The sequence below is a fragment of the Mangifera indica genome, chromosome 18 (assembly GCF_011075055.1).
Source record: "Mangifera indica cultivar Alphonso chromosome 18, CATAS_Mindica_2.1, whole genome shotgun sequence".
NCBI lineage: Eukaryota > Viridiplantae > Streptophyta > Magnoliopsida > Sapindales > Anacardiaceae > Mangifera > Mangifera indica.
In genome coordinates this window covers 11,593,620-11,737,131 of record NC_058154.1, presented here as the reverse complement: position 1 = coordinate 11,737,131, position 143,512 = coordinate 11,593,620, and the positions used below count along the sequence as shown (strand labels likewise).

At 34.4% G+C, this 143,512-nt stretch overlaps 17 protein-coding genes, 1 long non-coding RNA gene and 4 pseudogenes across 18 annotated transcripts; 10 read left to right on the top strand and 12 right to left on the bottom strand.

Moving 5' to 3' along the window:
- The first annotated feature begins 3,463 nt into the window (after positions 1–3,463).
- LOC123201746 (receptor-like protein EIX2) lies at positions 3,464–5,479 on the top strand. The gene is made up of 3 exons (XM_044617305.1): positions 3,464–4,123; positions 4,226–5,059; positions 5,453–5,479. The coding sequence occupies exons 1-3, from the start codon at positions 3,464–3,466 to the stop codon at positions 5,477–5,479; spliced, it is 1,521 nt and encodes a 506-aa protein (XP_044473240.1).
- Positions 5,480–8,580: 3,101 nt separating this feature from the next.
- On the top strand, positions 8,581–9,652 carry LOC123201875 (annotated as a pseudogene).
- Positions 9,653–11,497: 1,845 nt separating this feature from the next.
- On the bottom strand, positions 11,498–17,078 carry LOC123201745 (receptor-like protein EIX1). Its single transcript, XM_044617304.1, has 3 exons — positions 16,749–17,078; positions 15,764–16,661; positions 11,498–12,114 (listed from the first exon to the last, which is right to left on the bottom strand). Exons 1-3 carry the CDS (start codon positions 17,076–17,078, stop codon positions 11,498–11,500), a joined length of 1,845 nt encoding a protein of 614 aa, XP_044473239.1.
- Positions 17,079–30,012: 12,934 nt separating this feature from the next.
- On the top strand, positions 30,013–32,734 carry LOC123201874 (vacuolar protein sorting-associated protein 22 homolog 1-like). Its single transcript, XM_044617442.1, has 7 exons — positions 30,013–30,265; positions 30,363–30,473; positions 30,986–31,120; positions 31,820–31,978; positions 32,069–32,176; positions 32,332–32,421; positions 32,544–32,734. The coding sequence occupies exons 1-6, from the start codon at positions 30,215–30,217 to the stop codon at positions 32,368–32,370; spliced, it is 603 nt and encodes a 200-aa protein (XP_044473377.1). The 5' UTR covers positions 30,013–30,214; the 3' UTR covers positions 32,371–32,421; positions 32,544–32,734.
- Positions 32,735–33,445: 711 nt separating this feature from the next.
- LOC123201873 (receptor-like protein EIX2) lies at positions 33,446–36,635 on the bottom strand. The gene is made up of 2 exons (XM_044617441.1): positions 36,194–36,635; positions 33,446–34,094 (listed from the first exon to the last, which is right to left on the bottom strand). Exons 1-2 carry the CDS (start codon positions 36,628–36,630, stop codon positions 33,641–33,643), a joined length of 891 nt encoding a protein of 296 aa, XP_044473376.1. The 5' UTR covers positions 36,631–36,635; the 3' UTR covers positions 33,446–33,640.
- Positions 36,636–41,223: 4,588 nt separating this feature from the next.
- On the bottom strand, positions 41,224–44,125 carry LOC123201744 (receptor-like protein EIX2). Its single transcript, XM_044617303.1, has 3 exons — positions 43,612–44,125; positions 41,469–43,365; positions 41,224–41,368 (listed from the first exon to the last, which is right to left on the bottom strand). The coding sequence occupies exons 1-3, from the start codon at positions 44,123–44,125 to the stop codon at positions 41,224–41,226; spliced, it is 2,556 nt and encodes an 851-aa protein (XP_044473238.1).
- Positions 44,126–49,342: 5,217 nt separating this feature from the next.
- Positions 49,343–52,075, bottom strand: LOC123201743 (receptor-like protein EIX1). The gene has a single exon (XM_044617302.1). The coding sequence runs from the start codon at positions 52,073–52,075 to the stop codon at positions 49,514–49,516; it is 2,562 nt and encodes an 853-aa protein (XP_044473237.1). The 3' UTR covers positions 49,343–49,513.
- Positions 52,076–60,460: 8,385 nt separating this feature from the next.
- On the top strand, positions 60,461–61,118 carry LOC123201878. Its single transcript, XR_006498881.1, has 2 exons — positions 60,461–60,539; positions 60,695–61,118. It is a non-coding gene; the product is annotated as an uncharacterized LOC123201878 (long non-coding RNA).
- Positions 61,119–63,035: 1,917 nt separating this feature from the next.
- LOC123201742 (receptor-like protein EIX2) lies at positions 63,036–64,883 on the bottom strand. The gene is made up of 2 exons (XM_044617300.1): positions 64,684–64,883; positions 63,036–63,981 (listed from the first exon to the last, which is right to left on the bottom strand). The coding sequence occupies exons 1-2, from the start codon at positions 64,881–64,883 to the stop codon at positions 63,036–63,038; spliced, it is 1,146 nt and encodes a 381-aa protein (XP_044473235.1).
- Positions 64,884–64,959: 76 nt separating this feature from the next.
- LOC123201741 (receptor-like protein EIX2) lies at positions 64,960–65,934 on the bottom strand. The gene has a single exon (XM_044617299.1). It carries the CDS (start codon positions 65,932–65,934, stop codon positions 64,960–64,962), a length of 975 nt encoding a protein of 324 aa, XP_044473234.1.
- A 4,172-nt stretch (positions 65,935–70,106) lies between these two features.
- Positions 70,107–71,109, top strand: LOC123201739 (vacuolar protein sorting-associated protein 22 homolog 1-like). Its single transcript, XM_044617298.1, has 6 exons — positions 70,107–70,194; positions 70,236–70,276; positions 70,330–70,407; positions 70,498–70,605; positions 70,761–70,848; positions 70,970–71,109. The coding sequence occupies exons 1-6, from the start codon at positions 70,107–70,109 to the stop codon at positions 71,107–71,109; spliced, it is 543 nt and encodes a 180-aa protein (XP_044473233.1).
- Positions 71,110–73,531: 2,422 nt separating this feature from the next.
- LOC123201738 (receptor-like protein EIX1) lies at positions 73,532–74,906 on the bottom strand. Its single transcript, XM_044617297.1, has one exon. It carries the CDS (start codon positions 74,900–74,902, stop codon positions 73,532–73,534), a length of 1,371 nt encoding a protein of 456 aa, XP_044473232.1. The 5' UTR covers positions 74,903–74,906.
- A 2,639-nt stretch (positions 74,907–77,545) lies between these two features.
- Positions 77,546–79,706, top strand: LOC123201737 (annotated as a pseudogene).
- A 13,080-nt stretch (positions 79,707–92,786) lies between these two features.
- LOC123201736 lies at positions 92,787–95,684 on the top strand (annotated as a pseudogene).
- A 745-nt stretch (positions 95,685–96,429) lies between these two features.
- LOC123201872 (receptor-like protein EIX2) lies at positions 96,430–99,524 on the bottom strand. Its single transcript, XM_044617440.1, has one exon. The coding sequence runs from the start codon at positions 99,453–99,455 to the stop codon at positions 96,555–96,557; it is 2,901 nt and encodes a 966-aa protein (XP_044473375.1). The 5' UTR covers positions 99,456–99,524; the 3' UTR covers positions 96,430–96,554.
- Positions 99,525–103,599: 4,075 nt separating this feature from the next.
- LOC123201735 (receptor-like protein EIX1) lies at positions 103,600–104,574 on the top strand. Its single transcript, XM_044617296.1, has one exon. It carries the CDS (start codon positions 103,600–103,602, stop codon positions 104,572–104,574), a length of 975 nt encoding a protein of 324 aa, XP_044473231.1.
- Positions 104,575–109,442: 4,868 nt separating this feature from the next.
- LOC123201734 (receptor-like protein EIX2) lies at positions 109,443–114,418 on the top strand. Its single transcript, XM_044617294.1, has 2 exons — positions 109,443–111,143; positions 113,534–114,418. The coding sequence occupies exons 1-2, from the start codon at positions 109,443–109,445 to the stop codon at positions 114,416–114,418; spliced, it is 2,586 nt and encodes an 861-aa protein (XP_044473229.1).
- Positions 114,419–122,063: 7,645 nt separating this feature from the next.
- LOC123201733 lies at positions 122,064–123,163 on the top strand (annotated as a pseudogene).
- Positions 123,164–123,930: 767 nt separating this feature from the next.
- Positions 123,931–124,621, bottom strand: LOC123202483 (receptor-like protein EIX2). The gene has a single exon (XM_044618448.1). It carries the CDS (start codon positions 124,591–124,593, stop codon positions 124,048–124,050), a length of 546 nt encoding a protein of 181 aa, XP_044474383.1. The 5' UTR covers positions 124,594–124,621; the 3' UTR covers positions 123,931–124,047.
- A 570-nt stretch (positions 124,622–125,191) lies between these two features.
- LOC123201732 (receptor-like protein EIX2) lies at positions 125,192–126,900 on the bottom strand. Its single transcript, XM_044617293.1, has 2 exons — positions 125,522–126,900; positions 125,192–125,216 (listed from the first exon to the last, which is right to left on the bottom strand). Exons 1-2 carry the CDS (start codon positions 126,898–126,900, stop codon positions 125,192–125,194), a joined length of 1,404 nt encoding a protein of 467 aa, XP_044473228.1.
- Positions 126,901–128,999: 2,099 nt separating this feature from the next.
- LOC123201731 (receptor-like protein EIX2) lies at positions 129,000–130,120 on the bottom strand. Its single transcript, XM_044617292.1, has 2 exons — positions 129,919–130,120; positions 129,000–129,778 (listed from the first exon to the last, which is right to left on the bottom strand). Exons 1-2 carry the CDS (start codon positions 130,118–130,120, stop codon positions 129,000–129,002), a joined length of 981 nt encoding a protein of 326 aa, XP_044473227.1.
- A 4,690-nt stretch (positions 130,121–134,810) lies between these two features.
- On the bottom strand, positions 134,811–137,914 carry LOC123201730 (receptor-like protein EIX2). The gene has a single exon (XM_044617291.1). It carries the CDS (start codon positions 137,712–137,714, stop codon positions 134,811–134,813), a length of 2,904 nt encoding a protein of 967 aa, XP_044473226.1. The 5' UTR covers positions 137,715–137,914.
- Between the last annotated feature and the right edge of the window lie 5,598 nt (positions 137,915–143,512).

Sequence of the window (143,512 nt, the reverse complement as noted above, 5' to 3'; positions counted from 1 at the left end):
TATAGTTGAACTAGTTTGATGAAAATACTCTTCTTGCATGTGATTGGTCACAAGTACCGTTGGACTTGATAAATTTATGTTTTATTTGTTCAATAAATGTACTTAATACATAATTATATATGATTTTATTTATGCCATTGATTTCATAGTGATATCACCAGTCCGGTCAATCAATGAAGACCTATGGCTAGATTTTTATATTGACAACCTAAATTTACAAGATTTTTCCAATACTTGTAAATTTAGTAGGTCCCCTCAGCAGAGTGGACTTCAAGTCAGCTAGAAGAGGACAAACATGAAAAGGGTTTGATTTTTCTAACTTCTGCCTTTTCAAGATTCCATAGATAATTCTAGGGATTTATGGTTTATAACATTAGAGCCGAAAAAGTAAGGATTCTAACTTCCAAGTTGAATAAAAAAGGATCCATATTGACAAATTAACCATGGGTTTATATTTTAATATTTATTAATTAAACTTCAGGAAAGAACAAGAATTAGGTCATATTAAAAGGAGAAGCAGCAAAAGTCCTTCAAGCATGAAAATCTTCATCATATATTTCTCTCGACTCACTATATAGTCAAGGTTATCTTTATAGTTTAAGATACGTGATGATTCATGAAGAAAGAATCTATCTTTGAAGAATTCATGATTCTACTTGTGAATCTGTGACTTTTACGCTTAGGTACTCTTCAACAAGTCATGACAATGAAATATGGGGAGATATGATATTAATATTATTATATCAACACAAACTATAGCTTGTTTGATTTCATCTAAGAAGTTTCCTAGCATGTGGACCGACTTGAATAATCAAAGTATATTGCTATATGTTAACTATGACTATATAGTACTCCGTTTCAAACGTTCGCATGCAAATCCTTGGTTTATGTCATTGCAGTCCTGTCAACTTTGAGTATGGTAGAACCACCAGTGTTGCTGGGGCCATTTAGATACGGGTCGGTAGAGCAGGGTAAAAGGATATACCACTGGCTCGGTTGTTTCAGAATTTCATTTGTTGGCATATTTTCTTTGTTGGGGCATTATTCATTCAATGTATATGAGCCTCTTTGATTAATCAAAAGTACTTGCTATCTTCAGTGGACCTTAGGATTCATAAACGAGTACAAATATATGTAAGTGCTTGCCATGATCATGTGCAGAAAAAAGTGAGTAAGCAGAAGAAAAATTGAAAGTTGCAAGTGGCAAGTGTTGGGCTGGTAGTGAGTGAAGTGAGAGCTGTGAGTAATTAAGTGAGTGAGTAATTTTGTAAGTCTGTGGGTGTAGTCTTGTTTTGTACAAATTTGTAGTAATTAATTAAATTACTGTTACCACTTTTGCTCAACTCAGAACGCTATCAATGGTTTGATATTTATACAGCTTTTTGGTAGCTTAACATGGGAACCATTCAAATCCATACAATCAGGAGGAAAGCTCCCTGAAGTTTCTAGCTCTTTATTAGTGTAACAAGATTTCAATGATATTTAATCCCGTGCTCTCGTTGTCAATTAATTACAAGGAAGAATAAGTGAAGGTTTTGAATTCCAAGTTAATATGCATTGCCATCAGTTACTAACACAATTACACAATTTGGAAAAAAATGCAAATACTTCTAGTATCAGTAGACCCCATTAACAGAGTAGACTGCAAGTCAATTAAAAGAGGACCACAAAATTGAACTTTGATTTTTCTTTCTTTCAAGATTTTATAAATTATTTTCTCTGTTTGAAAAATTGCAAATAATTTCCAGGAATCTTCAAGTTCTTGAAATTATAGCAGGACCCATTAACAGAGTAGACTCCAAGTCAATTATAGTAGTTTCCTTCCATGAGAGCTTATTGCTCTTCAACATCATTGTTATGGTTTTAAAACACAGATGGGACCAGTCAGTTGAGCCAGTTTGATTGGAAACCGATGTTTAGTCCATCTAAGCTAAGGGCAAAACATATTTTAATCATTGGATTGGACTGATTGGAGTTGAATAGGTCAAATTGTATCTGGTCAATTCAGTTAGATCAAGGATGAAGGTACTCTTATTGCATGTGATTGGTTACAAATACCGCTAGACCGGATAAATTTACTTTTAATGTTATTCAATACATGTATTTAATATATAACTATATATAATTTTATCTATGCCATTGATTTTATGGTGACATACATGCCCGACCGACTGATCAAGACTTGGACCTAGATTTTCGCATTGGCAACCTAAATTTACAAGAAATTTCAAATACTTGTAAATTTCTAACTTCTATAAAGGGTTTGATTTTTCTAACTTCTGCCTTTTCAAGATTCCATAAATAATTTCAGTTTATTCCAATTATCTATTTCATTCTCTTTCATCATGGCACTGATGTTACTGATACACCTTGGTATGTTTCCAGATAAATTCTTATCAGCCAATTCTAAGATTTGTAGTGAACTGAGGTGGTAAAATTCCCTTGGTAAAAGGCCATGAAACGTATTTGATCGAAAGCTGAGAATCATTACCCTTGAGCTATGTAGCATGAAAACGGAAACGCAGAAACGTAGAAAGGCAAAATCGAAAACATGGAAACACATTTTTTAAAAAATATAGGAAACGAAAACAGGGGGAAACTTATAAATATGAAAAATATAAAGTTTTTTTTTGTATAAATACCAAATTTTTATAACAAAAATACATAAACTTGTATAATATAAAAATAAATAATAAAAAAAATAAAGAGAAAGAATACCATAAAATATAATCATAAAACTTATTATAAATTGTTCATAAGTAAGTACATATAGATATTTAAGAAAAAAAATAATACATACCAATTTATATAACTTGCTGGGGAGAAGATAATTAACACATTGAAGAGTGGAGAGGAAGTGAATTCAGTATAAGAATTAAAAATATTTCAAGTTTGAAAATACAAAAGATGTGTGTCTAATCAATTTCATAATTTTTCTTTTAAAGAAACATGTTTCAAAATTTTTCAAAAATTTCAAAATAACTTGAAATGTTTTGTACAAGTTTTGGGGAGTTTTGGAAACAAAAAAATTTCTGAAACATGGAAACACATCTCATTATGAGTTTCCATGCTACTTTGTCCTTGAGAATCTTTGTCCTATCCATGCAGGGACATTTCTAACAAACTCATTTTCACTGAGATCCAGTTAACTAACTCTCTACAGTTCTAAAGTGATAAAGGTATTTTCCTAAAAATGTTGTTTTTTCAAAGGCTTAATGACTGAAAAGAAATTAAAGTAGGAAGAGTTCCACTAAATCTGTTGTTATCTAAATTTAAAACTTCTAATTGTTGTCAATTCATCCAGCAATCAAGTAATTCCCCCGACAAAAAGTTATGTGTTTCTGAGAGACTAGAGTCATTAGATTTAAGTTACAATCAACTTTGGGGTCAGATTACCGATCAACTTGGGCAATTTCAAAGTTTGCAGTTTCTTGTTTTGCATGACAACTCAATTTCTGGTCCTATGCCATCTTCTTTAGGAGAACTTTCATCATTAGAATTCCTAGATATTTCCAATAATCAACTGAATGGAACTCTTTCTCAGATTCACTTTACTAATCTCACAAGGCTGCTTGTGTTTACTGCAAATGAAAACTCATTGGTGCTGAAAGTTAGTCCTGATTGGGTTCCTTCTTTTCAGCTTGAATCTTTACAGTTGGGATCTTGTCGTTTAGGGCTTCAATTTCCTTCATGGGTTCACTCACAAAAATATTTATATTCTCTGGATTTATCAAACGCAGGAATTTCAGATACAATTCCTGAGTCGTTTTGGAAATCTATCCACCAATTTGAATTTTTAAATCTCTCCAACAACCAAATCCGTGGGGAGATTCCAAATTTGAGTGAGGTCACCAAATTGAAGTATCTTGACTTGAGTTCTAATAAATTTTCAGGTCCATTGCCTCTGGTATCCTCCAATCTGGTTCAATTAGATCTTTCCAATAATAGTTTGTCAGGATCTATGTCCCACTTTCTGTGTTATGGGAAAAATGGGTCAAGGGCAACTCGAATTCTCAACCTTAGATATAATCTTTTATATGGAGAGTTGCCTGATTGCTGGATGAATTTGCAATCCTTGTCTGTTCTGGATTTGGATAACAATAATTTCAGTGGTGTCCTTCCTGTCTCCATGGGAACTTTGACTTTTCTCGAGTCCCTTCATCTTCGCTAGAACAGCCTCCCTGGAGCAGTCCCTTTATCTCTTGCAAATTGCACAAATTTACAGGTACTTGATTTTGGTGAAAATCAGTTGGTTGGAAATCTTTCAACATGGATTGGGAATTCTTTCTCAGATATGGTGATTCTCAACCTGCGTTCGAATAATTTCCATGGACTTTTCCCCGCTGAACTTTGCCATCTTGTGAATTTACAAATCCTGGACCTTGCTTCCAACAACCTTTCTGGAACAATACCGAGCTGCATCAGCAACATCAGTGCCCTGGTGATTATAAACTTCACTGGAATCAGCAACAGCATTGTAAAAGAAGATTTTGTTGAAGATACATCTGTTGTGGTAAAAGGGCGTATGTTAGAATATCACACCACTCTTAATCTGGTAAGACTTGTTGACCTCTCTCATAATAGTTTCTCAGGCGAGATACCTGAACAAGTGACAAGTCTGGGAGCATTACAGACACTTAATTTGTCACACAATTCTTTTACAGGAACAATCCCTGAGAATATTGGTCACATGAGATCAATAGAGACACTTGATTTATCCGCAAACTATCTTTTTGGTGAAATCCCAGAGAGTATGTCAAATTTGACAACTTTGAGTAGCTTGAACTTATCCAACAACAAGTTGATTGGGAAAATTCCTTCAAGCACTCAACGACAAAGCTTTGAGGCCTCTTCTTTTACCGGCAATGAACTTTGTGGACCTCCGCTTCAGAATTGTATTGTGATTGTTCCAAATCCTGAGTACAAAAATAGAAATGGTAATGAACATGAAGTTGACTGGTTCTATGTGAGCATGGCACCCGGGTTTGTGGTTGGCTTTTGGAGTTTCATTGGTCCTCTTCTCGTTAAAAAAAGATGGAGATATTGTTGGAGAAGAGAGGTAACTTTATATAAGGGGAAAACTTATATTTTTTTTCCACTACAAATACAAAACAATTAGAGTATTTATAAGTACAAGGATGACTTTTAAAATCCTAAATACATGAACCTAACATTGAACTTATACATTAGTCATTAACACCCTAACATTAAACTTGTGCTACTAACATTGAACTTGTGTATGCATATGAACTTAAACTTGTACATGAATCATGTAAGAACATGAACTTATGCTATGAACATTGAACTTTGAATAAAAAAGAACCAAACGTTTTCATAAAAAATTAAGTTTAATTCAACAGATATATGTATTGTCGTTTTCTCGATTGCCTTGGGGAAAAAATTTGTAGTATTTTTAAAAAGTTGTTCTATTTTTTTTTTGTTTTTGTTTGAGGATGTGCTGTTGTGCGTGACCATGTAAAGTATTATAATGAATGAATGAATGGACTTTGCTTTCATTGCTCCTCTTCCTTCTCTAAATCACGTAAATATTCCTGTTACAAAGTCTCAAACTTCGCTCAACTTAAAAATGTATTTTTAATAGTCAAATGAAGTAAATTATCTGAAAAATTTCCAGTCGATCAATTTTCTCAAGACGTGACATCTTTCATCAGCCTCTAAGCGGTCTTGAACTTTTCGCCACTGGCTGCTTGCCTGGAAAGATAAATCATTTTATTAAGGGTTCAAAAGTAGATGATAAGCTAAAGCTACAAAGACAAAATGCAACCTTGCTGGCTGGATTTGAGCCGAGCCGAGCTCGGCTCGCAGCCAGCTCGGGTTCGGTTCGGTTTTTTAATGGCCGGCTCGAGTTCGGCTCGAGCTCGACTCGAGCCAAACTCGGCTCGGCTCGAGTTCTGCTCGTTTTTGGTTCGGCTCGATAACGGCTCGATTCGGCTCGTTTTTCATATCAAAACGACACCGTTTTGTATATATATATGGATCAAAACGACGTCGTTTTGTATAAAAAATAAAAAAAAATATACCGAGCAAACCCGAGCCAGCTCGAGTCCAGCCCTGCTTGCTAAAGGGTACCTTAATGAAGTCACGTGATTCCAAAAATTTCCTATGCTCCATTACATTCCGCTTGCGCTCCTCCTGTGCATTTACTCGTTTCTAACAAAAATGCAAAAAATACATATGCTCCAAATCTTTGCCACAGTATCTGCATAACACTTAGGAGACTATTACTAAGAAGAAAAAGTGTATTGTCTGATGAAGCAATTTCAAATTCCACACATGTTCACAATATACAATTACCATAAACAAATGATCAAGGGAAGAGAACCTTCTGTTTGAGCTCCTCCAAATGATTATCAAACAGATCCTTGCGATCTCTTTCTCGTTCAAGAGCTTTGAGACGCTCATCATTTTCAAACATCGTCACTGCTTTGCTGAAAGGTCGTTCATATAATTTAACATGAGATTGGCCATAGTATATGCAAGCAATAGCAAAAAAATTGACATTATCAGTGAAAAATAAACCTCCGTCTTGTGGATGATCTTATAGCTCTAGAGACTCCTGCAAGCACATCCAAAATGAATGTGACTGTGGGAGGGATTCTATTTATTGTTACTGTTGGAAGAGATCTATGCATGAAGCAAAAAAACTTACTTCTAACTTCTTTTTATAATCGTCCTGTGCTTTTTTCAGTTTACTTCGTCTTTCCTCAGCTTCGTGTTCTTAGTGCAGCATATCTTCTGTCATTAATTATTACTCTCATTGCCTGTTTCATTTGGCATCAACTCAGAAACATAGATTTAAAGATATAAAAATTGATTTCAGCAAGCTGAAAACTACCTGATCCCAAGTCCAGTCAGACCCAACATTTGCAGACACCAAAAGTGCTTTAAATGCATTCTTAGCCTCCTTACATATTGAAAGGCAGAAAACATCAATAATGTCAACACCTAGGAAAGCAACAAAAATAGACTGGAAAATAGAAAGTGCTACAACATACCAGCTTATTGGCATAAGTTAAGTGCTCCTGCTCAATTGTCTTCTCTTCCAATGAATCATGAACTTTTTTAACTGCCACCACATCTTTCCTGGTTTCCTGGAGACGAAATCATCAACTTCATGATTCGGCATATCAAGTAGTAATAACTTGTAGGTAAGCATATTAACAAGCATTTAATATTATTGTTAAATGCTTGTTATAATGTCCTGAAGGGCCACCAGGGTAGTTTCAAGCATGTGAAGCCCGGCCTGGTTTGCGAAGGTAAAAACAGGAGATGCCTGCAGTAGATTTTTACCAGTATTATTTAGTTTGATAGGATAGCATGACCACATGATGAACGAGCAATAATTTCTGAAATTTTATGCACAAGTCAATCAACAGTATATGACACTGAGAATCAAAAGGTATAACATCAACAAAATGCCTATTCTCATATCCCACGAAGCTCCGATAGCGTGAGAAATTCAAACAGATTATCATAACAATCAAACAAATAGTACAAAATGGCAGAATTTACTAACATTCATGCTATAAAGTAGGTAGACCAAGCAGCAAAGAACCACAGCAAATCCTACCTCTCAATAGAGTAGCAGAGCATGTACCTGTAACCACCTTTATGCAATGGAAGCCCCACAAGCATATATGGAAATAACAAGAACGTAAACATCAAAGCAAATTAATAATTTACTCTTTTTATAGAAATCAATAATTAATCCACAGAATAAAACTTGATGCAAATATATACTAATAGAAGACAAATTTCACAATAGCTTGGAAAATAATTACCCATAAGCCATAGCTAGAAGGTACATAATGGTAAATGAATACAAATCAAAGGAGGAAAACATATTGTGGCACTAAACATGATAATAAATTACATACAAGTAAAAAATGATCTGATTTGTTGGATTAGATTGGATTAAGTCATTTTAACAATTGGAACCCAAAATAAGTTAAAGCTCATCTTTAATAAAGATGTTATCCACACTCCAAGTCTAAAGATCCCAAATTTCTAATATGGCATCAGAGTCTCTTGATTCAAGACTTGTCTGAGCATGACGGGTTGAGCTAAAAGAAGTTAGACCCTTGAGTTAAAACCTACGTGAACCTATGGGCTAGCCAAAAAGTGCTAGATCTTGTTTTGGGTGAGCCATCCGGATCCAAGTTTAGATGGATGTCTGTTCCTATAATGGGAAAATCTTTATCATATATTTCTTCCTGTCTAACCATGTATTCAAGGATATCTTTATAGTCTCAAATATGAGGAAAGAATCTTATGTTAGAAGAATTTGTGATCCTACTGGTGACATCCACATGATTCAATGATTAAGCTTTTGGCATTGCCCAGAAACAGCCAGTGTCCTGAAAAGGTTACAAGCATCCCAGTAACAGAGTATTCTTTCTCTATAATGAATTAAAACGAAAGTAACTGAATTCAGGGTAGAACAGATCCTGAAAAATATGATTTTTGATTGATGGATATATTAACATCATCTATTGCTGAATATCACATAATGAAAAATATGATTTGAGCTAATAGTTGAAATGGGTTGATGCAGAATGATCTACGCAAGAACCCCACATTCAGGTCACAGTTTCATGACGTGTGCAAAAGTTGGAGTGGATCCCTTGGCGTCAAATAAGAGTTTCTGGGCAGAGCTATTAGGGATTGGTGATTTCTATTATGAACTTGGTTAGTGTCATATTTAATATCGGTCCATATCTCATTAGTCATGACAATAGTTTTTTAAGGTGTGATGTTATGTATATGATGAAAAAATTCTGGATGCATGTAAATTGCCTCTCTAAGACTCCCTTTAGTAAATTGCCTATTACTTGATCTTGTTATTAGTTTATTTTTGAAGGAACGACTGAAATTTGCAATCTGCAATCTCCTCCGGCAGAGGCGAAAAAGTGATCGTGAAGCTGCATCTGAGGATGACTGTGTGCGTGCCATAAGTAAGCTGAAGGTAATGAAATTAAGCGTATTTTGGGTACATTTCATGTTGATGAAATTATGGTGATTGATAAATAAACACCCAATGCTTAAATTTATCCAGGTAATGGGTAGTGGTTTTGAGGTGATTTCCGCTGGAAAGAAAAAGCTTGTCCGCTCTGTTCCTACTGAGTTGAACAAAGACCATAATCAAATTTTGAAGTTGGCCCAGGTTATAACCATTTTTTTTATACGATTCCATATTCAGAATTCTTTTTGGAATGTCTGCAAAAACATGAAAAATTTGTATTTCTTTACTCTTCTGGTGGAATAATGTATTACGAGTTGAAAAATATCCGAGTTCATTGCCCTTTTGGCTCTTTTAGGCTCAAGGTTTTGTAACCCTTGATGAGGTAGAGAGATGGCTTTCGTGGACAACTGGTTGTGCCATTGATGCACTTGATGGTTGTTAGACGTAAGTTCTTGCTATCATTGGCCATCATATTTTGTACTACTAAATATATATACATTTTTTTGCTTATGTTGGTCACTTGTATGGTTGGATGCATTGGACTCATAAATCCTTACTGTTAGATTTATATATAAAGGTCTTGCTATGATTGGCCACAGAGATGGCAGACGACGGTATTGGTTCTCCTGTGTGTCTTCAATCACCTCATCAGTTGGAGTTGATACTTAGCATGATGTTTCCTCTTCCAATAAAATTGTATTGAATCAAAATGTCATTCGTGGATACCCAAAAGATAAAGTGCAAAAAGGTATCATATATCTCCTTTTCCACTTTTGCCATCCTACACCGTTATGATGTTCATGGATATATGTTAAGCTTTTAAGCCATTTTTCCCATGAGAATATTATGTGCCATCTTTCAAGGTAAATGAGAATAAGGACAGTTGATGTGGGCAAAAAAATGTGTTTGTGCATGTTCATCCACAGTTGAAAGCAAATCCTTGGTTTATGTCATTGCAGTCCTGTTAACTTTGAGTATGTGTTGACTGCGGCCATTTAGTTACGGGTCGGTAGAGCAGGGTAAAAGGATATGGCACTGGTTCAGTTGTTTCAGAATTCCATTTGTTGGCAAATTTTCTTTGTTGGGGCATTATTCATTCAATGTATATGAGCCTGTTTGATTTATCAAAAGTACTTGCTATCTTCGGTTGACCTTAGGATTCCCTTGTGTTGCTGTAGTCAACAGATTTTACCGAGTACACATTTTGTGTCTTTCTGGCAAGGTATAAAAGAGAGAAAGTTGAAATGGTTCGCAATAATAAGTAAATTTCTAAAACTCTCATAAAAAGAAGTCTCGATCTTCTATTCTAGGGCTTTTGGTTAAAGCTATATTATGAACAAATGTTGCAGGGTTAACTTACTAATGATAAGCTTTATAGATGAGATGCATTTACAATAAAGAAGGCTCCAATGAAATTTATAGATGAGATGCAACTTTACATGCTAAACTCAAATGGAAATTAGTGCTAATATGATTTATTGATCTCAAATATCATAACCACTAATAACATCTTTCCGTAGAAAATACCAAATACATTAGCTCCAAACATTCAAAGATCAAAAGAGAAACACAAAAAGTCTAATAACATTTTCTTACAACATTGTCCAGTTTGTCCTGGAGGTGACTCAGGAATTCGAAATACGTGCGCCTCCATCTCCTGTTGAAGAATAGAGGTCCTATAAAACTCCAGAATCCCACCACAAATCCAAGAGCCATACTAACATAAAACCAGTCTACTTCATCTTCATTACCTTCTTTTTCTCCTCTTTTCTGATCGCCGGATGTTGGAACACTCACTGTACAATTATTAGAAAGAGGAGGACCACAAAGTTCATTGCCAGTAAAAGAAGATGCACTAAAGCTTTGTAGTTGAGTGCTTGAAGGAATTCTTCCAGAAAGTTTGTTGTTGGATAAGTTCAAGACACTTAAAAATGTCAGCTTTGAAATGCTCTGTGGGATTTCACCGGAAAGTTGATTTCTAGAAAAATCAATGGACTCTAGAGAACTCATAGCACCAATGTTCTCCGGAATTCTACCAATCAAAGAATTATGAGACAAATTTAGTGATTTCAACGTTGAAAGATCTATCACTCCCATAGGGATGCCTCCTGAGAAGTTATTTTTTGAAAGATCTATCATTCTTACAAATTTCAAAATTGTATTATATTTAGCCATTTCACCTTTATTCACAAGTAATGCATCCTCCATAAAACTTGAATTAATATATGCATTAGACGGGTACTCTATATCATCATCCACTTCACTCTCTCTCATCATGGTGCTGAAGTTACTGATACACCTTGGTATGTTTCCAAATAAATTGTTATAAGCCAAATCTAAGATTTGTAGAGAAGTGAGGTGGCAAAGTTCCCCTGATAAAAGACCTTGAAACTTATTTGATCGGACGATGAGAATTTTTATTCTTGAAAATCTTTCTCCCATGCAAGCAGAGACATTTCCAACAAACTCATTTTCACCAAGATCAAGTTTAACTAACTTTGTACAGTTCTGAAGTTATAAAGGTACCTCCCCAACAAAGTTGTTTTTGCGAAGGTTTAATGATTGAAGAGAAGTTAACGACCCAATAGAAGGAGGAAGGGTTCCAGTGAATCTATTGTTCTCTAAATTTAGAACTTTTAAGTGTTGCCAATTCATCCAACAATCAGGTAATTCCCCTGATAAGAAGTTTTTATTAAGGATGAGCATTTCCATCGAACTTTTTGACTCATTCATCTCATGACACAACAGAGCGTACATAGATCCTAAAATAGCATTATTGGAAAGATCAAGTACATACATATTTATAGGTATCTGAGGTAAAGAACCTGATAGATTATTTGAATTCAAGTCAAGAACATGAAGTTGATTTGACTGGATTAAATTTGGAATCTCCCCAGAGAATTTGTTGTGTGAGAGATTTAAAAATGTTGATGGAAATTTGAACAAATATTGTGGAATAGTGTCAAAAATGCATGAGTTGGATATATCAAGGTAAAACAAACTCCTTTGTGAACGAAGCCAAGATGGAAAATGAGGGCCTAAATGACAAGAACCTAACCTTAAAAGTAGAAGTTTAAATGGAGGAGCCCACTGAGGAGGGAATTTAAACATTAGTGAATTTCCAGATACTCCTAATGTAACACCCCAGGTTCAATAACCCGGCCCACTGTTAAGATATTGTCCACTTTGGACACACAGTCCATCATGGGTTTGCTTCTGGGCTTTGCAACCCAAAACGCGTCTTAACAGTTAAGGAGCTCACAGGCTATTTAACCAATTCAATTCTCCCACCACTAACCAATGTGGGATCCAAAGACAGAGCACACACAGACCCAGCATCTCTCCCGTGCTTTGTCGATGTGGGATTCGCCTAGGGGTATCACATACACCCCCCCTTACGGGACTCAGCGTCCTCGCTGAGGTTTGCCCCACCATCGTTCAAGAGGACACGCGGAGTTGCTCTGATACCATTTGTAACACCCCAAGTCCAATAACCCGGCCCACTGTCAAGATATTGTCCACTTTGGACACACAGTCCATCATGGGTTTGCTTCTGGGCTTTGCAACCCAAAACGCGTCTTAACAATTAAAGAGCTCACAGGCTATTTAACCAATTCAATTCTCCCACCACTAACCAATGTGGGATCCATAGACAGAGCACACACAGACCCAGCATCTCTCCCGTGCTTTGTCGATGTGAGATTCGCCTAGGGGTATCACATACACCCCCCCTTACGGGACTCAGCGTCCTCGCTGAGGTTTGCCCCACCATCGTTCAAGAGGACACGCGGAGTTGCTTTGATACCATTTGTAACACCCCAGGTCCAATAACCTCACTTGAAAATACAAAACTAATTTAATCCATGACTTCATTCAAAAAAATAATTCTATAGCATAACATATTCTTATTTTTGTCAAAATAATCCCCAAAAAGAAAATAATTAAACATAATCACACCTTATAAATAATCCACAATTACAATATTCATAAACAATAAAATCTAGACATCAAAACTCTTCAATCTCCCAACTCAGCTTGAGTTCATTTTATTCCACCCCTCCTAGCTAATCTAGAAAACTTATTCTGCAAAATAAAGGAGACGAGGAGTGAGCCGTCAACTCGGTAAATAAAAACAAACATAATACATAACTTTTTAATAAATAAACATCATAAAACGTCTTTATTTTCAAAATAATTAGTCAAAATAAATAAATAAAACCCTTGATATTCCTTAACTATAACGGAACTAAAAAATTTCCACAAATTTTAAGAAAAAAAAAACAATATAAACAAGTTCATATTCATTATCCTAAGGAGAAACAAACATAAATATTTTATATCAATCATAAGGGATAATCTTAAAACAGTTCATAAACATTACTCATAAAAAAAAAACATAAAATTTGTACTTAGCCTTTGTCACATAGTGTCACCTACATTCGTGGTGACTTGGTTCGATTCTTATTCATATTCATCATAAGTCCGCAGACTTTTCGTAATTCATATTGGTCCGCAGACCCTTCATCGTATTCATAGTCGTAATAGGTCCGCAGACCTTTCATCGTTTTCATAATTGGTCCGCAGACCCTTCATTGTGTTCATATTCATAATTGGTCCGCAGACCTTTCATCATTCAACATATGTCCCTGGATGTTTTATGATCCGGTCATATTTATCGATCCAAAAATCCTATGGACATTTGGCAAAATAATCTTATAAAACTTGTTTTTCTAACAAATCTTTATCTTTGAAAAATAGCATAAAATCTTTATTCAAGGAATTCATTCAAATATTTTTATCTTAACAACAGTATAATATAACATAAGTTTTCTTCTATAGAAAAATATCAAAACACTTTTTAAAAATATTTTAGATAACAAGATCATATACTTCTAAAATAAAACCATAATGTAACTTATCAATCTTAGTAAAAAGAATTTTATAACATAAATAATCATATAAACATTTTTCATATAAAACAAAAATCATTACATATTATGTAAGTTTTTACTTACCTCAACAATTCTAACTATGTCTTTAATCAACCAACGAGATACCAATATCTTCACGTTGTCCTAGCAATCATAATTCAAACTTAATACTATCAGATCTTAATCTTAGAAGTATCCATTAATAATCTATAAACCTTACAAATCATCACCCTAGTGTTAAATCGTACTAAACTCCATTAAAACCAACTGTGCATGTACAAACTTTTTACTGGACAGTTATGATTGCAAGATTTTTAATAAATTACTCACTCATGGTAAATTCACAAAATTCGGACAAATTAAAGTAGACATGTAGTAAAATATTGACAAAAAGTTTCAAATGAAACAAAGTTAAATTTCGTTTTCAAAACGTTCAATAAAGAGAGCACATCAACCCTGTCAAAGAAACCAGATCTTTACTGGACAGCCCTTATTTCTTGATTTTTAAAAATTTCTATAGGCATTGAAACTTTATGAAATTTGGGCATGTATGAATAGGCATATAATACAATTTGCAGAAAAATTTTCAGATAAAATTGAGTTCAAATACTTTGTCAAAATGTTCAAGAAATTCAGATCATCAAATTGCCAGAATACAGATTTTTTTTTTTCTATTGAACAGTCATTGCTATAAGATTTTTAATAAATTCTGTACTAATAAAAAATTCACGAAAATTTGATATAATTGAAAACACATGTTATAAAATTTCCAGAAACTTTTTCGATTGCAAATAAAATAAATTTCTTCATCAAAATATTTAATTAAGATAAAATAACAAACCGTCCAGAATTTTTAGTTTCTAATATGCACAAACACAATTATTGACCTAACTATGATGCTAACATAATTTAAATCTAAATTTAACTAAACTAAATAAAATAAAATTGAAAGATTAAACTTACTCAAATCTCCAACCCTTTTTGTGTGCTCTGTCTTTGGATCCCACATTGGTTAGTGGTGGGAGAATTGAATTGGTTAAATAGCCTGTGAGCTCCTTAACTGTTAAGACGCGTTTTGGGTTGCAAAGCCCAGAAGCAAACCCATGATGGACTGTGTGTCCAAAGTGGACAATATCTTAACAGTGGGCCGGGTTATTGAACCTGGGGTGTTACAAATGGTATCAGAGCAACTCCGCGTGTCCTCTTGAACGATGGTGGGGCAAACCTCAGCGAGGACGCTGAGTCCCGTAAGGGGGGGTGTATGTGATACCCCTAGGCGAATCCCACATCGACAAAGCACGGGAGAGATGCTGGGTCTGTGTGTGCTCTGTCTTTGGATCCCACATTGGTTAGTGGTGGGAGAATTGAATTGGTTAAATAGCCTGTGAGCTCCTTAACTGTTAAGACGCGTTTTGGGTTGCAAAGCCCAGAAGCAAACCCATGATGGACTGTGTGTCCAAAGTGGACAATATCTTAACAGTGGGCCGGGTTATTGAACCTGGGGTGTTACAAATGGTATCAGAGCAACTCCGCGTGTCCTCTTGAACGATGGTGGGGCAAACCTCAGCGAGGACGCTGAGTCCCGTAAGGGGGGGTGTATGTGATACCCTTAGGCGAATCCCACATCGACAAAGCACGGGAGAGATGCTGGGTCTGTGTGTGCTCTGTCTTTGGATCCCACATTGGTTAGTGGTGGGAGAATTGAATTGGTTAAATAGCCTGTGAGCTCCTTAACTGTTAAGACGCGTTTTGGGTTGCAAAGCCCAGAAGCAAACCCATGATGGACTGTGTGTCCAAAGTGGACAATATCTTAACAGTGGGCCGGGTTATTGAACCTGGGGTGTTACACCTAATGCCATCAGTCTTGTGAGATTATTAAAGTGGATTTCAGAAAGAGTTCCATTGAATTGGTTATCAGCAAGAAACAAAATTTCTAAGGATGAAAGTTCTCCTAAAGACCTTGGAATAGAACCTGAAATTGAGTTGTAATATAGACAAAGAGATTTAAAATTTTTGAAACATCCAAGTTGGTTGGTCAATGGACCAAAAAGTTGAGTGTCCGCCAAGTTCAAATGCTCTAAAACTTTTGCAACACATTCGGAGAAAATATTCAAGATTTGAGATATTTCCTGATTCAGTATGACCGCTTCTAGAGACATTGATCTCAAGTTGCAAAGCCTTCCAAATGACACTGGCATTCCTCCATCAAAATCATTTAGTGAGAGATCAAGTGCTTTGATAGAAGACAGGTTTCCTAGTCCATCCATCGAGCCTTGCAAGCGATTGTCTGAGAGGAAAAGTTCCTCAAGATTTCTAAGTTTGTACAACCAACTGGGCATCGAAGAATTGAAGTGATTTCCAGATAAATCAAGATGTCTAATGGAAGTCCAGTTTTGAAGTCCATTAGGGATTGGACCTTCAAAATGATTTCCACTTAGATCAAGGGAGGCAAGAGATGAAAAATTTGCAATAGTTTGGGGAGGAAAGTGATGAAGCATACAGTTTGATAATTCTAGCACTACTAAGGAAGGAAGAGTGTGTATCACTTGCGACCAATTAGAGGAATTACTAAGATCCACACCATCCAACTCAAGGTGTTTCAACAAAGAAAGACGAGATAACCACCACAAACTCTTCACATCTAATATGCCATCGAGGCCAAGATACTGTAAATTAGAGAGGTTTCCAAGTTGGGGAGGAATCATACCCTGGAATGAATTCAGAGATAGACTGAGGTACCTTAAATTCTACATAGATCCAAGAAATCTGGGAATCTCTACTCCTTCAAAATTGTTGTCGCTTAAGTCCAATGAACTCAAATGCTTCAAATCAACCAGGGAATGATTTATCTTACCAGACAACTTTGACCTCTCGCGAGCTTCATCTTCAGCTGGAGTGGAATACTCTTTCTTTGGGGGAGTTCTAAGGTTGAGCTTAAGCACATGGCCCGTCAAGTTGTCACAGACAACACCAGACCATATACAGCAATCTTCATGATCAGAAGTCCAAGAGGCAAGCCGATTCACAGGATCAGTGAGATCTTGCTTGAACCTTAAAAGTGCTAGTCTCTCGCTTTGGAGGCAACCAACAGAAGAGCTTCCTTTGCAGAAGCTAATGTTGATGGTCGCTACAGCAATGAAAACAAAGGCAACAACTATTTTCATGGTTTGCTTCATTTGTTTTAAGGAAATGTGCATACCAGAACAGTACCAATGGTTTGATATTTATACAGCTTTCTGCTAAGTTAACTTGGGAACCATTCAAACCCAAACAACTACTAGAAAAGCTCCATGAATTTTCTTGCTCTTTATTAGTGTAACAAGATTTTAATGATATTTAATCCCGTGCTCTCGTTGTCAATTAATTACAAGGAAGAATAAGTGAAGGTTTTGACTTCCAAGTTAATATGCATTGCTATCAGTTACTAACACAATTTGGAAAAAAATGCAAATACTTCTAGTATCAGTGGACCCCATTAACAGAGTAGACTCCACGTCAATTAAAAGAGGATCACAAAATTGAACTTTGATTTTTCTAACTTTCTTTCAAGATTTTATAAAATGTTTTCTCAGTTTGATAAATGGCAAATAATTTCCGGGAATCTTCAAGTTCTTGTAATTACAGCAGGACCCATTAACAGAGTTGAGAAAATATTTCAAAGAGAATACAATGTTTTTGGAAGAGAAAGTCTTGTGTTTATTCACCAAGAAATCACACGCATGTATAGTAGGGCTGGATTCGAAGCGAGCTAGTTCAGGCTCAAAACAAGCTTTGCTCGAACAAGCCCGAGCCCGAGCCTGAGCCTGAACGTGAGCCTGAATTTTAAACAAAAAATGAATACGAGCTTGAATCCGAGCATCGGTTAAGCGAGCCGAGCTCGGCTTGCGAGCTGCTTTCTCAAGTAAAAAAACATAATTTTAAGCAAAAAACAACGCCGTTTGTTCCTTCAAAATACGAGCTCAAAGCGAACCTGAGCCCGAACACACGAACCCAAACTACAAGCGAGCTGAGTTCGAACACTAAAATTATGAAACAAGTCAAACATGAACATATGTTTAGTGAGCTCGGCGAGCCCGAGCCCGAGCTTGTGCTCACTGAAAACGAGCCGAAAAGGAGTTGGGCTCTGTTTGTATCCAACCCTAATGTATAGTATTACAGTCCTAGAAATTAGGAACTAATTTAGCACGTAGAAAATGCTTATACAGGAAAGAAAATCTCTACCACCTAAATAAGGACGTAATTAGGAACTAATATTTTTCTTGTTATACAAGACTATACAATTAATATACAGAGAATATTTCCCATATTTCCTACTACCCCCCCTTCAAGTTGGAGCATGCAAATTATGAGTGCCTAACTTGCGAAGAAAATGCTCAAATTGGCGACCGCCCAATGCTTTAGTAAAAATGTTAGCTAGCTGAGAACCAATAGGAACATATGTTGGTTGGATCATACCACTGTGAATCGCATCACGAACAAAATGACAATTGATCTCAATATGTTTGATGCGCTCATGAAACACGGGGTTGGTGGCAATATGCAAAGCTGCCTGACTATCACAGTATAGTCATACAAGGGCTGAATGATCTACACCAAGAGCTAATAATAGTCCTTGCAACCATTTTAATTCACAAGTAGTCACAGCCATAAATCGATATTCTGCTTCAGCCGATGACCGAGAAACAATTTATTGCTTCTTGGCCTTCCAGGATATTGGAGAACTACCTTGTTGAATATACCAACCAGTTAAAGAGTGACGGGTCAGAGGATAACTCGCCCAATCGGAGTCACACCAAGCAGAAAGATGGAAATCACTCTATGATCTGAGCAAAATTCCTCGGCTAGGATTTCCTTTCAACTAACGAACCACCCTTAAGGCAGCCTCCCAATGTTATTTTTGAGGTTGTTGCATAAACTAAGCTAATGCATGCACACAATATGATAATTTAGGTCGAGTGACCGAAAGATAAATAAATCGACCAACCAAACGTCTGTAGCTCTTTGGATAATGCAGAAAAGCACTTGTGGCCAATGCCAAATTATGATTTTGTTCGATTGGGAAAGAGACTAGTTTAGCTCCAAGCAAACCAACTTTTGAAACAATATCCAATGCATATTTTCATTGACACAAATAAATTCCATCAGAACTGCGTGCAACTTCAATATCCAAAAAATACTTCAACACTTCCAAATCCTTTATATGAAAGCAACTACTTAAATATTTGAATAATCGTATGATTATTACCTGACACAATAATGTCATCAACATAGACAAGGACATTGATTTGCACCTTGCCTTGTCACAAAGTGAAAAGGGAATAATCAAAATAAGATTGCCTAAAACCATATTCCTTTAAAGTAGAAGCCAATTTTGCAAACCAACATCAAAGAGCCTGTCGTAGCCTATACAAAGACTTCTTCAAATGACATACCATTCTTGGTTTATGAGCGTAAAAGCCACGGGGCATGTGCATGTACACCTTTTTTTGTAGATCTTCATACAAAAACACATTATGCACATCTATCTGATGAAATTCACAATTTTTAGTTGTAGTTACTATAAGAAAAGTGCGAACTGTAACCATTTTTGCCATATGTGCAAATGTCTCATTGTAGTCGATTCCTTCAACTTTCCTATTTCCAAGAATAACCAATAAGGCTTTGTAACGTTCAATTGTTCCATCTACATTATATTTGGTTTGAAACACCCATTTACATCCTATTGCTTACTTACCAGGTGGTAATTGCTTGACAATCCATGTTCCATTATCTTCTAAAGCTTGTATTTCCTTTTTCATAGCACTTCTCTATCGTTCATCTTTTATAGCTTCAGCAAAGGAATTAGGTTCAACACTTGTAGTAATAGCTACTGAGAAAGCACGGTAATGCTTAGAGAATTTATCATAGTTTACATATTATGTAATAGGATAAGGACTACCTGAGGAATGTCGATGATCAAATGAGTTTGCAGAAAGACTCATTACTTTCATGATGTTTAGGACAAAGTCTCATAACAAAATAGATCCATGTTTCTCCTTGTGGCCATTACCAAGTAATACTTTGGATTGCTGATCTTGTTCAGTTTCGACAATACCACCCCCTTGCTACAACCATATCTTGATTCTGGGCATTGCTGTTGGGCTCAATCACATCTTGATACTATTCATCACTCTCATCACTTTTCTCTTGTTCAGGCATCTTATAGTGTTTCAACTCTTCTTCACCCAAACAATTTTCAACAATGTTGTTACTAGTCTTCTCTTGTTCATCATTGGTTTTATGTATATAAGGGAACTGATTTTCCATAAAAACTATAACTCTTGAAACAAATTATTCACCTGTTTCCATATCATACATGTTTCATCCTTTCTTTGCAAAAGGGTATCCAACAAACACACATTTATGGCTTCGACTAGCAAATTTATCTCATTTCCATCGTTGGTTATGAGCATAAGCCAAACATCCAAACACTCGAACAGTTTCATATAAAAGAGCTTGACCATACAAAAATTCATAAGGCATTTTGCCTTTCAACAACATAGATGGATTTCTATTAATTAAATATGCAGCTGTTAACACACATTCTCTCCAAAATTCAATAGGCAAGTTTGCCTGAAAACGAAGTGCACGTGCCATATTAAGTATGTGTTGGTGTTTCCATTCCACTTTTCCATTTTGTTGAGGGGTCCTAACACAGGAAGTTTGATGTATTATCCCATTCTTCACAAAGTAATCATTCAAACAAGTAAACTCAGTCCTATTGTCACTCCCACTATTTTTACATTACCTTGAAATTGTCTTTGTATTAATGCAAAAAAATTACGAAGAGTTTGTCTTACTTCAGATTTATTTTACAACAAATTAACCCACACATTTCTTGAATAATCATCAACTATTGTCAAAACATAATATGCACTACAAAAGGTTTGAGTTTCATAAGAACCTCACAAATCACAATGAATCATTTCAAAAACACTGGATGTTTTGTTATTATTAGACATAAACTCTCCTCTATTCTATTTTACTCAAAAACAAACTTCACAACTGGCATATTTATCATTATTATGGTCAACAAACGACAATAAACTAACAATCTTATTAGAAGGATGTCCCAACCTTTGATGCCAAATTTCAAAGATATCTTTTTGCATCATTTTCAAAGCCTTAGTAGACTTCAGGCCTTCAATTCCCTGAAAGTAATAGACCCTCTCGTGCTGCTCACCTGCACCAATCAACATCCTTGAATTGTGGTCCTATATTACACAAAATTTGTTAGTAAACAGAACTGTACAATTTGTCTCTTCAATAAGTTATGACACAGAAATCAAGTTATAGTTCAAATTAAGAACATATAGAACATCATTCAATTTTAGATATTTATTTAACATCACACTTCCTATCTGCCATGGTTTCTTTCCTATCTGGCAATCCAATCGGGATAAGATGAGCATTTTTTACATTGCTCATTAATTCAAGTCTTCTTGCCATATGATGAGAAGCTCTGGTGTCAATTATCCATTCTGTACCATTCAATCTTCCTTGATTTCCTTCCTTTTGAGCATTTAAAAGATTAAGTAGCATGTTCCATTGCTTGCTACTTAGTTCGCTCAAACTTTCTTTGTCTACCTTAGTTGTCTTGCTTTCTTATGATGTCACAATTATTGTGTTGGCTCTAATTGGTCCACCACGTCCTCTACTACTTGAGGCAGTAGATTGTTTCAATCCTCTTTATTCACATCCTAATCCATATTCACTGCCTTTTGGCCTATCACCCCACCAATCTGGATAACCAATCAGCTAAAAACATGACTCAGCGTTGTGCCCTAGCTTGTCATAGTTTGTACATACCATGGACTTATCTTTATTTCCAGTTCGTCTCTTTGAAGTCAATCTTGTTTGGACAACAAAAGCCATGTGCTCACTCCATTATTTCTTTCCACAAGTTATATTACGAACCCGCTCTTCCTGAATCATTATAGCGTATGCTTGATTCAAACTCGAAAGTGGCTCGGTAATCAAAATATTGGAATCTACTTTTCCATAAACCGAATCTTCTAATCCCATTAAGAATTGATGCAACCTTTCTTCTTCACGTTTCTTATCCAATTTTACACCAATATTACATTTGCAGTCTCTACATCTACACACCGTGTTCTGCTCATAGTTCTTCAATTCTTCCTAGATCATCTTCAATTTTCCATAATAATTCACTATGGTCATCCCTTGTTGTTTGCACTCCACCAATTCTATTTTGAGCTGATGAATGCGTGGTCCATTCCCTACAAAAAATCTCTCATTAATATCATCACAAAGATCCTTTGCGATTTCCATGTATATGATGGTTGATCGCAATGTTGGTTATATTGTGTTCAATATCCACAATACCAGCATGGAGTTAACAATCCACCAATCTTCTTGCTCCGAAGAATCTTTTGAAGGCTACTTTACTAAACCATCAATGAATCCATACTTTTTCTTGGCTTGAAGCATTGTCCTTATTACTCTTGCCTATTCATCATAATTTTCTCCGTTCAATTGAACCTGCGTAATAATATTTCCTAGATTATCATTTGTTGAAAGAAAGTATGGTGACATCATTAATTTAGTTGAGGCGTCACTGCCATCCTTTTTTTCACTACTTATGTTCCCACTCATGGCTGTCTCAAAGTCAATTATAAGAGGACAACATTTTGGAGAAGGAAAAGATACAAAATATTTCATTGAATGTTGTTAAATCAATTAATTGCATAAGAGAGGTCTTCAAAATTATCTTCTAAAGGTTTTTTGTATAATTTCAAATATATGGTGCTTAAAAAAATCGGCATCAATGAAGCAATTATGGTTTTACTTGTGAGAAGAATTGATTCAATATGATAGGCTTTAGTCATTGCACATCAAAACACTTTTCTGAAAGTTATACTACTTTCCTTTCATGTAAGCTTATTATTCTTCAACATCATTGTTGTTGTTCTAAAACATAGATCAGATCGGTTGGTTGAACTAGTTTGACTGGAACCTGATCTTTAATCCCATCTAGGCTAAGGTCAAAACATGTTTTTCATTGAATCACATTGACTCAAGGTTGAACCGGTTGAATGTATCTACTCAATTTGGTTAGATCGTTAAGGATGAAAGTACTCTTCTTGCATATGATTAGTCATAAATACCATTGGATTGGATAAATTTATGTTTAATGTTGTTCAATATGTTAACCATTGACATCCTTCTAGAAGCTCAAGTATTATTTTATTTTATTTTTAGTTTGGTTGTTGACTTTCAAAATAAGATATGTGAATCCTTGCTATACTTAGTCAAGTATTATTTTATGTTGATTTCATGTTTCGAGAGATTTGTCGTGGAGAAATTATAGGGAATCAATTTATGGTTCATAATTAGGAGCTTGTGTCATGAAGCAGAAGTAGGGAAACAATTTATGGCTCATAATAAGGAACTTGCCATAGAGAAAATGTAGAGAAGCAATTTGTGGCTTATAATTAGGAGCTTGTCATAAAGAGATTGCAGAGAAACTCTCTTTCGTATTTCCTATATATAAATATGCTTAATAAAAATAAAATATAGCTTTCCCAAAAATTTGTCAACTTATCGACTACTTTTTTTTTGAGTAATGTTATGTGAACAAATAACGTATACAACTTTATACACAACTAATAACGCGTTATTATTTAATTAAATAGTTTAAAATTAAAGATAAAATAATATTCAATCATATGATAATATATCATTGGTTGTACGCAAAACTGTGCACATAAGTTATGTAGATAGTTTTATTTTTTTCTTGCTCCTTGAAAAAACAACACAATAAATATTTAATATATAACTATATATAATTTTATTTATGTCACTGATTTAATGGAAATATCACTGATTTGATTGACTAATTAGACCCGTAAGACTTGGACCTAAACGCACAAGAATTTTCCAGTACTTGTTAATTGAGAAGGTCCCCTGAACAAAGTGTACTCCAAGACTTGGACCTAAGTGTACTTCAAATACTTGTAATTTCAGCAGGAACCATGAACAGAGCAGACAAATACTTGTAAATAATAAGAGGACAACATTTTGGAGAACGAAAAGATATAAAATATATCATTGATTGTTATTAAAGCAATATAAAGTAATTTCAAATCAGACTGGTTTGACTGAAAGCTGATGCTTAGTCCATCTAGGCTATGGGCAAAGCACATTTTAATCATTGGATCGGATTGGCTCATGGTCGAACCAGTCAAATTGTATCTAATGAAAGTACCCTTCTTGCAGATAAATTTATGTTTAATGTGGTTTAATAAATGTATTTAATATATAACTATAAATAATTTTATTTATTCTATTGATTTTATAGTGATATCATCGTACCGCCATTAAAACAAACTATAGCATTGTGTGCACTGACTTGAAAAATCAAAGTAATTCTTTGACTCTTGGTTCAATGTAATGATGAAAAGGAAATTTCCTGCTGTACAATTTTTGCTAATGGATCCTTGGGTCTATATTGTTAGGCTTGAAATGTTATTTTCTAAAATTGAAGGGTAAAAAAGATTTTTGCTGTTTTGATACAATGAAACGAAAGAATTTATAAATTGAATAAATATTATTAATAAAAAATAGTATGATATAAAATCATAATCTTAAAAAAAAAAATAGAGTAAATGGATTATAATTAATATACTTAACATAAAATAAAATATTATATATTAAATCAAAACCACATATTTCATTTAACACCTGACCAATAATATCTCTAATTACACAATTTGGAGGAATGCAAATACTTCCAATTTTAGTAGGCCCCCCCAATTAACAGAGTAGACTCCGAGTCAATCTTAAAAGAGGACAACAAAATCTTTCTTTGAATTTTCTAACTTTCTTTTAAGATTTCATAGGATGTTTTCTTGGTTTGAGAAATTGCAAATAATTTCCAGGAATCTTCAAGTACTTGTAATTTTACCTGAACCATTATCAGAGTAGACTCCAAGTCAATCAAAAGAGGACGAGACTTCGGAGAACGAAAAGATATAAAGTATTTTATTGATTGTTATTATAGAAACAAAAGCAATATTATGTATGCGTATTTTTTTATATATAATTTAGATATATATATTTTGAATTTAAATTATTTAAATACATAATGATACATTATTGTATTTCAAATTATATATTAAAAATATGTATACAAAATTTTATTGCATAATTGATTCAAATATATGATGACACATTATCTGGAGCAATCCCTTTATCTCTTACAAATTGTACAAAGTTAGAGGTAGTTGATTTTGGTGAAAATCAGTTGGTTGGAAATCTTTCAACATGGATTGGGAATTCTTTTTCAGATATGGTGATTCATTCTCAACCTGCGTTCAAATAATTTCCACGGACTTTTCCCGACTGATCTTTGTCATCTTGTGTCTTTACAAATTATGGACGTTGCTTACAACAACCTTTCTGGAACAATACCAAGCTGCATCAGTAACATCAGTGCCCTGGTGACAATAAATTTCTCCGAAATACAAAACCAAATTTATTATTCAGATGTTCCCCCAGTTCAGTTTTTCGAAGATACACCTATTGTGGTAAAAGGGAGAATGTCAGAATATCACACCACTCTTAATCTGGTGAGGCTTGCCGACCTCTCTCATAATAGATTCTCAGGCGACATACCTGAACAAGTGACAAATCTGGGAGCATTGCAAACGCTTAATTTGTCACACAATTCTTTCACAGAAACAATCCTTGGGAATATTGGTCACATGAGATCCATAGAGACACTTGATTTATCGGCAAACCATCTTTCTGGTGAAATCCCAAAGAGTATGTCAAATTTGGCATGCTTGAGCAGCTTGAACTTATCCAACAGTAACTTGATTTGGAAAATTCCTTCAAGCACTCAACTACAAAGCTTTGAGGCCTCTTCTTTTACAAGCAATGAACTTTGTGGACCTCCACTTCAGAATTGCACTGTGATAGTTCCAAATACTGAGTAGGAAAATAGAAATGGTAATGAACATGAAGTTAACTGGTTCTATGTGAGCATCGCACTCGGATTTGTGATTGGCTTTTGGAGTTTCATTGGTCCCTTTCTTGTTAAAAAAAGATGGAGATATATGTTTTCTCGTTTTCGCAATTGCCTAGGGGAAAAAATTTGTAGTATTTTTAAAAAGTTTTTTTTTTAGTTTGAGGATATGCTGTTGTGCATGACCAAGTAAAGTATTACAATGAATGAATGAATGGACTTTGCTTTCATTGCTCCTCTTCCTTCTCTAAATCATGTAAATATTCCTATTACAAAGTCTCAAACTTAGCTCAACTTAAAAATGTATTTTTAATAGTCAAATGAAGTAAATTATCTGAAAAATTTCCAGTCGATCAATTTTCTCAAGACGTGACATCTTTCATCAGCCTCTAAGCGGTCTTGAACTTTTCGCCACTGGCTGCTTGCCTGGAAAGATAAATCATTTTGTTAAGGGTTCAAAAGTAGATGATAAGCTAAAGCTATAAAGACAAAATGCAACCTTGCTAAAGGGTACCTTAGTGAAGTCACGTGATTCCAAAAATTTCCTATGCTCCATTACATTCCGCTTGCGCTCCTCCTGTGCCTTTACTCGTTTCTAACCAAAATGCAAAAAATACATTTGCTCCAAATCTTTGCCACAGTATCTACATAACACTTAGGAGACTATCACTAAGAAGAAAAAGTGTATTGTCTGATGAAGCAATTTCAAATTCCACACATGTTCACAATATACAATTACCATAAACAAATGAGAACGAGGGAAGAGAACCCTCTGTTTGAGCTCCTCCAAATGATTATCAAACAGATCCTTGCGATCTCTTTCTCGTTCAAGAGCTTTGAGACGCTCATCATTTTCAAACATCGTCACTGCTTTGCTGAAAGGTCGTTCATATAATTCAAACAGAGATGGCAGGCGACGGTATTGGTTCCCCTGTGTGTCTTCAATCACCTCATCAGTTGGAGTTGATACTTAGCCCAATGTTTCCTCTTTCAATGAAATTGTATTAAATCAAAATGTCATTCGTGGATACGCAAAAGATGAAGTGCAAATAGGTATCATATATCTCCTTTTCCACTTTTGCCATCCTACACAGTTATGATGTTCATGGATATATGTTAAACTTTCAAGCCATTTTTCCCATGAGAATATTATGTGCCATCATTGAAGGTAAATGGAAATAAAGACAGTTGATGTGGAAAAACAAATGTGTTTTTGCATGTTCATCCACAGTTGAGATGCAAATCGTTGGTTTATGTCATTGCAGTCCTGTCAACTTTGAGTATGTGTTGACTTAGGCCATTTAGATACGGGTTGGTAGAACAGGGTGTAAGGATATGGCACTGGTTCGGTTGTTTCAGAATTCCATTTGTTGGCAAATTTTCTTTGTTGGGGCATTATTCATTCAATGTATATGAGCCTCTTTGATTTATCAAAAGTACTTCCTATCTTCAGTTGGCCTTAGGATTCCTTTCTGTTGCTGTAGTCAACAGATTTTACAGAGTACGCATTCTGTGTCTTTCTGGCAAGGTGTAAAATAGAGAAACTTGAAATGATTCACAATAATAAGTAAATTTCTAAAACTCTCATAAAAAGAAGTCTTGATCTTCTATTCTAGGGCTTCTGGTTAAAGCTATATTATGAACAACTGTTGCAGGCTTGACTTACTAAAGATAAGCATTATAGATGAGATGAATTTACAATAAAGAAGGCTAGAATGAAATTTATAGATAAAACGCGTTTATTAATTTCAGTTGTTTTATACAACTTCAAATTTTGAGCTTGCAAGAAAGAGTGGTTATAACTAGCAGAGTACTAAATGATTTATTGATCATTTTATTTCATAATATTATTCCATCATTTTATTTCATAAATTCCAAACTCAAATGGAAATTAGTACTAAATGATTTATTGATCTCAAATATCATAACCACTAATAACATCTTTCTGTAGAAAGTACTAAATACATTAGCTCCAAACATTCAAACATCAAAATAGAAACACAAAAAGTCTAATAACATTTTCTTACAACACTGCCCAGTTTGTCTTGGAGGCGATTCAGGAATTGGAAATGCACGTTCCTCCATCTCCTGTTGAAGAATAGAGGTCCTATAAAACTCCAGAATCCCACCACAAATCCAAGAGCCATACTTACATAAAACCAGTCTACTCCATCTTCATTACCTTCTTTTTCTCCTCTGTTCTGATCGCCCAATGTTGGAATGCTCACTGTGCAATTATTAGAAAGAGGAGGACCACAAAGTTTATTCCCAGTAAAAGAAGATGCACTAAAAGTTTGTAGTTGAGTGCTTGAAGGAATTCTTCCAGAAAGTTTGCTGTTGGATAAGTTCAAGACACTTAAAAATGTCAGCTTTGAAATGCTTTGTGGGATTTCACCAGAAAGTTGATTTCAGAAAAATCAATGGACTATAGGGAACTCATAGCACCAATGTTCTCTGGAATTCTGCCAGTTAAAGAATTATGAGACAAATTTAGTAATTGCAACGTTGAAAAATCCGTCACTCTCATAGGGATACCTCTAGAGAAGTTATTTTTTGAAAGATCTATCATTCTTACAAATTTCAAAATTGTATTATATTCAACCATTTTACCTTTATTCACAAGTAATGCATCCTCCATAAAACTTGAATTAAAATCTTCATTAGACGAGTACTCTATATCATCATCTAGTTCACTCTCTCTCACCATGGTACTGAAGTTACTGATACACCTTGGTGTGTTTCCAAATAAATTGTTATAAGCCAAATCTAAGATTTGTAGAGAAGTTGATAGGTCCCAATCCAAGCTTAATATATTAAACTAGCAAATAGTTCTCTTCGGGTGAGAACAAACCACAATTTTTGGAAAATTTTCTCTGCCTTTCTTTATTCATTAGAATCGTTTAAATACAAAAGATTCCTAGCAACCTCTCCTACTATTGCGACCACAACCTACATGCATAAACAGAAACTAACTACATGGCAACTTAAATAACAACGTGCAGAAAAAATGGCTGTTTACGTGCCATCGTAAATTCCGCCCAAAACTGCAACTGTGACTCCTTTGTGAACGTTGCTGCCCATGACTTAGTCCATATACTTCTGATTTGGCCGTTGAATTCGCTGAGACCTTCGTGGTTGTTGAGGTCGTGGCTTATCAGAAGTGAGATGGCAAAGTTCCCTCAGCAAAAGACCTTGAAACATATTTGATCGAAGGATGAGAATCTTTATTCTTGAAAATCTTTCTCCCATCCACGCAAGGGCATTTGCAACAACACGCAGCACATCACAGGCCGCCTTATAACTACAATTACTGCACAGTGAGCGGAATCTGGAATCGATTTTTGGATGAACAGAAGGTGTTTGAAGCATTGGAGATGGTTTTGTTTTTCAAATTCAGGGTTCGACCCCGTTCATGGAGTGAACCCAGCTCTGAGTGGACTGAAGAGGCTGATAGTCCTTCTCAAATTGCATCTCCCTGATAATTTGTTTTTATCATTTTGTGGGTGCAAAATAATATTGCCGTCTTTTTGGATCAAGTCCTCTGGTAGATACAAGTTTATGAATAAAATTCTACCGGGTGAAGATTGTGGGGCGACCTGAATCACTATTGCACATTCTACAATGGTTTTTTCAAAAATTTATTTGTAGAATCATGTGATTTTTAGTGTCTTCATGTATATATTATGTTGCACACTATTAAGATTATAAATATATTTCAAAATATATGAGATATTGCACGCTCTTGGGGTTATAAAATATATTTTAAAAATATATAAGATGATGGGAGTTTTACGATAAAATAGGAAAAATATTATTTGTCTTTAATAGATTTTAAAAAATAACAAATACACCCCCACAATATTATTCACGAATTAGTTTGGTAAGAGTATTATTATAATATTTTAAACGTAAGAGATAAGATGAGGTTAATTACACCTCTAAATTTAATATTTAGATAAAATATTATAAATACGCTTTAACGGTTAAAACTAATTGTTAACACTAATATATGGGTAAAATGGTTTTTTTCAAACTTAAAAGACATCAAACCATGGGTGGGAAATATCTTTTCGCGTTAAACGGGCACGGTGAGTGGCCGAAGCCACTCTATGGGTCGATACGCGCCGATCTTGCATCAGAATTCACTTTGGCAAAAATTTCGTTTTCAACCTCAGCTCGCCGTCTTCAGAAACAACATTGTTAGAACACGTTTGGTCCTAAAACCTCCAAACCCATAAACCAAACACAATCAGTTTACGAAAATTTTGAAGAATGAGACGACGACCTGGAATTGGAGGTTTACAGACCGCAGCTGCTGCAAGGATTTGTTTTTTTTCCTTAATCTGTGCTAAAAGTTCTTAATTTACTCTTGTTATCTCATGCACTGATCTTGTCAGTTTTTGTTTTAATTTTTTTCCAGGATCAGTATCGATTACTGGGAGAAAATGTAGCAAAGCTTAGAACTGATCTCATGAAAAAGCAGCTTGCCACCTTTCGTTCTCAGCTTGAAGAGTTTGCCCGTAAGCATAAGGTCAAATTTTCTTCCTCCTTTATCCCTTCTGTAATAGCTTTAGCCTTTCTTTTTTTTTTAATATTTGATTTGTAATCTGGGTTATTGAAAACTTGAAATATAGTTTGTTGTAAATATCTTGTTCTTTCTTTTGGTTTAGTTGTTTTTGAGAATTAGGATTTTGAATCACTAAATAATGACAATACAATGAAAGCACAAGGTTAGTTTTCATATTCTTAGAAGAATACTTAGATCTTTTGTATCTTGTCGTCAAAGGCTTTGAAGTATCAGATTTCTTTTTCTTATGAGAAATTAGGTTTAATTCTTATAATTTGGTTGAACTAATAACAATATAGTGAAACTATAAGGACTGATCTGTGATATTGTGAAAAAACAGATTCTGTTTGTGATCATGGGAATTTAATATTTTAACATGAATGGATATTTAGGATGAATGGTTACTTGTTTGTCCGGTTGTGTTGTTTTTGTTAGCAAAATTTGTTTGAGCTAATAGTTGAGATGGGTTGGTGCAGAATGATATACGCAAGAACCCCACATTCAGGTCACAGTTTCATGAGATGTGTGCAAAAGTTGGAGTGGATCCCTTGGCGTCAAATAAGGGTTTCTGGGCAGAGCTTTTAGGGTTGGTGATTTCTATTATGAACTTGGTTAGTGTCCTATTTAATATCGGCCCATATCTCATGAGTCATGACAATAGTTTTTTAAGGCATGATGTTATGTAAATGTTGAAAAAATTCTGGATGCATGTAAATACCTAAGATTCCTTTTATAACCTCTCTAAGACTCCTTTTAGTAAATTGACTATTACTTGATCTTATCAGTAGTTTATTTTTGATGAAATTTGCAGTCTGTAAACTGATAATTTTGGTTCTCTTCTTATCAACAGGAAACTGCAATTTCATGTTCTAGTGAGTGTAGGTTGTTTTGCCTAATGTGCTCATAATTTAATGGAAATTTCTGCTCAGGAAAAGCTTGTTATGCTGCGTGAATTGGGGAGTACATCCCTGAATAGATTGTGTTCTCTGTGATATAATAATATGAAGCCTGATTTGGTTCTTCATATCCTATAATTTGAACCAGGCCTCTATGTTTCCTCTATCTGTTTAATTCAATCATAAGAATCATGTTTTTTGTGGTAGCTGGGTTGTTGCCTATAAAATTAAATCAGCTGAACTTTTTGGCATTGCAGCTACAAGTTTCTGCAGATAGCTGTAAATCTTTGTCTATGACTTCTAAATAACTCCACCTATAGGTTTTATCAATGATGTGGTCGTTATACCTACTTGTAAAAAGGTACATTCATGATTTTAAAGAATGTTTACACTGAAATATAGCGGCCTGACTAGACAGGGGTACAAATTGTTGAGATTTGCTTGGCAACAAGACCCCACAATGGAGGTCTAATCAACATGCAGGAACTCTGCACTCTCCTCCAGCAGAGGCGAAAGAGTGATCGTGAAGCTGTATCTGAGGATGACTGCTTGCGTGCTATAAGTAAGCTGAAGGTAATGAAATGAAGCCTTTTTTGGGCACATTTCATGTTCATAAAATTATGGTGACTGATAAATAAACAGCCAATGCTTAAATTTCTCCAGGTAATGGGCAGTGGTTTTGAGGTGATTTCCATTGGAAAGAAAAAGCTTGTCCGCTCTGTTCCTACTGAGTTGAACAAAGACCATAATCAAATTTTGGAGTTGGCCCAGGTTATAACCATTTTCTTTATACGATTCCATATTCAAAATTCTTTCTGGAATGTGTGCAAAAACATGAAAAATTTGTATTTCTTCACTCTTTTGAGTGGAATAATGTATAACCAGTTGAAAAATATCTGAGTTCATTGCTCTTTTGGCTCTTTTAGGCTCAAGGTTTTGTAACTGTTGATGAGGTAGAGAGATAGCTTTCCTGGACAACTGGTCGTGCCATTGATGCACTTGACACATTGTTAGACGTAAGTTCTTGCTATCATTGGCCTTCATATTTTGTACTACAAAATATATTTTTTTTGCTTATGTTGGTCACTTGTATGGTTGGATGCAATGGACTCATAAGTCCTTACTGTTTGATATGCAGGAAGGTCTTGCTATGATTGATGATGGCCACAGAGATGGCAGACGACGGTATTGGTTCCCCTGTGTGTCTTCAATCACCTCATCAGTTGGAGTTGATACTTAGCATAATGTTTCCTCTTTCAATGAAATTGTATTAAGTCAAAATGTCATTCGTGGATACCCGAAAGATGAAGTGCAAAAAGGTATTATATATCTTCTTTTCCACTTTTACCATCCTACATGGTTATGATGTTCATGGATATATGTTAAACTTTTAAGCCATTTTTCCCATGAGAATATTATGTGCCATTTTTCAAGGTAAATGAAAATAAAGACAGTTGATGTGGAAAAACAAATGTGTTTATGCATGTTCATCCACAGTTGAGATGCAAATCCTCGGTTTATGTCATTGCAGTCCTGTCAACTTTGAGTATGTGTTGACTGAGGCCATTTAGATACATGTCGGTAGAGCAGGGTAAAAGGATACGGCACTGGTTTGGTTGTTTCGGAATTCCATTTGTTGGCATATTTTCTTTGTTGGGGCATTATTCATTCAATGTATATGAGCCTCTTTGATTTCTCGAAAGTACTTCCTTTCTTCAGTTGACCTTTGGATTCCCTTGTGTTGCTGTAGTCAACAGATTTTACAGAGTACACATTCTGTGTCTTCCTGGCAAGGTGTAAAAGAGGGAAACCTGAAATGATTCGCAATATTAAGTAAATTTCTATAACTTTCATAAAAAGAAGTCTTGATCTTCTATTCCAGGGCTTTTGATTAAAGCTATATTATGAACAAATGTTGCAGGCTTGACTTACTAAAGATAAGCTTTATAGATGAGATGAATTTACAATAAAGAAGGCTAGAATGAAATTTTTTGCTTTAAATTTGGAGCTTGCAAGAAAGAGTGGTTATACCGAGCAGAATTTATTCTAGTATCAAAATATCATTCCATCATTTTATTTCATAAATTGCAACTTTGCATGCCAAACTCAAATGGAAATTAATACAAATATGATTTATTGATCTGAAGAACCAGAACAACTAATAACATCCCTATGTAGAAAATACAAAAGTACGTGAGCTCCAAACATTCAGATCAAAAGGGAAACACAAAAAGTCTAATAACATTTTCTTACAACACTGCCCAGTTTGTCCTGGAGGCTACTCAGGAATTGGAAGTACATGCACCTCCATCTCCTGTTGAAGAATAGAGATCCTATAAAACTCCAGAATCCCACCACAAATCCAAGAGCCATACTTACATAAAACCAGTCTACTCCATCTTCATTGCCTTCTGTTTCTCCTCTGTTCTGATCGCCCGATGTTGGAACGCTCACTGTGCAATTATTAGAAAGAGGAGGACCACAAAGTTCATTGCCAGTAAAAGAAGATGCACTAAAGGTTTGTAGTTGAGTGCTTGAAGGAATTCTTCCAGAAAGTTTGTTGTTGGATAAGTTCAAGACACTTAAAAATGTCAGCTTTGAAATGCTTTGTGGGATTTCACCGGAAAGTTGATTTCCAGAAAAATCAATGGACTCTAGAGAACTCATAGCACCAATGTTCTCTGGAATTCTGCCAGTCAAAGAATTGTGAGACAAATTTAGTGATTGCAACGTTGAAAGATCCGTCACTCCCATAGGGACGCCTCCAGAGAAGTTATTTTTTGAAAGATCTATCATTCTTACAAATTTCAAAATTGTATTATATTCAGCCATTTCACCTTTATTCACAAGTAATGCATCCTCCATATGAGCTGAATAAAAATCAGCATTAGACCCATACTCTATATCATTATCCATATCACTCTTTCTCATCATGGCGCTGAAGTTACTGATACAACTTGGTATGTTTCCAGATAAATTGTTATAAGTCAAATCTAAGATTTGTAGAGAAATGAGATGGCACAGTTCCCTTGGTAAAAGCCCTTGAAACTTATTTGATTGAAGGATAAGAATCTTTATTCTTGAAATTCTTTTTCCCATCGACGTAGGGACATTTCCAACAAACTCATTTTCACCAAGATCAAGTTCAACTAACTCTGTACAGTTCTGAAGTGACAAAGGTACCTCCCCAACAAAGCTGTTTTTGCGAAGTTTTAATGACCGAAGAACAGTTAAAGACCCAACAGAAGGAGGAAGGGCTCCTGTGAATTTATTGTCCTCTAAATTTAGAACTTCTAAGTGTTGCCAATTCATCCAACAATCAGGTAATTCCCCTGATAAGAAGTTTTTATTGAGGATCAATATTTCCATCAAACTTTTTGACTTATTCATCTCAATACACAACTGAGCAAACATGAAACCTAAAAAAGCATTGTTGGAAAGATCGAGTACATACATATTTTTGGGTATCTGAGGTAAAGGACCTGATAAATTATTTGAATTCATGTCAAGTAATTCAAGTTGAGTTGACTGAATTAAATTTGGAATCTTGCCATAGAATTTGTTGTGTGAGAGATTTAACAATGTTAATGGAAATTTGAACAAATATTGTGGAACAGTGTCAAAAATGCTTGAGTTGGATATATCAGGGTAAACCAAACTCCTTTGTGAACGAAGCCAAGATGGAAAATGAGATCCTAAATGACAAGAACCTAACCCTAAAAATAGAAGTTTAAATGGAGGAACCCACTGAGGAGGGAATTTAAACATTAGTGAATTTCCAGATGCTTCAAAAGCTATCAGTCTTGTGAGATTGTTAAAGTAAATTTCAGAAAGAGTTCCGTTGAATCGGTTATATGAAAGATGTAGAACTTCTAAGGATGAAAGTTGTCCTAAAGTCCTCGGAATAGGACCTGAAATTGAATTGAAAAATAGAAAAAGAAATTTTAAACTTTTAAACCGTCCAAGTTGGTTGGTCAATGGACCAAAAAGATGAGTATCCGAGAAGTCCAATGACTCTACAACTTCTGCAACACATTTAGAGAAAATATTCAACACTTGAGATATTTCTTGATTCAGTAAGACTGCTTTAAGAGAATCCGAGAAGTCCAATGACTCTACAACTTCTGCAACACATTTAGAGAAAATATTCAACATTGAGATATTTCTTGATTCAGTATGACTGCTTTAAGAGACATTGATCTCAACTTGCAAAGTCTTCCAAATGATACTGGCATTCCTCCTTCAAAATTATTTCGTGAGAGATCAAGTACTTTGATAGATGACAGGTTTCCTAGGCCATCCATCGAGCCTTGCAAGCTATTGTACGAGAGGAAAAGTTCCTCAAGGTTTCTGAGTCTGTACAACCAACTAGGCATTGAAGAATTGAATTCATTTCTAGATAAATCAAGATGTCTAATGGAAGTCAAGTTTTGGAGTCCATCAGGGATTGGACCTTCAAAATGATTTCCACTTAGATCAACGGAGGCAAGAGATGAAAAATTTGCAACAGGTTGGGGAGGAAAGTGATGAAGCATACACTATGATAATTTCAGCACTACTAAGGAAGGAAGAGTGTGTATCACTTGCAACCAATCGGAGGAATTGCTAAGATCCACACCATCCAAGTCAAGGTGTTTCAACAAAGAAAGACGAGATAACCACGAAAAATTTTCAACAGGTAACATGCTTCGCCAGTAATCACCCATGCAAAGAACCTGTAAATTAGAGAGATTTCCAAGTTGGGGAGGAATCACACCCTTGAACGAATTCAGAGATAGATTGAGGTACCTTAAATTCTGCATAGATCCAAGAAATCTGGGAATCTCTACTCCTTCAAAATTGTTGTCGCTCAAGTCCAAGGAACGCAAATGCTTCAAATCAAGCAAAGAGGGATTTATTTTACCGTACAACTTTGACCTCTCGTAAGCTTCATCTTCAGCTGGAGTTGCATACCCGTTCAGTGGGGCAGTCCTAAGGTTGAGCTCAAGCACATGGCCCGTCAAATTGTCACAGACAATACCTGACCATATACAGCAATCTTCAACACCAGAAGTCCAAGAGACAAGCCGATTGGCAGGATCAATGAGATCTTGCTTGAACCTTAGAAGTGCTAGTCTCTCGCTTTGGAGGCAACCAACAGAAGAGCTTCGTTTACAGAAGCTAATGTTGATGGTCGCTACAGCGATGAAAACAAAGGCAACAACTATTCTTATGGTTTGCTTCATTTGTTTTAAGGAAATGTGCATACCAGAACACCACCAATGGTTTGATATTTATACAGTTTTTTGCTAACTTAACATGGGAACCATTCAAATCCAAACAATTACTGAAAGCTCCATGAATTTTCTTGCTCTTTTTAGTGTAAGAAGATTTTAATGATATTTAATCCCGTGCTCTCGTTGTCAATTAATTACAAGAAAGAATAAGTGAAGGTTTTGACTTCCAAGTTAATATGCATCGCTATCAGTTACTAACACATTCACACAATTTGGAAAAAAATGCAAATACTTCTAGTATCAGTAGACCCCATTAACAGAGTAGACTCCAAGTCAATTAAAAGAGGACCACAAAATTGAACTTTGATTTTTCTAACTTTCTTTCAAGATTTTATAAAATGTTTTCTCTGTTTGAAAAATGGCAAATAATTTCCGAGAATCTTCAAGTTCTTGTAATTACAGCAGGACCCATTAACAGAGTTGAGAAAATATTTCAAAGAGAATACAATGTTTTTGGAAGAGAAAGTCTTGTGTGTATTCACCAAGAAATCACACGTATGTATAATAGGGTTAGATTCGAAGCGAGTTTGTTCAGGCTCGAAACGAACTTTGTTCAAATGAGCCCAAGCCCGAGCCCGAACGCCAGCCTGAATTTTAAGCAAAAAACGAATATGAGCCCGAATCCGAACACCGGTTAAGCAAGCCGAGCTTGGCTCGTGAGCCGTTCACTCAAATAAAAAAACATAATTTTAAGCAAAAAACGACACTGTTTGTTCCTTCAAAATACAAGCTCAAAGCGAACCCGAACTACGGAAATTTGTCAAAATTGTTGGGTTTCTTTAATGATTGCAAAACCTAATCTTGACCATTTGCCAAACAATTTCCGAGAAGCTGACCAGTTGATTTGGCAGCCACTGCACGGGGGTTATTGATGGAAGAAAACAGTATGAATATTTAATTTAGAGTATTTTGATACTATATTACTACGTGATTAATTATTATTTTATTAAAATATTCAAATTTTTGTTATTATTTTTTGTTGTTTATACAAATTTATCACATTTTTTTACACTAAACATTCATACCATAAAATCTGAACACTCCTTAAAATACCCTTGTATTTGATTAGAATATAAAATTCGTACAAGGTTACTATTTAATCACATAAAAACTCATGCATTTTTGTCATATCGAGAATGAACTCAAATTCTAGATTGTTAATTGTTGATGGTTGAATTTTTTAATTAGATCTAGAGTTTGGTGGGTGATAATAAAGGTTTTTCAATAGAAAAATATTAAGAATGAACTCAAATTCTGAATTATGTTTTTAAAAAATTGAGTAAATACAAAGGTTTTGACTTCCAAGTCAATTGACATCGCTATCAGTTACACATGATCAATAATTTTTAATTGCTCAACTTGGAAAAAAATGCAAATACTTCTAATTTTAGTTGCCCCATTAACAGAGTAGATTCCAAGACAATGAAAAGAGGACAACAAGATTAAACTTTGGTCTTTCTAAATTTCTTCCTTTCATGATTTTAATATTTTATCAGTTTAAAGAATTGCAAATAATTTGTGGGAACCTTCAAGTACTTGTAATTTTTGTAGAAATCATCAACAGAGTAGACTCCAATTATAAGAGGACAACATTCTGGACGACGAAAAGATTTCTTCAAATATAACATTAATTTAAATCTAAGTTTATTTTTTTATTAATGAAAAATTGATACCGTTAGATGTTATGTTGTTATATGTGAATTTGACTTTAACATTTATTTTTTACTTATAAAAAATTGATAGTATTCAATTTTATGTTTCCTGTTACTAATATAGAAGTTTTAACTCTGATGTCAAGTTGATTTTATGATTTCAAAATATTATTGAAGGTTTAAAAATAGAAATTGAGATGTAGAAAAATTTTAAAAATTCGTGGAATTGAGCATGTCCAATGTAAGCAAATGTTTCTTTGGTTTATGAAAAGATTGTTCGTTTGAGTTTTTTAAATGGTTTTTTCTAAGGTATCTTGGAGGGTTATCTGCATCCATTGTTTGTTTCTCCACATTGCAACCAACCCAGTGCTTCATGAACCAACCAAAGACATTGAAATCGACTGTTTTTATTTGTGATCATCCTCAACATAAGTTTTTGTTCCCAAATACGTTCCAAGTCAATGGTAGTTAGATGACATTTTTTACAAAGGGGTCGAATGTGAAACTTTTAATGTCTACTTGGCAAGTTAGGTGCATGGTTTCCTACAGGGTTCTTGAATAATACAACTGCCTTTATTTACATTGTTCTCTTTGCAATCGGGATCGCTGTCATCAATGTTCTCCAAACCGTTGGTTTTTTAATGGTTTTTCTGCACATGTTCGAGGAGTGAATATAATATCTTTTTCTCCGCATAAAACATTTTACTTGTAACCATCCTGAAATTAGGGTTAGATTCGAACCGAGCTAAGCTTGAGCTCGAGCTCAGCTCATTTCACATAGAGCTAACTCGAGTTTAAGTTCGAGCTGGGCTAAGGCCGGCTCGTTTTGGGCTCAACCGAGCTGAGCTTGAGGTTAGCTCGTTTTTCGTTATCAAAACGACGTCGTTTATTGATCAAAACAACGTCGTTTTGTATCAAAAATTTTAATTAGAAAATCTAACGAGTAGCTCAAGCTCTACTAAGGTCGGCTCGTTTTGGGCTCGACCGAGCCAAGCTCGAACTCGAGCTTGAGCTGGCTCGGCTCGAATCCAGCCCTACTTGAAATCTTTTGTTCCCATACATGTTCTATGGATATTATTGTCAAACTATGAATAACCCGACTCAAAGTTAAGATACTATTTACCTTAAACACATAATCTATTATAGTTTTGCTTCTAAGTATTACAATCCAAAACGCATTTTGACTGTTTTAAAGAGCTCACAGACTATTTAACCAATTAAATCTTCTCATCTTCAAGTGATGTGAGATTCACACATATCCAACATCTCTCCCGTACTTCACTAATATAAGATTTACCTAAGAATGTCATATTATATAATATTGAAAAGGATCCATTGACAAATTAACCATGGGTTTATATTTTAATGTTTATTAATTAAGTTCCAGGAAAGAACTAGAATCAGGTCATATTAAAGGGGGAAGCAGCATAAAACATCTTTTTTGGTGAAATCCCAGAGAGTATGTCAAATTTGACAGCTTTGAGCTGCTTGAACTTATCCAACAACAACTTGATTGGAAAAATTCCTTCAAGCACTCAACTGCAAAGTTTTGAAGCCTCTTCTTTTACTGGGAATGAACTCTGTGGATCTCCGCTTCAAAATTGTACTGTGATTGTTCCAAATCCTAAGTACGAAAATAGAAATGGTAATGAGCATGAAGTCGACTGGTTCTATGTGAGCATGACTCTCTGATTTGTGGTGGGTTTTTGGAGTTTCACTGGTCCTTTTCTCATTAAAAAGCAGGAGATATATGTATTGTTGTTTTCGGGATTGTCTTTGGGAAAATTTTTCTAGTTTGTTTTTTTTTGGTTTCGGTATATGCTGTTGTCCATGACCAAGTGAAGAATTATAATGAATGAATGAATGGAATTTGGATTTGTTGCTTTGGGTAATGTTTTGGTGGGGCTTTTGCATTGTGCAAGAAGAGTGCACGTCTGTTCCTATAATAGAAAAATCGTTACCATATATTTCTTCATGTCTAACCATATTTTCAAGGTTATCTTTGTAGTTTCAGATATGAGGAAAGAATCTTATCTTAGAAGAATTTGTAATCCTACTGGTGACATCCACATGGTTCATTTATTATGCTTTTGGCATTGCCACTAACTGAAAAGGGTACAGAAACAGCCCGTGTCCTGAAAAGGATACAAGCATCCCACTAACTGAGTATTCTTTCGCTAGACTGCGGGGTACAACAGATCCTCAAAATACGATTACTGACAGATGGATATATTAACTTCATCTGTTGTTGAAATCACACATTAACGACTAGGATAATAACAAACTTTGTTTTTTCTCTGTTAAAGAAACTAAAATTTTAAATTGTCCTACGAAAGAGACCAAACTTTCAAATTTTCGAAGAAACTAAAACTTTTACTGTTTCCTATAGAAGGTATTCAACTGATCACCTTGCTTTTAAAACAAAACAAAACAAATAATCCAAATTATGTTTGTTCACTATTTTTAATAGAAAACACTGAAAATTTGATCCTCAATATAGGAAAATCTGAAAATTGGTTCCTTCAATATGAAAATTTAAGAGTTTGATGCATCCAAGGTGTTGTTATCACTTTAAGCACTTCATTTTAATAAATATTCACCAAAGTTTTCTGATGATTCATTTCAAAAGCTCATCCTTACATATGCTTTCAGCTCTGGGCAGAATATATATATATATATTTTTTTTCTTTTTTTGCAATTATGAAAGTCTAGTCGTTGTACAATTTATAGTAGTATCCAAATATTATTCCATCATTTCATTTCATAAATAGCAACTTTACATGCCAAACTCAAATGGAAATTAATACAAATATGATTTATTGATCTCAAACACCATAACCACTAATCACATCCTTTTATAGAAAAAACAAAATACATAAGCTCCAAATTTTCAAAGATCAAAACAAAAACACAGAAAGTCTAGCAACATTTTCTTACAACACTGCCCAGTTTCTCCTGGAGGTGATTCAGGAATTGGAAATACATGCACCTCCATCTCCTGTTGAAGAATAGAGGTCCTATAAAACTCCAGAATCCTACCACAAATCCAAGAGCCATACTTACAAAAAACCAATCTACTTCGTCTTCATTGCCATCTTTTTCTCTGTTTTGATCACTGAATGTTGGAACACTCACTGTACAATTATTGGAAAGAGGAGGACCACAAAGTTCATTCCAGTAAAAGAAGATGCACTAAAGCTGTGTAATTGAGTGCTCAAAGGAATTTTTCCAGAAAGTTTGTTGTTGGAGAAGTTCAAGACACTCAAAAATGTCAGATTTGAAATGCTTGATGGGATTTCACCAGAAAGTTGATTTCCAGAAAGATCGATGGACTCTAAAAAACTCATAGCACCAATGTTCTCCGGAATTCTGCCAGTCAAAGAATTGTGTGACAAATTCAATGATTGCAGTGCTAAAAGATCTGTCACTTCCATAGGAACCTCTCCAGAGAAGTTATTTTTTGAAAGATCTATAACTCTTACAAATTTCAGAATTGTATTATATTCAGCCATTTCACCTTTATTCACAAGTAATGCATCCTCCATATAACCTGTATAAAAATCTATATCTACCCCTTCAATTATGGCATCATCCATTTCACCCTCCGGCGTCATGACACTGAAATTACCTATACACCTTGGTATGCTACCAAAAAAATTGTTATCAGCCAAATCTAAAATTTGTAAGGAACTGAGAAGGCAAAATTCTCTCGGTAAAAGACCCTGAAACTTATTTGATCGAATGATGAAAATCTGTATTCTTGAAAGTCTTTCACCTATCCACACAGGGACATTTCCAACAAACTCATTTTCACCAAGATCAAGTTTAACAATGTCTGTACAATTTTGAAGTGACATCGGTAGTTCTCCAAAAAAGTTGTTTTTGCGAAGGCTCAATGACTGAAGAGAAGTTAAAGTCCCAATAGAAGGAGGAAGAGTTCCAATAAATCTATTGTTCTCTAAATTTAGAACAACTAACTGTTGCCAATTCATCCAACAATCAGGTAATTCCCCTGACAAAAAGTTGTTACTAAGGGTGAGTATTGTAATCAAACTTTTGGACTTGAACCCATTGCACAAAACATTGAAAATTGATCCTGACAAAGAATTGTTGAAAAGATAGAGTACATACATATTTAAGGGTATGAGAGGTAAGGAACCTGTTAAATTATTTGAATTCAAGTCAAGTAAATCAAGTTGAGTCGACTGACTTAAATTTGGAATCCCCCCGTAGAATTTGTTGTACGAGAGATTTAAAAATGTTAATGGAAATTTCAACAAATATTGTGGAATAGTGTCAAAAATACTTGAGTTGGATATATCAAGGTAAAACAAACTGCTTTGTGATTGAAGCCAAGACGGAAAATGGGGCCCCAAATTACAAGATCCTAGTCCTAAAAGTCGAAGTTTAAATGGAGGAACCCACTGCGGAGGAAATTTCAACAATAACGAATTTCCAGATGCATCAAATGCTATCAGTCTGTTGAGATTGATAAAGTGCATTTCAGAAAGAGTTCCATTGAATTCGTTATAGGAAAGATACAGAATTTGTAAGGATGAAAGTTGTCCTAAACTCCTCGGAATAGGACCTGAAATTGAATTGTAAAATAGAATAAGAAATTTTAAACTTTTAAACCGTCCAAGTTGGTCGGTCAATGGACCAAAAAGCTGAGTGTACCCCAAGTCTAAAGACTCTAGAACTTCAACAACACATGCCGAGAAAATATTCAAAACTTGAGATATTTCCTGATTCAATATGACTAGATCGAGAGAGATTGATCTCAAGTTGCAAAGTCGTCCAAATGATGTTGGCATTCCTCCTTCAAAATTAGTTAGTGAGAGATCAAGTACTTTGATCAAAGACAGGTTTCCTAGTCCATCCATCGAGCCTTGCAAGCTACTATCTGAAAGGAAAAGTTCCTCCAGATTTTCAAGTCTGTACAACCAACTGGGCATTGAGGAGTTCAAAGGATTATCAGATAAATCAAGATGTCTACTGGAAGTCAAGTTTTGAAGTCCGTCTGGGATTGGACCTTCAAAATAATTTCCACTCAAATCAAGGGTGTCAAGAGATGAAAAATTTACATTGGATTGTGGAGGAAAGTTGTAGAGTCCACAATATGACAATTTTAGCACTACTAAAGAAGGGAGAGTTTGAATCACTTTTCACGAATCAGAGGAACTTCTAAGATGTACACTCAGATCAAGGTGTTCCAACAAAGACAGACGAGATAACCACCAAAAATTTTCAACAAATAACCAGCTTCCCCAGTAATTACCCAAGCAAAGATACTGTAAATTAGAGAGATTTCCAAGTTGGGGAGGAATCATACCCTGGAATGAACTTAGAGAGAGATTGAGGTTTCTTAAATTCTGCATAGATCCAAGAAATCTAGGAATCTCTACTCCTTCAAAATTATTATCACTCAAGTCCAAGGAACGCAAATGCTTCAAATCAAGCAAAGAAGGATTTATCTTACCGGACAACTTTGACCTTTCACGAGCTTTATCTGAAGCTGAAGATGCATACTCTTCCACAGCTGGGGGAGTTCTAAGGTTGAGCTCAAGCACATGGCCTGTAAAGTTGTCACAGACAATACCAGACCATGCACAGCAATCTCCATGGCCAGAAGTCCAAGAGAAAAGGCGATTCACAGGATCAATGAGATCTTGCTTGAACCTTAAAAGTGCTAGTCTCTCGCTTTGGAGACAACCAACAGAAGAGCTTCCTTTGCAGAAGCTAATTTTGATGGTCACTATAGCAATGAAAACAAAGGCAACAACTATTCTCATGGTTTGCTTCATTTGTTTTAAGGAATTGTGCATACAGAACACTACCGATGGTTTGTTATTTATACTGCTATTTGCTATCTTAACTTGGGTACCATTCAAATCCAAACAATTAGTAGAAAAGCACCATGAATTTTCTTGCTTTTTACTAGCGTAACAAGATTTCAAAGATATTTGATCCCTTGCTCTCGTTGTCAATTGACATTGCTATCAGTAACACATGATCAATATATTACACAATTTGGAAAATTGCAAATACTTCTAGTTTTAGTTGGCCCCATTAACAGAGTAGACTCCAAGTCAATTAAAAAGAGGACAACAACATCGAGCTTTGATTTTTCTTTCTCACAAGATTGCATAAAATATTTTCAGTTAGAAAAATTGCGAATAATTTGGTGGAATCTTCAAGTACTTCTAATTTTAGCAGGAATTATTAACATTTTGGAGATAACATTTTGACTCCAAGTCAATAATAATAGGACAAAATTTTGGAGAAGTGTTGCAAGCTTGACTTGCTAAATGAAATGAAATTACAATAAAGAAGGCTAGAATGAAATTTATAGATAACATGAATTTATTAATTTCAGTTGTTTATACAAATTCAAATTTTGAGCTTGCAAGAAAGAAGTTTCCTGGTGTGTGCACTGACTTGAAAGTCAAAGTAATTTTTTGACTCATGATTCAATGTAAAGATGCAAAGGAAATTTCCTGGTGTTTTATTAGAAATGTACTCTTTTAACAATTTTCGCTAATGGATCCTGGGTCTAAATTGGTAGGTTTGAAATGTTATTTTCTAAAACTGAGGGGTCGAGGATTATATTTTCTGTTTTGATGCTATAAATAATTCATGAATTTATTAAATATTATTGATGAAAAGTTACACAATATATGGTATTATAATACAATCCAAAATAAAATCATAATCATAATCATATAAAAATAGAATAAACAAATTTATCATTTTTTTTTACACTAAATATTTATACCACAAAATCTGAATATTCTTTAAAATACCTTTGTATTTAACTAAAGTGTGAAATCCATACAAAGTTACTATTCAATCACACAAAAACTCATACATTTTTGTCAGATTAAGAATAAACTCAAATTTTGGATTGTTAATTGTTGATGATTGAATTTTTTTAGTTAGATCTAGAGTTTGATGAGTAATAATAAAGGTTTTTTAATTAAAAAAATATAAAAAAAATAAACTTATATTTTGAATTATATATTTATGAAAGAACAAGTTGAAAATATGTATATATAAAATTAAATTCAACGAAGTTCTTACATTATTATATATATTTAAATTATATATTAAAAATATGTATATATAATTAAATTGTTAAAAAAATATATATAATCAATGAAAATCATAATTTCATTTAACACTCCCACTGTCAATATAATACAAGGAAAAATAAGTGAAGGTTTTGACTTCCACGTCAATTGGCATTGCTATCACTAACACATGATCTATAATATCTCTAATTACACAATTTGAAAAAATGCAAATACTTCCAGTTTTAGTAGACCTCATTAACAAAGTAGACTCCAAGTCATTTAAAAGAGGACAACCAAAATCTTACTTTGAATTTTCTAACTTTCTTTATGAATTTCATAGAATATTTTCTTGGTTCGGAAAATTGCAAATGATTTCTGGGAATCTTCATTTACTTGTAATTTTAGCTGGAGCCATTAACAGAGTAAACTTCGAGTCAATTATAAGAGGACAGCACTTTGGAGAATAAAACGGTACAAAATATTTCACTGATTGTTATTGCAACAAAGAACAATATTATGTATACATATTTTTAGTATATAATTTAGCTACATAGATGATATGTTATTATATGATTATATGTGTCATCATGGATAGTTTTATTGCATGGGAGAGAGAGGTCTTCAAACATATTTTCTCATGGTTTTTATTATCAATAAAACTATATATACACACTTTTGGTAAATAATTTAAATACAGAGATATGTCATCATGTGATTAGATGATTTTAAATTAAATATTTCAAATACATGGTGCTAAAATAAAGGGGCATCTATGGAGCAGTTATAGTTTCACTTGTGAGAAACAATTGATTCAATATGATAAGACTTTTGTTACTGCACATAGAAACACTCTTGTGAAAGTGATACTACTTTCCTTTCATGAGAGCATATTGTGCTTCAACATCACTGTTATTGTTTTAAAACCCAGATGGGATTGGTTGGTTGAATTAGTTTGACTGAAACATGATGTTTAGTCCCATCTAGGCCAAGGGCAAAAAATGTTTTAATCATTGGATCAAACTAACTCAGTTAAATCAATTAAATTGTATATCATAAAAGTACCCTTCTAACAAGTGATTGGCCTTAAGTATTACTGGATTGGATAAATTTATGTTTAATGTAGTTCAGTAAATGTATTTAATATATAACTATGCATGATTTTATTTATGAAATTGATTTCATGTTGATATCACCATTAAAACAACTGTAGCATAAATTTCCTAGATTGTGCACTGACTTGAAAAATCAAAGTAATTCTTTGACTCATGACTCAATGTAATGAAGAAAAGGAAATTTCCTGCTGTTTTATTAGGAATGTCTAAATTGGCAGGTTTGAAATGTCATTTTCTAAAATTGAGGGGTAGAAAAGTATTTTTACAGTTTTGATACTACCAAGAATTATGAATTAAAGGAATATTATTGATAAACAATTGGTTAATAGATAATATTATAATACAATCAAAAATGAAATCGTAACTCTATGAAAATGAAAATAGACTAAATGGATTATGATTGATATACTTAATATAAAAAAAAAAAAACACAATAAATCAAAATCATATATTTTATTTAACACATGATCAATAATATCTCTAATTACACAATTCGGAGAAATGCAAATACTTCCAGTTTTAGTAGGCTACATTAACAGAGTAGACTCCAAGCCAATTAAATGAGGACAACAAAATCTTTTAATTTTCTAACTTCTTTTAAGATTTCATGGAATATTTTCTTGGTTGGAAAAATTGCAACCAATTTCCGGGAATCTTCAAGTACTTGTAATTTTAGTTGGAACCATTATCAGAGTAGACTCCAAGTCAATTATAAGAGGACATCACTTTGGAAAACGGAAGATATAAAACATTTCACTGATTGTTATTATAACAAAGAACAATGTTATGTATATACATTTCTGATATATAACTTGAATTTACAGATGATATGTCATCAAGTAATTTGATGTTATTTTATCTATGTCTTCAAATTATGTATAAAAAATATGTATATATAATTTTATTGCATGAGAGAGAGCGAAACAGTTGATTCAATATGATAAGGCTTTTGTCAGTGCATATTGAAACACTTTTGTGAAAGTGATTCTACTTTCCTTCCATATGAGCTTATTATCTTTCAGTGTCATTGTTATTGTTTTAAAACCTAGATAGGACTAATTGGTTGAACCAGTTTGACTGGCATCCGATGTTTAGTCCCATCCAAACGAAGGGCAAAACATGCTTTAATCATTGGATTAGATTGACTCATACTTGAACTAGTATGATGAAAATACACTTCTTGCATGTGATGGGTCACAAATACCGTTGGACTTGATAAATTTACGTTTAATGTTGTTCAGTAAATGTACTTAACATATAATTATATAGATTTTATTTACGACATTAATTTCATGGTGATGTCACCAATCAAGACTTGGAGATAGATTTTTACATAGACAACCTAAATTTACAAGAATTTTCCAATACTTGTAAATTTAGTAGGTCCCTTGAACAGAGTGGACTCCAAGTCAACTAGAAGAGGACAAACATAGAAAGGGTTTGATTTTTCGAACTTCTGCCTTTTCAAGATTCCCTAGATAATTCCAGGGATTTACAGCTTATAACATTAGGGCAGAAATTGTAAGGATTCTAACTTCCAAATTGAATAAAAAGGATCCATATTGACAAATGAACCATGGGTTTATATTTTAATATTTATTAATTAAGCTCCGAAAAGAACAAGAATTAGCTCATATTAAAAGGAGAGGCAGCAAAGGTCCTTCAAGCATGAAAATCTTCATCATATATTTCTCGTCTAACTATATACTCAAGGTTATCTTTATAGTTTAACATATGTGATGATCCATGAAGAAAGAATCTATCTTTGAAGAATTCATTATCTTACCTGTGAATCTGTGATATCCAAATGATTCAGTGATCAAGCAATATTGAACACAAACTATGGGGAGATATGATATTAATATTATTATATCAACACAAACTACAGCTTGTTTGATTTTATCTAGGAAGTTTCCTAGCGTGTGAACTGACTTGAATAATCAAAGTATATTGCTACATGCTAACTATAACTATATAGTACTCCTTTGAGTATGGTAGAACCACCAGTGTCGACTGACGCCATTTAGATACAGGTCGGTTGAGCAGGGTAAGAGGATATGGCAGTGGCTTGGTTGTTTCAGAATATTCCATTTGTTGGCATATTTTCTTTGTTGGGGCATTATTCATTCAATCTATATGAGCCTCTTTGATTAATCAAAAGTACTTCCTATCTTCAGTTGACCTTGGGATTCCCTTGCGTTGCTTCAGTCAACAGATTTTACATATTCTGTGTCTTCCTGGCAAGGTGTAAAAGAGAGAAATTTGAGATGATTCGCAATAACAAGTAAATTTCTAAAACTCTCACAAAAAGAAGTCCTGATCTTCTATTCTAGGGCTTTTGATTAAAGTTTTATAGATGAGATTAATTTACAATAAGAAGGCAAGAATGAAATTTATAGATAACATGAATTTATTAATTTCAAATTTTGAGCTTGCAAGGAGTGGTTATAACTAGCCGAATTTATACTAGTATCAAAATATTATTCCACCATTTCATTTCATAAGTTGCAACTTTGCATGCCAAACTCAAATGGAAATTAATACAAATATGATTTATTGATCTCAAATACCATAACCACTAATAACATCCTTTTGTAGAAAATACAAAATACATAGGCTCCAAACATTCAGAACGAAAGAGAAACACAAAAAGTCTAGTAACATTTTCTTACAACACTGCCCAGTTTTTCCTGGAGGCTACTCAGGAATTGGAAATACATGCACCTCCATCTCCTGCTGAAGAATAGGGGTCCTACAAAACTCCCGAATCCCACCACAAATCCAAGAGCCATACTTACATAAAACCAGTCTACTTCTTTTTCTCCTCTGTTCTGATCGCCGGATGTTGGAACACTCACTGTGCAATTATTAGAAAGAGGAGGACCACAAAGTTCATTGCCAGTAAAAGAAGATGCACTAAAGCTTTGTAGTTGAGTGCTTGAAGGAATTCTTCCAGAAAGTTTGTTGTTGGATAAGTTCAAGACACTTAAAAATGTCAGTTTGAAATGCTTTGTGGGATTTCACCAGAAAGTTGATTTCCAGAAAAATCAGTGGACTCTAGAGAACTTATAGCACCAATTTTCTCTGGAATTCTGCCAATCAAAGAATTGTGTGACAAATTCAGTGATTGCAATGCTAAAAGATCCGTCACTTCTATAGGAATCTCTCCAGATAAGTTATTTTTTGAAAGATCTATCATTCTTACAAACTTCAGAATTGTATCATATTCAGCCATCTTGCCTTTATTCACAAGTAATGCATCCTCCATATAAAATGACTGATAAACTCCATCAAACTCATACTGTATATCATCATCCATTTCACTCTCTCTCATCATGGCGCTGAAGTTACCGATACACTTTGGTATGTTTCCAAATAAATTGTTATAAGCCAAATCTAAGATTTGCAGAGAAGTGAGATGGCAAAGTTCCCTTGGTAAAAGACCTTGAAACCTATTTGATCGAAGAATTAGAATCTTTATTCTTGAAAATCTTTCTCCCATCCACACAGGGACATTTCCAACGAACTCATTTTCACCAAGATCAAGTTTAACTAACTTTGTACAGTTCTGAAGTGACATAGGCAATTCCCCAAAAAAGTTGTTTTTCCGAAGGTTTAATGATTGAAGGGAAATTAGAGTCCCAACAGAAGGAGGAAGAGTTCCAGTAAATTTGTTGTTCTCTAAATTTAGAACTTCTAATTTTTGCCAATTGATCCAGCAATCAGGCAATTCCCCCAAAAAAAAGTTATAACTAAGGGTGAGTATTTGTATCAAACTTTTGGACTTATTCATCTCATTACAAAAAACATGAAAAATTGATCCTGACAAAGCATTGTTGGAAAGATCAAGTACACGAATTTTTAAGGGTATGAGTGGTAAAGGACCTGTTAAATTGTTTGAATTCAAGTCAAGTACACGAAGTTGAGTTGGCTTGATTAAATTTGGAATCTCCCCATACATTTTATTGTGTGAGAGATTTAAAAATTTTAGTGGAAATTTAAACAAATATTGTGGAATAGTGTCAAAAATGTTTGAGTTGGATGCATCAAGGTAAACTAAACTCATTTGTGCATGAAGCCAAAATGGAAAATGAGACCCTAAATGACAAGAACCTAATCCTAAGTATAGAAGTTTAAACGGAGGTCTCCACTGAGGACCAACTTTCAACATTAGTGAATTTCTAGATGCACCAAAAACTTTCAGTCTTGTGAGATTGTTAAAGTGGATTTCGGAAAGAGTTCCGTTGAATTGGTCATTAGCAAGAAGCGGAATTTCTAAGGATGAAAGTTGTCCTAAAGACCTTGGAATAGGACCTGAAATTGAGTTGTAATATAGAGAAAGAGATTTTAATTTTTTAAACAGTCCAAGTTGATTGTTCAATGGACCAAAAAGATGAGTAAGCCCGAAGTCCAATGACTCTACAACTTCTGCAACGCATTCGGAGAAAATGTTCAACACTCGAGATATTTCCTGTTTCAATATGACATGAGAAAGAGAGATTGATCTCAAGTTGCAGAGTCTTCCAAATGATTCTGGCATTCCTCCTTCAAAATTATTTTGTGAGAGATCAAGCACTTTGATAGATGACAGGTTTCCTAGGCCATCCATCGACCCTTGCAAGCTATTGTACGAGAGGAAAAGTTCCTCAAGGTTTCTAAGTCTGTATAACCAACTGGGCATCGAAGAATTGAAGTGATTTTCAGATAAATCAAGATGTCTAATGGAAGTAAAGTTTTGAAGTCCATCAGGGATTGGACCTACAAAATGATTTCCACTTAGATCAAGGTAGGCAAGAGATGAAAAATTTGCAACAGGTTGGGGAGGAAAGTGATGAAGCTCACAGTGTGATAATTTTAGCACTACTAAGGATGGGAGAGTGTGTATCACTAGCAACCAATCAGAGCAATTGCTAAGATCCACACCATCCAAGTCAAGATGTTTCAAAAAAGGAAAACTAGATGACCACCACAAACAGTCCAATGTGGACAAAGTAATAGGAGATAACCACCACGGACTCATCTCACGTAATTTGCCACCGAGGCCAAGATACTGTAAATTAGAGAGGTTTCCAAGTTGGGGAGGAATCATACCCTGGAATGAGTTTAGAGAGAGATTGAGGTTTCTTAAATTCTGCATAGATCCAAGAAATCTAGGAATCTCTGCTCCAAAATTATTATCGCTTAAGTCCAAGGAACGCAAATGCTTCAAATCAAGCAAAGAGGGATTTACCTTACCATTCAACTTTGACCTCTCACGAGCATCATCTTCAGTTGGAGATGAATACTCTTTCTTTGGGGGAGTCCTAAGGTTGAGCTCAAGCACATGGCCTGTCAAATTGTCACAGACAATACCTGACCATGTACAACAATCTTCAACACCAGAAGTCCAAGAGACAAGCCGATTGGCAGGATCAATGAGATCTTGCTTGAACCTTAGAAGTGCTAGTCTCTCGCTTTGGAGGCAACCAACAGAAGAGCTTCCTTTACAGAAGCTAATGTTGATGGCTGCTATAGCAATGATAACAAAGGCAACAGCTATTCTCATGGTTTGCTTCATTTTTGTTCTCCAAAAGGAAAAAAACTTGTATGTTTTGCGGAAAAGTTCATAGCAGAACACTATCAATGGTTTAAAGTTTATACTCCATTTTGTTAACATATAATAATATTATAAGAAAACGTAACTTGGGAACCATTCCAACTTTCAACGTCTCTTTTAAAAAAAAATATATTCTGGTGGGAAAAATATTCAGGTTAGAGCTGGAAACAAAAACAAATGAACAAGGATCATCTGTGGCCGGCTTAGTCAATTGAGTTAGAAAATTCTAGTGAATGCAGACATTGCTATCAGTTACACATGATCAATGATATTTAATTACACAATTAGGAAAATACTTATAATTTTAGTTGGCCTTATTAACAGAGTGCATTTCAAGACAATTAAAAGAGGACAGGGGACAAAATCAAAATTTTAGTTGGCCTTAGCATTATAAATAGTTAGATGCTAGATAAAAAAATCCAGTTCACAACAAATAAGAAAGCTGGTTTAAATATCCATCACGCACAAAACAACAGATGATGTGCATACGATGTTCATAGTTTGCCAATTCAAAATTCTCAGAATATTCTCCTTTTTTCGGCAAACCTATGAACAGTGATCATCTAATAAAGGGATCAATTATAAAAAGCTGTTAGCAGAATACCCTAAAATTATCACAAGTCATCAGAAAATCAGTCATGACATTTAAACACGTATCCATTTCCTTAATCTCTTTGCTAACAGAACATGCCAAGCTTCAAATAATCTTAATCAGCAGACACATGGTTCAAAATTTTCAACAAACAAATGTTGTCACAGGAAACAGTCAAGATCATTCAAAAGAAGAAAACAATTTACCAATCCAAGTTTAGAAAGATGCCCATTATCGGGCAAAGATCAATAAGTTCAACAGACAAGTTCATCAATAAAAAGAAAAGGTTCACAATGAAAAGTAAATCAATGCAATAAAATTAAAAATGCAGTTGCACCACCTCCACCACTGTCTTTCAGCTTAATCACACATCAACATTTATGACAAATTTTGTAGAAGAAATACCTCACTTTTTAATATATTTCTTCACCATTTTTTTACAGAGAATTAGTACACATATATATACAGGTTCTAGTCTATTTTTGGCTATACATAAACTATGGCTATGATAAGGCTTGACCCTTGAATCAAGGGATTATCAATCAAGAGATTTACATAAATCAAGGGATTATCAATCAAGAGATTTACATAAAAGATTTATCCTGTAATTTCTCCAGTTTGACAGCTCACGTCAACACTCCCCCTCACGTTGGTGCGTACAAATCTTGGATGCCCAACTTCTCTAGTGAGCTGTAGAAATTTTTGCTTGACACAGCTTTTGTAAGTATATCCACCAACTGATCTTCAGATTTAACAAAAGGAAATCGAATGATCTTATCTTCGAGATTTTGTTTGATGAAATGCCGATCTACCTCCACATGTTTTGTCCGATCATGTTGGACAAGATTATGAGAAATATCTATGGCAGCCTTATTGTCACAAATCAGATCCATCTCAGAGGTTGGGGAAAAACCAATTTCAGTCATTAATCTTTTGAGCCAGAGGAGCTCACAAAGACCTTTAGCCATTCCTCGAAACTCAGCTTCGGCACTTGATAATGCCATCACTTTTTGTTTTTTACTTCTCCATGTCACAAGATTTCCACCAACAAATGTAAAGTACCCTGAAGTGGATTTTCTATCTGTGATATTCCCTGCCCAATCTGCGTCTGTGTAGCCTTCAATCTTTAGGTGATTATTTTTTGAAAACATAAGTCCTTTTCCAGGTGAGGACTTCAAGTATCGAAGAATTCGAATTATAGCATTCATATGATCTTCGCTCGGGCAATGCATGAATTGACTCACTACGCTTACAGCATAAGCGATATCTGTACAAGTATGTGAGAGATAAATAAGTTTACCAACCAGCCTTTGGTATTTCTCTTTATCAGTAGGTACTTGGTCTGGATATTCTCCAAGTTTATGGTTTTGAATAATCGGTGTGTCTGCCGGCTTACACTCCAACAATCCCACTTCAGATAATAAATCTAAGGTATATTTCTGTTGAGATAGAAATATACCTTGTCCTGATCTAGCAACTTCAATTCCTAGAAAATATTTTAGCCCCCCTAAATTCTTCATTTCAAACTCAGTTGCCAATTGCTTTTGAAGTGTTGCTATCTCGTCTGGGTCATTTCTTGTGATAATCATATCATCTACATAGATTATCAAGGCTGTTACCTTTCCTCGTTGGTGCTTCAAAAATAGTGTATGGTCTGAATTGCTCTATTGAAAGCCATATTTTTTCATTGCCAAACTAAATCGTCCAAACCATGCCCGTGGTGATTGTTTTAGTCCATACAGTGCTCCCTGGAGTTTACACACAACTTTGTTTTTGGAATTCGATGTATAACCCTGTGGGATGTCCATGTACACTTCTTCTTCAAGATCACTATGGAGTAAGGCATTCTTTACATCGAGCTGGTGTAATGGCCAATCAAGGTTCGCTGCAAGAGATAATAAAACTCTTATGCCAAAATCTGAGAGAGCAGAGTTGATTCAATGCGACGAATCAGAGAAGCTCAAGAAGAGTAAGAAAAGAATTCTGTTTTCTTATTTTTTTAATCTTTACAAGCTATGGTTTATATACTGTAATTCTAGTCTACATTTAGTAACATAATATTTGTACAATCATATCATGCTCTGAATGGAAGATAGATTGATTTGTTCATCAATGTAGGTATGATCTTCAGGGATGTGATAGCAATCAATCTAGGATATGATTTGGGGATTGATGGAGAATGATTTGGAGTGTGATCTTTAGGGATAATGCAGGATTTCCAGGGATAGCAGGATTTCAGAGATATATTTTCCAATATCTTATCGTATTTAATTTGGTTACTAGTGAGAAGGTCTCTCGATAATCTACACCATATGTCTGTGCATAACCTTTCACGACTAACCTCGCTTTGTATCTCTCGATCGACCCATCCACCTTGTATTTAATGGAAAATACCCATTTACACCCTACTGTTCTTTTCCCTTCAGGCAAGCTAACAAGAGTCCATGTTTTGTTCTTTACCAGTGCCTTCATTTCTTCATTTATGGCTTGAGTCCATTTTAGATCTGTCAAAGCTTTTTGAACACTAGTAGGAACATGATTCGAGGACAGCTCCTGTACAAAAGTTCTGAGAGGCTTAGAGAGCCTTTTTGTTAAGACATAATTGGCAATTGGATACTGTGACCTTTGATCTTTAATATCTGGAGAATATCTATTTGGTGGTTTTCCACGATTATGCCTGAAAGGTAAAGTGTAACCAGTAGAAGCATTCATTTCATTAGAGTTTGAAGATGGAGTAGGAGAGTGTACCTTACGAATATTCTCAGGAGATGGGTCTTCAGGTACTGAGGGGGTTGAGGTCTCTATTTCAGTTGGAAGTGACGTTGTAGATGTCTTTGTTGGAGTTATATCAATTGGAGAGGGTACCTCATTAACCACCGGTTCTGTTAAAGAGTGTTCTGTATTGTCTACCAATTCTGTAGACGTATTATCCAGCCATTCGAATAGAGACCAATTCTGTTCTTCACCTTGAATTTTTCGTTGAAGGGAAGAATCAGATGCAGAAGAAGAATAAAAAGTTTCAGATTCCAAAAAAGTAACATCCATTGTAACATAGGTGCGTTTGGTGGCAGGATCATAACATCGGTATCCTTTTTGATGTATAGCATATCCCAAGAATAAGCATCGAATGACACATGGATCAAGTTTTGTGCGTTGGTTTTTATGCAGATGTACAAATGCTACACATCCAAAGGTGCGAGTTGGAATCGTCAACACGGATGGTAGAGAGACATGTGAGGAGAGAGCTTGTAATGGTGTCTTAAAATTTAAGACTCGAGATGGCATTTGGTTGAAGAGGTGTACAGCAGTAGCAACGGCATCGGCCCAATGTCTATTAGGTACATATGCTCCAAGTAACAGAGCACGAGCTGTTTCAAGTATGTGTCAATTCTTTCTCTCAGTAATGCCATTCTGCTGAGGGGTCTGCGGACATGAGGTCTCATGAAGTAATCCATGAAGATGAAAATACTCTCGAAATCGTTGATTCATATATTCCCCACCATTATCAGACCTGAGAATCTGAATTTTAGCTGAGAATTGAGTCTGGATCATTACATGGAAAGCTTGAAATACAATCAACACTTCATCTTTATGCTTCAGTAGATACAACCATGTCATGCGTGTACAATCATCAACAAAAATTACAAACCAACGAAAACCAGATACTGTAGTCACAGGAGAAGGTGCCTACACATCAGAATGAATTAAAGCAAATGGAACTTTACTTTTATTCATACTTAAAGGATAGATAGTTCTATGACTCTTGGCTAAAATGCAGGTGTCACATTGAAAATTACAAGACTTAATATTTGTAAATAAATCAAGAAACAGATGTTTCATGTAACCAAAAGATGGGTGTCCCAACTGACGATGCCATAACCAAATCTGTTGTTCTTTGGTGTTCTTTTGATGATGTACATGATGTGCTCGACCCATACTAATATCATCCATGTAGTAGAGCCCCCCTCTCCTAGTACCATGCCCAATTATCTCCTTGGTGAGAATATCCTGAAGAATGAAAAAGGTAGGATAGATTAGTGCAACACAATTTAGATCAGTAGACATTTGGCTAACAGATAATAATTTATGAGTGAGAGAAGGAACGAGTAAAGTGTTATGTAATGATATTGCAGGTGACAAAGTCATAGTGCCTACTCCTGTGACAGAAGATATAACCCCATTAGCATTAGCAATTGTAGTACGTCTTGGTGGTGAAGTTGTTGAAAAATCAGTGGCATCATAGGTCATATGGTCGGTGGCCCCCGAGTCAAGTATCCAATCATTGCTATCAATAGCTTTATCTGAAAGATTGTTACCTGAATTTGAAATAAGTACATCTCCTTATGATGATTCAATAAGTGGTGTGAAGGAGAGTTGGGGCTCTATTATCACCACGGCAACCTTACCCTCAGTTTTAGCCTTGTCATGACGTTTTCGAGTCTGGAGTTCATGCCACCAATCTAGATAGCCATGTAGTTTGAAGCAGTTCTCACGGGTATGCTTTGAATTACCACAATGAGAACACTTGGTTCCATCAGAAGTGATCCGTGACTTGGAGGTCATACCAGATTTTCTATTACTCAAAGAAAGAAAGCCTGTAGAGGATGAAGTAGATTGTCCAGACTTACTACTCTTAGAGACCAGAACAGCCCCTGGAGTTTCATTATTGTTACCAGTGATCATGACCATTTGTCTAATAGATTCTCGGTGAACCTGTGCATACGTCTGTTCTACTATAGGAAAAGGTCGTGTTTGTAGTACATCAGCTCGGATTTTGTCAAGTCGGTCATCAAGGCCATCCAAAAAAATATACACTCTCTCTTCTTGAAGAAGGTCATTATAACGTTGAATATCTACAACACATTTCATTGGATTTGGACACCGAAAATCAATCTCACGCCACAAACCTTGGAGGTCGTTATAATATTTCTCAAGAGAACCTCCAAATTGTTGCAAGCGGGTCACACGGCGTCGAAGATCATATACTTGAGTGGTATCGCTCCCATCAAAGTAAGTAGTCGCAATAGAATCCCACACCATCTTTGCTGTAGGAAATCGGATAAAGTTACTGATCAAAGATACATCCATAGAGTTAATTAACCAGCCCTTGACAATGGCATTGTTTATGCGCCATTTTCGAAAGGATGGATCAGTCTGAGGAGGCGGAGGAAGATCGCCATTAATATATCCCAATTTGTCTTTGCCTGAGATGTACATCTCAACAACTTGGGACCAAAGAGCATAGTTGGTACCATCTAACTTAATGCCAATATGAGTAGCGGAAGTTTCTGTGGTTGGGATCTGTTTGTTCAAGATTTCAGCCATTTTGGTAGTTAATTCGATAAGGGTAGAGTTGGGTTGTTGTTCCCCAGAAGGATCTGAGGTTTCTGAATCTGACATAGTTATTGAAAGAAAGGTAGGTAAGTATGTCAAGGACCGGTATGCTCTGAAACCATGACAAATTTTGTGGAAGAAATACCTCACTTTTTAATATATTTCTTCACCATTTTTTTACAGAGAATTAGTACACATATATATACAGGTTCTAGTCTATTTTTGGCTATACATAAACTATGGCTATGATAAGGCTTGACCCTTGAATCAAGGGATTATCAATCAAGAGATTTACATAAATCAAGGGATTATCAATCAAGAGATTTACATAAAAGATTTATCCTGTAATTTCTCCAGTTTGACAGCTCACGTCAACAGTTTACTCATCAAGGTTTCGTACTAATAATTTATTTGGAAACATACCAAGGTGTATTAATAACTTCAGTGCCATCATGAGAGAGAGTGAAATGGATGACGATACTGAGTATGGGTCTAATGTAGATTTTTATTCAGCTTATATGGAGGATGCATTACTTGTGAATAAAGGTGAAATGGCTGAATATAATACAATTTTGAAATTTTTAAGAATTATAAATCTTTAAAAAAAAAACTTCTCTAGAGAGATTCCTATGGAAGTGACAAATCCTTTAGCGTTGCAAACATTGAATTTGTTTGACAATTCTTTGACTAGCAGAATTCCAGAGAACATTGGTGCTACGAGTTTTTAGAGTCCATTGACTTTTTTGGAAATCAACTTTCTGGCGATATCCCACAGAGCATTTCAAATTTGACATTTTTGAGTGTCCTGAACTTATCCAACAACAAACTTTCTGGAAAGATTCCCTTGAGCACTCAACTGCAAAGCTTTGATGCATCTTATTTTACTAGCAATGAACTTTGTGGTCCTCCTCTTCCTAATAATTGTACAGCGAGTAATCCAACATCCAGTGATCAGAACGAAGAAAATGATGGTAATGAAGATGAAGTAGATCGGTTTTATGTAAGTATGGCTCTTGGATTTGTGGTGGGATTTCGGAGTTTCATAGGATCTCTATTCTTCAACAGGAGATGGAGGTGCATGTATTTCCAGTTCCTGAATCGCCTTCAGGACAAACTGGGCAGTGTCGTAAGAAAATGTTACTAGAGTGTTTTCTTTTTTTTTTTTTGGTCTTTAAATGTTTGGGCCTTGTTTCTGAATGATAATAGCTGTGTGAACATTTGACATCATACAATCATGTTTACTTTGTCTAATTTAAATAAAAAATGTGTAATGTATTTTTTCCGTCTGAGTCGCTCATGCAAACCTTAAATTTGTGTTGACCCGATTAAAGGGATGGTCTAGGTCTTGACCAATCCAACCGGTTCGCCTAGTGGATCGAATTGGTGATGTCAACATGATATCAGCGATACACGTTGCAAATAATAAAAAGAAATTGTTAAAATTTTTAACACAGAAATATTTAGAACAGAGCTTATAGCAGATACAAGAGTATCCTCATGGAATCAATTATAAGAAAGATTAAATGATAAATTATTAACAAATGACCTTACTCTGTTAGTGAAACCTGAAGACAACTCAAACCAACAACAAAGCAAAAAAACTTCTTTCTTAATGTCGTGCAGGTTCCGTTCTCCATAAACTTCTTCGTTTAAAATGTTTTGCAGGTTTTTCCAAGGACCCATCTGAAACTTGGCACATGATTTTATTCTGATTATTTGAGTTTAAAAAACTTTTGAATATACAATCGGATACACTAATGATGTGTGATTGTGTGATCAATCATGTAATAATAAACTTTGCTTCTTAAGTAGTCTGCTCAAGTGCACAGAAAACAAGTTAATAAACCTTGCTTATAACAATACTTCATCTTGTTCATGAAATGACATAAAAAACCAGACCTGCAAAAATTAAAAATCTAGTAACATTTTCTTAAAACACAAACCAACTTATCCCCAAGACAATCCAAAAAATTTCAATACAAATACCTCCATCTTTTGTTGACAACAAGGGGGCCTATTACACACCAGAAACCCACAACAAATCCAAGCGGCATGCTTACATAGAACCATTGAACTTCATGCTTGTTGACATCTTCTCCATCTGCATTCTTAGAATCTGCAGGTATTGGACCAGTTGCAGTGCACCTTTGGGGAAGTGGAGATCCGCAAAGTTCATTACCAATGAAACAGGATGCGTTGAATCCTTGCAACTGAGTGCTCGAAGGAATTCTTCCATGTAAGTTGTTATTGGATAAGGTCATGTGATTCAAATATGTCAACCTTGATATGCTTTGTGGGATTTCACCAGAAAGTTGATTTAGGGAAAAATCAATGCACTCCAATGAACTCATTGCTCCGATATTCTCAGGAATTTTTCCACCAAGATGATTGTGTGATAGATTCAAGGATTGCTGCTTGTCCGTTGGAAAGAAAAAGCTTGTCCGCTCTGTTCCTGCTGAGTTGAACAAAGACCATAATCAAATTTTGGAGTTGGCCCAGGTTATAACCATTTTCTTTATACGATTCCATATTCAAAATTCTTTTTGGAATGTGTGCAAAAACATGAAAAATTTGTATTTCTTTACCCTTCTGAGTGGAATAATGTATTACCAGTTGAAAAATATCTGAGTTTATTTCTCTTTTGGCTCTTTTAGGCTCAAGGTTTTGTAACTGTTGATGAGGTAGAGAGACAGCTTTCGTGGACAATTAGGCGTGCCATTGATGCACTTGATGCGTTGTTAAATGAAGTTCTTGCTATCATTGGCCTTCATCTTTTGTACTACTAAATATTTTTTTTTTGGCTTATGTTGGTCACTTATACGGTTGGATGCAGTGGACTTATAAATCCTTACTGTTAGATATATATAAAGGTCCTGCTATGATTGATGATGGCCACAGAGATGGCAGACAACTGTATTGGTTTGCCTGTGTGTCTTCAATCACCTCATCAGTTGGAGTTGATACTTAGCATAATCTTTCCTCTTTCAATGAAATTGTATTAAATCAAAATGTCATTCGTGGACACCCAAAAGATGAAGTGCAAAAAGGTATCATATATCTCCTTTTCCACTTTTGCCATCATACACAGTTATGATGTTCATGGATATATGTTAATCTTTTAAGCCATTTTTCCTATGAGAATATTATGCCCCATCTTTCAAGGTAAATGAAAATAAAGACAGTTGATGTGGAAAAACAAACGTGTTTATGCATGTTCATGCACGGTTGAGATGCAAATCGTCGGCTTATGTCATTGCAGTCCTGTCAACTTTGAGTATGTGTTGACTGAGGCCATTTAGATACAGGTTGGTAGAGCAGGGTATAAGGATATGGCACTGGCTCGGTTGTTTCAGAATTCCACTTGTTGGCAAATTTTCTTTGTTGGGGCATCATTCATTCAATGTATATGAGCCTCTTTGATTTATCAAAAGTACTTCCTATCTTCAGTTGACCTTAGGATTACCTTCTGTTGCTGTAGTCAACAGATTTTACAGAGTACACATTCTGTGTTTTTCTGGCAAGGTGTAAAAGAGAGAAACTTGAAATGATTCGCAATAATAAGTAAATTTCTAAAACTCTCATAAAAAGAGGTCTTGATCTTCTATTATAGGGCTTTTGATTAAAGCTATATTATGAAAAAATGTTGCAGGCTTGACTTACTAAAGATAAGCTTTTTAGATGAGACGAATTTACAATAAAGAAGGCTAGGACAACAAATGAACAAGGATCATCTGTGGCCGGCAAAGTTAATTGAGTTGGAAAATTTTAGTAAATGCAGACATTGCTATCAGTTATACATGAACAGTAGTATTTAATTACACAATTTGGAAAATACTTATTAATTAAGGATCCATATTGACAAATTAACCATGGGTTTATATTTTAATATTTATTAATTAAGCTCCAGGAAAGAACAAGAATTAGGTCATATTAAAAGGAGAAGCAGCAAAAGTCCTTCAATCCTGAAAATCTTCATCATATATTTCTCTTGTCTAACCATATACTCAAGGTTATCTTTATAGTTTAAGATACGTGATGATTCATGGAGAAAGAATCTATCTTTGAGGAATTCGTGATCCTACCTGTGAATCTGTGACTTTTACGCTTAGCTACTCTTCAAAAAGTCATGACAATGAAATATGGGGAGATATGATATTAATATTATTATATCAACACAAACTATAGCTTGTTTGATTTTATCTAAGAAGTTTCCTAGCATGTGGACTGACTTGAATAATCAAAGTATATTGTTATATGTTAACCATGACTATATAGTACTCCGTTTCAAACGTTCCCATGCAAATCCTTGGTTTATGTCATTGCAGTCCTGTCAACTTTGAGTATGGTAGAACCACCAGTGTCGACTGAGGCCATCTAGATACAGGTCGGTAGAGCAGGGTAAAAGGATATACCACTGGCTCAGTTGTTTCAGAATTTCATTTGTTAGCATATTTTCTTCGTTGGGGCATTATTCATTCAATGTATATGAGCCTCTTTGATTAATCAAAAGTACTTCCTCTCTTTAGTTGACCTTAGAAGTCCCTTGTGTTGCTTCAGTCAACAGATTGTACAGAGTAAGGATTCGCAATAATAAGTAAATTTCTAAATCTCTCATAAAAAGAAGTCCTGATCTTCAATTCTAGGGCTTTTGCTTAAAGCTATATGATGAACAAATGTTGCAGGCCTGAATTACTAAAGATAAGCTTTATAGATGAGATGAATTTGCAATAAAGAAGGCTAGAATGAAACTTATTGCTTCAAATATTGAGCTTGCAAGAAAAAGTGCTTACACCGAGCAGAATTTATACTAGCATCAAAATATTATTCCATCATTTTATTTCATGAATTGCAACTTTGCATGCTAAACTCAAATGGAAATTAATGCAAACATGATTTATTGATCTCAAATACCATAACCACTAATAACATCCTTATGTAGAAAATACAAAATACATAAGCTCCAAACATTCAGATCAAAAGAGGAACACAAAAAGTCTAATAACATTTTCTTACAACACTGCCCAGTTTTTCCTGGAGGCTACTCAGGAATTGGAAATACATGCACCTCCATCTCCTGCTAAAGAATAGAGGTCCTATAAAAATCCAGAATCCCACCACAAATCCAAGAGCCATACTTACATAAAACCAGTCTACTTCTTTTTCTCCTCTATTCTGATCGCCGGATGTTGGAACGCCTACTGTGCAATTATTAGAAAGAGGAGGACCACAAAGTTCATTGCCAGTAAAAGAAGATGCACTAAAGGTTTGTATTTGAGTGCTTGAAGGAATTCTTCCAGAAAGTTTGTTGTTGGATAAGTTCAAGACACTTAAAAATGTCAGCTGTGAAATACTTCGTGGGATTTCACCGGAAAGTTGATTTCCAGAAAAATCAATGGACTCTAGAGAACTCATAGCACCAATGTTATCCGGAATTTTGCCAGTCAAAGAATTGTGTGACAAATTCAATGATCGCAACATTGAAAGATCCGTCACTCCCATAGGGATGCTTCCAGAGAAGTTATTTTTTGAAAGATCTATCATTCTTACAAATTTCAAAATTGTATTGTATTCATCCATTTCACCTTTATTCACAAGTAATGCATCCTCCATATGACCTGAATAAAAATCTGCATTGGACACATACTCTCTATCATCATCCATTTCACTCTTTCTCATCATGGCACTGAAGTTACTAATACACCTTGGTATGTTTCTAGATAAATTGTTAAAAGCCAAATCTAAGATTTGTAGAGAAGTGAGGTGGCAAAGTTCCCTTGGTAAAAGCTCTTGAAACATATTTGATTGAAGGATAACAATCTTTATTCTTGAAAATCTTTCTCCCATCCATGCTAGGACATTTCCAACAAACTCATTTTCACCAAGATCAAGTTCAGCTAACTTTGTACAGTTCTGAAGTGACAAAGGTATCACCCCAACAAAGCTGTTTTTGTGAAGTTTTAATGACTGAAGAGAAGTTAAAGACCCAATAGAAAGAGGAAGGGTTCCAGTGAATTTATTGTCCTCTAAATTTAGAACTTTTAAGTATTGTCATTTCCTCCAACAATCAGGTAATTCCCCTGATAAGAAGTTTTTATTGAGGATCAGTATTTCCTTCAAACTTTTTGATTTAGTCATCTCAGTACACAAATAAGCAAACATGGATCCCAAAAAGGCATTGTTGGAAAGATCGAGTACATACATATTTTTGGGTATCTGAGGTAAAGGACTTGATAGATTATTTGAATTCAAGTCAAGTGAAGAAAGTTGAGTTAAATGAATTAAATTTGGAATCTCGTCATAAAATTTGTTGTGTGAGAGATTTAAAAATGTTAATGGAAATTTAAACAAATATTGTGGAATAGTGTCGAAAATGCTTGAGTTGGATATATCAACGTAAAGTAAACTCCTTTGTGAATGAAGCCAAGATGGAAAATTAGGGCCTAAATGACAGGAACCTAATCCTAAAAGTATAAGTTTAAATGGTGGAACCCACTGAGGAGGGAATTTAAACATTAGTGAATTTCTTGATACATCGAATGCCATCAGTCTTGTGAGATTGTTAAAGTGGATTTCCGAAAAAGTTCCATTGAACTGGTTATACGAAAGAAATAGAACTTCTAAGGTTGAAAGTTCTCCTAAAGACCTTGGAATAGGACCTGAAATTGAGTTGTAATATAGACGAAGAGATTTTAAATTTTTGAAAAGTCCAAGTTGGTTGGTCAATGGACCAAAAAGTTGAGGGTCCGCCAAGTTCAAATGCTCTAAAACTTTTGCAACACATTCAAAGAAAATATTCAAGACTTGAGATATTTCCTCATTCAGTATGACAGATTTGAGAGACATTGATCTCAAGTTGCAAAGTCTTCCAAATGATACTGGCATTCCTCCATCAAAATCATTTAGTGAGAGATCAAGTACTTTAATTGTCCGAAAGGTTTCCCAGGCCATCCATCTGGATCTCAAGTTGCAAAGACGACAGGTTTCCCAGGCCATCCATCGAGCCTTGCAAGTAATTGTCCGAAAGGAAAAGTTCCTCAAGGTTTCTAAGTCTGTACAACCAACTGGGCATTGAAGAATTGAAGTAATTTTCAAATAAATCAAGATGTCTAATGGAAGTCCAGTTTTGAAGTCCCTCAGGGATTGGACATTCAAAATGATTTCCAGTTAAATCAAGGGAGGCAAGAGATAAAAAATTTGCAACAGGTTGGGGAGGAAAGTGATGAAGCAAACAGTATGATAATTTTAGCACTACTAGGGATGGGAGGGTGTGTATCACTTGCAACCAATCAGAGCAATTGCTAAGATCCACACCATCCAAGTCAAGATGCTTCAACAAAGAAAGACGAGATAACCACCACAAACTCTTCACATCTAATATGCCACCGAGGCCAAGATACTGTAAATTAGAGAGGTTTCCAATTTGGGGAGGAATCATACCCCGGAATAAGTTTAGCGAGAGATTAAGGTTTCTTAAATTCTGCATAGATCCAAGAAATCTAGGAATCTCTGCTCCATCAAAATTATTATCGCTTAAGTCCAAGGAACGCAAATGCTTCAAATCAAGCAAAGAGGGATCTATCTTACCATGCAACTTTGACCTCTCACGAGCATCATCTTCAGCTTGAGACACAACCTCTTTCTCTGGGGGAGTTCTAAGGCTGAGCTCAAGCACATGGCCCGTCAAGTTATCACAGACAATACCAGACCATGTACAGCAATCTCCATTTTTAGAAGTCCAAGAGACAAGCCGATTGGCAGGATCAGTGAGATCTTGCTTGAACCTTAAAAGTGCTAGTCTCTCACTTTGGAGGCAACCAACAGAAGAGCTTCCTTTGCAGAAGCTAATGTTGATGGTCGCTACAGCAATGAAAACAAAGGCAACAACTATTCTCATGGTCTGCTTCAATTGTACGATCCTAAATGAAAAGACTTATATGTTTTAAGGACGTGTGCATGACAGAAAATTACCAATGGTTTGATATTAATACTGCTTTTCGTTAACATTTAATATTCTTGGGAACCATTTGAATCCAAACAATTAGTGGGAAAGCTGCATGAATTTTCTTGTCAATATTTTAAAACGAAAAATGAGTGAAGGCTTTTTATTTTTCTGACTTACTACGTCTCTCCGAAAATAAAATATTCGGATGGGAAAAATCAAACTGGTTAGCGCTGGAAACTATAACAAATGAACAAGGATCAACAAAACCAACTGTCTGCTTATTTGAATTACTCACAATCACTTAAGCAAATGAGAGAAATGGACCATAATTTGTTTTCACAAGTGTCAGATATCAAGGATAATTAATTCACTATATAAACAACAGTTCTTCTTCATTATTTTTTAAACTAAATAGTAATCTTTTAAAGTTTATTCAAGTTTCTAAGTTCTTTAATTTCAGATACTTTGATGAATTTCCTTTTGAGTTCTTTTCACTATAAATGAAAAATTATTATAAGAGACGTTGAATAGAAAATTATTTATTCTCTCTTTAGTTTCATGTGAGTTAAGCCTATCTCTCGGCTACCATCATAAATTTTCTTGAAAATTCATATATCAAATAAACACTTTTTGAATTTAGATATTTTCCAATCAAAATTCAGATCACAATTATTCAATAATCATTGTGACTAATAGCTACTAGAAAACTTGTCTGTCCTTTCATTACCTATTAAATTTAATTAATAATAAAATTGTGACATCATAAGCCTTCGTATTGAGGCTATAATCTAGATGGTACAAAATTAAGTTCACAAAGCTTGGCGTGGGAGCTTTCATCCATTTGATTTTCTACCATATTATAGTCCCTTACATGAAACTGCATGGGTAGGACCTTCTACCCTACTCTTAATTGATGATTCAGGAGAAACATTGTGGGGGACTACTGAATTTGGAGGTGTCTGCTTTTAGATTTGTGGTGGGTGTCGAATCCACCAAAAATAAAATTTTCTACTTTCTCAATGAAAACTTGTAGATAGGGCAAGTAGAGTCGTATCCACAGAGGTTGGGTTATTTATCTGAAATATAACAAAATAAAGCAAGAGGGATTTTGTTGTTTCGAATCTTACGGATAATCAAAAATAAATTAATTCAGAATTAAATAGTCAAAGTAATCAGAAAACTAGATTGAAACAATAATAAGATGAGTTCTAGCCAAGTAATTCAGGTATGGTTCAATTCAATTGATCATCGATAAAAAGATTAATTTTTCCTTTTAAATAAACCAGTTATGAAATATCGAGACGCTCGTTGTTCTGTTTTTCCTTAGGTATTGGTAATTAAGAAACGTTCTTTAATTACTTCTCTTGTTTTTCAATCAGTTCTAGATACGATCTTAGAATTTAAATTGAAAACAAAATTAAGAATTAGAAAAGCCACCGATTCTAATCAACAAAACACAGACGCTGTTTTTGTTTAAATTAGATTAACCTATTCCACTAACATACAATAATCATTCTACTTCACCAAGCATGCTAGCCAGCCACTTATGATTAAATCATCAAACAATTACGGATTCAATAATTTAATCTAGCAAAGTTGTTTTTAATCCAAAATAAATAAGACGTCTCCTATTTAATTGAACAAGAGAACAATAAATAAAATCAGGAACAAATTAAATATTTAAAAGAAAAGAACGGGTAAAGAAGATCTCACAATCATCATAGAACCATGATCCTGATTACTCGACTAAAGAAAAGAGTTAGCCACTCATGTTTATGTTCATGGCTTCACAGAAAATTAAAATAAAAATCCTATACTAATTGAAGAAGAACCAGCGAAGGGTTGCGACTCTGTTTCTTTCTGAAAGAAAAGGATGCTAAAAAACTAAAAAACCCTAAAACAGAAAGCAATTGTCCTTTTTATAGTGTCAAGTCTGCTTCAGTCATTGAGAGATATTTTTGTGCCAAATATCATCCAAAGGACCTAAACTTCCTCCAATTGTTAATTAAGTCTTTAACTGTGAATTTTTCAATAAATAGCGCGATTCTCTCATTTCCACAATCAGTCATCTCCTATGTATTTTGCTGTCATTCTGTCTTAATACGTGACAACTCTAAATTCCTTTTATTTTGTATCTTTTCTCAGAATAATGCAATTAACGCCCAATTTCCTAAAACAAGCAATTAATCAAATAATTAACGAATTAAATATCACAAATCAAGAAAATTAAATGTTGAAAAATATGAAATTTCACACATTAACAATTTGCTACTGACTACTTCTCAATTTTAGACAAAATCACTGAGATCCAAAGTTTCAATAGATGTTGGTGACAAGATCGGTAGTGGTGGCATTAAGGGTTGGATTCAGGCAGGGTAGAGTTCGAGCTTGGCTCGATTTGCATAGAATTGAGTGTGGGCTCTCTTCAAATGATAATTTTATGGGTATGAATAAAATAGTTGTAATAGATTTTTAGAATCTAGTTATTATTTTAATTAAATATAAAGATAATTTTATTATAAAATTTTAATAAATAAAAATAAAATTATAGCAAAATTAAAATTAGATTAACCATAGAAGTGAAAGTTAAGTTTGAGAAATGTAGTGAGGCATCTCTCCTTCTCCTAGTATCTTTAGAAGAATAGATTCTTGCAACTTTGAATATTCCTCTAAAATTCTAGTTTTTAAACACCAACCGAAGTATCTCTTGCTAGCAGTATTATATGTACAATTTTTGTATTTAACTTTACGTATAAATAATAACATATCATTATGTGATTGGATAATTGAAAATTAAAGATAAGATAATTCAATCATATAATAACATATTATTGTTTATGTACAAAAATTATACGCATAGTTTTATTCACCTCTTGCACTCTCACAAATTGACAAAAACAGATGGAAGAATTTTGATCGCAAACTTCAACTATCCAAGTTGACTACAGTATTGCAAAAATTGATAAAGAAAAGAACAATTGAATATTTACTTTCAAGTATCTAATTAAGTAATCGGATGATGTTTTATTATAAAAATTTAGTGTTACTCTATCTTTAATTTAAAATTACTCGATACGAAGTTCCTTAAAACTCAAAATTTGGTATACTTAGTTTTGTTATAACAAAAAAAAAAAAAGCATTTCCACAAATTCCGAAGAAAGGTATGCGACAGAAATTGATTCCAAAACACTAGAGAACTCCACAGCCCCACGCATTGCTAACAGAGTGGACTTCAAGTCAAATAAAAGAGGACAACAAAATCGAAATTTGATCTTTCTTACTTTCTTCCATTCAAGATTCTATAGAATATTTTCTCAGTTTGAAGTCGCAAATAATTTGTGGAAATCTTCAAGCACTTACAAGGGAGTAAACTTCGAGTCAATTATAAGAGGACAACATTCTTGAGAATGAAAAAATATAAAATATATCATTGAGTTGGAAACAATAACGAATGAACAAGGATCATCTGTGGCCGGCAAAGTTAGTAAATGCAGACATTGCTATCACTTACACGTGATCAATAGTATTTAATTACACAATTTGGAAAATACTTTTAATTTTACTTGGCCTTACTAATAGAGTGGACTTCAAGACAATTATAAAAGGACAACAAAATCAAAATTAATTTGATCTTTCTTACTTTCTTCCTTTCAAGATTTAAAGAATATTTTCTTAGTTTGAAGAGTCGCAAAAAATTTCTGAGAATCTTCAGGTACTTTCAAGAGAGTAGACTCCAAGTCAATTATAAGAGGACAGCATTTTGGGGAATGAAAAGATAAAAATTATTTCATTCATTGATATTAAAACAAATTATTGCATGGTCTTCAAACACATTTCTCTTTATAATTTCCAATATTTAATGAGTTTAAACAAAGGATCATTTGTTATAGTGTTTGCCAAAGATCATTTGTCTCTGAGGATGTTTCTGCCTAATGTGCTCATAATTTAATGGAAATTTCCACTGAGGAAAAGCTTGTTATGCTGCGTGAATTTGGGAGAACATCGCTGAATAGATTGTGTTCTCTGTGATATAATAATAGGAAGCCTGATTTGGTTCTTCATATCCTTAAATTTGAAACAGGCCTCTATGTTTCCTTTATCAGTTTAATTCAATCATAAGAATCATGTTTTTTGTGGCAGCTGGGTTCTTGCCTTTAAAATTAAATCAGCTGAACTTTTTGGCACTGCAGCTACAAGTTTCTGCACGTAGCTGTAAATCTTTGTCTGTGACTTCTAAGTAACTCCACCTATAGGTTTTATCAATGATGTGCTCGTTATACCTACTTCTAAAAAGGTACATTCACGATTTTATAGAATGTTTATGCCGAAATATAGCTGCTTGGCTAGACAAGGGTACAAATTGTTGAGATTTGCTTGGCAACAAGACCCCACAATGACTGCTTGCGTCCTATAAGTAAGCTGAAGGTAATGAAATTAAGCGTATTTTGGGTACTTTTCATGCTGATAAAATTATGGTAATTGATAAATAAACACCCAATGCTTAAATTTATATAGGCAATGGGTAGTGGTTTTGAGGTGATTTCCGGTGGAAAGAAAAAGCTTGTCGGCTCTGTTCCTGCTGAGTTGAACAGAGACCATAATCAAATTTTGGAGTTGGCCCAGGTTATAACCATTTTCTTTATACGATTCCATATTCAAAATTCTTTTTGGAATGTGTGCAAAAACATGAAAAATTTGTATTTCTTTACCCTTCTGAGTGGAATAATGTATTACCAGTTGAAAAATATCTGAGTTTATTTCTCTTTTGGCTCTTTTAGGCTCAAGGTTTTGTAACTGTTGATGAGGTAGAGAGACAGCTTTCGTGGACAACTGGGCGTGCCATTGATGCACTTGATGTGTTGTTAGATGAAGTTCTTGCTATCATTGGCCTTCATCTTTTGTGCTACTAAATTTTTTTTTCTGGCTTATGTTGGTCGCTTGTACGGTTGGATGCAGTGGACTCTTAAATCCTTACTGTTAGATATATATGAAGGTCTTGCTATGATTGATGAAGGCCACAGAGATGGCAGACGATGGTATTGGTTTGCCTGTGTGTCTTCAATCAAACTCATCAGTTTGGAGTTGATACTTAGCATAATGTTTCCTCTTTCAATGAAACTGTATTAAATCAAAATGTCATTCGTGGACACGCAAAAGATGAAGTGCAAAAAGGTATCATATATCTCCTTTTCCACTTTTGCCATCCTACACAGTTATGATGTTCATGGATATGTGTTAAGCTTTTAAGCCATTTTTCCCATGAGAATATTACGTGCCATCTTTCAAGGTAAACGAAAATAAAGACAGTTGATGTGGAAAAACAAATGTGTTTATGCATGTTGATCCACTGTTGAAAGCAAATCCTCAGTTTATGTCATTGCAGTCCTGTTAACATTGAGTATGTGTTGACTGAGGCCATTTAGTTACGAGTCGGTAGAGCAGGGTATAAGGATATGGCACTGGTTCGGTTGTTTCAGAATTCCATTTGTTGGCAAATTTTCTTTGTTGGGGCATTATTCATTCAATGTATATGAGCCTTTTTGATTTATCAAATGTACTTCCTTTCTTCGGTTGGCCTTTGGATTCCTGTAGTCAACAAATTTTACTGAGTACACATTCTGTGTCTTTCACAATAATAAATAAATTTCCAAAACTCTCATAAAAGAAGTCTTGATCTTCTACTCTAGGGCTTTTGATTGAAACTATTTTATGAACAAATGTTGCAGGCTTAACTTACTAAAGATAAGCTTTATAGATGAGATGAATTTACAATAAAGAAGTTTATTAATTTCAGTTGTTTTACACAACTTCAAATTTTGAGCTTGCAAGAAAGAGTGCTTATAACTAGCTGAGTATCAAAATATTATTCAATCATTTTATTTCATAAATTGCAACTTTATATGCCAAACTCAAATGGAAATTAGTACTGTAGAAAATTACAATAAAGACATGATTTATTGATCTCAAATACCATAACCACTAATAACATCCTTATGTAGAAAATACAAAATACATAAGCTCCAAACATTCAGATCAAAAGAGGAACACAGAAAGTCTAATAACATTTTCTTAAAACACTGCCCAGTTTGTCCTGGAGGCTACTCAGGAATTGGAAATACATGCGCCTCCATCTCCTGTTGAAGAATAGAGGTCCGATAAAACTCCAGAATCCCACCACAAATCCAAGAGCCATACCTGCGTAAAACCAGTCTACTTCTTTTTCTCCTCTGTTCTGGTCGCCGGATGTTTGAACACTCACTGTGCAATTATTAGAAAGAGGAGGACCACAAAGTTCATTGCCAATAAAAGAAGATGCACTGAATGTTTGTAGCTGAGTGCTTGAAGGAATTCTTCCAAAAATTTTTTGTTGGATAAGTTCAAGACACTTAAGAATGTCAACTTTGAAATGCTTTGTGGGATTTCACCGGAAAGTTGATTTCCAGAAAAATCAATGGACTCTAGAGAACTCATAGCACCAATGTTATCTGGAATTCTGCCAGTCACAGAATTGTGAGACAAATTCAGTGATTGCAACATTGAAAGATCCGTCACTCCCATAGGGATGCCTCCAGAGAAGTTATTTTTTGAAAGATCTATCATTCTTACAAATTTGAAAATTGTATTATATTCAGCCATTTCACCTTTATTCACAAGTAATGCATCCTCCATATGACCTAAATAAAAATCTGCATTAGACCCATAACCTATATCAACATCCTTTTTGACTCTCTCTCATCATGACGCTGAAGTTATTGATACACCTTGGTATGTTTCCAGATAAATTGTTATAAGCCAAATCTAAGATTTGTAGAGAAGTGAGATGGCAAAGTTCCCCTGATAAAAGACCTTGGAACTTATTTGATCAAAGGATGAGAATCTTTATTCTTGAAAATCTTTCTCCCATCCAGGCGAGGACATTTCCAGCCAACTCATTTTCACCAAGATCAAGTTTAACTAACTTTGTACAATTCTGAAGTGACAAAGGTACTTCCCCAACAAAGTTGTTTTTGCGAAGGTTTAATGACTGAAGAGAAGTTAAAGACCCAATAAAAGGAGGAAGGGTTCCAGTGAATCTATTGTTCTCTAAATTTAAAACTTTTAAGTGTTGTCAATTCATCCAACAATCAGGTAATTCCCCTGATAAGAAGTTTTTATTGAGGATCAGTATTTCCATCAAACTTTTTGATTCATTCATCTCAATACACAACTGGGCAAACATAGATCCTAGAAAACCATTGTTGGAAAGATCGAATACATACATATTTTTGCGTATCTGAGGTAACAGACCTGATAGATTATTTGAATTCAAGTCAAGTGAAGAAAGTTGAGTTGACTGAATTAAATTTGGAATCTCGCCATAGAATTTGTTGTGTGAGAGATTTAAAAATGTTAATGGAAATTTGAACAAATATTGTGGAATAGTGTCAAAAATGCTTCAGTTGGATATATCAAGGTAAAACAAACTCCTTTGTGAACGAAGCCAAGATGGAAAATTAGAGCCTAAATGACAAGAACCTAATCCTAAAAGTATACGTTTAAATGGTGGAACTCACTGAGGAGGCAATTTAAACATTTGTGAATTTCCAGATACATCTAATGCCATCAGTCTTGTGAGATTGTTAAAGTGGATTTCAGAAAGAGTTCCGTTGAATTGGTTATACGAAAGATATAGAACTTCTAAGGATGAAAGTTCTCCTAAAGACCTTGGAATAGGACCTGAAATTGAGTTGTCACGTAGATTAAGAAATTTTAAATTTTTGAAATGTCCAAGTTGATTGGTCAATGGATCCAAAAGTTGAGTGTACCACAAGCTCAAATGCTCTAAAACTTTTGCAACACATTCAGAGAAAATATTCAAGATTTGAGATATTTCCTGTCTCAGTATGACCACTTCGAGAGACATTGATCTCAAGTTGCAAAGTCTTCCAAACGATACTGGCATTCCTCCTTCAAAATGATTTTCTGAGAGATCAAGTACTTTGATAGATGACAGGTTTCCTAGGCCATCCATCGAGCCTTGCAAGCTACTGTATGAGAGGAAAAGTTCCTCAAGATTTCTAAGTCTGTACAACCAACTGGGCATAGAAGAATTGAAGTCATTTTCAGATAAATCAAGATGTCTAATGGAAGTAAAGTTTTGAAGTGCATCAAGGATTGGACCTTCAAAATTATTTCCACTTAGATCAAGGGAGGCAAGAGATGAAAAATTTCTAACAGGTTGGGGAGGAAAGTGATGAAGCATACAGTTTGATAATTTTAGCACTACTAAGGATGAGAGAGTGTGTATCACTTGCAACCAGTCAGAACAATTGCTAAGATCCACACCATCCAAGTCAAGATGCTTTAACAAAGAAAGACGAGATAACCACCGCAAACTATTCACGTCTAATATTCCATCGAGGCCAAGATACTGTAAATTAGAGAGGTTTCCAATTTGGGGAGGAATCATACCCTGGAATGAATTCAGAGATAGATTGAGGTACCTTAAATTCTGTATAGATCCAAGAAATCTGGGAATCTCTACTCCTTCAAAATTGTTGTCGCTTAAGTCCAATGAACTCAAATGCTTCAAATTAGCCAGGGAAGGATTTATCTTACCAGACAACTTTGACCTCTTGCGAGCTTCATCTTCAGCTGGAGACGCATCCAGTTTCTCTGGGGGAGTTCTAAGGTTGAGCTCAAGCACATGGCCCGTCAAGTTATCACAGACAATACCAGACCATGTACAGCAATCTTCATGATCAGAAGTCCAAGAGACAAGCCGATTCATAGGATCAGTGAGATCTTTTTTGAACCTTAAAAGTGCTAGTCTCTCGCTTTGGAGGCACCCGACAGAAGAGCTTCCTTTGCAGAAGCTAATGTTGATGGTCGCTACGGCAATGAAAACGAAGGCAACAGCTATTCTCATGGTTTGCTTCATTTGTTTTAAGGAAATGTGCATACCAGAACACTATCAATGATTTGATATTTATACAGCTTTTTGCTAACTTAACTTGGGAACCATTCAAATCCAAACAGTTGCTAGGAAAGCTCCATGAGGTTTCTTGCTCTTTACTAATGCAGCCAGATTTTCAAAGATATTGAAAAAGTGAATTAAAAGAGGAGAACAAAATCGAACTTTAAATTTCTAATTTTCTTTCAAGATTTTATTTATGCCATTGATTTCATGGTGATATCACCTTTAAAACCAACTATAGCATTGTTTGATTTTATCTAAGAAGTTTCCTAGTGTGTGCACTGACTTGAAAAATCAAAGTAATTCTTTGACTCATGATTCGATGTAATGATGAAAAGGAAATTTCCTGCTGTTTTACTAGAAATTTACTCTAACAATTTTTGCTAATGGAACCTGGGTCTAAATTTGTAGGTTTGAAAGTCATTTCCTAAAATTGAGGGGTTCAACAGTATTTTTTCTATTTTGATACCAAGAAGAGTTTATAAATTGAAAGAATATTATTGATACTAAGAATATTATTAATAGAATCCAAAATGAAATCATAATTTTATAAAAATGAAAATAGAGTAAATGGATTACAATTGATATACTTAATATAAGGAAAAAATATTATGCGATAAATCAGAATAATATATTTCATTTTAAAGCATAATCAATAATATCCCTAATTGTGCAATTTGGAGAAATGCAAATACTTCCAGTTTTAGTAGGCCCCCCATTAACAAAGTAGACTCCAAGTCAATTATAAGAGAACAACATTTTGGAGAACGAAAAGATAAAAAATATTTTACTGATTGTTATTATGACAAAAAGTAATGTTATGTGAACATATTTAGATATATAAATAATATATTATCATGTAATTAGATGTGTCATTATGTATAGTTTTATAGCATGGGAGAGAGAGGTCTTCAAACATGTTTTTTCAAGGTTTTTAGTATCAATAAAACTATATATATACACTTTTGATACATAATTTAGATATACAGATATGTCATCATATGATTAAATAATTTTAAATTAAAGATAAAGTGATTTCAAATATATGGTGCTTCAACAAATGGGCATCTATGATGCAATTATGGTTTCACTTGTGATAAACAATTGATTTGATATGATAAGGCTTTGGTCACTGCTCATAGAAACACTTTTGTGAAAGTGATATTACTGTCCTTTCATTAAAGCTTATTGTGCTTCAACATCACTGTTGTTGTTTTAAAACCCAAATCGGATCGATTGGTTGAACCAATTTGATTGGGACCCATTGTTTATGATACGATTCAAAGATTTCAACAATAACACACAGATTGAATAACAGATCAGATCAATGATGCCAATTTAAATGGTTGATTACAAAGATAATTCAAAAACTCTTTTATCCATTATTGTGCCCTTCAATTACACGTGTCATGACATTACCCGTGTGTTCAGAAAGAACCTTGTCCTCAAGGTTCCAATTTTGGAAAATCTTCATGAATTGATCAAGGTCCTCCCACGTTGTCTTTGTTTTCATGGCTATAGCGACCATCAACATTACCTTCTGCAAAGGAACCTTTTCTGTTGGTTGCCTCCAAGCGAGAGACTAGCATGAAGTTTTTGAATTTTTGTTTCTTCTTTTCTGCCAAGTACATAAATTAGGAGTTTTTTTGATTGACTGGTGCGTGCACATGCATTTCTTCATTCTCTTTCATTGAATATCTTTTTAAGCAATTCAATGAAGGGGCTTAATCCCATGAATATGTGATTTCTTTAATCTAAAAACATTTTATGATTAAACAGAGTTATGTGTTTTCCTGGTTCTCCACTTTCTTTCTTTCAAAACAAGAGCAGACTACGCTTCATGAATAGTTTGTTAGTGATGTTATTGGACATGAATAAGCTCTTCAATTTTAACCATAAAACTTTTGTTGTCTTCTCATTATCTACATCGCAATACTGAATCTGCCAGACATATAGGGATTGGACTGAAGGCGACAACTTGCATGTGATCACATTCTACATCATCCATGTTGGTTGGTTTTGTTCGTTTTAGTGCCATGAGCACTTTGATTTGCGTTAACATGTTTGAAACTCTCAACTGCCATAAACTGAAATTTCTTTTACTGTCAAACATGTCGAAATTTGTGTGCAAACTCAATCCCCTCATTTTTGCATGGTAACGAAAAACAACTTCAAAACAAGAAAAACCATCAACACAAGACACACAATTTGTGGTTTGATAACGAATTTATGTCCACGGAGCTATCCTTTTTATTATTATTATGGAGTCAAGAGAAAATTATCATTATCCTGGGCTATTTTCCTCTTCATTTATCACTTCTTAATCTTTCAGGTAATGCCAAGCTTTATAGTATTTGGGAGAGTGTTTGGTTTCTGTATTCAATTCAACAATTGAGCATCCAAAATTAAATCAATAATACCCAATAATCAAAATATGGAAAAAAATACAAATAATTTAAAAGAAATTTCCAATACTTGGAAAAAGGTATTATATATCCACTTTTCCACTTTTGCCACCCTACACAGCTGTGATGTTCATGGATATATGTTAAGCTTTTAAGCCATTTTTCCTATGAAAATATCATGTGCCATAATCTCTCAATATAAATGAAAATAAAGACAGTTGGGGTGGAAAACAAATGTGTTTATACACGTTCATCTACGGTTGAGATGCAAATCCTTGTTTTATGTCATTACAGTCCTGTCAACTTTGAGTATGGTAGAACCACTAGTGTTGACTGGGGCCATTTAGATACAGGTCGGTAGAGCAGGGCAAAAGGATATACCACTGGCTCGGTTGTTTCAGAATTTCATTTGTTGGCATATTTCCTTTGTTGGGTATTATTCATTCAATGTATATGAGCCTCTTTGATTTATCAAAAGTACTTCCTATCTTCAGTTGACCTTAGTATTTCCATGTGTTGCTTCAGTCAACAGATTTTACAGAGTACACATTCTGTGTCTTCCCTGCAAGGTGTAAAAGAGAGAAACTTGAAATGATTCACAACAATAAGTGAATTTCTAAAACTCTTATAAAAAGAAGTCTTGATGTTCTATTCTAGGGCTTTTGATTAAACCTGTATTATGAACAAATGTTGCAGCCGTGACTTACTAAAGATAAGCTTTATAGATGAGATGAATTTACAATAAAGAAGGCATGAATGAAATTTATAGATAACATGAATTTATTAATTTCAATTATTTATACAACTTCAAATTTTGAGCTTGCAAGAAAGAGTGGTTATAACTTAAACAAAATTCTATGCAGTTGCGGTCATATGTTGAAACTAAATAATTGTAAAGACTTTAACTCTTAGGTGCTCTTCTAGAAGTCATGAGGAGATATGATCTTAAGATTACTGTATCAAAACAAACTATGGCATTGTTTGATTTTATCTAACAAGTTTCCCAGTGTGTACACTGACTTGAAAAGTGAAAGTAATTCTTTGACTCATGACTCAATGTAATGATGAAGAGGAAATTTCCTGCTGTTTTATTAGAAATGTACTCTTCTAACAATTTTCGTTAATGGATCCTGGGTCTAAATTGGAAGGCTTGAAATGTGCATTTTACGTGACTTGAAATTATAATGTGAATAGGAATACTGAGTGTATTGCTAAATGTTAACTATAAATATGCAGTACTCTGTTTCCAACTTTCCCATGTAATGAAACCAATCATGAGTGCTGTTCGTGTAGCTCTTTTCCTGCAGTTAGTTTCCATTGCAACCATCAACATTGGCTTCTGCATTGGAAGCTCTTCTCTGGGTTGCATACAAAGTGAGAGAGAAGCACTTTTAAGATTCAAAGATGACCTCATAGACCCCACCAACCGGCTTGGCTCTTGGCAAGGTGATGAAGACTGTTGTGAATGGGCTGGTGTTGTGTTGTTTGTCACAACTTGACACACCATGTTTTTGCGCTCAATCTTAGAAATCCTGCTTCGAGAGATCATGCGTCTGATACTGAATATGATGCTTATCAGAGATCAATGTTGGGAGGTAAGATAAATCCCTCTTTGCTTGATTTGAAGCATCTGGTTTCCTTGGACTTGAGCAATAATAATTTTGAAGGAAATCAGATTCCGGATTTCTTGGCTCAATGGAGAAATTAAGATATCTTAATCTCTCTTACAGCGGACTCCAGGGAAGGGTTCCTCACCAACTTGGAAATCTCTCCAATCTGCAGTATCTTGTCCTCGGTAGCAACTCCTATCTATACACTGAGAAAATTTGGTGGTTGTCTCGTCTTTCATCATTGAAGTATCTGGATTTGACCTTTGTGAATCTTGGCAAATTCAATGATAATTGGTTGAAGGTGATAGGTAGACTGCCTTCTCTTGTAGTGTTACGATTGTCCTCTTGTCAACTTGGTCAGTTTCCTCCTATAACCACTGCAAATTTTTCATCTCTGACCGAACTTGATCTTTCTTATAACCAATTGAACACTTCGATTCTTTCTTGGGTTTTTAGTCTTGGTAATTTAGTGCGCCTTAATTTAGGATTTAATGATTTCCAAGGTCTGATTCCCACTGGACTTCAAAACTTGACTTCATTTGAGTTTCTTGATTTATCTTACAACAGTTTCAGTTCTTCAATACCCGTTTGGTTGTACAAATTTATCCACCTTAAGCATCTTGATTTAAGTGGGAATTTCCTTGATCTTTCCTCCAATAGATTTGAAGGAAAAATTCCAAAATCATTAGGAAGACTTCGCAACTTGCAGTCAATTTATCTGAGAGCTCTTCAATTGAATCAAAAGATGTCTGAGATCTTAGATATTCTCTCCACATGTGTTTCTGAGAGACTAGAGTCATTAGATTTAAGTTACAATCAACTTCGCGGTCAGATTACCGATCAACTTGGGCAATTTAAAAGTTTGCGGTCACTTTATTTGCAGCACAACTCCATTTCTGGTCCTATTCCATCTTCTTTAGGAGAACTTTCATCATTAGAAGTCCTCGATATTTCCTATAATCAACTGAATGGAACTCTTTCTCAGATTCACTTTACTAATCTCACAAGGCTGCGTCAGTTTATTGCAAGTGAAAACTCATTGCTGCTGAATGTTAGTCCTGATTGGGTTCCTTCCTTTCAGCTTGAATATTTAATGCTGGGATCTTGTGGTTTAGGGCTTCAATTTCCTTCATGGGTTCACTCACAAAAATATTTACAATTTCTGGATTTATCAAATGCAGGAATTTCAGATACAATGCCTGAGTGGTTTTGGAAATCTATCCACCAATTTAATCTTTTAAATCTCTCCAGCAACAAAATCCGTGGGGGGATTCCAAATTTGAGTGAGGTCACCAAATTGGAGAATCTTGACTTGAGTTCTAATAAATTTTCAGGTGCGTTGCCTCTGGTATCCTCCAATCTGGTTCGATTAGATCTTTCCAATAATAGTTTTTCAGGATCTATCTCTCGCTTCTTGTGTTCTGGGAAAAATGAGTCGAGGGCAACTCAAATTCTTAACCTTAGATATAATCTTTTATATGGGGAGTTGCCTGATTGCTGGATGAATTCGCAAAACTTGACTGCTCTGGTTTTGAATAACAATAATTTCAGTGGTGTCCTTCCTGACTCAATGGGAACTTTGACTTCTCTCAAGTCCCTTCATCTTCGCAAGAGCAGCCTCTCTGGAACAGTCCCTTTATCTCTTACAAATTGTACCGAGTTAATGGTGCTTGATTTTGGTGAAAATCAGTTGGCTGGAAATCTTTCAACATGGGTTGGGAATTCTTTTTCAAATATGGTGATTCTCAACCTGCGTTCGAATAATATCCATGGACTTTTCCCGGCTGAACTTTGCCGTCTTGTGTTTTTGCAAATCCTGGACCTTGCTTACAACAACCTTTCCGGAGCAATACCAAGCTGCATCAGTAACATCAGTGCCCTAGTGACAATAAACTTCTCCGAAATAGAAAACCAAATTAATCAGCGAGTTGATTCTATAGTTCTGCCTATTGTAGATACAACTGAAGCACTAATTTATTATTTAAATTTTTATCTAGTTCTGTTTGTTGAAGATACATCTGTTGTGGTAAAAGGGAGAATGTCAGAATGTAAAACCATTCTTAATCTGGTAAGACTTGTCGACCTCTCTCATAATAGTTTCTCAGGCGAGATACCTAAACAAGTGACAAATCTGAGAGCATTGCAAACACTTAATTTGTCACACAATTCTTTTACGGGAACAATCCCTGAGAGTATTGGCCACATGAGATCAATGGAGACACTTGATTTATCTGCAAACTATCTTTTTGGTGATATCCCAGGGAGTATGTCAAATTTGACGGCTTTGAACCGCTTGAACTTATCCAACAACAACTTGATTGGGAAAATTCCTTCAAGCACTCAACTACAAAGCTTTGAGGCCTCTTCTTTTATGGTCAATAAACTTTATGGACCTCCACTTCAGAATTGCACTGTGATAGTTCCAAATCCTGTGTATGAAAATAGAAATGGTAATGAACATGAAGTTGACTGGTTCTATGTGAGGATGGAACTCGGATTTGTGGTTGGCTTTTGGAGTTTCATTGGTCCTCTTCTCGTTAAAAAAAGGTGGAGATATTTGTACTGTCATTTTCTCGATTGCCTTGGGGAAAAAATTTGTTGTATTTTTAGAAAATTTTTCTAGTTTTTTTTTACTTAAATGTTTGGGGATATGCTGTTGTGCACGACCAAGTGAAGTATTATAACGAATGAATGAACGACTGAATAGACTTTGCTTTCGTTGCTTCTCTTCCTTCTCTAAATCACGTAAATATTCCTATTACAAAGTCTCAAACTTAACTTAAAAATGTATTTTTAATAGTCAAATGAAGTAAATTACCTGAAAAATTTCAAGTTGATCAATTTTCTCAAGACGTGACATCTTTCATCAGCCTCTAAGCAGTCTTGAACTTTTCGCCACTGGCTGCTTGCCTGGAAAGATGAATCATTTTGTTAAGATTTCAAAAGTAGATGGTAAGCTAAAGCTATAAAGACAAAATCCATCCTTGCTAAAGGGTACCTTAATGAAGTCACATGATACCAAAAATTTCCTATGCTCTATTACGTTCTGCTTGCGCTCCTCATGTGCCTTTACTCGTTTCTAACCAAAATACAGAATATATGTGCTTCAAATCTTTGCCACAGTATCTACATAACGCCTAGGAGACTATCGCTGCAAGGAAAAGTGTATTGCTTGATGAAGCAATTTCAAATTCCTATACATGAGGGTAGAGGAAACACACATGTTCACAATATACAAATACCATAAACAAATGAGATCAAGCGAAGAGAACCTTCTTTTTGAGCTCCTCCAAAAGATTATCAAACAGATCCTTGCGATCTCTTTCTCTTTCAAGAGCTTTGAAACGCTCATCATTTTCAAACATAGTCACTGCTTTGCTGAAAGGTCGTTCATATAATTCAACATGAGATTGGCCATAGTATATGCAAGCAATAGCAAAAAAATTGACATTATCAGTGAAAAGTAAACCCCCATCTTGTAGATGATGTTAGCTCTAGAGACTCCTGCAAGCAGATCCAAAATGAATGTGACTGTAACACCCCAAAACTATAATAAAACATATGATTTCAAAAGACTTCATAAATCCCTTAAATAAAGTCAAATCTTGAATACAAAGTTTTTCAACCACAAAAAGCATGAAAAACAAAAATCTTTCAAACAAAACATACAATCAAATAGTTACTAAACTAATTTTTTTTTTTCTTTTAGCCAATCTTCCCAGCTAACTTCTCTTATTCTTTATTCCCCAAAGCTAAACAGAAACTCATACTTTATGACATCTTTAATCTGCAAAAAATGTTAATGACGAGGGGTAAGCCGTCAACTCAGTAAGCAAAAGCTAAACGTTATATATGCATACTTAAACATTTAATTTAAACATTAATAAAGAAAATCAAATAAAAGAAGGTCAAACAGAAAACCAAGTGCTTACACATATAAAACCACAAATAAATAAATAAATAAATTATTTCAGAACCTTTCAAACTATCAAACTTAAGTCAAAATTTATTTTAAACTCTTGTCACGTAGTGTCACCTGTACTCCCGGTGACCCGGCCAGAATTTCAGAATCAAATGTCACCTGTAATCCCGGTGACCCGGCCAGAATTTCAGAAATGTGCACAACAGAACAAATAATCCAGCTGGACCAAACTTATAGTTTCAGAGTTCAGAGCAGATATTCAGAGACTACGGACAATGAGTCAAAACCGTATATATATAAACAAAATTTCAAATCATAAATGTACCATAAATAATTTTATTGAATCAATGTCTGAGTAATTAAAATTTAAGTGGAACAAAAAGTATACGAAAATATTTTATAACTTGCAAAAGTCATTTGATACAAACAGAATGAAATATCATTTATATAACTTACAACCCAGGTATGTGAACAAACAATTATATATATATATATATATAAATCAAAGAAACATATATATATATATATATATATATATATATATATTATATAAACAAAGCATTTGTAGAAATTCTTTGGGTTTGTTTTGAGTATCATTTCCAAACATATATGCATACAAAAAGAATAGTTTCTACTTACCTTGACTACCAGCAAAAGTCTACACAAACCCTTATACGATCCAAGCTATCACGTACAACCTATTCGGATCCTAGCCAAAACCAATGAATTCAAATTGTAATAATACTCTTAGTAATATCCTTAAATCCCACTGAAAATCCTCAATTCCAAAACTAATTTTACAAATTCTAAGAGTGTCTAAGGTGAATAATCCTAGACTTAACTAACACATATTTATACTGTATAACCTTCGTTCTATGAATTTTATAAATTTTTACACAAATTAAAACGTTACAAAACTTTGCAAAGACAAAGAAGACATATAGATGGTTTACCCAAAAATTATTCAGCTAAAAAAAATAAATATAAACTTCTAAAAAAAATTACTTCCGTCCACAGCTCCTAATCACAACAACAGTTTTCAAGTTTGACAGTTCATGCTTCCAGCAATTTTATAAAATTCTGTATAACTCGAAAATTCACGAAATTTTGCAAATATAAACTTAACATATTGACGTTTTTATCAAAAAAATATGAACCCAAAATATTTTAAAAGTCATGCAAAACGAAATTTTTATCACAAACCATTAACACTGTCAAAAATATTCCAGATTGAACATATACACTTATAATAATTTTAGTAGATAACATAAAATTTACAAAATTTTGAAAACTTCCAGAATTAAACTATATATGCTAATTTACTTATAAAAAAAATTATTCAAGTCAAAATCAATTCAAAAAGAAACTGAAAATTATATTTCTTTACTAGTCACAAATTCTGTCAAATAAATTTCAGGTTTAACACTCAATACTTTAACAATTTTAATAAATTGTATTAAATAGATAAAATTATGAAAATTTTCAGAACATAACTAGACATATTGATTTATGTTAAAAAAATATTTAAATTGAAAACGATGAAAAAAATATATATAAAAATAAATAAATCTTTTACCAAATTAAGATATCAACAAATTGCTAAAAAATTGTATTATTATTATTTTTTTCTTTCTTTTCATAAAACGAAATTAATATATAAAATAAAAATAGAATTAAAGGTACATAATTTCCTTTTGTTTTTAGTAAATTTACAAACTAATATAAAACTATCATGAAACAAATAATTTACAATACAAAATTGAGTCGAATCCTAAAAGAAACCCTAATCTTCAAATCATAAAACACCTATATATCAAAATAATAAAATATTGAGACATACCTTAATGAAATAAAACAACACTATTTCCTTGTTTTAGCCTCCTACTCACAATTCTTCTCTTCCTAAAATCATTACTCCAAACCTTGCTCTTTGTTTTGAAAAAAATAAGAAAATCCTCTCTCTCCCCTTATTAATAATGATTTTATTTTTCTTTAAAGAAAAATAAGTTTTGAAATAAATCCACATTTATCACCAATAAAATATCTCATCTCTTAATGGAAAGATTTAACTATTATCCATATTTTACCTAATAAAATATTTTTAAAAATTAAACTCACATTATCCCCTAAAATTTAAATTTTATCCTATTTAAAAATAATAAAATAATAATAATAATAATAATAATAATAATAATACTAAAGATAATAATAATTAAAAGGTGAATATTACAATTCTCCCCCCTAAAAAAAAAATTTCGTCCTCGAAATTAGTACATACCTAAAGCTTCAAAAAGTTGAGGATACTTCTCCTTTATTTCAGCCTCTTGCTCCCACGTGGCCTCTTCTAACGAGTGATTTCTCCAACGCACCTTTACTAATGGAATAACTATATTCCTTAGAAATTGCTCTTTTCTATCAATGACTTCTAAGGCTTGCTCTTCATATGACAAATCTTCAGAGATTTGGATTGGCTGATAGTCTAAAACATGGGATGGGTCCGCCAAATATTTCCTTAATGCCGAAACATGAAATACATTGTGAAGCCTTGAGAGACTTGGTGGTAAGGCCACACGGTATGCAACTGCACCAATCCTCTCTAAAATTTCGAATGGCCCTATAAACCTAGGGCTTAGCTTCCCTCTCTTTCCAAACCGAAAAACTCCTTTCCAAGGTGACACCTTCAGAAAAACAAAATCTCCAACCTCAAATTCCAACTCTCGTCTACGATGATCAACATAACTCTTTTGTCTACTTTGAGCTGTGTGAAGCCTTTCTCTAATCAACTTAATTTTATCAGATGTAATCTGAACGAGCTCTGGTCCTAGCAACTTCCTTTCTCCAACTTCTTCCCAACAAATAGGTGATCTACACTTCCGACCATACAAAGCTTCATAAGGAGCCATACCAATACTAGAGTGGAAACTGTTATTATAAGCAAACTCTATTAGGGGTAAATGGTCTTCCCAAGAACCACCCAAGTCTAGCATACATGCTCTCAACATATCTTCAAGGGTTTGGATAGTCCTTTCAGATTGACCATCAGTTTGAGGATGGAAAACAGTGCTAAAACTAAGTTTTGTCCCAAGATTTTGGTGCAAACTTACCCAAAATTTAGAGGTGAAACGTGCATCTCTATCCGACACAATAGATTGAGGAACTCCATGCAATCTCACAACCTCTCGAATAAATAAGTCAGCCAACTGAAACATATTATAGGTGATTTTCACTGCCAAGAAATGTGCTGATTTAGTCAAACGATCAACCACCACCCATATAGAATCAAATCCCCTTTTTGAACGAGGCAAACCACTCACAAAATCCATAGTAATATGGTCCCATTTCCATTCAGGAATAGGCAAAGGCTGTAGAGGTCCCCCAGGTCTTTGATGTTCAATCTTTATTTGTTGGCATACCAAACATTTAGAGACATAATCAGCAATATCATTCTTCATGTTTCTCCACCAAAAGTTATTTCTCAAATCACGATACATTTTAGTACCCCCTGGATGAACGCTATAAGCAGATTCATGAGCTTCACTCAAAATTTCCTTTTTCAAATTATTATTATTAGGAACACAAATTCGTTTCCCAAACCTTAAAATATCATCGTCAGACAATCCAAATTCCAACTTATTTCCTTTCTTTACTTCATTTACAATTTCCAATAATAACGGATCCTCCTTCTGAGCCATTTTAATTCTTTCAATTAACATTGGTTGAACCTTTATGTTTGCCAGAAAACCACTATGGCCAGGTAATACCACCATGACTTCATATTTCCTCAAATCATCCAATATATGTTTCTGAGTACAAATTAAATTTGCTATACCCCCAAATGATTTTCTACTAAGAGCATCAGCTACCACATTAGCCTTCCCTGGATGATAATGAATACGACAATCATAATCCTTCACAAGTTCTAACCATCTCCTTTGCCTCAAATTTAACTCTTTTTGGGTAAATAAATACTTCAAGCTTTTATGATCAGTGAAAATCTCACAAGTTTCCCCATAGAGGTAATGCCTCCAGATCTTTAAAGCAAAAACCACAGCTGCCAACTCCAGATCATGAGTAGGATAATTTCGTTCATAATTTTTCAGTTGCCTAGAAGCATAAGCCACCACCTTACCATGTTGCATCAACACACATCCCAAACCTTTCTTAGATGCATCACTATAAATGATAAAACCACCACCACTTGAAGGAACCGTTAACACCGGTGCAGAAACCAATCTTTGCTTTAACTCTTGAAAACTCTTCTCACACTCCTCATCCCAATGAAATTTGACATCTTTTCTTGTCAGCTGAGTCAAAGGTGATGCAAGACTAGAAAATCCTTCCACAAATCGCCTATAATAACCAGCTAACCCTAAAAAACTTCTAACTTCTGTAACATTAGCAGGTCGTTGCCAATTCACCACAGCTTCAATCTTAGAAGGGTCAACACTAATTCCATCCTTAGTTACCACATGTCCCAGAAACACCACCTTGTCTATCCAGAACTCACACTTTTTAAATTTTGCATAAAGCTTTTTCTCTTGAAGGGTTTGTAAAACAATCCTTAAATGTTCTTCATGTTCCTCCTCACTCTTAGAGAAAACCAATATATCATCTATAAACACAATAACAAATTGATCCAAATAATTTTGAAATACTCTATTCATCAAGTCCATAAAAGCTGCTGGAGCATTAGTTAACCCGAAAGGCATGACTAAAAATTCATAATGCCCATAACGAGTACGGAAAGCTGTCTTTGGCACATCATCAGGCTTAATCTTCAATTGATGGTACCCTGATCGTAAGTCAATCTTTGAAAACACTACTGCACCTTGCAATTGATCAAATAGGTCGTCAATCCTAGGAAGAGGATACTTATTTTTAATGGTGACCAAGTTCAGCTGACGATAGTCAATGCATAATCTCATAGACCCATCTTTTTTCTTCACAAATAATACAGGAGCACCCCAAGGTGAAACACTAGGACGGATGAGTCTTTTATCCAATAACTCTTGCAATTGAACCTTCAACTCTTTTAACTCTAAAGGTGCCATCCTATATAGAGCCTTAGAAATTGGAGCAGTCCCAGGTAACAAATCAATTGCAAATTCAATCTCTCTATCAGGAGGTAAGCCTGGTAAGTCTTCTGGAAATACATCTGAAAAATCTCTAACTATCAGAATATCCTCAAGTCTCGCCTCTTTATCCTTATCAACTATAACACAAGCCACAAATCCCCCACTTCCTTTATTTACTAAGTTTCTAACTCTAACTGCCGAAATCAACCCACTATAGGAACTTTGTGCCCCTTGAAATCGAAAAGCTTCATCTTCTGATATATGAAAAATAACCTCCTTGGAAAAACAATTAATACTAGCATGATACTTTGCTAACCAATTCATCCCTAGAATAACATCAAAGTCATACATCTCTAAGGGTAAAAGATCTACAAGAAATTTTCTACCCCCAAGGCAAATTTCACAAGACTTATAAACACAATCAATCCACACACAATCACCTAGAGGAGTAGCGATTGATAAAGGGTATTTTAGTGGCTCAGGGGATTTCTCACAATGACAAGTAAAAGCACATGATACAAAAGAATGAGTTGCACCAGAGTCAAATAAAGCTTTAGCTTCCTTAGAAAATAGAGATAATGTACCTGCCACCACATCGTTGGAAGCCTCAACATCTTGATTAGTCATGGCAAATACTCGTCCTTGAGTCTTTGGCTTCTTGTTTTGACCTTCAACATTTTGAGTGCTAAAAACACCACGCTTCTTTGGGCAGTCTCTGACTAAATGCCCTATCTGTCCACAGTTAAAACAAGCTCCAGTCTTTCTGTGACATTCTCCAGAATGTGCCCTACCACAAAAACTACAAAGTGATGTTATATTATTCTGAAGAGATCCCTCTCCCATAGGCTTTTGAGATGAACCACCCAAATTTTGAGGTTGAAAAGAACCAATTTGCTTGCTTGAACCACCACTACGATTGCCACCAGGCTTAAACTGCTTACTCCGTTTGTCTCGAGCATTCTGAGACTCAGCTAAATATCTCTCTGCTATCATTGCCCGCTCAACCATATCAGCATAAGTATTCAACTTTAGAATAGACAATCGACTCTTGATAGCTGGTCTTAAACCCTCAAAGAAACGTCGACAACGACTACCTTCATCCTTTATAAGTCCTGCTGCAAAACGAGATAGAGTAGTAAACTTTTCTTCATACTCAGCCACAGATTTGTCACCTTGAATTAGACTAAGAAAATCAACCTCCATCTTAAAGCGTACATGATCAGGAAAGTATTTCTCATTGAAAACCTCTTCAAACCTACTCCAAGTAATAGGGGTTGCACCCAATTGATTCCTTAAAAGACGTGAAGTAGCCTCCCACCAATGATCAGCCTCACCTTGAAGCATAAATGTAGCAAAGACAACCTTTTGATTATCACTACACCCCATAGCTGTGAATATCTTTTGCATTTGCTTCAACCAAGCTTCAGCTACCATAGGATCTGTGGTCCCTTTGAAGACAGGAGGTCCTAACTTCTTAAATTGCTCCAACGTTGCACCACCAGCATTAACATCTTGTTCTTCGTTCCTCACATCCTGCCTTGCGGGGGCTTGACCATTTGCTAATTGCTCTAAGACTCGAGCTTGACTTTCTAGAAATTTATTCATCGCATACAACATCGGGTTGCTTTCTTGAGCAAGTTGACGAAGGGTAATGTTGTCATTATCTTGATTGTCATCTCTCGAAGCTGAAGGGTCTTGCCTTGTAGCAGATTTACGTGGTGGCATCTTAATGACAATAACAAAATTAGCAAAACTTTAGTGTAAACTAAAAATATAAGCCTATATATATACTAAATTTATCTAAAGATAATCATATAACATGATTTTATTGCTAAATCATATTACCACAACACAAATTAAAATCATCTTAAAAGTCTACAGAATCTTAAACCTAAAGCTCTGATACCACAACTGTAACACCCCAAAACTATAATAAAACATATGATTTCAAAAGACTTCATAAATCCCTTAAATAAAGTCAAATCTTGAATACAAAGTTTTTCAACCACAAAAAGCATGAAAAACAAAAATCTTTCAAACAAAACATACAATCAAATAGTTACTAAACTAATTTTTTTTTTTCTTTTAGCCAATCTTCCCAGCTAACTTCTCTTATTCTTTATTCCCCAAAGCTAAACAGAAACTCATACTTTATGACATCTTTAATCTGCAAAAAATGTTAATGACGAGGGGTAAGCCGTCAACTCAGTAAGCAAAAGCTAAACGTTATATATGCATACTTAAACATTTAATTTAAACATTAATAAAGAAAATCAAATAAAAGAAGGTCAAACAGAAAACCAAGTGCTTACACATATAAAACCACAAATAAATAAATAAATAAATTATTTCAGAACCTTTCAAACTATCAAACTTAAGTCAAAATTTATTTTAAACTCTTGTCACGTAGTGTCACCTGTACTCCCGGTGACCCAGCCAGAATTTCAGAATCAAATGTCACCTGTAATCCCGGTGACCCGGCCAGAATTTCAGAAATGTGCACAACAGAACAAATAATCCAGCTGGACCAAACTTATAGTTTCAGAGTTCAGAGCAGATATTCAGAGACTACGGACAATGAGTCAAAACCGTATATATATAAACAAAATTTCAAATCATAAATGTACCATAAATAATTTTATTGAATCAATGTCTGAGTAATTAAAATTTAAGTGGAACAAAAAGTATACGAAAATATTTTATAACTTGCAAAAGTCATTTGATACAAACAGAATGAAATATCATTTATATAACTTACAACCCAGGTATGTGAACAAACAATTATATATATATATATATATAAATCAAAGAAACATATATATATATATATATATATATATATATATTATATAAACAAAGCATTTGTAGAAATTCTTTGGGTTTGTTTTGAGTATCATTTCCAAACATATATGCATACAAAAAGAATAGTTTCTACTTACCTTGACTACCAGCAAAAGTCTACACAAACCCTTATACGATCCAAGCTATCACGTACAACCTATTCGGATCCTAGCCAAAACCAATGAATTCAAATTGTAATAATACTCTTAGTAATATCCTTAAATCCCACTGAAAATCCTCAATTCCAAAACTAATTTTACAAATTCTAAGAGTGTCTAAGGTGAATAATCCTAGACTTAACTAACACATATTTATACTGTATAACCTTCGTTCTATGAATTTTATAAATTTTTACACAAATTAAAACGTTACAAAACTTTGCAAAGACAAAGAAGACATATAGATGGTTTACCCAAAAATTATTCAGCTAAAAAAAATAAATATAAACTTCTAAAAAAAATTACTTCCGTCCACAGCTCCTAATCACAACAACAGTTTTCAAGTTTGACAGTTCATGCTTCCAGCAATTTTATAAAATTCTGTATAACTCGAAAATTCACGAAATTTTGCAAATATAAACTTAACATATTGACGTTTTTATCAAAAAAATATGAACCCAAAATATTTTAAAAGTCATGCAAAACGAAATTTTTATCACAAACCATTAACACTGTCAAAAATATTCCAGATTGAACATATACACTTATAATAATTTTAGTAGATAACATAAAATTTACAAAATTTTGAAAACTTCCAGAATTAAACTATATATGCTAATTTACTTATAAAAAAAATTATTCAAGTCAAAATCAATTCAAAAAGAAACTGAAAATTATATTTATTTACTAGTCACAAATTCTGTCAAATAAATTTCAGGTTTAACACTCAATACTTTAACAATTTTAATAAATTGTATTAAATAGATAAAATTATGAAAATTTTCAGAACATAACTAGACATATTGATTTATGTTAAAAAAATATTTAAATTGAAAACGATGAAAAAAATATATATAAAAATAAATAAATCTTTTACCAAATTAAGATATCAACAAATTGCTAAAAAATTGTATTATTATTATTTTTTTCTTTCTTTTCATAAAACGAAATTAATATATAAAATAAAAATAGAATTAAAGGTACATAATTTCCTTTTGTTTTTAGTAAATTTACAAACTAATATAAAACTATCATGAAACAAATAATTTACAATACAAAATTGAGTCGAATCCTAAAAGAAACCCTAATCTTCAAATCATAAAACACTTATATATCAAAATAATAAAATATTGAGACATACCTTAATGAAATAAAACAACACTATTTCCTTGCTTTAGCCTCCTACTCACAATTCTTCTCTTCCTAAAATCATTACTCCAAACCTTGCTCTTTGTTTTGAAAAAAATAAGAAAATCCTCTCTCTCCCCTTATTAATAATGATTTTATTTTTCTTTAAAGAAAAATAAGTTTTGAAATAAATCCACATTTATCACCAATAAAATATCTCATCTCTTAATGGAAAGATTTAACTATTATCCATATTTTACCTAATAAAATATTTTTAAAAATTAAACTCACATTATCCCCTAAAATTTAAATTTTATCCTATTTAAAAATAATAAAATAATAATAATAATAATAATAATAATAATAATAATAATACTAAAGATAATAATAATTAAAAGGTGAATATTACAGTGACTGTGGGAAGGATTCTGTTTATTCATACAATTGAAAGAGATCTATGCATGAAGCAAAAAAAAACTTACTTCTAACATCTTTTTATAATCATCCCGTGCTTTTTTCAGTTTACTTCGTCTTTCCTCAGCTTCCTGTTTTTTCCTTTGACCTAAGAACTGAAGCATACAAGCAATAATATGATGAAAAAAAATGCTAAACTAAGAGATTTTATTGTTCAAACTTCAAATAATTATTCAAAGATAACCCAAAATAAGATTATATAATTACACTCAAAGCCTATATTAAACAGACTCAAATGCAAAGTATATTAATTTAATGATGTACCTCATTAAAAGCTTGCTTTCGCTCCCCAAGTGTTCTTAGTGCACTGTACATTGATGTAGGGATTTGCTTGGCAACAAGACCACACAATTGAGGTCTAATCAACATGCAGGAACTCTGCAATCTCCTCCGGCAGAGGCGAAAAAGTGATCGTGAAGCTGTATCTGAGGATGACTGCCTGCGTGCCATAAGTAAGCTGAAGGTAATGAAATTAAGCGTATTTTGGGTACATTTCATGTTGATAAAATTATGGTGATTGATAAATAAACACCCAATGCTTAAATTTCTCCAGGTAATGGGTAGTGGTTTTGAGGTGATTTCCGTTGGAAAGAAAAAGCTTGTCCGCTCTGTTCCTACTGAGTTGAACAAAGACCATAATCAAATTTTGGAGGTGGCCCAGGTTATAACCATTTTCTTTATGGGAAAAGGACTATTTCCCACCCATTTTGTAGCCCATTCTCGAACTTATACCCACGGGAGATGAAAAATCCATTTTTCCAATCGTAGGCAAACTTCTGTTAATTTTTTCTGTTAAAGGGGGGATAATAGACTTGGCTACGGTTCATGAACCAGTGGTTTCGATTCAAAACTCTGAACCGAAATCGTTACAAGACAGTTCGTAAACGGTTTGGAACTGATAGTGCGTAAACGGTTTGGAACTGACGGTTCTAGTTCATGGTCCCGGTTTGAAACCGACATTAAACTGTCAATTTTGATTCATGACCCCAATTTATTTTTTTAATTAATAATTATAATAATTAAAAATTAAAAAAAAGCTTAGATTTAATTTTTCAATTAAACTTTTCACGTATCATCTTGAGATTTAGAAGAATCAAAATCCACGTAGTTTTATTTACTATTTTTTGATAATGAATAAAATAAATTATGTAATTAATTATGAAAGATAATAAATAAAATAATAATAGATAATAAATAAAATTAATTGTATAGATAAATTTTATAATTAATTATGAAATTGTATAATAAAAATAATAATAATTAAATTATAGAAATTAAAATTAGAATTGATAAAAATAAAGGGGGAATTTAATTAAATTTGAGATAATTTAATTGAAAGATTGAGAGAGTGTTAAGAATTGAGAGAATGAGAAATGAGAGATTTGAAAGATTGAATAATATTTATAAGTAAAATTTTATATTAAAAAATAAAAATAAAAAAAGCCAAGCAACCATATTTTACACATTTGCAGGGGACCGGCTGCAAATGTTTTAAAAGTAACCATGTTTTAAAATTTTGCAGGGGACCCGGTCCCCTGTATATGTTTAAAATATGGTGGTCCCAACATTTGCATTTACCGGTTCATGTAAAAAAAATACCGGTTTATGAATTTTTGAACTGGCCATGAGCCGATGGTTCTATGGTTCAAAAATATTAAAACCAGAACTGAACCATCAAAATCCGGTTTTGATTTCGGTTCATACTGGTTTCAGTTTTAACGATTCTAGTTCCAGTTTTGAACGGGTTGGTTTTGGTCCGGTTCACAGGCCAAACCGGCCCATGGCCAAGACTAAAGGATAACATAGTTATTTTATTGTTTATATTAAAAAGTTATAAAGTTTATTGCTTTTCACCCCCCTTAGGTTTTAGAAACTAACATTTCACCTTTACCTAAAGTTTTTAAACTTTAAAAAATAACATTTCACCCCCAAACCTAGGGTTTCCATGTTTTTCAAAACGCAGTCGCCCCCCATAACTTTAAAAAATAGCAGTTTTATCCTCATTCTTTAACTTCATCTTAAGACATCGTCACCAGTCTCCTCCTTCTCCTGGTGCGACGATAGTGGTACAATAAAAAGATCTTCATCTCCTCGTCACTCCACCCAGACGATGAGGGATGACACTTAGTCGTCCTTCGTTGCTCGTCACATCATCCAGATGCGACGACGAAGGATGATGAAACATCGTCCTTTGCCTATTCTTCCAGATCTAGATGACCCTTCGTCGTCTAGATCTGGGCGACAAAAGGTCGTCCTTCGTCGTCCTTTGTAGTCGGACATAGGAGATCGGTGGAATACGACGGCCGTCAGTGGTGGCCGGAGAAAGAAGGAAACCCTAGGGATGAAATCTAAACTTTTCAAACTTTGAGGATGGGTTGAAGTGTTAGTTTTTAAAACTTGGAGGGGGGAAATGGTGAAATTTTAAAGTTTAAAGTTTTATAATTAAAATGATGATTTTACCCCTGTCCCTAAATGAAAATTTGGATGGCAGTTTGGTCATGAATGGGAAAAAAGGTTTTTCATCTCTCATAGGTATAGGTTGGAGATGGGCTAAAAAAAGGGTGGGAAATAGTCTTTTTCCCTTTTCTTTATACGATTCCATATTCAAAATTCTTTTTGGAATGTGTGCAAAAACATGAAAAATTTGTATTTCTTTACTTTTCTGAGTGGAATAATGTATTACCAGTTGAAAAATATCTGTGTTCATTCTCTTTTGGCTCTTTTAGGCTCAAGGTTTTGTAACTGTTGATGAGGTAGAGAGATGGCTTTTGTGGACAACTGGTCGTGCCATTGATGCACTTGAGACGTTGCTAGATGTAAGTTCTTGCTATCATTGGCCTTCATCTTTTGTACTACTAAATATTTTTTTTTTTTAAGCTTATGTTGGTCACTTGTATGGTTGGATGCAATGGACTCATAAATCCTTACTGTTTGATATACAGGAAGGTCTTGCTATGATTGATGATGGCCACAGAGATGGCAGACGACGGTATTGGTTCCCCTGTGTGTCTTCAATCACCTCCTCAGTTGAAGTTGATACTTAGCATAATGTTTCCTCTTTCAATGAAATTGTATTAAATCAAAACGTCATTCGTGGATACCCAAAAGATGAAGTGCAAAAAGGTATCATATATCTCCTTTTTCCACTTTTGCCATCCTAAACAGTTATAATGTTCATGGATATATGTTAAGCTTTTAAGCCATTTTTCCCATAAGAATATTATGTGCCATCTTTCAACGTAAATGAAAATAAAGACAGTTGATGTGGAAAAACAAATGTGTTTATGCATGTTCATCCACAGTTGAAAGCAAATCCTCGGTTTATGTCATTGCAGTCCTGTTAACCTTGAGTATGTGTTGACTGAGGCCATTTAGTTACGGGTCGGTAGAGCAGGGTATAAGGATATGGCACTGGTTCGGTTGTTTCAGAATTCCATTTGTTGGCAAATTTTCTTTGTTGGGGCATTATTCATTCAATGTATATGAGCCTCTTTGATTTATCAAGCGTACTTCCTATCTTCAGTTGGTCCTAGGATTCCCCTGTGTTGCTGTAGTCAACAGATTTTACAGATTACACATTCTGTGTCTTTAGTAAGTCAAGCCTGCAACATTTGTTCATAATATAGCTTTAATCAAAAGCGCTAGAATAGAAGATCAAAACTTCTTTTTATGAGAGTCTTAGAAATTTTCTTATTATGAACAAGTTTCTAGTTTTATAGATGAGATGGATTTACAATAAAAAAGTTTATTAATTTCAGTTGTTTTACACAACTTCAAATTTTGAGCTTGCAAGAAAGAGTGCTTATAACTAGCTGAGTATCAAAATATTATTCCATCATTTTATTTCATAAATTGCAACTTTATATGCCAAACTCAAATGGAAATTAGTACTAATATGATTTATTGATCTCAAATATCATAACCACTATTAACATCATTCTGTAGAAAATACGAAATACATTAGCTCCAAACATTCAAAGATCAAAAGAGAAACACAAAATGTCTAATAACATTTTCTTACAACACTGCCCAGTTTGTCCTGGAGGCAATTCAGGAATTGGAAATACATGCGCCTCCATCTCCTGTTGAAGAATAGAGGTCCCACAAAACTCCAGAATCCCACCACAAATCCAAGAGCCATGCTTACATAAAACCAGTCTACTCCATCTTCATTACCTTCTTTTTCTCCTCTGTTCTGATCGCCCGATGTTGGAACACTCACTGTGCAATTATTAGAAAGAGGAGGACCACAAAGTTCATTGCCAGTAAAAGAAGATGCACTAAAGCTTTGTAGTTGGGTGCTTGAAGGAATTCTTCCAAAAAGTTTGTTGTTGGATAAGTTCAAGACACTTAAAAATGTCAGCTTCGAAATGCTTTGTGGGATTTCACCGGAAAGTTGATTTTCAGATAAATCAACGGACTCTAGAGAACTCATAGCACCAATGTTCTCGGGAATTCTGCCAATCAAAGAATTGTGTGACAAATTCAGTGATTGCAATGCTAAAAGATCTGTCACCTCAATCGGAATCTCTCCAGATAAATTATTCTTTGAAAGATCTATCATTCTTACAAACTTCAGAATTGAATTATATTCAGCCATCTTGCCTTTATTCACAAGTGATGCATCCTCCACATGACCTGAATAATAATATTTATTAGACCAATACTCTATATCATCATCCATTTCACTCTTTCTCATCATGGCGCTTAAGTTACTGATACACCTTGGTATATTTCCAAATAAATTGTTATAAGCCAAATCTAAGATTTGTAGAGAAGTGAGAAGGCAAAGTTCCCTTGGTAAAAGACCTTGAAAGTTATTTGATCGAAGGATGAGAATCTTTATCCATGAAAATCTTTCTCCCATCCATGTAGGGACATTTCCAACAAACTCATTTTCACCAAGATCAAGTTTAACTAACTTTGTACAGTTTTGAAGCGACAAAGGTATTTCCCCAACAAAGTTGTTTTTGCGAAGGTTTAATGACTGAAGAGAAGTTAAAGACCCAATGGAAGGAGGAAGGGTTCCAGTGAATCTATTGTTCTCTAAATTTAGAACTTTTAAGTGTTGCCAATTCGTCCAGCAATCAGGTAATTCCCCTGATAAAAAGTTGTTATTGAGGATGAGTATTTCCATCAAACTTTTTGACTCATTTATCTCATTAAATAGTTGAGCGAACATGGATCTTGAAAAAACATTGTAGGAAAGATCAAGTAGATGCATATTTATAGGTATCTGAGGTAAAAGACCTGATAGATTATTTGAATTTAGGTCAAGAAATTCAAGTTGAGTTGACCAAATTAAATTTGGAATCTTGCCATAGAATTTGTTGTGTGAGAGATTTAAAAATATTAATGGAAATTCAAACAAATATTGTGGAATAGTGTCAAAAATGCTTGAGTTGGATGCATCAAGGAAACACAAACTCCTTTGTGAACGAAGCCAAGATGGAAAATTATGGCCTAAATGACAAGAACCTAATGTTAAGTACAGAAGTTTAAATGGAGGAGCCCACTGAGGAGAGAATTTAAACATTACTGAATTTCCAGATACTCCTAATAATATCAGTCTTGTGAGATTGTTAAAGTGGATTTCAGAAAAAGTTCCGTTGAATTGGTTATACAAAAGAGATAGAGCTTCTAAGGATGAAAGTTCTCCTAAAGACCTTGGAATAGGACCTGAAATTGAGTTGTAATGTAGATAAAGATGTTTTAAATTTTTGAACCGTCCAAGTTGGTTGGTCAATGGACCAAAAAGTTGAGTGTACCCCAAGTTCAAATGCTCTAAAACTTTTGCAACACATTCAGAGAAAATATTCAAGACCTGAGATATTTCCTGATTCAGTATGACCGCTTCGAGAGACATTGATCTCAAGTTGCAAAGTCTTCCAAATGATACTGGCATTCCTCCGTCAAAATCATTTTGTGAGAGGTCAAGTACTTTGATAGATGACAGGTTTCCTAGGCCATCCATCGAGCCTTGCAAGCTATTGCCCGAAAGGAAAAGTTCCTCAAGGTTTCTGAGTCTGTACAACCAACTAGGCATTGAAGAATTGAAAAGATTATCAGATAAATCAAGATGTCTAATGGATGTCAAGTTTTGAAGTCCATCCGGGATTGGACCTTCAAAATGATTTCCACTTAGATCAAGGGAGGCAAGAGATGAAAAATTTAAAACAGGTTGGGGAGGAAAGTGATGAAGCTCACAGTATGATAATTTCAGCACTACTAAGGAAGGAAGAGTGTGTATCACTTGCAACCAATCGGAGGAATTGCTAAGATCCACACCATCCAAGTCAAGGTGTTTCAACAAAGAAAGACGAGATAACCACCAGAAACTCTTCACATGTAACATATCACCGAGGCCAAGATACTGTAAATTAGAGAGATTTCCAAGTTGGGGAGGAATCATACCCTGGAATGAATTCAGAGATAGATTGAGGTACCTTAAATTCTGCATAGATCCAAGAAATCTGGGAATCTCTACTCCTTCAAAATTGTTGTCGCTTAAGTCCAATGAACTCAAATGCTTCAAATCAACCAGGGAAGGATTTATCTTACCAGACAACTTTGACCTCTCACGAGCATCATCTTCAGCTAGAGACACAACCTCTTTCTCTGGGGGAGTTCTAAGGCTGAGCTCAAGCACATGGCCCGTCAAGTTATCACAGACAATACCAGACCATGTACAGCAATCTCCACGATCAGAAGTCCAAGAGATAAGCCTATTTGCAGGATCAATGAGATCTTGCTTGAACCTTAAAAGTGCTAGTCTCTCGCTTTGGAGGCACCCGACAGAAGAGATTCCTTTGCATAAGCTAATGTTGATGATTTCTATAGCAATGAAAACAAAGGCAACAGCTATTCTCGTGGTTTGCTTCATTTGTTTTAAGGAAATGTGCATACCAGAACACTATCAGTGGTTTGATATTTATACTGCTTTTTGCTAACATAACTTAGGAACCATTCAAATCCAAACAGTTGATAGGAAAGCACCATGAGGTTTCTGGCTCTTTACTAATGCAGCAGGATTTTCAAAGATATTGAATAAGTGAAATTAAATAATAAGAGGACAACAAAATCGAACTTTTGAATTTTCTAATTTTCTTTCAAGATTTTATTTATGCCATTGATTTCATGGTGATATCACCATTAAAACCAACTATAGCATTGTTTGATTTTATCTAAGAAGTTTCCTAGTGTGTGCACTGACTTGAAAAATCAAAGTAATTCTTTGACTCATGATTCAATGTAATGGTGAGAAGGAAATTTCCTGCTGTTTTACTAGAAATTTCCTGCTCATGGAACCTGGGTCTGAATTGGTAGGTTTGAAATGTCATTTTCTAAAATTGAGGGTGCAAGAGATTTTTTCTGTTTTGTTACAACGAAGAATTTATGAATTGAATAAATATTATAATACAGTTTGAAATAAAATCATAATCCTATGAAAATGAAAATAGAGTAAATGGATTATAATTGATATACTTAATAGAATGAAAAATATTATACAATAAATAAAAATAGTATATTTCATTTAACAAGTGATCAATAATATCTCTAATTACACAATTTGGAGAAATGCAAATACTTCCAGTTTTAGTAGGCCCCCCATTAATAGAGTAGACTCCAAGTCAACTAAAAGAGGACAAGCAAAATCTTTACTTTGAATTTTCTAACTTTTTTTAAGATTTCATAGAATATTTTCTTGGTTGGAAAAATTGCAAATAATTTCCGGGAATCTTCAAGTACTTGTAATTTTACTTGGAACCCATTATCAGAGTAGACTCCAAGTCAATTGTAAGAGGATGACACTTTGGAGAACGAAAAGATATACAATATTTCACTAATTGTTTTTATAACAAAGAGTAATATGATATCACATAATTAGATATTACTTTATTTTTAATTTAAAATTATTTAAATATATGATGACATATCATCTATGTCTTCAATTTATATAAAAAGAAAATATATACATAGTTTAATTGCATAGGAGAGAGAAACAATTTATTCAATATGATAAGGCTTTTGTGAAAGTATTATTACTTTCCTTCCATGTGAGTTTATTGTGCTTCAGTGTTCTTGTTATTGTTTTAAAACCTAGATCAGACTAATTGGTTAAACTAGTTTGACTAGGATCCAATATTTAGCCCCATCCAAGCTAAGGTTAAAACGTGTTTTACTCATTGGATAGGATTGACTTATAGTTGAACTAGTTTGATGAAAATACTCTTCTTGCATGTGATTGGTCACAAGTACCGTTGGACTTGATAAATTTATGTTTTATTTTGTTCAATAAATGTACTTAATACATAATTATATATGATTTTATTTATGCCATTGATTTCATAGTGATATCACCAGTCCGGTCAATCAATGAAGACCTGGGGCTAGATTTTTATATTGACAACCTAAATTTACAAGATTTTTCCAATACTTGTAAATTTAGTAGGTCCCCTCAGCAGAGTGGACTCCAAGTCAGCTAGAAGAGGACAAACATGGAAAGGGTTTGATTTTTCTAACTTCTGCCTTTTCAAGATTCCATAGATAATTCTAGGGATTTATGGTTTATAACATTAGAGCCGAAAAAGTAAGGATTCTAACTTCCAAGTTGAATAAAAATGGATCCATATTGACAAATTAACCATGGGTTTATATTTTAATATTTATTAATTAAACTCCAGGAAAGAACAAGAATTAGGTCATATTAAAAGGAGAAGCAGCAAAAGTCCTTCAAGCATGAAAATCTTCATCATATATTTCTCTCGTCTCACTATATAGTCAAGGTTATCTTTATAGTTTAAGATACGTGATGATTCATGAAGAAAGAATCTATCTTCGAAGAATTCATGATTCTTCCTGTGGATCTGTGACTTTTACGCTTAGGTACTCTTCAACAAGTCATGACAATGAAATATGGGGAGATATGATATTAATATTATTATATCAACACAAACTATAGCTTGTTTGATTTCATCTAAGAAGTTTCCTAGCATGTGGACCGACTTGAATAATCAAAGTATATTGCTATATGTTAACTATGACTATATAGTACTCCGTTTCAAACGTTCGCATGCAAATCCTTGGTTTATGTCATTGCAGTCCTGTCAACTTTGAGTATGGTAGAACCACCAGTGTTGACTGGGGCCATTTAGATACAGGTCGGTAGAGCAGGGTAAAAGGATATACCACTGGCTCGGTTGTTTCAGAATTTCATTTGTTGGCATATTTTCTTTGTTGGGGCATTATTCATTCAATGTATATGAGCCTCTTTGATTAATCAAAAGTACTTGCTATCTTCAGTGGACCTTAGGATTCATAAACGAGTACAAATATATGTGAGTGCTTGCCATGATCATGTGCAGAAAAAAGTGAGTAAGCAGAAGAAAAATTGAAAGTTGCAAGTGGCAAGTGTTGGGCTGGTAGTGAGTGAAGTGAGAGCTGTGAGTAATTAAGTGAGTGAGTAATTTTGTAAGTCTGTGGGTGTAGTCTTGTTTTGTACAAATTTGTAGTAATTAATTAAATTACTGTTACCAATTTTGCTCAACTCAGAACGCTATCAATGGTTTGATAGTTATACAGCTTTTTGCTAGCTTAACATGGGAACCATTCAAATCCATACAATTAGTAGGAAAGCTCCCTGAAGTTTCTAGCTCTTTATTAGTGTAACAGGGTTTCAATGATATTTAATCCCGTGCTCTCGTTGTCAATTAATTACAAGCAAGAATAAGTGAAGGTTTTGAATTCCAAGTTAATATGCATTGCTATCAGTTACTAACACAATTTGGAAAAAAATGCAAATACTTCTAGTATTAGTAGACCCCATTAACAGAGTAGACTGCAAGTCAATTAAAAGAGGACCACAAAATTGAACTTTGATTTTTCTAACTTTCTTTCAAGATTTTATAAATTATTTTCTCTGTTTGAAAATTGCAAATAATTTCCAGGAATCTTCAAGTTCTTGAAATTATAGCAGGACCCATTAACAGAGTAGACTCCAAGTCAATTATAGTAGTTTCCTTCCATGAGAGCTTATTGCTCTTCAACATCATTGTTATGGTTTTAAAACACAGATGGGACCAGTCAGTTGAGCCAGTTTGATTGGAAACCGATGTTTAGTCCATCTAAGCTAAGGGCAAAATGTTTAATTTTTTAAAAGTGTGATAAATTTGTATATACATATCCATTTAATGGTAAAAATTTCAATTTCCTTTTATTTTTCTAACTTCTGCCTTGGCAAGATTCCATAAATAATTCCCTGTCAGGATTATTCAAACTTCCAGTTGAATAAACAAAGATCTATTGACAAATGAACCATGGGTTTATATTCTAATATTTATTAATTAAGCTCATATTAAAGGGATAGAACTAGAATCAGGTCATATTAAAGGGAGAAGCAGCATAAGTCCTTGAAGCATGAAAATATTCATCATATATTGAAGATTATCTTTATAGTTTCAGGTCATATTGCAGGCTTAACTTACAAAGGATAAGCTTTATAGATAAAATGAATTTAAAATAAAGAAGGCTAGAATGAAATTTATAGATAACATGAATTTATTAATTTCAATTGTTTATACTGTTAAAAGGAGGCTTGACTTGCTAAGGGTAAGCTTTATAGATGAAATGAATTCAAAATTATTGTTCTGTGAGTGAGTGGTGTGAGTTTTTGTGTAAGTGTGAGTTTGTACAACTTTGTAATTTTTCAACATTAATAAAATTATTATTTTGTAAGCATCACCATTGTTCAACATATACAACTTCAAATTTTGAGCTGCATGAAAGAGTGGTTATAACTTTAAAAAATTTCTATGCGTCAGGTCATATATTCAAACTAAATAATTGTAAAAGGCTTCTACTCTCTGGTACTCTTCAAAAAGTCATGACAATGAAATATGAGGAGATATGATATTAATATTATTATATCAAAACAAACTATAGCTTGTTTGATTTTATCTTAGAAGTTTCCTAGTGTATGAACTTTGCGATATGTTAACTATAAATATATAGTACTCCGTTTCGAACGCTCCCATGTTATGAAACCAATCATGAACATTGTTCTTGTAGCACTTTTCCTGAAGTTAGTTTCCATTGCAACCATCAACATTTGCTTCTGCAATGGAAGCTCTTTTGGATGTTGCATACAAAGTGAGAGAGAAGCACTTTTAAGATTCAAAAATGATCTCATAGATCCTACCAACTGGCTTGGCTCTTGGAAAGGTGACGGAGATTGTTGTGAATGGGCTGGTGTTGTCTGTGACAACTTGACTCGCCATGTTCTTGACCTCAACCTTAGAAATCCTGCTTTGAAAGATCATGCATCTGAGGTTGAATATGATGCTTATCTGAGGTCAATGTTGGGAGGAAAGATAAATCCCTCTTTGCTTGATTTGAAGCATTTGGTTTCCTTGGACTTGAGCGATAATAATTTTGAAGGAATTCAGATACCTGGATTTCTTGGTTCAATTGAGAAATTAAGATATCTTAATCTCTCTTACAACGGATTCCATGGAAGGGTTCCTCACCAACTTGGAAATCTCTCCAATCTGCAGTATCTTGTCCTCGGTAGCAACTCCTATCTATACACTGAGAAACTTTGGTGGTTGTCTCGTCTTTCATCATTGAAGTATCTGGATTTGGACTCAGTGGATCTTAGAAAAGTCAATGATAATTGGTTGAAGGTGATAAATACACTCCCTTCTCTGGTAGTGTTACGATTGCACAGTTGTCAACTTGGTCAGTTTCCTCCTATAACCAGTGCAAATTTTTCATCTCTGACCGAACTTGATCTTTCTTACAACCAATTGAACACTTCGATTCCTTATTGGGTTTTTAGTCTTGGCAATTTAGTATACCTTAATTTAAGATTTGATGATTTCCAAGGTCCGATTCCCACCGGACTTCAAAACTTGACTTCTCTTGAGTTTCTTGATTTATCTGTTAATAGTTTCAATTCTTCAATACCCGCTTGGTTGTACAAATTTAACCATCTTAAGCATCTTGCTTTAAGGGCGAATTGTTAGTTAGTTGAGTTTGTTTTTGAACTAAACTATTTTTTGGTTTAAACTAAAGTCCAACTAGATTAGGTAGAGTTGGTGATGACATGTATGGTGATCCATAAATTAAGAATTCTTTTTGCAGCAAAGTATGGTCTCAATGTACTTATCACAATATAAAAGAATTACTTTAATGCTTGTATTTGTAATCTTCAGTTTATCAATACATTGAAGCTCTCTCTCTAAAAAAATATATACTTCCAGTAGCTTCTGTTTTCTCTGTATTTTCTGCCTCTGTTTCGTGAAGTAAGCTTGAGTGAACTTTGCTTAACAAAAAAACAACATGGTATCAGAGCTGCTGAGGTCTTAAGGGGTGTGTCTCCTGAATCCTGCTGCTTCAAATCTTTTCTTGCCTCTGTTTCTTTTATAATCAGTCACTTAACTATCCTCCCTGCAATGGCTTCCTCATCATCTCATTCCTCTCTTTCACCTCCATTATATAATGGTGAAAATTACCAAATCTGGGCTGTAAAAATGAAGGCTTTTTTGAGAGGATTGGGACTATGGCAGTTTGTAGAGGAAGAAAAGGAACCTCCAACTTTGGGGCCAAATCCAACCTTGAATCAAATAAGGATGCATGAGGAGGAATTAACCAAGGCTCCAAGAGCATTGTCAACCATTCACCAAAGTGTAACTGATGCTGTCTTCACTAAGATTATGGCATGTGAAACAGCAAAAGAGGCTTGGGATAAGTTAAAGGAGGATTCATTAGGCAGTGAGAGATCAAGATTGATGAATGTCTTGAATTTGAGAAAAGAGTTTGAAATGCTGAAGATGAAAGAGTCAGAAACCATAAAAGAATATTCTGATCAAATTCAGAATGTAGTAAATCAAATAAGGCTCTTGGGAGAAACACTTGAAGACAAGAGAATAGTTGAAAAACTCTTAGTAAGTGTTCCTGAAAGGTATGAAGCAAAAATCTCCTCTTTGGAAGATTCAAAAACCTTCACTGAATTGACTGTTTCAGAAGTGATTAATGCTCTTAAGGCTCAGGACCAGAGGAGAGCATTAAGGCTGGAGGAGCAAACTGAAAGTGCTTTAGCAGTAAAGATGCAAGAGCAGAATATAAGCACAAATTCAAGCAAAAGGTAGAGCAGTGACAAAAAGGAGGATAAAAAGGAGAAAGGAAAATTCCAAGGTGAAAAAAAGGGAAACTATAAACCTTGCCCTCATTGCAAGAAGAAGAGCCATTCACCAAATTATTGCTGGTTCAGACCTACTGTTAAATGTAGAATTTGCTATCAATATGGTCATGTTGATAGAGTATGCAAAAGCAAACAGGGAAGCCAAAATCAAACTCCTCAACAAGCTCAAGTTGTGGAGAAACAAGAAATATCAAGTGAAAGTTTATTTGTGGCCACCTGCTGTGCAACTCAAAACACTCAAACTTCATGGCTGCTTGACAGTGGATGCTCAAGTCATATGACTTATGATTCTACACTCCTTGTTGATTTGGATGAAAGCTTCATCTCCAAGGTTAGAATTGGAAATGGAGACCTTCTTGATGTGAAAGGTAAAGGTTCTGCCTCAATAAGCACAAGCTCAGGTACAAAAGTTATCCATGATGTACTTTATGTGCCTAAAATAAATTTTAATTTGCTTAGTGTTAGTCAAATGATGAAAAGGGGCTACACTTTGCAATTCAAAAAAGACTGCTGCATTATTTCTGATTCTAAAGGCAGTGAACTCATGACAGTTAAGATGAAAGATAAGAGTTTTGCTATCAATTTCGAAAATTCACATGCAAATGTAGCTAGATGTGGCAATGATAGTTCTAGCTTATGGCATAAAAGACTAGGACACTTTAGCTACTTAACCTTAAAATCAATGCATGATGAAGAGCTGGTAACTGACTTACCTGACATAAAATCAGAAAATGACATTTGTGAGGTATGTCAATTAGGTAAACAAACCAGACTGCCTTTCTCAAACAGCAAATGGAGATCAAAACAGAAGTTGGAACTCATTCACTTTGACCTTTGTGGTCCTTTTAGCATACCTTCATTGAATGGTAGTAAATATATGCTTTTTTTCATTGATGATATGACTAGGTTTTGCTGGGGTTATTTTCTGAAACAAAAGGCAGAAGTTTTTGAAACCTTTAAAAGGTTCAAGACTGAAATTGAAACTCAATCAGGCTGCAAATTAAAGGTGTTCAGAACAGATAATGGTTCTGAATATTCTTCCAAGTTGTTTACTGATTTTTGTAACTCTGAAGGAATCATCCATCAGTTAACAACTCCTTACACTCCTCAGCAAAATGGAGTGAGTGAAAGAAAGAATAGATCAGTCTTGGACATGACTAGATGTCTGCTTTTTTAGAAGAAATTACCTAAGGTGTTTTGGGCAGAAGCTGTTAACACTGCCATTTATTTGTTAAACTTGCTTCCAACAAGAACCTTAAAACATTCAACACCTTATCAAGCTTGGCATGAGAGGATACCTTCAGTGGATCATCTGAAAGTATTTGGAAGCCCTTGTTATGTCTTTATTCCAAAAGAAAAAAGGAACAAACTTGACACCAAAGCTGAAATGGGAATATTCATTGGCTATAGCCATGTTACCAAAGGCTATAGAGTTTACAATCCTCAAACCAAAACTATCTTGGTTAGTAGGGATGTAAAGTTTGATGAATATGGAGTTCTAAATTGGGAAGAAAAGTCTGAAAATTCTTCTGATATAAGTGTCAAGCCAAAACTGATCATGAAACCATCAAACTCTTTTGACATAAGTGATGATGAGGAGGAAATTCCAGAATCCAGAATAAGATCACTTGATGATATTTATGAAAGATGCAACCTGGGGTTAACTGAGCCAGAAACCTATGAAGAAGCTTCCAGCAATCAGGCCTGGACAGAAGCCATGAAGGAAGAACTCAATATGATAACTAAAAACTGCACCTGGAGTTTAGTTCACAAACCAGCAAACCATAAAGTTATTGGTGTTAAATGGGTTTTTAGAACCAAGTTGAATCCTAATGGTACAATCAACAAGCTTAAAGCAAGACTTGTGGTTAAAGGATATCAACAGCAAGCTGGAACAGATTTTTCTGACACTTTCTCTCATGTTGCAAGATATGATACCATAAGACTTTTGATTGCCTTGTCTGCCAAACATGGATGGAAGCTGTATCATTTAGATATAAAGTCAGCATTCTTAAATGGCCTGCTGGAAGAAGAAATATACATAGATCAACCTGAAGGCTTTAAAGTTCAAGGCAAAGAGGATCATGTATATAAGCTACATAAAGCTTTATATGGACTCAAACAAGCCCCCAAAGCTTGGTATATCAGAATTCATGCTTACCTACTGCATCAAGGTTTTTCCTGCAGCCAAAATGAAGTCACCTTGTATGTTAAAAGGATCAATGGTGAAGTGAAAATAATTGTGTCCTTGTATGTTGATGATCTCCTAGTGACAGGAGGAGATTTGCTTTCAATTCAAAAATTCAAACAAGAAATGCAGCAAGAGTTTGATATGTCTGACTTGGGTGAGATGAAGTATTTCTTAGGCTTAGAAATTCTTCAAAAATCTAATGGGATTTTTGTGTCACAAAGCAAATATTCTAGAGATCTAATATGGAAGTTTCATATGAATGAATGTAAGGAAGTTGCTACTCCCTTGGCAATGAATGAAAAATTAATGAAGAATGATGGAGCAGAAAAGACTGATGCAACTAAATTCAGAAGACTTATAGGCTGCTTGTTATACCTTTGTACAAGTAGACCAGACATCATGTTTGCTACTTCATTGCTATCCAGATTTATGCAAGAACCAAGCAATCTTCACTGGAGTGCAGCAAAAAGAATACTAAGATATGTCAAAGGTACAATCAACTATGGCCTATGGTTTTCAAACCATCAAAGCAGAAATCTAATTGGATATTCAGACAATGACTGGGCTGGCAGTAATGATGACTACAAAAGCACCTCAGGTTTCTGTTTTTCATTTGGTGAAACCATGTTCTGTTGGAATTCAAAGAAACAAGATATTGTGGCACAATCAACTGCTGAAGCAGAATATGTGGCACTAGCAGCAGCAAGCAATCAGGCTATATGGCTGAAAAAACTATTAACTGATCTAGATCAGTCCATGGACAAAGGAGTAACAATTTATGTTGATAACAAAGCTGCCATAGCCATCTCCAGAAATCCAATTCAGCATGGTAGAACTAAGCATATTAATGTCAAATATCATGCCATAAGAGAAGCTGCCAAAATGGGAGAAATTGTTCTGGAACATTGCAACTCATCAAATCAGCTAGCTGACATTATGACCAAGGCTCTTCCTAAACCTCAATTTGAAAATTTGAGGCTGAAGCTTGGTGTCTTAAAAACAATCTCAAAGGAGGAGTGTTAGTTAGTTGAGTTTGTTTTTGAACTAAACTATTTTTTGGTTTAAACTAAAGTCCAACTAGATTAGGTAGAGTTGGTGATGACATGTATGGTGATCCATAAATTAAGAATTCTTTTTGCAGCAAAGTATGGTCTCAATGTACTTATCACAATATAAAAGAATTACTTTAATGCTTGTATTTGTAATCTTCAGTTTATCAATACATTGAAGCTCTCTCTCTGGGGAAATATATACTTCCAGTAGCTTCTGTTTTCTCTGTATTTTCTGCCTCTGTTTCGTGAAGTAAGCTTGAGTGAACTTTGCTTAACAAAAAAACAACACGAATATGTTGCAAGGTACAATTTCTACTGCTATTGGAAACTTGACTTCCATCAATTTCCTTGATCTTTCCATCAGTAGATTTGAAGGAAAAATTCCAAAATCATTAGGAAGACTTTGCAACTTGCACTTTTCTGACAATGCTTCGATTGAGTCAAGAGATGTCTGAGATCTTAGATATTATCTCTGCATGTGTTTCTGAGAGAGTGGAGTCACTAGATTTAAGTTACAATCAACTTTGGGGTCAGATTACCGATCAACTTGGGGAATTTAAAAGTCTGCAGTTTCTTTATTTGCATTATAACTCCATTTCTGGTCCTATTCCATCTTCTTTAGGAGAACTTTCATCATTAGAAGTCCTAGATATTTCCTATAATCAATTGAATGGAACTCTTTCTCAGATTCACTTTACTAATCTCACAAGGCTACGCTGGTTTACTGCAAATGAAAACTCATTGGTGCTGAAAGTTAGTCCTGATTGGGTTCCTTCTTTTCAGCTTGAATATTTAGTTTTGGGATCTTGTTATTTAGGGCTTCGATTTCCTTCATGGGTTCACTCACAAAAATATTTACATTCTCTGGATTTATCAAATGCAGGAATTTCAGATACAATGCCTGAGTGGTTTTGGAAATCTATCCACCAATTTGATTTCATAAATCTCTCCAACAACCAAATCCGCGGGGAGATTCCGAATTTTAGTAAGGTCACCAGATTGCAGTTTCTTGACTTGAGTTCTAATAAATTTTCAGGTGTGTTGCCTCTGGTATCCTCCAGTCTGGTTCAATTAGATCTTTCCAATAATAGTTTGTCAGGATCTATGTCCCACTTTTTGTGTTCTGGGAAAAATGAGTCAAGGGCAACTCGAATTCTCAACCTTAGATATAATCTTTTATATGGGGAGTTGCCTGATTGCTGGATGAATTTGCAATCCTTGTCTGTTCTGTATTTGGGTAACAATAACTTCAGTGGTGTCCTTCCTGTCTCCATGGGAACTTTGATTTCTCTCAAGTCCCTTCATCTTCGCAAGAACAGCCTCTCTGGAGGAGTGCCTTTATCTCTTACAAATTGTGCAGAGTTAATGGTACTCGATTTTGGTGAAAATCAGTTGGTTGGAAATCTTTCAACATGGATTGGGAATTCTTTTTCAAATATGATGATTCTAAACCTCCATTCAAATAATTTCCATGGACTTTTCCCAATTGAACTTTGCCAGCTTGTGTCTTTACAGATCCTTGACCTTGCTTACAACAACCTTTCTGGAACAATACCGAGCTGCATCAGCAACATCATTGCCCTGGTGACAATAAACTTCTCTGAAATAGCAAACAGAATTTATTATTCAGATGTTGAACCAAGCCAGTTTGTTGAAGATACATCTGTTGTGGTAAAAGGGAGTATGTCAGAATATCACACCACCCTTAATCTGGTTAGACTTGTCGACCTCTCTCATAATAGTTTCTCAGGCGAGATACCTGAACAAGTGACAAATCTGGGAGCATTGCAAACACTTAATTTGTCACACAATTCTTTTACAGGAACAATCCCTGTGAATATTGGTCATATGAGATCACTAGAGACACTTGATTTATCTGCAAACTATCCTTTTGGTGAAATCCCAGAGAGTATGTCAAATTTGACAGCTTTGAGCAGCTTGAACTTATCCAACAACAACTTGATTGGGGAAATTCCTTCAAGCACTCAACTGCAAAGCTTTGAGGCCTCTTCTTTTATTGGCAATGAACTTTGTGGACCTCCGCTTCAGAGTTGTACTATGATTGTTCCAAATCCTGAGTACGAAAATAGAAATCGCAATGAGCATGAAGTTGACTGGTTCTATGTGAGCATGACACTCGGATTTGTGGTGGGCTTTTGGAGTTTCATCGGTCCTCTTCTCATTAAAAAAAGATGGAGATATATGTATTGTCGTTTTCTAGATTGCCTTGGGGAAAAAATTTGTAGTATTTTTAGAAAGTTTTTCTAAATTTTTTTTTTTTTTTTTGCTTGGAGATGTGTTATGTAACACTAGTTTTCCTAGGGGAACAAAAAATGAAGCAAAGTATGAGAATAGTTGTTGTCTTTGTTTTCATCGCTATAGCAGCCATTAACATTAGCTTCTGCAAAGGAAGCTCTTCTGTAGGTTGCCTCCAAAGCAAGAGACTAGCATGAAGTTTTTTGAATGATTGTTCTTCTTTTCTGCCAAGTACTTAAACTCGGAGCATTTTTAATTTACTTGGTATGTGCTCATGCATTTCTTCAGTCTCTTTCAATGAATTTCTTGTTATGCAATTCTATGGAGGGGCTTAATCCCATCAATATGTGATTTCTTTAATCCAAAAAATATTTTATGATCAAACAAGGTTATGTGTTTTCCTAGGTCTCCACTTTCTTTCTTTCAAAACAAGAGCAGATTACGCATGATGAATAGTTTGTGAGCAATGTTATGGGACATGAATAAGCTCTTCAATTTTAACCACAGAACTTTTGTTATCTTCTCATTATCTACATCGTAGTACTAAATCTACCAGACTTATACGGATCGGGCTGAAGGCGACAACTTGCAAGTCTTGCATGCAATCACATTCTTCATCAACCATGTTGGCTGGTTTTGTGGGTTTTAGTGCCATGTGCACTTTGTTTTGCGTTAACATGTTTGAAACTCTCGACTGCCATAAACTGAAATTTCTTTTACGGTCAAAGTTGTCGAAATTTGTATGCACACTTAATCCACTCATTTTTGCACGGTAAACAAAAACAACTTCAAAACAAGAAAAACCATCAACACAAGACACAAAATTTGTGGTTCGATAACCTATGTCCACGGAGCTATTGTTTTTATTATGGAGTCAAGAGAAAATTATCATTATCCTGGGCATTTTTCCTCTTCATTTATCGCTTTTTAATCTTTCGAGTAATGCCAAGCTTTATATTTTGGAGAGTGTTTTGGTTTCTGTATTCAATTAAATCAATAATACCCAATAATCAAAATACGGGAAAAAATATAAATAATTTACAAGAAATTTCCAATACTAGGAAAAACGTATTATATATCTCCTTTTCCACTTTTGCCATCCTACACATTTATGATGCTCATGGATATATGTTAAGCTTTTAAGCCATTTTTCCTATGAAAATATCATGTGCCATCTCTCAAGGTAAATGAAAGTAAAGACAGTTGGGGTGGAAAACAAATGTGTTTATGCATGTTCATCCACTGTTGAGTTGCAAATCCTTGGTTTATGTCATTGCAGTCCTGTCAACTTTGGTGTGGTAGAGCCACCAGTGCCGACTGAGCCCATTTAGATACAGATAGGTAGAGCCGGCTAAAAGGATATAGCATTGGCTCAGTTGTTTCAGAATTCCATTTGTCGGCATATTTTCTTTGTTGGGTTATTATTCATTCAATCTATAAGAGCCGCTTTGATTAATCAGAAGTACTTCCTATCTTCAGTTGTCCTTAGGATTCCCTTGTGTTGCTTCGGTCAACAGATTTTACAGATTACACATTCTGTGTCTTCCTGGCAAGGTATAAAATAGAGAAACTTGAAATGATTCGCAACAATAAGTAAATTTCTAAAAATCTCATGAAAAAGAAGTCTTGATCTTCTATTCTAGGGCTTTTGATTAAAGCTATATTATGAACAAATGTTGCAGGCTTGACTTACTAAAGATAAGCTTTATAGATGAGATGAATTTACAATAGAGAAGGCTAGAATGAAATTTATAGATAAAATGAATTTATTAATTTCATTTATTTATACAACTTCAAATTTCGAGCTTGCAAGAAAGAGTGGTTATAACTTTAACAAAATTCTATGCAGTTGTGGTCGTATATTGAAACTAAATAATTGTAAAGACTTTTACTCTTAGGTGCTCTTCTAGTAGTCATGGCAAAGAAATATGGGGAGATATGACCTTAAGATTACTATATCAAAACAAGCTATAGCATTGTTAGATTTTATCTAAGAAGTTTCCTACTGGGTACACTGACTTGAAAAATGAAAATCGTTTTTTGACTCATGATTCAATGTAATGATGAATAGGAAATTTGCTACTGTTTTATTAAAAATGTACTCTTTTAACAATTTTTGTTAATGGATCCTGGCTCTGAATTGGAAGGCTTGAAATTATAATGTGAAAAGGAATACTGAGTGTATTGCTATATGTTTACTATAAAGATGCAGTACTATGTTTCCAAATTTCCCATGTAATGAAACCAATCATGAGTGCTGTTCTTGTAGCTCTTTCCTGCAGTTAGTTTCCATTGCAACCATCAACATTGGATTCTGCAATGGAAGCTCTTTTCTAGGCTGCATACAAAGTGACAGAGAAGCACTTTTAAGATTCGAAGATGACCTCATAGATCCCGCCAATCGGCTTGGCTCTTGGAAAGGTGATGGAGACTGCTGTGCATGGGCTGGCGTTGTTGGTGACAACTTGACACACCATGTTCTTGAGCTCAACCTTAGAAATCCTGATTTGAAAGATTATGCATCTGATGCTTATTATGATGTTTTCATTGAATATGTTGCATACCGGAGGTTAAAGTTGAGCGGCAAGATAAATCCCTTTTTGCTTGATTTGAAGCATTTGGTTTCCTTGGACTTGAGCGATAATGATTTTGAAGGAATTCAGGCTCCCGGATTTCTTGGTTCAATGGAGAAATTAGGGTATCTTAATCTCTCTTACAACGGATTCCATGGGAGGGTTCCACACCAACTTGGAAATCTGTCCAATTTGCAGTATCTTGACCTCTGTGGTAACTTGTCTGTATACATTGAGAAATTTTGGTGGTTGTCTCGTCTTTCATCATTGAAGTATCTGGATTTGGATTCAAAGGGTCTTAGAAAAGTCTATGATAATTGGTTGGAGGTGATAAATACACTCCCTTCTCTTATGGTTTTACGATTGCCCTCTTGTCAACTTGGTCATTTTGCTCCTATAACCAGTGCAAATTTTTCATCTCTGACCGAACTTGATCTTTCTTACAACCAATTGAACACTTCGATTCCTTCTTGGGTTTTTTGTCTTGGTAATTTAGTATACCTTAATTTCAGATCTAATGATTTCCAAGGTCCGACTGCCACTAGACTTCAAAACTTGACTTCTCTTAAGTTTCTTGATTTATCTCTGTTGTAATTTTGAAAGAGAAAAGAAAGTAAAGTGTTGCTATTAAAATTGAGAGCAATATATTTGAAGCAAAGAAAAACTTCATTTTATTAACTTCAAAAACATTACAATTTAAAGTTTAATTAATAACAACCCACTAAAGTCATGATCCTCAGATTATGTCATGATCAAGAACATGAATTAATAACAACCCACTAAAGTTATGATCCTAAGATTACACCATGATCAAGAACATGAATAAAAAATAACCAACACAAAAACAAGAACAATTTGAAACATTCAACTAAGCAACATTTATGATTCTACATCAGCAGTCCTAAACATGTCTTCTAACACTCCTCCTTGTTTTAGGAGTTGCAAATGCCAAGTTTTGTCCTCAGGCATTCGAACTTGCGAACTGGCAGTGGTTTGGTGAAAACATTTGCAACCTGATCTTCTGTTTTGCAGTAGACAAGAACAACAACTTCATCTTTCTATACTTCCCTTAAGAAGAATAATTTAATATTAAAGTGCTTAGTTTTCCCGTGAAACACAGGATTTTCAGAGATAGCAATAGCAGTTTGGTTGTCAACAAGAATCTTCGTGCTTTCCTCCTACTCCAAGTTAAGATCAATTAAAATTTTCCTTAGCCACAAAGCTTGATTAACAGCAGTTGTTGCAGCAACAAATTCTGCTTCAGCAGTGGATTGAGCTACAATTTCTTGTTTTTTCGAGCTCCATGAGAAAACACCAGAACCAAGTGTGAAACAGTAGCCTGAAGTGTTCTTCATATCGTTAATGGAGCCTCCCCAATCGCTATCTAAGAAACCAACCAACTTAACTCTTTGCTCCTTGTGAATTTAATTCCAAAATCACACGTGCCTTTCACATATCTAAGCACCTTTTTGCAGCCTTGAGATGCCATTCGCTTGCACAGTGTATAAACTGAGACAAAATACTTACATCATTCAAGATGTCAGGCTGAGTTACTGTGAGATACATTAAGCGACCAATCAAACTTCTGAAATATGCCTAATCAATTTTCTCTGTTCCATCTTCTTTACAGAGCTTTTCTTTTGAGTTCATTAGAGTGTTCATTTCTTTGCATTCTTCAAGTTTAAACTTCTTCAGAATCTCTTTGGCATATTTCTTCTGACAGATAAAGACTTTATATTCATTCTGTTTTATTTCCATTCCAAGAAAGAATGTCATTAATTCGAGATCTGTCATCTCAAAAAACTTTGTCATCTCTTGCTTAAACTTCTCCACACAACTTGTGTTATTTCTTGTCACAAACAAATCATCCATATATAGTGAGATGATAAGAATGTCAGCTCTATTATGCTTGACATATAATGTTGATTCAGATAAGTTTTTAGTAAATCCTAAGTTCTGCAAATGTTCATCAATCCTGTTGTACCAACTCTTGGAGCTTGCTTCAATCCGTAAAGTGTCTTTTTAAGAAGATAGACCTTGTCTTTTTCTCCTTTCTTTACATAACCTTCCAATTGCTCTATATAAATCTCCTCTTGTAGAAAACCATTCAAGAACGTCGACTTGACATCTAACTGGTATACCTTCCAATTCTTTTGCATTGTAGTGACTGGTGTGAAGGTATTTGAGTAGTCCACACCAAGTATTTGAGCATATCCTTTGACCATGAGTCTAGCTTTATACTTTTTGATTGAGCCATCAACATTAAGCTTGGTTCTGTACACCCACTTGACTTCAATTACCTTTCTGCTTTAGGGTTGATCAGCCAACTCCCATGTTTTATTCTTTTCAATCATGAACAACTCCTCCTTCATTGCAACAATCCAATTTTGATTTGTTTTGGCTTCTTCATAATCTATAGGTTCACACATAGCAATATTGCATTTTTGATAAACATCAAAAAGTAGTCTTGTGCCTCTGATAGGACTATCATCCACCATTTCATTCTCCCAATCTCCAATGCTTTATCTGTTGTGTCCAAAATAGGAAACTTAAGATTTGGCTCTTTTGAGGTTGGATCCATCTTCTTTACATTATCCCAGTTCCACTCTTCATCTTCTATAAAGTGCACATCCTTGCTTATAATAATTTTTCTAGTTTGTGGCTAGAAAACTTTATAAGCTTTTGTGACCAAGTTGTAGCCAATAAAGATGTCTGGAAGTGCTCTTTTATCAAGTTTATCTCTTTTGATCTATGGAACATGAGTGAAGCATAAACATCCAAATATTTTAAAAAAATTCATAGATGGTTTATAGCCATAACATGCCTTAAAGGGTGTTTGGTCCTTCACTGCTCTTATGGGAAACTTGTTTTGCAAAAAAATTGTAGTGTTTACTGCTTCAACCCAGAATTGCTTTGGCAGATTCTTCTCGTATAGCATACATCATATCATCTCTAATATGAATCTGTTCCCTTTCTCACTAACTTCATTTTGTTGTGGAGTGTATGGAGTGGTTAATTGATGTTGAATGTCTACCTCCTCACAAAAATGATTGAATACTTCAAAGGTGTACTCCTTGCCATTATCTGATCTAAGAGTTTGAATTTTACTACCACTCTCATTCTCAACTTTAGCTTTAAAGTTCCAGAAGATTTGTGCCACCTCTGACTTGTGCTTCAAAAAAAAGATCCAACACTTGCGAGTGAAATCATCAATGAATGCAACATAATAAAGACTACTTTTCAGAGAAGGTGTTCTTTATGGACCTACAATGTCAGTATGAATTAATTGTAACTTCTTTGATGCTTTCCATGTTTCCTTGGGAAATGGTTTCCTGCTTTGTTTTCCAAACTGACATGCTTTACAGTTTGGAATATGATCATCAAGTTTTGGAAGATCATTTGCTATCTTCTTGGATTTCATCTACAGTAGTCTCTGGTGATGATAGTGCCCAAGCCTCTTGTGCCATAATTCAGTGATATTTTCTTTGATTAAGAAAGCAGTTTGCTCCTCCTCCAATAGATTTAAAGCAAAACTTTTCCCTTTCATTTTTACTTTGAAAATATCTTGGCCGACTGCATCTTTAATCAAGCAACTTTTGTCTTCGAACACAACTTTATAAACCTTTTCAATTAGTTGTCCAACACTTAACAAGTTTTGATCAATTTCAGGGACATACAACACATCAAAAATGAACTTTGTACCTGAACAAGTTGAAATTGCAACTGTTCCTTTTCCTTTCACAGTTATGTACTTGTCATTTCCAATTCAAACATTTGATGAGTTTGCGTTGCTTAGTTCCTTGAATAGATCCTTGTCATGTGTCATGTGGTTAGTACAACCACTGTTAATAAGCCAACTCTCATTTGATTCGATGCCAGAGAAATATGTAGCAACGAACAAGTGATCCTTTTCCCCTTGATCAGTAATTTTTGCCTCTTTACCATGTTGTTGATTTTTGTTTTTACAGATAGCAAATTCATGCCCCATCTGATTACATTTAGTGCACTTAGCATTAGGTCTTCTCCAGCATCTAAATGGAGGATGACCCTTTTTTCCACAGTGTTGGCAAGGTGGATAAGATTTCTTCTAACTTTCATTCTTTTCTTTTGCATTAGCTGATGCTTTACATGCCTCATTTGATCCAAAATCCTTCTTCTTCTTCCTTTTCTTTTTGACCATGTTTTGGTGATTGGCTGCCAAAGCTCCTTTGATTGTTGTATTCTCCCTCATCAATCTTCTTTGTTCTTGTGCTTGCAATGCATTAAGCAATTCTATTGAAGAAATTGTTGACAGATCCTTGGTATTCTCCAAGGTAGTGATAGTTGCTTCATATCTTTTAGGTACTGTGACAAGAATTTTTTCTACAATTCTTAAGTCAGTAAATTCAGATCCAAGAAGCCTTACCTTGTTTGCAATACTAAGAAGCCTGTCAAAGTAATCTTTAATCGTCTCAGAGTCCTTCATTCTTTAAAGTTCAAATTCTCTTATCAAGTTCAGGACTTGCATCCCTTTAATTTTTTCATCTCTTTCATATTCTTTCTTGAGATAATCCATATCTCTTTAGTGAGCTTAGGAGGAGGGCTCTCGAATATAATTGGAGTACTGAGCTTAGGAGGCAATGGTCGCGAAAGCGCTTTGTGTCTCTTGGAAACAAGCTTCAATTTATGAGGAAAATCAGCGGTGACCGTGTAAGTAGTATGTGAAAGTAGTAGGCCATTGATGAAGATGAAAGCAAGCAAGTGATTAGCATTCATTTGGTTGTTGCTACATCAGTATATTTGGTCATAAAGGTCTTGCCTGCTATTTATAGAACCAGGAAGTGGTTATGTATTACCGTTGTGCCCACAATTTTCCCAAGACTTTTTCAACGAAAATTTGTCAAAATTGTTGGGTTTCTTTAATGATTGCAAAACCTAATCTTGACCATTTGCCAAACAAATTCCAAGAAGCTGACCAGTTGATTTGGCAGCCATTGCATGGGGGTTATTGATGGAAGAAAACAGAATGAATAATTAATTTTGAGTATTTTGATACTATATTACTATGTGATTAATTATTATTTTATTAAAATATTCAAATTTTTGTTATTGTTTTTTTGTTGTTTATACAAATTTATCACATTTTTTTACACTAAACATTTATACCATAAAATCTAAACACTCTTTAAAATACCCTTGTATTTGACTAGAGTGTGAAATTCGTACAAGGTTACTATTTAATCACACAAAAACTCATGCATTTTTGTCATATCAAGAAGGAACTCAAATTCTGGATTGTTAATTGTTGATGGTTGAATAGCTAGATCTAGAGTTTGGTGGGTGATAATAAAGGTTTTTGAATAAAAAAATATCAAGAATGAACTCAAATTCTGAATTGTGTTCTTAAAAAATTGAGTAAATACAAAGGTTTTGACTTCAAGTCAACTGACATCGCTATCGGTTACACATGATCAATAATTTTTAATTACTCAACTTGGAAAAAGATGCAAATACTTCTAATTTTAGTTGGCCCATTAAATATAATGTTAGTTATATGTGAATTTGACTTTAATATTTATTTTTTACTTATAAAAAATTAATAGTATACAATTTTATGTTTCCTTTTAATAATGGCCAAACGACTATTTCCCACCCAAGGTTTAGCGTTTTCTCAAAAGTCCCCCCTTTAACTATGGAAACACCAAACACCCACCCATGACCGGTTAGATTTAACCAAACCCTAACGGTGGTAGGGGTAAAATCGTCATTTTGGCTATAATATTAAAAATAAACTAAAATAGAATCTAATTTCGCCCCCCTAAACTTTAAAAACTAAAATTTTCCCCCACCCTAAGTTTTAAAAAATGGCAGTTTCACCCTAGGGTTTGGTTTTGAAATCTCCGGCGACCTCTCCGGCTCCGTTGCCGACGACCGCTCCCTCCCGAAGCAACCTCTCCTTCCGGCGATCTCTTTCCTCCCATTTGGAGGTCCGATCGACGCCCGGAGACGTCGTGGGAGACGAAGACTTCGTCGGGAAGACGAAGTTCTTCGTCTTCCCAGAAGAAGACCTCTGGGAAGACGACCGTCTTCCCAGACGAGGACGACGGCGTCGGCTTCGTCTGGGAAGACGAAGAACTTCGTCTTCCCGACGAAGTCTTCGTCTCCCACGACGTCTCCGGGCGTCGATCGGACCTCCAAATGGGAGGAAAGAGATCGCCGGAAGGAGAGGTTGCTTCGGGAGGGAGCGGTCGTCGGCAACGGAGCCGGAGAGGTCGCCGGAGATTTCAAAACCAAACCCTAGGGTGAAACTGCCATTTTTTAAAACTTAGGGTGGGGGAAAATTTTAGTTTTTAAAGTTTAGGGGGGCGAAATTAGATTCTATTTTAGTTTATTTTTAATATTATAGCCAAAATGACGATTTTACCCCTACCACCGTTAGGGTTTGGTTAAATCTAACCGGTCATGGGTGGGTGTTTGGTGTTTCCATAGTTAAAGGGGGGACTTTTGAGAAAACGCTAAACCTTGGGTGGGAAATAGTCGTTTGGCCTTTAATAATATAGAAGTTTTAAACTTTGATGTCGACTCAATTATAAAAACAAAATACAACCTTTGTAAAGTGTACCTTTATGAAGTCCTATACTCCATTGCATTCTGCTTGCGCTCCTCCTGTGCCTTTACTCGTTCCTAACCAAAACACAAAAAATATATTTGCTTCAAATCATTGCCACAGTATCTACATAACTCTTAGGAGACTATCACTAAGAAGAACAAGTGTATTGCTTGATGAAGCAATTTCAAATTCCTACAGATGAGGGGAGAAGAAACACACATGTTCACAATATACAAATACTATAGACAAATGAGATCAAGCGAAGAGAACCTTCTGTTTGCGCTCCTCCAAATGATTATCAAACCGATCCTTGCGATCTCTTTCTCATTCAAGAGCTTTGAAACACTCATCATTTTCAAACTGGTGCACTGCTTTGCTGAAAGGTCGTTCATATAATTTAACATGAGATTGGCCATAGTATATGCAAGCAATAGCAAAAAAATTGACATAATCAGTGAAAAATAAACCTCCATCTTGTGGATGATGTTAGCTCTAGAGACTCCTGCAAGCAGATCCAAAATGAATGTGACTGTGGGAAGGATTCTGTTTATTCATACAATAGAAAGAGATCTATGCATGAAGCAAAAAAAAAAAAAAACTTACTTCTAACATCTTTTTATACTCATCCCGTACTTTTTTCAGTTTACTTCGTCTTTCCTCAGATTCCTGTTTTTTCCTTTGACCTAAGAACTGAAGCATACAAGTAATAATATGATGAAAAAAAATGCTAAACTAAGAGATTTTATTGTTCAAACTTCAAATAAGTATTCAAAGATAACCCAAAATAAGATTATATAATTACACTCAAAGCCTATATTAAACAGACTCAAATGCAAAGTATATTAATTTAATGATGTACCTCATTAAAAGCTTGCTTTCACTCCCCAAGTGTTCTTAGTGCACCATATCTTGTGTCATTAATTATTACTCTCATTGCCTGTTTCATTTGGCATCAACTCAGAAACATAGATTTAAAGATATAAAAAATGATTGCAGCAAGCTGAAAACTACCTGATCCCAAGTCCAGTCAGACCCAACATTTGCAGACTCCAAAAGTGCTTTAAATGCATTCTTAGCCTCCTTACATATTGAAAGGCAGAAAACATCAATAATGCCAACACCCAGGAAAGCAACAAGAATAGAATGGAAAATAGAAAGGACTACAACATACCAGCTTATTGGCATAAGTTAAGTGCTCCTGCTCAATTGTCTTCTCTTCCAATGAATTGAACTTTTTCAACTGCCACCACATCTTTCCTGGTTTCCTGGAGACAATCATCAACTTCATGATTCGATATATCAAGTAGTAATAACTTGTAGGTAAGCATATTAACAAGCATTTAATATTATTGTTAAAAAAGCACATACTTTATCTTGTGCAAGGCCTTCGTCTGCAGAAGTAACAACATCCTGAGCTGACAAGTTGCTGGAATTATTCCTACAACATTTGACAGTAAGATAGCATTCGACTTGCCAATTGCAAAACTATAACCAAAACAAAGAAAACCAGTCAAAGGTGATTACATCGTTTCCACAATTGTGTTGACAGGTACAGAAACTCCCTCATTCCCAGGAACAGTGGTTGCTGGTGCAATAGAATCTACAGTTGTCTGAACTCCATCTGCATTGGCTGACACAGGAGACGCTACAATGGGTAATTCTGATGATCCAGAAGCTGCTGCAGGTTGTATGTCCCCAACAGCAACAACTGGTGCAACAGCCTCTGGGCTGGATGCTACCTCTTGGATAGAGCAAGAAGAGTTATCAACACTAGATAACTCCACCTATAGGTTTTATCAATGATGTGCTCGTTATACCTACTAGTAAAGAGGGACATTCACGATTTTATAGAATGTTTATACTGAAATATAGCAGCTTGGCTAGACAGGGGTACAAATTGTTGAGATTTGCTTGGCAACAAGACCCCACAACGGAGGTCTAATCAACATCCAGGAACTCTGCACTCTCATCCAGCAGAGGCGAAAAAGTGATCGTGAAGCTGTACCTGAGGATGACTGCTTGCGTGGTATAAGTAAGCTGAAGATAATGAAATTAAGCCTATTTTGGGTACATTTCATGTTGATAAAATTATGGTGATTGATAAGTAAACACCGAATGCTTAAATTTATCCAGGTAATGGGTTGTGGTTTTGAGGTGACTTCTGTTGGAAAGAAAAAGCTTGTCCGCTCTGTTCCTGCTGAGTTGAACAAAGACCAAAATCAAATTTTGGAGTTGGCCCAGGCTGTAACCATTTTCTTTATACGATTCCATATTCAAAATTCTTTTTGGAATGTGTGCAAAAATTTGCATTTCTTCACTCTTCTGGGTGGAATAATGTATTACCAGTTGAAAAATATCTGAGTTCATTGCTCTTTTGGCTCTTTAAGGCTCAAGGTTTTGTAACTGTTGATGAGGTAGAGAGACGGCTTTCCTGGACAACTGGTCGTGCCATTGATGCACTTGGCACGTTGTTAGACGTAAGTTCTTGCTATCATTGGCCTTCATATTTTGTACTACTAAATAATTTTTTTTTTCTTATGTTGGTCACTTGTATGGTTGGATGCAATGGACTCATAAATCCTTACTGTTTGATATACAGGAAGGTCTTGCTATGATTGATGACGGCCACAGAGATGGCAGATGACGGTATTGGTTCCCCTGTGTGTCTTCAATCACCTCATCAGTTGGAGTTGATACTTAGCATAATGTTTCCTCTTTCAATGAAATTGCACTAAATCAAAATGTCATTCGTGGAAACCCAAAAGATAAGGCGCAAAATGGTATCATATATCTCCTTTTCCACTTTTGCCATCCTAAACAGTTATAATGTTCATGGATATATGTTAAGCTTTTAAGCCATTTTTCCCATGAGAATATTATGTGCCATCTTTCAAGGTAAATGAAAATAAAGACAGTTGATGTGGAAAAACAAATGTGTTTATGCATGTTCATCCACAGTTGAAAGCAAAACCTCGGTTTATGTCATTGCAGTCCTGTCAACTTTGAGTATGTGTTGACTGAGGCCATTTAGTTACGGGTCGGTAGAGCAGGGTATAAGGATATGGCACTGGTTCGGTTGTTTCAGAATTCCATTCGTTGGCAAATTTTCTTTGTTGGGGCATTATTCATTCAATGTATATGAGCCTCTTTGATTTATCAAGAGTACTTCCTATCTTCAGTTGGCCCTAGGATTCCCCTGTGTTGCTGTAGTCAACAGATTTTACAGAGTACACATTCTGTGTCTTTCTAGCAAGGTGTAAAAGAGAGAAACTTGAAATGATTCTCAATAAAAAGAAGTCTTGATCTTCTATTCTAGGGCTTGACTTACAAAAGATTAGCTTTATAGGTGAGATGAATTTACAATGAAGAGGGCAAGAATGAAATTTATAGATAACATGAATTTATTAATTTAAAATTTTAAGCTTGTATGAAGGAGTTGTTATAACTAGCCGAATTTATATTATTCCGCCATTTTATTTCATAAATTGCAACTTTGCACGCCAGACCCAAATGGAAATTAATACAAATATGATTTATTGATCTCAAATACCATAACCACTAATAAAATCCTTATGTAGAAAATACAAAATACATAAGCTCCAAACATTCAGATCAAAAGAGAAACACAAAAAGTCTAGTAACATTTTCTTACAACACTGCCCAGTTTGTCCTGGAGGCTACTCAGGAATTGGAAATACATGCACCTCCATCTCCTGCTGAAGAACAGAGGTCCTATAAAACTCCAGAATCCCACGACAAATCCAAGAGCCATACTTACATAAAACCAGTCTACTTCTTTTTCTCCTCTGTTCTGATCACCTGATGTTGGAACACTTACTGTGCAATTATTAGAAAGAGGAGGACCACAAAGTTTATTGCCAGTAAAAGAAGATGCACTAAAGCTTTGTAGTTGAGTGCTTGAAGGAATTCTTCCAGAAAGTTTGTTGTTGGATAAGTTCAAGACACTTAAAAATGTCAGCTTTGAAATGCTTTGTGGGATTTCACCGGAAAGTTGATTTCCAGAAAAATCAATGGACTCTAGAAAACTCATAGCACCAATGTTCTCCGGAATTCTGCCACTCAAAAAATTGTGAGACAGATTTAGTGATTGCAATGCTAAAAGATCCGTCACTCCCATAGGAATGCCTCCTGAGAAGTTATTTTTTGAAAGATCTATCATTCTTACAAATTTCAAAATTGTATTATATTCAGCCGTTTCACCTTTATTCACAAGTAATGCATCCTCCATATGACCTAAATAAAAATCTGCATCAGACTGGTACTCTATATCATCATCCATTTCACTCTCTCTTGTCATGGCGCTGAAGTTACTGATACACGTTGGTATGTTTCCAAATAAATTGTTATAAGCCAAATCGAAGATTTGTAGAGAAGTGAGATGGCAAAGTTTGCTTGGTAAAAGACCTTGAAACTGATTTGATCGAAGGATGAGAATCTTTATTCTTGAAAATCTTTCTCCCATCCACGCAGGTACATTTCCAACAAACTCATTTTCTCCAAGATCAAGTTTAACTAACTTTGTACAATTTTGAAGTGACGAAGGTACTTCCCCAACAAAGTTGTTTTTGCGAAGGTTTAATGACTGAAGAGAAGTTAAAGACCCAATAGAAGGAGGAAGGGTCCCAATGAATCTATTATTCTCTAAATTTAGAACTTCTAAGTGTTGCCAATTCATCCAACAATCAGGTAATTCCCCTGATAAGAAGTTTTCATTGAGGATGAGTATTTCTATCAAACTTTTCGACTCATTCATCTCATTACACAGCTGAGCGAACATGGATCCTAAAAAAGCATTGTTGGAAAGATCGAGTACATGCATATTTATGGGTATTTGAGGTAAAGGACCCGATAATTTATTTGAATTTAGGTCAAGTATTTCAAGTTGAGTTGACTGAATTAAATTTGGAATCTTGTCATAAAATTTGTTGTGTGAGAGATTTAAAAATTTTAATTGAAATTTAAACAAATATTGTGGAATAGTGTCAAAAATGCTTGAGTTGGATATATCAAGGTAAACCAAACTCGTTTGTGCACGAAACCAAGATGGAAAATGAGGCCCTAAATGAGAAGAACCTAATCCTAAGTACAGAAGTTTAAACGGAGGTCTCCACTGAGGACCAACTTTCAACATTAGTGAATTTCTAGATGCACCAAAAACTGTCAGTCTTGTGAGATTGTTAAAGTGGATTTCAGAAAGAGTTCCGTTGAATTGGTTATTAGTAAGAAGCAGAATTTCTAAGGATGAGAGTTGCCCTAAAGACCTTGGAATAGGACCTGAAATTGAGTTGTAATCTAGAAGAAGAGATTTTAAATTTTTAAACAGTCCAAGTTGGTTGTTCAATGCACCAAAAAGATTAGTAAGCCGGAAGTCCAATGACTCTACAACTTCTGCAACGCATTTTGAGAAAATATTCAACACTTGAGATATTTCCTGATTCAATATGATGCCACTGAGAGATATTGATCTCAAGTTGCAAAGTCTTCCAAATGATACTGGCATTCCTCCTTCAAAATTATTTTGTGAGAGATCAAGTACTTTGATAGAAGACAGGTTTCCTAGTCCATCCATCGAGCCTTGCAAGCGATTGTCCGAAAGGAAAAGTTCCTCAAGGTTTCTAAGTCTGTACAACCAATTGGGCATTGAAGAATTGAATTCATTTTCAGATAAATCAATATGTCTAATGGAAGTCAGGTTTTGAAGTCCATCAGGGATTGAACCTTCAAAATAATTCTCACTTTGATCAAGGGAGGCAAGAGATGAAAAACTTGCAATAGGTTGGGGAGGAAAGTGATGAAGGTTACAGTATGATAATTTTAGCACTACTAAGGAAGGGAGAGTGTGTATCACTTGCAACCAATAAGAGGAATTGCTAAGATCCACACCATCCAACTCAAGGTGTTTCAACAAAGAAAGACGAGATAACCACCACAAACTCTTCACATCTAACATGCCACCGAGGCCAAGATATTGTAAATGGGAGAGATTTCCAAGTTGGGGAGGAATCATACCCTGGAATGAACTCAGAGATAGATTGAGGTACCTTAAATTCTGCATAGATCCAAGAAATCTGGGAATCTCTACTTCTTCAAAATTGTGGTTGCTCAAGTCCAAGGAACGCAAATGCTTCAAATCAAGCAAAGAGGGATTTATCTTACCATGCAACTTTGACCTCTGACGAGCATCATTTTCAGCTGGAGACACAACCTCTTTCCTTGGGGGAGTTCTAAGGCTGAGCTCAAGCACATGGCCCGTCAAGTTATCACAGACAATACCAGACCATGTACAGCAATCTCCATGATCAGAAGTCCAAGAGACAAGCCGATTGGCAGGATCAATGAGATCTTGCTTGAACCTTAGAAGTGCTAGTCTCTCGCTTTGGAGGCAACCAACAAAAGAAATTCCTTTGCAGAAGCCAATCTTGATGGTCGCTATAGGGATGAAAACAAAGGCAACAACTATTCTCATGGTTCGCTTCATTTGTTTTAAGGAAGTGTGCATACCAGAACACTATCAATGCTTTGATATTTATACTGCTTTTTGTTAACATATAATATTCTAAGAAACTTAATTTGGGAACTATTCGAATCCAAACAATTAGTGAGTAAGCTGCATGAAGTTTCTTGTCAATATATTAAAACTAAAAATAAGAAATTAAAATATTCAGATGGGAGAAATGAAACTGGTTAGAGCTGGAAACTATAACAAATGAACAAGGATCAACAAAACCATTCTTAAAAAATCGAGTAAATACAAAGGTTTTGACTTCCAAGTCAATTGACATTGCTATCAGTTACACATGATCAATAATATTTAATTACACTATTTGGAAAAAAATGCAAATACTTGTAATTTTTGTTGGCCCCATTAACTGAGTGAATTCCAAGACAAAGAAGAGAGGACAACGAAATTGAACTTTGATCTTTCTTTCTTCCTTTCATGATTTCGAGTTCACCTGAGCTTGAGTCGGGCCGAGTTCGAGCTTGGCTCGATTTGCATAAAATTGAGTTTGAGCTCTCTTTAAATGATAATTTTATGGGTATGAATAAAATAGTTGCAATAGATTTTTTGAATTTAGTTATTACTTTAATTAAATATAAAGATGATTTTATTATAAAAATTTAATAAATAAAAATAAAAATATAGCAAAATTAAAATTAGATTAACCATAGAAGTGAAAGTTAAGTTTGAGAAATGTAGTGAGGCATCTCTCCTCCTGGTATCTTTAGAAGAATAGATGCTTGCAACTTTGAATATTCCTCTAAAATTCTAGTTTTTACACAGCAACCGAAGAATCTCTTGCTAGCAGTATTATTTATACAATTTTTATACATAACTTTGTGTATAAACAATAACGTATCATTTGTGATTGGATAGTTAAACATTAAAGATAAAACAATTCAATCATCTGATGACACATTATTGTTTATGCACAAAAATTATACGCAAAGTTTTATTAATCTGTTGCACTCTTCACAAACAGACAAAAACAGATGCAAGAATTTTGATCACAAACTTCAATCCAACGGCTCAAAAGGGTGCCACATAACTCATGGAGCACCTCAAGTTGACTAAAGTATTGCAAACATTGATAAAGAAAAGAACAATTGAATATTCACTTTCGAGAATCTAATTGAGTGATTGAATGATGTGTTATTATATAATTTAGTGATACTTTATCTTTAATTTAATATTACTCGACACAGAGTATCTTAAAACTTAAAATTGGATACACTTAGTTTTATTGTAAGAAAAAAAAACAACATTTCCACAAATTCCAAAGAAAAGTATGCGACAGAAATTGATTCCAAGCCACAAGAGAACTCCACAGCCCCACGCACTGTTAACAGAGTGGACTTCAAGTCAATTAAAAGAGGACAACAAAATCGAAATTTGATCTTTCTTACTTTCTTCCATTCAAGGTTTTATAGAATATTTTCTCAGTTTGAAGTCGTAAATAATTTGTGGAAATCTTCAAGCACTTACAAGGGGGTAAACTCCAAGTCAATTATAAGAGGACAACATTCTTGAGAATGAAAAAATATAAAATATATCATTGAGTTGGAAACAATAACAAATGACCAAGGATACATCTGTGGCCGGTAAAGTTAATTGAGTTGGAAAATTTTAGTAAATGCAGACATTGCTATCAGTTACACGTGATCAGTAGTATTTAATTACACCAAGTGGAAAATACTTTTAATTTTACTTGGCCTTATTAATAGAGTGGACTTCACGACAATTAAAAGAGGACGACAAAATCAAAATTAATTTGATCTTTCTTACTTTTTTCCTTTCAAGATTTAAAGAATATTTTCTTAGTTTGAAGAGTCGCAGAAAATTTCTGAGAATCTTCAGGTACTTCCAAGAGAGTAGACTCCAAGTCAAATATAAGAGGACAGCATTTTGGGGAATGAAAAGATAAAAATTATTTCATTCATTGATATTAAAACAAATTATTGCATGGGAGAGGTCTTCAAACACATTTCTCTTTGTAATTTCCAATATTTAAAAAAAGGAGGTTCAGATGAGAGAGCAAAGAAACTGAAACTGATAAGAAAATAAGTTCATTGTGCAATTATTAGAAAGAGGAGGACCACAAAGTTCATTGCCAGTAAAGAAGATGCACTAAAGTTTTGTAGTTGAGTGCTTGAAGGAATTGGTCCAGAAAGTTTGTTGTTGGATAAGTTCAAGACACTTAAAAATGTCAACTTTGAAATGCTTTGTGGGATTTCACCGAAAAGTTGATTTCTAGAAAAATCAATGGACTCTAGAAAACTCATAGCACCAATGTTCTCTGGAATTCTGCCAGTCAAAGAATTGTGAGACAAATTCAGTGATTGCAACGCTGAAAGATCCATCACTCCCATAGGAATACTTCCAGAGAAGTTATTTTTTGAAAGATCTGTCATTCTTACAAATTTCAAAATCGTATTATATTTAGCCATTTCACCTTTATTCACAAGTGATGCATCCTCCATAAAATTTGAATTAAAATATTCATTAGACGGGCACTCTATATCATCATCCATTTCACTCTCTCTCATCATGGCGTTGAAGTTACTGATACACCTTGATATGTTTCCAGATAAATTGTTATAAGCCAAATCTAAGATTTGTAGAGAAGTGAGGTGGCAAAGTTCCCTTGGTAAAAGACCTTGAAACTTATTTGATCGAAGGATGAGAATTTTTATTCTTGAAAATCTTTCTCCCATCCACACAGAGACATTTCCAGCAAACTCATTTTCACCAATATCAAGTTTAACTAACTTTGTACAGTTCTGAAGTAAGTCCACGCAGAGAAATCTGGGAATCTCTACTCGCTTAAGTCCAATGAACGCAAATGCTTCAAATCAACCAAGGACGGATTTATCTTACCAGACAATTTTGACCGATCACGAGCTTCAACTTCAGCTGGAGTGGAATACTCTTTCTATGGGGGAGTTCTAAGGTTGAGCTTAAGCACATGGCCCGTCAAGTTGTCACAGACAACACCAGACCATGCACAGCAATCTTCATGATCAGAAGTCCAAGAGACAAGCCGATTCACAGGATCAGTGAGATCTTGCTTGAACCTTAAAAGTGCTAGTCTCTCGCTTTGGAGGCAACCAACAGAAGAGCTTCCTTTGCAGAAGCTAATGTTGATGGTCGCTACAGCGATGAAAACAAAGGCAACAAGTATTCTCATGGTTTGCTTCATTTGTTTTAAGGAAATATGCATACCAGAACAGTACCAGTGGTTTGATATTTATACAGCTTTTTGTTAAGTTAACTTGAGAACCATTCAAATCCAAACAATTACTAGAAAAGCTCCATGAAGTTTCTTGCTCTTTGCTAATACAGCAAGATTTTCAAAGATATTGAATAAACGAATTAAAAGAGGACAACAAAATCGAACTTTTGAATTTTCTAATTTTCTTTCAAGATTTTTTTTATGCCATTGATTCAATGGTGATATTACCAGTCTGATATCACCATTAAAACCAACTATAGCATTGTTTGATTTTATCTAAGAAGTCTCCTAGTGTGTGCACTGACTTGAAAAATCAAATTAATTCTTTGCCTCATGATTCAATGTAATGATGAAAAGGAAATTTCCTGCTATAGTATTAGAACCTGGGTCTAAATTGGTAGGTTTGAAATGTCATTTTCTACAATTGAAGGGTAAAAGAATATTTTTCTCTGTTTTGATGTTATAAAAAATTTATGAACCGATTGAATATTAATGATGCAAGTTTGTATGATATATAATATTATAATACAATCTGAAATGAAATCATAATTCTATAAAAATGAAAATAGCGTAAATGAATTACAATTGATACACTAACTATAAAGAAAGAGCAATGTTATGTACACATGTTTTTTAATACATAAGAGATATATTATCATATGATTGAATATTATTTTATGTTTAATTCGGACTCAGCTAATTATTCATAAGGTTATCGGCTATATAACTTGCAAGTTAAACTAATTAAGCTGACACCAGACACATGTACTAGCACTGATCAGGGTGGCAGTGGTGGCATCCACGGCGGTGGTGGTTGCCATGGTGGTATTGGTGATGGAGGAGGGATCTCGACTATAGTTGGAGTGCTGAGCTTAGGAGGCGGTGGTGGCGAAAGCGCTTTGTCTCTCTTGGAAACAAGCTTCAATTTATAAGGAAAATCAGCGGTGACCGTGTAAGTAGTATGTGAAAGTAGTAGACCATTGATGAAGATGAAAGCAAGTAAGTGATTAGCATTCATTTGGTTGTTGCTACATCAGTATATTTGGTCATGGAGGTCTTGCCTGCTATTTATAGAACCAGGAAGTGGCTGTGTATTACAGTTGTGCCCACAATTTTCCCAAGACTTTTTCAACGAAAATTTGTCAAAATTGTTGGGTTTCTTTAATGATTACAAAACCTAATCTTGACCATTTGCCAAACAATTTCCGAGAAGCTGACCAGTTGATTTGGCAGCCACTGCACGGGGGTTATTGATGGAAGAAAACAGTATGAATATTTAATTTAGAGTATTTTGATACTATATTACTACGTGATTAATTATTATTTTATTAAAATATTCAAATTTTTGTTATTATTTTTTGTTGTTTATACAAATTTATCACATTTTTTTACACTAAACATTCATACCATAAAATCTGAACACTCTTTAAAATACCCTTGTATTTGATTAGAATATGAAATTCGTACAAGGTTACTATTTAATCACATAAAAACTCATACATTTTTGTCATATCGAGAATGAACTCAAATTCTAGATTGTTAATTGTTGATGATTGAATTTTTTAGTTAGATCTAGAGTTTGGTGGGTGATAATAAAGGTTTTTCAATAGAAAAATATCAAGAATGAACTCAAATTCTGAATTATGTTATTAAAAAATTGAGTAAATACAAAGGTTTTGACGTCCAAGTCAATTGACATCGCCATCAGTTACACATGATCAATAATTTTTAATTGCTCAACTTGGAAAAAGATGCAAATACTTCTAATTTTAGTTGGCCCCATTAACAGAGTAGATTCCAAGACAATGAAAAGAGGACAACAAGATTAAACTTTGGTCTTTCTAAATTTCTTCCTTTCATGATTTTAATATTTTATCAGTTTAAAGAATTGCAAATAATTTGTGGGAACCTTCAAGTACTTGTAATTTTTGTAGAAATCATCAACAGAGTAGACTCCAATTATAAGAGGACAACATTCTGGACGACGAAAAGATTTCTTCAAATATAACATTAATTTAAATCTAAGTTTATTTTTTTATTAATGAAAAATTGATACCGTTAGATGTTATGTTGTTATATGTGAATTTGACTTTAACATTTATTTTTTACTTATAAAAAATTGATAGTATTCAATTTTATGTTTCCTGTTACTAATATAGAAGTTTTAACTCTGATGTCAAGTTGATTTTATGATTTCAAAATATTATTGAAGGTTTAAAAATAGAAATTGAGACGTAGAAAAATTTACAAAATTCATGGAATTGAGCATGTCCAGTGTAAGCAAATGCTTCTTTGGTTTATGAAAAGATTGTTTGTTTGAGTTTTTTAAATGGTTTTCTAAGGTATATTCGAGGGTTATCTGCATCCATTGTTTGTTTCTCCACATTGCAACCAACCCAGTGCTTCATGAACCAACCAAAGACATTGAAATCGACTGTTTTTATTTGTGATCATCCTCAACATAAGTTTTTGTTCCCAAATATGTTCCAAGTCAATGGTAGTTAGATGGCATTTTTTTACAAAGGGGTCGAATGTGAAACTTTTAATGTCTACTAGGCAAGTTAGGCGCATGGTTTCCTACAGGGTTCTTGAATAATACAACTGCCTTTATTTACATTGTTCTCTTTGCAATCAGGATCGCTTTCATCAATGTTCTCGAAACCGTTGGTTTTTTAATGGTTCTTCTGCACATGTTCGAGGAATGAATGTAATATCTTTTTGTCTGCATAAAACATTTTACTTGTAATCATCCTCAAATCTTTCGTTCCCATATATGTTCTATGGATATTATTGTCAAACCATGAATAGCCCGACCTACTATCAAGATACTATCTACCTTAGACACATAGTCCATCATGGTTTTACTTCTAAGTTTTACAACCCAAAATGCATTTTAATTGTTTTAAAAAGCTCACAGACTATTTAACCAATTAAATCTTCTCATCTTCAAGTGATGTGAGATTCACACATATCCAACATCTCTCCCGTACTTTACTGATATAAGATTTACCTAAAAATGTCATATTATATAATATTGAAAAGGATCCATTGACAAATTAACCATGGGTTTATATTTTAATGTTTATTAATTAAGTTCCAGGAAAGAACTAGAATCAGGTCATATTAAAGGGGGAAGCAGCATAAAACATCTTTTTTGGTGAAATCCCAGAGAGTGTGTCAAATTTGACAGCGTTGAGCTGCTTGAACTTATCCAACAACAACTTGATTGGAAAAACTCCTTCAAGCACTCAACTGCAAAGTTTTGAGGCCCCTTCTTTTACTGGCAATGAACTTTGTGGATCTCTGCTTCAAAATTGTACTGTGATTGTTCCAAATCCTAAGTACGAAAATAGAAATGGTAATGAGCATGAAGTCGACTGGTTCTATGTGAGCATGACTCTCTGATTTGTGGTTGGGTTTTTGGAGTTTCATTGGTCCTCTTCTCATTAAAAAAAATGGAGATATATGTACTGTTGTTTTCTGGATTGTCTTTGGGAAAACTTTTGTAGTATTTTTAGAAAATTTTTCTAGTTTTTCTTTTTTTTTGGTTTCGGTATATGCTGTTGTCCATGACCAAGTGAAGAATTATAATGAATGAATGAATGGAATTTGGATTTGTTGCTTTGGGTAATGTTTTGGTGGGGCTTTTGCATTGTGCAAGAAGAGTGCACGTCTGTTCCTATAATAGAAAAATCGTTACCATATATTTCTTCATGTCTAACCATATATTCAAGGTTATCTTTGTAGTTTCAGATATGTGGAAAGAATCTTACCTTAGAAGAATTTGTGATCCTACTGGTGACATCCACATGGTTCAATTATTATGCTTTTGGCATTGCCACTAACCGAAAAGGGTACAGAAACAGCCCGTGTCCTGAAAAGGGTACAAGCATCCCACTAACTGAGTATTCTTTCGCTAGACTGCGGGGTAAAACAGATCCTCAAAAATACGATTACTAACAGATGGATATATTAACTTCATCTATCGTTGAAATCATACATTAACGACTAGGATAATAACAAACTTTGTTTTTTCTCTGTTAAAGAAACTAAAATTTTAAATTGTCCTATGAGAGAGACCAAACTTTCAAATTTTCGAAGAAACTAAACTTTCACTATTTCCTATAGAAGGTATTCAACTGATCACCTTGCTTTTAAAACAAAACAAAACAAACAATCCAAATTATGTTTGTTCACTATTTTCAATAGAAAACACTGAAAATTTGATCCTCAATATAGGAAAATCTGAAAATTAGTTCCTGCAATATGAAAATTTAAGAGTTTGATGCATCCAAGGTGTTATCACTTTAAGCACTTCATTTTAATAAATACTCACCAAATTTTTCTGATGATTGATTTCAAAAGCTCATCCTTACATATGCTTTCAGCTCTGGGCAGAATATATATATATATATTTTTTGCAATTATGAAAGTCTAGTCGTTGTACAATTTATAGTAGTATCCAAATATTATTCCATCATTTCATTTCATAAATAGCAACTTTACATGCCAAACTCAAATGGAAATTAATACAAATATGATTTATTGATCTCAAACACCATAACCACTAATCACATCCTTTTATAGAAAAAACAAAATACATAAGCTCCAAATTTTCAAAGATCAAAACAAAAATACAGAAAGTCTAGCAACATTTTCTTACAACACTGCCCAGTTTCTCCTGGAGGTGATTCAGGAATTGGAAATACATGCGCCTCCATCTCCTGTTGAAGAATAGAGGTCCTATAAAACTCCAGAATCCTACCACAAATCCAAGAGCCATACTTACAAAAAACCAATCTACTTCGTCTTCATTGCCATCTTTTTCTCCTCTGTTCTGATTGCTGGATGTTGAAACGCTCACTGTGCAATTATTAGAAAGAGGAGGACCACAAAGTTCATTGCCAGTAAAAGAAGATGCACTAAAACTTTGTAGTTGAGTGCTTGAAGGAATTCTTCCAGAAAGTTTGTTGTTGGATAAGTTCAGGACACTTAAAAATGTCAGCTTTGAAATGCTTTGTGGGATTTCACCGGAAAGTTGATTTCCAGAAAAATCAATGACCTCTAGAGAACTCATAGCACCAATGTTCTCTGGAATTCTGCCAGTCAAAGAATTGTGAGACAAATTTAGTGATTGCAACGTTGAAAGATCAGTCACTCCCATAGGGACGCCTCCAGAGAAGTTATTCTTTGAAAGATCTATCATTCTTACAAATTTCAAAATTGTATTATATTTAGCCATTTCACCTTTATTCACAAGTAATGCATCCTCCATAAAACTTGAATTAAAATATACATTATTAGATGGGTACTCTATATCATCATCCATTTCACTCTCTCTCATCATGACGCTGAAGTTACTGATACACCTCGGTATGTTTCCAAATAAATTGTTATAAGCCAAATCTAAGATTTGTAGAGAAGTGAGATGGCAAAGTTCCCTTGGTAAAAGACCTTGGAACTTATTTGATCGAAGGATGAGAATCTTTATTCTTGAAAATCTTTCTCCCATCCAGGCAGGGACATTTCCAACGAACTCATTTTCACCAAGATCAAGTTTAACTAACTTTGTACAATTCTGAAGTGACAAAGGTACTTCCCCAACAAAGTTGTTTTTGCGAAGGTTTAATGACTGAAGAGAAGTTAAAGACCCAATAGAAGGAGGAAGGGTTCCAGTGAATCTATTGTTCTCTAAATTTAGAACTTTTAAGTGTTGCCAATTCATCCAACAATCAGGTAATTCCCCTGATAAGAAGTTTTTATTGAGGATCAGTATTTCCATCAAACTTTTTGATTCATTCATCTTAGTACACAACTGAGCAAACATGAATCCTAAAAAAACATTGTTGGAAAGATCGAGTACATACATATTTTTGGGTATCTGAGGTAACAGACCTGATAGATTATTTGAATTCAAGTCAAGTGAAGAAAGTTGAGTTGACTGAATTAAATTTGGAATCTCGCCATAGAATTTGTTGTGTGAGAGATTTAAAAATGTTAATGGAAATTTGAACAAATATTGTGGAATAGTGTCAAAAATGCTTGAGTTGGATATATCAAGGTAATACAAACTCATTTGAAAACGAAGCCAAGATGGAAAATGAGGGCCTAAATGACAAGAACCTAACCGTAAAAGTAGAAGTTTAAATGTAGGAGCCCACTGAGGAGAGAATTTAAACATTACTGAATTTCCAGATACTCCTAATGCCATCAGTCTTGTGAGATTGTTAAAGTGGATTTCAGAAAGAGTTCCATTGAATTGGTTATAAGCAAGAAGCAAAATTTCTAAGGATGAAAGTTCTCCTAAAGACCTTGGAATAGGACCTGAAATTGAGTTGTAATATAGACGAAGAGATTTTAAATTTTTGAAACGTCCAAGTTGGTTGGTCAATGGACCAAAAAGTTGAGTGTCCGCCAAGTTCAAATGCTCTAAAACTTTTGCAACACATTCGGAGAAAATACTCAAGACTTGAGATATTTCCTGATTCAGTATGACCGCTTCAAGAGACATTGATCTCAAGTTGCAAAGTCTTCCAAATGATACTGGCATTCCTCCGTCAAAATCATTTAGTGAGAGATCAAGTACTTTGATAGAAGACAGGTTTCCTAGTCCATCCATCGAGCCTTGCAAGCGATTGTCTGAAAGGAAAAGTTCCTCAAGGTTTCTAAGTCTGTACAAGCTACTGGGCAACGAAGAATTGAAGTGATTTTCAGATAAATCAAGATGTCTAATGGAAGTCCAGTTTTGAAGTCCATCAGGGATTGGACCTTCAAAATGATTTCCACTTAGATCAAGGGAGGCAAGAGATGAAAAATTTGCAATAGGTTGGGGAGGAAAGTGATGAAGTTTACAGTGTGATAATTTTAGCACTACTAAGGAAGGGAGAATGTGTATCACTTGCAACCAATCAGAGGAATTACTAAGATCCACGCCATCCAAGTCAAGGTGTTTCAACAAAGAAAGACGAGATAACCACCACAAACTCTTCACATCTAATATGCCATCGAGGCCAAGATACTGTAAATTAGAGAGGTTTCCAAGTTGGGGAGGAATCATACCCTGGAATGAATTCACAGATAGATTGAGGTACCTTAAATTCTGCATAGATCCAAGAAATCTGGGAATCTCTACTCCTTCAAAATTGTTGTCGCTTAAGTCCAATGAACGCAAATGCTTCAAATCAACCAAGGACGGATTTATCTTACCGGACAATTTTGACCGATCACGGGCTTCAACTTCAGCTGGAGTCACATACTCTTTCTCTGGGGGAGTTCTAAGGTTGAGCTTAAGCACATGGCCCGTCAAGTTGTCACAGACAACACCAGACCATGTACAGCAATCTTCATGATCAGAAGTCCAAGAGACAAGCCGATTCGCAGGATCAGTGAGATCTTGCTTGAACCTTAAAAGTGCTAGTCTCTCGCTTTGGAGGCAACCAACAGAAGAGCTTCCTTTGCAGAAGCTAATGTTGATGGTCGCTACAGCAATGAAAACAAAGGCAACAACTATTCTCATGGTTTGCTTCATTTGTTTTAAGGAAATGTGCATACCAGAACAGTACCAATGGTTTGATATTTATACAGCTTTTTGCTAAGTTAACTTGGGAACCATTCAAACCCAAACAATTACTAGAAAAGCTCCATGAAGTTTCTTGCTCTTTGCTAATACAGCAAGATTTTCAAAGATATTGAATAAACGAATTAAAAGAGGACAACAAAATCGAACTTTTGAATTTTCTAATTTTCTTTCAAGATTTTTTTTATGCTATTGATTCAATGGTGATATCACCAGTCTGATATCACCATTAAAACCAACTATAGCATTGTTTGATTTTATCTAAGAAGTTTCCTAGTGCGCGCACTGAGTTGAAAAATCAAAGTAATTCTTTGACTCATGATTCAATGTAATGATGAAAAGGAAATTTCCTGCTATAGTATTAGAACCTGGGTCTAAATTGGTAGGTTTGAAATGTCATTTTCTTCAATTGAAGGGTAAAAGAGTATTTTTCTCTGTTTTGATACTATAAAAAATTTATGAACTGACTGAATATTAATGATGAAAGTTTGTATGATATATAATACTATAATACAATTTGAAATGAAATCATAATTCTATAAAATGAAAATAGCTTAAATGGATTATAACTGATATACTAACTATAAAGAAAGAATAACATTATGTACACATACTTTTGGATACATAGAAGATATATTATTATATGATTGAATATTATTTTATATTTAATTCGGACTCAGTTAATTATTCATAAGGTTATCGACTATATAGTTTGCAAGTTAAACTAATTAAGCTGACACCAGACACATGTACTTGCACTGATCAGGGTGGCAGTGGTGGCATCCATGGCGGTGGTGGTTGCCGTGGTGGTATTGGTGATGGAGGAGGGCTCTTGATATGAGTTGGAGTACTGAGCTTAGGAGGCGGTGGTGGCGAAAGCGCTTTGTGTCTCTTGGAAACAAGCTTCAATTGATGTGGAAAATCAGCGGTGACCGTGTAAGTAGTATGTGAAAGTAGTAGGCCATTGATGAAGACGAAAGCAAGCAAGTGATTAGCATTCATTTGGTTGTTGCTACATCAGTATATTTGGCCATGAAGGTCTTGCCTGCTATTTATAGAACCAGGAAGTGGCTGTGTATTACAGTTGTGCCCACAATTTTCCCAAGACTTTTCAACCAAAATTTGTCAAAATTGTTGGGTTTCTTTATTGATTGCAAAACCTAATCTTGACTATTTGCCAAACAAATTCCAAGAAGCTGACCAGTTGATTTGGCAGCCATTGCACCGGGGTTATTGTTGGAAGATTAACAATACGAATATTTAATTTCCAGTATTTTGATAATATATTATTACCTGATTAATTATTATTTTATTAAAATATTTAAATTTTTGTCTTTTTTTTTGTAGTTGTTTATACAAATTATCGCATTTTTATACACTAAATATTTATTTCATAAAATCTGAATACTCTTTTAAATAACTTTGTATTTGACTAGAGCATGAAATCCGCATAAGGTTACTATTTAATCACACAAAAACTCATACATTTTTGTTATATCAAGAATAAACTCAAATTTTGGATTGTTAGTTGTTGATGATTGAATTTTTTAGCTAGATCTAGAGTTTGGTAAGTGATGATAAAAGTTTTTTAATCAAAAAATATTAAGAGTGAACTCAAATTTCGATTTGTATATTTGTGAAAGAACAGGTTGACAAGAGCCACTTGTGAAAGAACATGATGTTTAGTCCCGCTAAAACAAACTGTATACGATAAAAGTACCCTTCTTACAAGTGATTGGCCTTAAGTATTACTGGATTGGATAAATTTATGTTTAATGTAGTTCAGTAAATCATGATGATATCACCATTAAAACAAACTGTGGCATTGTTTGATTTTATCTAAGAAATTTCCTAGATTGTGCACTGACTTGAAAAATCAAAGTAATTCTTTGACTCTTGATTTAATGTAATGAAGAAAAGGAAATTTCCTGCTGTTTTACTTGAAATGTCTAAATTGGTAGTTTGAAATGTTATTTTCTAAAATTGAGGGGTGGAGAAGTATTTTTACAGTTTTGATACTGCCAAGAATTTATGAATTAAATGAATATTATTGATAAAAAATTGTATAATATATAATATTATAATACAATCCAAAATGAAATCATAACCCTATGAAAATGAAAATAGAGTAAATGGATTATAATTGATATACTTAATATAATAGAAAAAATATTACACAATAAATCAAAATCATATATTTCATTTAACACATGATCAATAATATCTCTAATTACACAATCTAGAGAAATGCAAATACTTGCAGTTTTAGTAGGCCACATTAACAGAGTAGACTCCAAGTCAATTAATTATGAGAGGACATCAACTTTCTGGTGAAATCCCACAAAGCATTTCAAATTTGACATTTTTGAGTGTCTTGAACGTATCCAACAACAAACTTTCTGGAAATTGTTATTTCATAGGGGAGGTCTTCAAACATAATCTCAAGGTTTTCTGCATAATTTCAAATATATGGTGCTTAAAAAAATGGGCATCTATGAAACAGTTATGGTTTTACTTGTGAGAAAGTATTGATTCAATATGATAAGGCTTTTGTCATTGCACATAGAAACACTCTCCTAAAAGTTATAATGCTTTCCTTCCATGAGAGCTTGTTGTTCTTCAACATCATTGTTATTGTTTTAAAACATGGATCGGACCGGTCGACTGAATCAGTTTGATTGGAAACCGATATTTAGTCCCTTCTAGGCTAAGGGCAAAATATGTCTTAATCATTGGATAGGATTGACTTAAGGTTGAATTGGTTGAATTACATCTGGTCAATTCGGTTAGATCATTAAGGATGAAAGTACTCTTATTACATGTGATTGGTCACGAAAACCACTGTACTAGATAAATTTATGTTTAATGTTGTTCAACAAATGTATTTAATATATAATTATGCCATTGATTTTATTGTGACAACCACACCCGACCAACCGATTAGACCGACCAAGACTTGGATCTAGATTTTTACATTGACAACCTAAATTTACAAAAAATTTCAATTACTTGTAAATTTCTAACTTCTATAAAGGGTTTGATTTTTCTAACTTTTTCCTTTTCAAGATTCCATAAATAATTTCAATGTATTCAAGTTTCCTAGTGTTATTATACAGAGGAATTTATATTTAATATATAACTATAAATGATTTTATTTATTCTATTGATTTTATGGCGATATCATCATACCACCATTAAAACAAACTATAGCATTGTTTGATTTTATCGAAGAAGTTTCCTGGTGTGTGCACTGACTTGAAAAATCAAAGTAATTCTTTGACTCTTGATTCGATGTAATGATGAAAAGGAAATTTCCTGCTGTACAATTTTTTCCAATGGATCCTTGGGTCTAAATTGTTAGGTTTGAAGTGTTATTTTCTAAAATCGAGAGGTACAAGAGTTTTTTTTCTGTTTTGATACTACGAAACGAAAAAATTTATAAATTGAATAAATATTATTAATGAAAGATAGTATGATATAAAATCATAATCTTATAAAAAAAAAGTAGAGTAAATGGATTATAATTGATATACTTAACATAAAATAAAATATTATATATTAAATCAAAATCATATATTTCATTTAACACCTGATCAATAATATCTTTAATTACACAATTTGGAGAAATGCAAACACTTCCAGTTTTAGTAGGCCCCCCCATTAACAGAGTAGACTCCAAGTCAACTAAAAGAGGACAAGCAAAATCTTAGTTTGAATTTTCTAACCTTTTTTTAAGATTTCATAAAATATTTTCTTGGTTGGAAAAATTGCAAATAATTTCCGGGAATCTTCAAGTACTTGTAATTTTAGTTGGGGAAATTATAAAAAATAGCCAAAATTAAGGGGGTCTAAGCAAAATTGCCCAAAATATTCAGGTTTAAGCAAAAATGCCCAGGTTTTGTGAAATGATGAAACTGTCCCCATATATAAATTCAGCAAATTTCGTTACTCCCCACGGTAATTTTACTGTGCAAATTCAAAGAAAATTCAAAATTTTCCACTCTCCCACGGCCATCCAGATTTTCACCGATTCTCTTGGTTTCCGGCGATTGGAAATGACAAAGAAGGTTAGTGTATCTCTCGTAATCTTGTTTGAATCAAGTTATTGCTCATATTATTGAGATTTGATTGAGATTTTGTGGTTTAAAATTTTAGGGTTTTGATTTGAACAAAAATTAAAATGTTTCGATTTTTGGTTGTTTTGGTTGAATTGATTGAGGGGTTTTATGTTATACAACGTGTAGATTTGATTTATGTGAAAATCGTAGGCCGAAACAACAAAATTTTGGCCGAAAATGGCTGCCGAAGAGATCGGCAGTCCGACGTGGGAACAATGTTTCCAAGCACGTTCATCTCACGTTCAGAAGACCTTGACTGTTTTTTCGGGGGGTAAATTAGCTTTTTTAAAATATTGGGGCATCGTGGGAGAATCCTTAGCCCATGCCGGGTTTTTTTTAAAATTTGTCACATCAACGTGAGTTTGGCAAAATAACGAAAATGCCCCTATATATAAACACAGCCAAATTTACTTATTTCCCACGGTAATTTTTGCGATTTTACTGTGCATTTCAAAGAAAACTCAAAACTTCCCACGCCACCACGTTCATCCCACGACCAACCAAATTTTCATCGATTTTCTTTCTTTCCGGGATTCGCAAATGGCAAATAAGGTTAGTATATCTCCCGTAATATTATTTGAATCAAGTTATTGCTCATATTATTGAGATTTGATTGAGATTTTGCGGTTTGAAATTTTGGGGTTTCGATATTGAACAATGCTTAAAATGTTTCGATTTTTGGCTGAATTGATTGAGGGGTTTTATGTTATACAACGTGTAGATTTATTTTATGTGTAAATCGGAGGTCGAAACAACCAAATTTTGGCTGAAAATGGCTGCTAAAGAGATCGGCAGTCCGACGTGGGAACAGTATTTCCCACGTCAAGTGCGTTCATCCCACGTTTAGTAGTGATTGGCTGATTTTTAGGGGGGTAAATTAGCTTTTTTAAATTATTGGGAATTCGGGGAGATTCTTTAGAACACAGCGGGTTTTTCTGATATTTGCCATATAACAGTGGACCTGTTTAGAATAAGAGTTTTCATGAGGTGGTAAATTGAGAATTTTCTTATCTAGGGTTTCTGATAGTGTAGTTTTCGAATTTTATATCCGTTTTTTCTGTTCTAGGGTTTTTCAACTTTTAAAATTTGAATTTCGGTTCCATTTTTTCGAATTTCACTGTTTTACGAGATATCGACTCGTATTTTTCAGATTTTTGAAGGATTTTTTGATTATTGCCATTCTAGGGTTTTTCAACTTTTAGAATTCAAATTTCAGTTCTATTTTTTCGAATTTTATCGTTTTACGAGATATCGACTCGTATTTTTCAGATTTTCGAAGGATTTTTCTATTGTTGCCATTGTAGGGTTTTTCAACTTTTAGAATTCGAATTTCAGTTCCGCTTTTTTCGAATTTCATCGTTTTACGAGATATCGACTCCTATTTTTCAGATTTTTGAAGGATTTTTCGATTGTTGCCTTTTTAGGGTTTTTCAAATTTTAAAATTCGAATTTCACCTTTTTTATCTTTTTTGATGAATAGTATTTTTTTGAGTCGAATTTAAAAATACGAACTTCGTTCTTCCGAACGAATCCCTACTAATTGATCTTGAATAAAAATGAAAGTGAGAGTGAGTGTTTGAGTGATATGAGAAGTGTGTATAAATAAAATGAGTGAGGAGGGTTTATATAGATGAGAGAAAGGGTAATTTTGAC

Bases quoted from the DNA above. Each gene is read 5' to 3' on its own strand.
- LOC123201746 (XM_044617305.1), top strand. From the start codon at position 3,464: ATGCCATCTTCTTTAGGAGAACTTTCATCATTAGAATTCCTAGATATT. The intron at 4,124-4,225 runs GTCTCCATGGGA...ACAAATTTACAG, and splicing joins ATTTCAGTGGTGTCCTTCCT to GTACTTGATTTTGGTGAAAA. The intron at 5,060-5,452 runs GTAACTTTATAT...TTTTTGTTTGAG, and splicing joins GATATTGTTGGAGAAGAGAG to GATGTGCTGTTGTGCGTGAC.
- LOC123201745 (XM_044617304.1), bottom strand. From the start codon at position 17,078: ATGAAAATAGTTGTTGCCTTTGTTTTCATTGCTGTAGCGACCATCAAC. The intron at 16,662-16,748 runs GTTGATTTGAAG...GGATCTATGTAG, and splicing joins GTAAGATAAATCATTCCCTG to AATTTAAGGTACCTCAGTCT. The intron at 12,115-15,763 runs GTGTAACACCCC...GTGTTACATTAG, and splicing joins CACAAGACTGATGGCATTAG to GAGTATCTGGAAATTCACTA.
- LOC123201874 (XM_044617442.1), top strand. From the start codon at position 30,215: ATGAGACGACGACCTGGAATTGGAGGTTTACAGACCGCAGCTGCTGCA. The intron at 30,474-30,985 runs GTCAAATTTTCT...GGGTTGGTGCAG, and splicing joins AGTTTGCCCGTAAGCATAAG to AATGATATACGCAAGAACCC. The intron at 31,979-32,068 runs GTAATGAAATGA...AAATTTCTCCAG, and splicing joins GTGCTATAAGTAAGCTGAAG to GTAATGGGCAGTGGTTTTGA.
- LOC123201873 (XM_044617441.1), bottom strand. From the start codon at position 36,630: ATGAAGCAAACCATAAGAATAGTTGTTGCCTTTGTTTTCATCGCTGTA. The intron at 34,095-36,193 runs GTACCTCAATCT...TTTGACTGGCAG, and splicing joins GGATCTATGCAGAATTTAAG to AATTCCAGAGAACATTGGTG.
- LOC123201744 (XM_044617303.1), bottom strand. From the start codon at position 44,125: ATGAGAATAGTTGTTGCCTTTGTTTTCATTGCTATAGTGACCATCAAA. The intron at 43,366-43,611 runs GTAATTACTGGG...ATTATTTTGAAG, and splicing joins TTTACAGTATCTTTGCTTGG to GTCCAATCCCAGACGGACTT. The intron at 41,369-41,468 runs GTGAGTGTTCCA...GATTTGTGGTAG, and splicing joins CTCTTTCCAATAATTGTACA to GATTCTGGAGTTTTATAGGA.
- LOC123201743 (XM_044617302.1), bottom strand. From the start codon at position 52,075: ATGAAGCAAACCATGAGAATAGCTGTTGCCTTTGTTATCATTGCTATA.
- LOC123201742 (XM_044617300.1), bottom strand. From the start codon at position 64,883: ATGTCTCTCAAATCTGTCATACTGAATGAGGAAATATCTCAAGTCTTG. The intron at 63,982-64,683 runs GTCTTTAGGAGA...TCACAAAAACAG, and splicing joins ATTTCAGGTCCTATTCCAAG to CTTTGTTGGGGTGATACCTT.
- LOC123201741 (XM_044617299.1), bottom strand. From the start codon at position 65,934: ATGAGAATAGTTGTTGCCTTTGTTTTCATTGCTGTAGCGACCATCAAC.
- LOC123201739 (XM_044617298.1), top strand. From the start codon at position 70,107: ATGTTTTTTGTGGCAGCTGGGTTCTTGCCTTTAAAATTAAATCAGCTG. The intron at 70,195-70,235 runs GTAAATCTTTGT...CTCCACCTATAG, and splicing joins ACAAGTTTCTGCACGTAGCT to GTTTTATCAATGATGTGCTC. The intron at 70,849-70,969 runs ATGAAGTTCTTG...TGTTAGATATAT, and splicing joins TGCACTTGATGTGTTGTTAG to ATGAAGGTCTTGCTATGATT.
- LOC123201738 (XM_044617297.1), bottom strand. From the start codon at position 74,902: ATGAAGCAAACCATGAGAATAGCTGTTGCCTTCGTTTTCATTGCCGTA.
- LOC123201872 (XM_044617440.1), bottom strand. From the start codon at position 99,455: ATGCACATTTCCTTAAAACAAATGAAGCAAACCACGAGAATAGCTGTT.
- LOC123201735 (XM_044617296.1), top strand. From the start codon at position 103,600: ATGAACATTGTTCTTGTAGCACTTTTCCTGAAGTTAGTTTCCATTGCA.
- LOC123201734 (XM_044617294.1), top strand. From the start codon at position 109,443: ATGTCTGAGATCTTAGATATTATCTCTGCATGTGTTTCTGAGAGAGTG. The intron at 111,144-113,533 runs GTGGGCTTTTGG...TCTTTCCTGCAG, and splicing joins GCATGACACTCGGATTTGTG to TTAGTTTCCATTGCAACCAT.
- LOC123202483 (XM_044618448.1), bottom strand. From the start codon at position 124,593: ATGATAGATCTTTCAAAAAATAACTTCTCAGGAGGCATTCCTATGGGA.
- LOC123201732 (XM_044617293.1), bottom strand. From the start codon at position 126,900: ATGAGAATAGTTGTTGCCTTTGTTTTCATCCCTATAGCGACCATCAAG. The intron at 125,217-125,521 runs GTACTTAGGATT...ATGCTTTTTTAG, and splicing joins AGACCTCCGTTTAAACTTCT to GATCCATGTTCGCTCAGCTG.
- LOC123201731 (XM_044617292.1), bottom strand. From the start codon at position 130,120: ATGAGAATACTTGTTGCCTTTGTTTTCATCGCTGTAGCGACCATCAAC. The intron at 129,779-129,918 runs GTGACAACTTGA...GTTGATTTGAAG, and splicing joins TGCATGGTCTGGTGTTGTCT to CATTTGCGTTCATTGGACTT.
- LOC123201730 (XM_044617291.1), bottom strand. From the start codon at position 137,714: ATGCACATTTCCTTAAAACAAATGAAGCAAACCATGAGAATAGTTGTT.